The sequence below is a fragment of the Perognathus longimembris genome, chromosome 10, assembly GCF_023159225.1.
Source record: "Perognathus longimembris pacificus isolate PPM17 chromosome 10, ASM2315922v1, whole genome shotgun sequence".
Lineage (NCBI taxonomy): Eukaryota > Metazoa > Chordata > Mammalia > Rodentia > Heteromyidae > Perognathus > Perognathus longimembris.
Window position 1 is genome coordinate 25,691,829 of NC_063170.1, and position 144,179 is coordinate 25,836,007.

The window sequence follows — 144,179 nt, forward strand, 5'->3', positions numbered from 1 at the left end:
GAAACACAACTTCAGTTTGGATTTGACTCAGCTGCAAATGAGCATGGTCCAAACAAGTGAGAAACACCAAAATAGAGAGCCTGGTCCTCTCAGACCCTACGGACCTCATCATTGTCGGGGGTTTTAGCCCCCCGAGCTCCCCCGACCTGCGGGAGAGACGGGGAAGGCACGCCCCAACCAGATGAGCCAAGAAAGGAAAGGGTCAAGAAAGGAAAGGGTCGGCAGACCACCCGCACCCAGCCCTCCCTCACCGGAGGACAATCAGACAGCCTGGGAGTCAAGTCGGCGCAAGATCGCGTTTATTGGGGAAGTATGTGCCACTAATATAAGGCACAGGAGCCAATCAGGTCTAAGATCGGCAGGAAGGGGCGGGATGAGCTGTCCATCAAGGGCCGAAGAGCCAGGGCGTCACAGCCCACAGAACCGCCTCCGGGTTATAACCAAAGACACTTGCGCGTTGTTGTTATGCGCTGCCATCTTAGCCACAAGTGGCCCCAAGACTGAGAAACAGGCGGGGCCATCTAGTTGACTTCCAGGTGTGCCCCACACATCATCTCTGGTGTATTGCCATGATCTGGTATGTCCTCATGATTCAAAGTTGTGGCTAGAATTCCAGCTATCACAGATGCTCTCCATGAAGCAGAATGTAAGAAGGAACAGAGAAGAAAAAAAGATGTTAGCAGGCATACATAAGCCATCTTGCAAGAAGATTCTCAGGTTAATGCAAGATCCATAGATGTAATCAAAAAATTTAGTTGGAAGAGTCTGAGAAGTTGTCTTTATTCTTGAACTCAAATCCAGAGGTGTATTTCTTACTGATAAAAAAGCAGAGAATGGATACAGGGCACATAGCTGGCGATGCAGACTCCCAGGACAGAGGAATCTCTGAGAGGGAGACTGTACAGAGAAACAGGCAGGACCATTGGAGGTGTGGCTCAGCAGTAGAGTTCTGCCTAGCAAGTGTGAAGCCCTGAGTTCAAGCCCTAGAACTGACAAACCAGAAAACAATCAAGAAACCCCCAAATCTGGCTACCGAACGCCTTCCTCGATCTAGGGACAAGAAAGTCAGTGGCAATGTGGCAGGTAAAAGGACCATTGTCCTTGCCTCTGAGAGCTCTACTTTTTGCAAGTGGGTGGGGAGACAAAAGGAGGAAGGTGGGAGATGAAGGCTCCAGACCCAGGGATAACCCTAAGCGAGGTAGAAGGAGGGTGGGGAGGAGGTGAGGCAAAGGAGGTGGGAAGGATGATGGGAAGCCAATGGAAGAATGGAGGCAGAGGAAGATGTCGTTTGTGGCTGCATATGTGAGCCACTAGAGGGCTCAAGAGTGGCAGCACAGAGGAGAGAAAGGAGCTGGAGTTAGGCAGGCGAGGAACCCCTGGGTTCCGGCAAGGTATGAGGAGGACAGAGGGCCAGGGCAGAGCTCCCTCAGGGGCTTCCATGTCCTCCTTCTGCTTCCCAGGGTCCTCTGATCACGATAACCCCTGCCTCACACCTGGGTCTCCTAGGTCTTGACAGAGTCACTATGGGTGTCCAGCCCCCTCATCTGTCCCTTGGGGGCCCTCACCAGCCTACTGCACCCATCAGGACAATCTCAAGTCACAGGCACAAAGCTCTGGCGTTGGCTTGTTCAGCAGACTTGAAGGCAACCAGGGCGTCACACTGTAGCAGCTCCCATCGCTTTCCTCCTTCTGTCTACTTACCCCCTCACCTTTCCAAATCTTTTCTGGGACCTTGTTCCATGCAAAGCCAAAAAAACTGAGTACCTCCAGGTACTGTCTGAGTGCTATCCCAGTGACCCCCCAGGACCTATGCTCTCAGGTCCTAAGGCTGCTGGCAAGATGGCTCCTACCACAACCTACATCTTAAGGCATCCATAGACTTTCCTTCAACTGCCATTGGCTGGAACAGGGTGACATGACCTTTCCTGACCCAATCACTGGCAAAGATGGTGGCTTTGCCAAGATTGGCTTAGATGAATGACTTATAAGCAGAAAAGATAAGAACATACTCTCACGGTCCTTTCTATCATGGATAACAGAAATGGCGGAGGGGGGGGAAGCAGCTGGTTGACCCACCACACCAAACAGCTCTGTTTCGCCCTCTTTCATTCTTCATTTATGCATTCATTCAGTACACTTATTTATTTATTTTTTGCCAGTCCTGGGCCTTGGACTCAGGTCCAGAGCACTATCCCTGGCTTCTTTTTGCTCAAGGCTAGCCCTCTGCCACTTGAGCCACAGCACCACTTCTGGCCATTTTCTATATATGTGGTACTTGGGAATTGAACCCAGGGCTTCATGTATATGAGGCAAGCACTCTTGCCACTAGGCCATATCCCCAGCCCTTCAGTACACTTCTGTTGAGTGGTTACCACAGTCCTGGTCTCAGGGGCCTCACAGTCTTGCTGGAGGGATGAGATGAGGGCAGTACAGGGTATGAGGAACACAGGCAAGACCCTAAGCAGGCTGCTGTGTCCTCTGGAATGTTCCACCCTCCTCCAGTCAGGATCAAGCCTGTCTCATACAGCCCCTCTCCTCCAGGGGGCCTTTCCTGATTTTCCCACACCTTAGAGACAAGAGCCTAAGCAGCCTAGGCTGGCTGCAAAATGTCCCATGTTCCCATTATGGCCTCCAGAGACAGGATGCTGTGTCCCTAGAGCTGACCTCAGGCTGGGCAGAAGGCTGGCCCTGGCTCGCCATCTCCCTCCCCCAAGCCAAACAGCTTTCCCCTCCTTCCAGGTCTCTCCCATCAATTTCTTATTTCATAAAAATCAATTTCTGTCCTGTTTTTGCTGTATACATAAAAGACTGGCATCAATTAGCCTTCGTTCTCCCCCCCCCTCCTCTTTCCTCCTGTCTTTTTTGGAAACCTCTTTGTAGGGAAAAATCTCATATTTCAGCAATTTGCATTATCCACACACTCGGCTTTGAAGTTCTAAGTTATGGTAAGAAAAGGACCCACTTATCTGCCCATAAAAAATGTTCAAAGCTTATAAATTCCCTGAAACAGATGTACATTATCATTGGATTTGCCTTCCTTTTTGCTCGAGCATGCCTAATAGAGTCTCAGCCACCCCCCTGGCCCCTTCCACCGCCCAGTCAGCGCCTCCTCTCCACAGAAGCCCACTCCCCACTGGGTCAGGCCGACTTCAAAGGTCCCAGGCTGTCTGTGAGAAGCCAAGCACAAAGTGGGAACACAGGGGCCTTTTAAATCCCCCACGTTTAAGTCGATAGTGGGCCTCCTTCCTGGGCCCCCTTGCCTGGCAGAGGAACACAAGTAGGCCCTTGCTTCCTGGCTCTAGAGGACCTAGAGCAGAGGAGGCCTTCCCCCGACCCCTCTCTCTTCCTCCTCCACTTAGGGAAATGCTATCTGACAGCAGGGGCTCCAGTACTGGTGGATGAGAATGTGGGAATATGAGAGGAACCCCACCGTGAAGATGAGGTCCCAGAGTACTCTGCCCAAGGAGTGACCCTACTACTCTACAATGGGGGGGGGGGTCTCTCTTCAGGATGCTGCTTTCTATCCCTTCTCCACACAATGACCAGGATCACATCTTGTCTTCCCCCCCGCCCCCAGTTGCCTGCCCAATGCCTTGAGGATTCTCTCTCAGGGTCATGAGCACACTATCCACCACAACCCTTCCCCCTCCCCCTGGGCCCTGGCTATCCCAGGCATGCTCACGGCTGCCTATGCTCAAACACACTGGCCTCTACATTTATCCAGGGGTTCATTCTCTCTCCTACCTCAGGGCCTTTGTACAAGCTGTCCTCATTAGCTTTCCACCTAAAGAACTCCTCCTCAAACCTAGGCCTTTGTTCTATTGATGGACTGCTGGTAAAAATTGTCTCTCACAGTCTGTTGGCTGGCTTTCTAATTTAGAAACTACCTCCTTTGTTGTGCAGAAACTTTATTTTGATGGAATCCCATTTGTCAAGTCTCTCTCCTATTTGCTGTACCCCTGGGATACTTATTAAAAAGTTCCTACCTGTGCCTATAACTTCCAATGTTTCTCCTACTCCATCTTGCAATCATTTCAAATGTTCAGGTTTGACACAACAATATAGCTTTTATATGACAGTTACTCCCTACTAGACTACAGGCTCCAAGAAAGTGAAGGTGTGTGATATGTATTTCAAATTTTTCTTTTTTTAGTGTAGAGTATAATTGGTGGCATGTAGTAGTTGTTCACTAAAGACTGGAAAGCACATGGAGAGAGGATGGGGCTAACTACTGGATGGGTGTAGTCAAGATTTGAGGATCCCGGTTCAAAGCCAGCATGGGAAGCAAAGTCCCCGATTCCTGTCTCTAATTAACCAGCAAAAAGCTGTTAGTACAGATGTGGCTCAAATGGTAGGGTGGCAGCCTGGAACAAAAGAGACAGGCAAGAGTGAGAGGCCCTGAGTTCAACTCCCAGTACAAGCATACACACAGAAGTTACTAGAGAGGAGGGAGGAAGGGAGAAGGTGGGAAAGCCCCATTTGGAGCAGAAGTTTCTGGACCAAATCACTGTCAGATGACAGAGACAGAGTAGTCAAAGGAAAGGGAACCAGGTGAACCTGGGGCAAGGTGGTTAGAGGCCCTTCCTACTGAGGGAGGACCTGGCTGGAGACCAGAGCCACCAAAGGCCACCCAGGCCTTGGTCTGAGATCCCCCTGGCCGGCCCCTGTGCCCCTCTATTCTGTGCCCTTAGAATGTCCCCAGTTTTGACCCCTACCTCATGGAAGAAGGGGCACACTGTGGGTTCTGAGCATGGGGACAGTCCATCGCTGGAAGTGTGCAACCCAGGCACCACAGAGGCCTTGCCAGGGCCATGTGGAAGGCCCAGAGCGTGTGTCCTTCAGTTGCTCAGCAGGAATTTGACAAGCAGCTGTCTTGCTTGGGCCCTTGGGACTGGAATATAATCCCCTTGTCATTCAGAGAGGCGAACAGTGCCCTGGTGGAAAGCCAATGCCCACGGCAGGAACAAGTGTGGAGAGAAGATCCTCGCCGCTCACACTTGCTGTATTGTGACCTGGCCTATTCACCACAACGTACTGGGGACTCCAAAATCAGCACCTCCAGTATTGTCATGGTCATTTGTGGACACGTGTAGAGCAGTGGAATTTTCATGGTTCGTTTACTGCTGGTGATTTTGCTGCTTATAATGGCCCTAGGCTCTGTGTGGAAGAGACAACTGCTATTCCCAAGCACACAGGAGCAATGACATGCGTGCATGATGTGAGCATGGCTGTGACAGTGCTGCAGTGCATCCTGCATGCCCCCAGGAATGACCGCTCAGTGTCCACTAAGTCAGTGTTTGAGGTGGCTCCACAGAATAGAATGACCCAAATGAGTGGCACTGACTGGTCACCAACGTGGTCAGCTCTGGGAATGAGGGGAGCATGAGGGCCCTCAGCAAGACCACAGTCCTATTTCCGGGACCCCCTCCCCTATATTGCCTGAACCTGCAGGGTGATGGCAGGCCTGGGAGAAGGGCTAGCCTCGGTCAGTGTTGGCTAATGCTGGCCCGCTCATCCCCACATATCATGATTGTATTTAAGCCTTCCATGCATCAATGGCAACTTTGGTGAGTGGCTTTTCTAAACTGTAACTCAGTTTCCTCATTGGTTCCTCACAAGGCTATTCAGAGTTTATGAGGAATGTAGGCTGGGCACACAGTACGCACCCCATAAGTGATAAACTGCACATACAGCAGCTGCCCCATAAGTAGTAGTTATGGCAACTTTGGCTCCTCAGGAATTTTGGGGTGCACAGCTTGCACCCAGTTTCTTGAGGACAAGGACAGGCCCAGAGGTAGAAAGCCAGGCATGTTCCTTACACAAGAGTCTCTCAGGTACCAATCCCCACTCTTGCACACTTTAGGGCTTGTGTCAGGGCTGGAACAATCTTGCCCTACAGTGCAGGCTTCAGGTCTAGAGTGAGCTGTGGCCTGGTCAGTCCACACCACCTCTCAGGGGTACAGGAATGGAACCTGGGGAGAACATAGCAGGCAGGGTGATCATCCATCACATGCAGAGATGAGGTGCCACCATAGCCACAGCTCAGCAGCTGAGTCGCAGGCAGGGCATCCTTTATCACAGCACGGACCCTCCTTCCTGAATCCACAGGGCCACATGCTCCTGGAAGCAGCTGCCAGGTGTGGAGGGCCTCTATGTGCCCAGTCCTGTGTTAAATGCCCCAGGCCCATCAGGCCTTCGAACCATTGGATCTGATCTCACAGCAGCTCAGCAAGGTGGGTACTCTGGTGAGGCCCCTGTTACAGAGAAGGAAGCGTGATAATTTTTCAGTGCCAAGACTGAGTACCTGACAGAAGCAACTTGAATATACTTGGGTTCAGAGGATTCAGTCATCATGGCTGGCTCTGTGGTTTCTAGGCCCATGAAAGACAGAAACAATATGATTCTGGGAGCTTGTGGCAGAGGAGCTTCTTTATCTCATGGTGGACAGGAAGTAGAGTGAATGACAGGAAGGAGCCCGGAACAGGACACCCCCCCAAACCTCACCCCTAGTGACCCATCTTCTAAAGTCTCCAGAACCTCCCCATATAGCCCCACTGGAGGCTTTCACAGATGAGCTTGTTAAAGCAATTTCATATTTAAACCATAACAGAAGCTAAGGCACAGAGAGGTCAAAGTTACTTGTTCAAGACCGCATGGCTTTCAAGCAGTAGAACAAGGCTCTAAAGTAATCAATCATGGGTTATTCTACCCATTCATTCAGTCCTCAAACCTGCTTTCAAGTTTGACTACTGGATTTTGTCACTTTTACAGACAAATGTCCAGAATCCAAGATACCAGGTCTCGAGAATTGGAGGCCACATCCTCCTGGATTTGTGGGAGCTACAGCCACAGCCTGAATTGGACAGGTTAGAGCTGGAGTCTCCTCTGCCCACTGAGATCCCCTTCAGGCCAGCAGCCTCTGTTCCTGCCTGAAAAGAGCTAGAGATGTTGTTTCAGGAAGTTCAATGTGGAATATTATCCTCTTACATTTCTTGCCCCATTGAAACTTCCAAAGAGCCCGGGGCTGAAGCCAAGCATTAGGCCCATTTTACAGAGAAGCAAATTGAGGCTCAAAGATGACCAGTCTGGTGCACAGTCAACAGCTCACAATGGCGCAGCCAACTGGGAATCCAAGAAGTCTGCACAGCTGATACACTTCTCACATGCATTAGCTAGAGGGGTGGCAGAGTCTCACAAAGACGAGGACACTCAGGGGAGCCCCAAGCAACCAAGCCCCACATAAAGGAAGAATGAGACTATGTTGTGAGCAAGGTTTTAGGACCTCCCATGCCTGAAATAGCCACCAATCCATTCAGCCCTTGGTTGGACATAGTTTTAAACAGGTGATTTCAAAGTTGGGTGTGATGGGCCCCAGGAATTGTGAGCTACAAGGTATTGGGGGTCAGACTGGGGAAGGCTTGGGGGGGGTAGGTGGAGGGGCTCCAGGGGGAAATATGTACACTATTGGAAAGGGTGGACACTACTTAGCTCCTTCTGATTTTTAGAATAGCTAAACATCCTAACTTTTCAGGCTGCACGCTTTAGCTTTTGGGAACCTGGACCATACATGACAAGCTGTTGGGCCACTCTAGCTATCGACCAGCCAGCAGGGCATTGGCTGTGGGAACGTTTGAAGGGAGCAAGAATTTGGGGCCCAGCAGCTCCCTGGGGAAGGGCTCCAGGTAATCAGCCTCAATCCTGGCCTGTCCTCTCTGCTGGGACTGGGGCTTGAACTCAGGGCCTGAATGCTATCTTTTCACTTTTTCTCTCAAATCTGTAACTTGTGCCACAGCTCCACATCTAGCTTTTTGGTGGTTAGTTGGAGATAAGAGTTTCACAGACTTTTCTCCCTCTGGGCTGGCTTTGAACTGTGAGCCTCAGATCTCAGCCTTTTGAGTAGCTCGGATTACAGGCATGAGCCATTGGCGTCCCGTTCTTTTCTATTCCTTTTGTTGTTGTTGTTAAGTCCATTTGTAGCGAAATTAAAAAAGCAACTGTGAGCCTCAGATCTCAGCCTTTTGAGTAGCTAGGATTACAGGCGTGAGCCATTGGTGTTCCGTTCTTTTCTATTCTTTTTGTTGTTAAGTCCATTTGTAGTGAAATTAAAAAAGCAACACATTGCTTTTGCAAACTTTTATTTGCAATGTTCTCACTCTGTATATGTCAAATCCTCCAATCAGGACTCCCAGGTGGAGTCGTGGACAGACAGTGCAGGATGGGAATGCATACCACTCCTTCCTGCCTCCCTTCCCATCCCATCCTCTCTTCTGTTTACTATGACCTACATTTTTCAGTCTCCCCCTCACCCCCCACCCCGTTCCCCTCTCTCCAGGAAGCAGGCCTTGCTTTTACCCCAGGAGGCACCCTGGCTGCTGGGGCTGTGCCCCAGGAGGAAGGTTGGGATCCCCAACAAGGCCTGTGGCCTGCCCCCTGCTGGACACCTGCTGAGATGACTACAGGAGGAAGAATAGCTGCCTTGGAAAGAAAACAGCATGAGTCATCTTTGACGACCTCATTTAAAATTTTACCATCAGAAATATCTAGAAAAGCGTTATCGTACTGAAGCAGGGGACCTCAGAGCTCAGGTGGAGGTGGTCTGATTTTTGCAGTGCTCTAGTCCTAAGGTCCGGATGAGGTCGGGGACTCCTGAGTCGCTCTGCACCGCACTCAGCAATGGCCTTGACAGGTCCTTGGGCAGCTTGTACCTTAGGGCTTCTCCTAAGCCTCAAGGGCCCTCCTGGCCCCCTCTCCCTGAAAAGACACTGGGAAGGGCTCTGGGAAGGGTCTGTTCAGACATAACCGCCAAACCTAGCCTGGGTCTGCAGTGCAGCCAAGCAGGGTCACAGGTTGCTGTTCCTCTTGGCTGGCTTTGGCCCAGGGCTCAAGGCCAAGTGAAAGGCTGGAGAGGGACACTCTCAAGAGCTCACTCACATCTAATTTTCTAACTTCAGGGCTCCACCCTGAGCCGGGGCCGAGACTGTGTGGTACACACAAGTTGGAAGCCATTTGACCTCAGAGGATCTGATTTCCTGGGGTGCCAGGGAGGAAGACAGCCCAGGCTGCACACAGTGTCACCATGTCCTTTTGTCCAGTCATGGTCACTGACCCCAACACCTATGTTTTGGGAGGTCTCTGGTGGGGCAGGGGTAGGGGGCTTTGTCTGCCTCTCCTGCTGCCTTAGTGCACATGCTCCTGGAGGCCTGGCCCAGGCACAGGCTTCGGGTCTGCTCAGACAGGTCTATGGGCTCAGTTGCAACATCAGACAGGAAGCTTGTCAAAAGCACTGGCCTTGTCATGCATGGAGTAAGTAGAGGCAGGACAGTCTTGAGTTCAAGGCCAGCCTGGGCCACAGAGCAAGATGATATCTCAGGAAACACCTAAATAAAGCATTGGCCCTGCACCCTACAGCCAAGCCCACCCAATCAATCCTGTAGGTCTGGAATCTTCAGTGACCAGCCTCCCAGGGAGACACCTCCAGCTCTGGCTTGAGGTCTTTCCTCTGAGATCATCTGTGGTCCATGCCACTGGCCCCACAGAAAGCCACATGGGAGCCTGGAAAATCTTAAAATCCCTGAGCCACATGCGGGACCTGCAGGTCAGCATCATCAGAGGTAGGCTCAGAGATTGGTCTCTGAAAAATTCTCCTAGGTGATTGTGAATTTGGCCATCTTAGGTTGAGAGACACTGCTTCCCACCCTTGGTCAGCGTGCTGGCCCAGGTCAAACTCCCATCTGTTATCGCTGGAGATCTGCTTGTCTCTACCAGACTTAAAGACTAAACTCATGAGGATTTTGTGTTTTTTTTTTGGGGGGGGGGTGGGGTGGATAGGAAGGTATCTCCATTGTTTCTGGAGACCAGGCACCAGGCCAAGGGGAGATGCTGAAGACACAAAGCCCTTTGCAGAGGAAAACCACCCCAGGGAAAAGAGGCTGGGTCTGATGATCCACTGACCTGGGAGGTAATGAGACCAAAACCCAGATCAGAGCCCCAGATATAGAATGGGCTGTGGAGTGAGAAGGTGTCATGTGCATGGCTTTTCCATGTCAATCAAACAGGTGGCTGAAGCCTCTGCATCTGACCTTCCAAGCCCTGTCCTGCTCAGTCTGGGGAGGGTGGCTGTGTAACAGGACTGGCAAAGAGGCGAGGTTATCACTGGGTCCTTGGAGGCCTGCATCCCCTGGGTACCTGCTGTATGGTGGGCAGCCTTTCTGTGTAGATGGAGCTGAGGGCAACAGGTGGTCTTCACAGCCCACTGACATGGAGTAGCACATTGATTCCCAGAGCACTGATGGCTCCAGAGCAAGATTCATGCAGCCCCCATCCTCCTCACACCTCTGTAGCTGCCTTCCCTGGTATCCAACAATGAATTGAGAGCTGAATGATAAGGGGAGAAAGCCAAAGGACCTGCTCTTCGCTGGTCCCTTTGCCAAAGAGTTCAACTGGCATGTTGTATTCCAGCCCTAGGGACTTCTGGGGACTGACTCCATGGTCCTAGATGAAAGCACACCCTGCCACTAGGGACTGGGTATACCACAGGTCCTCAGTGCCAAGAGGCAGGAGCAGAAGCCCACATTTCCCAGCTGAGCAGCTCATGCCAAGTGCATATGTACATATGCCTGCAAAGCCCCATGTCCTGCCCTCAGGTCCCTGAAACTTCTCCAGGCCCCACAATATGGCCAGGCTCTGAGCTCGGGGGCCAGGGAAGCAGCAACTGTCTCTGGAGTTCAGATCTGTGAACAAGACCAAACTTCTCACCTTACGAGCCTGCAGAAAAACACCCAAAACCTCACCAAGAAGCATGGATGTTCCTAATGTGCTTTTCTTCCCTTCTTCTCTTCCTTCCTTCCTTCCTTCCTTCCTTCCTTCCTTCCCTTCCTTTCTCTCTCCTCCCTCCCTTCCTTCAATTTATAAGTATTGATACATCACTTACTTTTTGAAGCCACTTATAATAACATCAAAACCAAAATCACACCTGCTTGAACACTGTTCTGTGTTGATACACAATGGAAGTGTGTGTAGACACCAAAACAAGCCATGCATAAGGACCCTCTAGGCTGTCACAGTCTAGGAAGAGAGATGACCCACAGGCCTGATGGAAGGTGACAGTGCCTCTAAATGGGCAAAAAAGCTAAGCAGCTGTTGGGGGGGTGGGGGAGAGCTCAGCGACTCAGGGGGAAGTCTCCAAATAAATTCAGTTGAAGAGAAAAGGGCCTAAGCATGACTGTTATGCTGCTTGAATAAAAATAAAACGGTAGGGTGGGAAGGGGATTAAGCAACAATTTCAGGGTTTTCTTTCTCAAAAATAAATCTGAAAGAAATAGTACAAAATGTCAGCATTTGTAAATGGTGAATGGGAAGCTTAGTTATCGCTCTGCATCTTTGTTTCAAACTTTGTGTTTAAAGTATGTGGAAAACTAACCAAATGTAAATGAGGCGTTATTTTATATGAATGCATTTATTCTGAGAATGAAGGACAGATAACATGGATAGTTTCCACCAAAGGGAAACTGAGGGACAGCACTGACTGCATTTGAAGCGCAGCAAGATGAAACTGGGGAGTCAGGACTGGAACCTGGGGGGCAGGCTCCACAAGCTGTGTTTGGCATGCTCCACACTAAGCTGATTGGTCCTGGAATAGCATCGTGCTGCTGGGGCAGGATGACAGGAAGTTTATTTCTTACTGTATGGATTTTCACACTATCTAACCTCACATGTGTACATGGTGCTGTTTTTGTACGTTATATATATATATATATTTAAACTTGGGTAAATCCATTACCAAGAAATAAAAGAATCCTATCAGGGGTAGGGCAAGAGGCAACACCAGGGTACTTCCTGGGGGGGCAAAGAGGGCTGGCACTGAGGAGCTGCAGTCAAACCAGGGGCTCCAACTCCTGGCCAGTGTTCATTGTCCTGTGGCCTTCTGAGGCTGACCTTATCTCCTACTGAGTGGATATGTGACCCCAGATGAACTGTGGTAATTGGTCCAGGGGGTGGGTGCCTGAGCTAAGCATAGCCAATCAGAATTGTCCAGTGGAATTTCCTTAGAATGCTAACAGCTACAACCCCCATCTTGGCTGGAGGTACAAGTCGGAGTCCAGACAGGGAGGTTTAAGACTCGGCTCAGCTTCATTCGCACTTGATTTTGTCACCTCCAACAGCACCTGTCTACCTTCCCTTGGTTTGATTACATTGACTCTGAATTGGATCCTGGCCGAACAGAAAGCCACAATCCCAAACAAGGGAAGCCCCCAAACCAGCGGTTACACCCTTTTTTATAGTGGCTAAGGGAATTCCAAGGATAATACTAGAACCCAGCCTTGCCACCTACTGTGTGGTTTCAGGGAGTTACTTCACCTTCCTGGGCCTCAGTATACTTTGAGCTTCCACTGCCTGCCTCCTGATGGTTGCTGAAGCTGCACATCAGGACTAAATAAAACAGACACGACTCAAGCCCCCTGCCTTCAGAAGTAACTGCCTCCCAACCTTGTTCAACCCCAACTCAAATGGAGGCTGTGGCAGTGATTCCTAGCAAGAAAGCCATAGGAAGGAGGTCTTAAGTCACCTGGCTCCCAGAGGGCCCATGGGACCTGTACCCACAGCTTTGGGGCTCCGTGGTTCCAGTAGTCCCAGCCAGTGGTGCCTTCAGAGCATGTGCAAAGCAGGTCAGGATATGCGTCTTCTGAAGGTCTCAAGCTGGCTGCATCCCTGGAGTGAAACCCATGGCTCTTGAGATGTTTCACAAACCCTGAGCCCTGTGTGTGAGATGCTTCATGCTTCTCCCTCACCCCTAATGATTTGGGGGGAGTGGAGTGACATCCAGGACAGCCTGAGAATTCTGTGATCTCTCAAGAGCTGTGCACCATTCGGTCAGTAACCCCATGATTATACCTCCTCAAACCCCCTAGTTTGAGAGGGATCTGGGTTTTGTAGGAATCCCAACTGATTAACAGCGGCCCTTTCCCTGTTCTCCCCAGGTCCTGGCCAGACAAAGCCCAGCCCTGCTAAGGACACTGACCCTGGGATCCCCCTCTGGCCCCTGTCCCCATTCTCCTCCCATCTTCTGTATCCCCAGAAGCCTCTTCCAAGTCTGTATCCCTTAATTCCCTGGGAAAGGACACTGCTCACAGTGTAGTGACTGTGCATCTGACAGACAGGCAGCACCACAGGGGGCATGCAGGGTCACATCGGGGCTCCAGAAGCAGCCCGAGGCTGGCCACTGATTTCTACATGCTAGCCAGGATACCTGAGAGCATATACTCCTAGAAAGATACAGAGACACAGAATGTGGCATCTACCTAGAGATAGAGAACCACAAAGGCGGGCATGTATGCACCGCTTGCTGGTAAACCCTGAGGCTTCCGCCCCCACCATCACAGCCAATACCACACAACCTTGGAAAACCATGCTTGTTTATACAATTGGTTCTTTCTAATGGTTTCCAAAATGAGAAGGCTGGTTTCAGAGATAGTCCTTAAACATGGGTGCATGTTCCAAAACCAGAGAGGAGAGGGGAGGTGGAAGAGGGGTGTATTTCCATGTAGCGCAGAAGAGGAGAGATGGGGCCAAGGATGTCATCCCACTGGATAGGTGGGGAAGGTAACTCCAGAAAGGATACCTTAAGTTTTTAGGCTGGGACATAGAAACACAATGGCAAGGAGGTGGTGAGTTGGCAGTTCGCTGAAATCCCTTGTAGCACATTACAGTCAGTTAAGGGCAAAATCAAACCAGAACAACACTACGAGGTAGCAGCTGTTTGTCCTCTGGAGATCTTGAGGGGCTCTGATGCCAGGCCAGGGAAGACCCAGGCCCGAGCTTGGCCCTAGGACTTGCATGGCACTAGGGAAAGATGGGAAGATCCACGTAGACTCCACAGCTCAGGGGGCCCCTTAAGGGTGCCTCTGCCATTTGCAAGCCCCTTCCAAACCCAGAGTCACTTCTTGGGTGAGTTATGCAGTCCCCACAACATATAAATAAAAAGTTTTAGTTCTGTGTTTCCATATATCTTCTACATGAAGGGTAGCTAAATATTAGTGGAGTAACAATAATTATTAATAACAATAATCGTCATAATAACAATAATTAATAGAATAACACCAGGGGGCAAGGGGAGGGTCCTTCATATGGTGGATAGGGCCCGGGGTGGGGGGCTCTAGGGCTGGTAGAAGTGGTGGTAATGGTGGTGATGTTCATGGTGGTGGTGGTGTTCATGTCTCTGGACTGCCTGCCCGGCCTGGCTTTCGTACACCACCACGGCAGGCAGCTCTCGCACGTGTTCCCGCCCCAGCATGGTACCTGTGGCCAGTGGTGCCTGCAGGCCCCGGCAACCAGGCTGGTTCTCCTTGGCTCGGTGTTTGTGTTTCTTGTGCCCAAGTGGTGCCAGAACAGGGAGAAGGGTTGGGCTGGTGGCCAGGTGGGAAGAGGGGGACACGGCAGGGACAGAGGGTGCCAAAGGAGGCTTGTTTCTGGCTCCTCTGGTGGCATGGCCCACACCCATGCCTTTGCCCTGGGCCTTAGGGGACCTCACAAAGTGCTTGCTCCCGTCCTGGGTGCCACGGAGCCGCTGCTGGAGCTCTGAGACCTTGGCGAATGGGGTGTCAAGGAAGTGGAAAGAGCCTGGGTCTGTGCCTTGGGGCTTCCGATGGGGGACATGGATGGCTTCTGGCTCATGGGAGCGAGACCGGGTGGGGTTGGAGGTGCGAGGGGGTAGTTCTGACTTCTGGGCCACTGAAGGGGAGCCTAGGAACCAATTCAACAGACATTTAGTGAGCCCCTACTGTGTGCTTGGCTTGCACCCCAGATCACCTGCCCCCAGACCACCAGGATGGATAAAAGCCACTGTCCCACTGCCCTACTGCCCTGGGAGAAAGTTGTCTGTTTGGGAGGAGCTGGGGCTGAAGTGAGCCTCCAGAAAGAATAGTGCTCATCTGGGAGGGAGCTGGGACAGATCCACAGCAATGGACACAAATAACCAAGCCATCAGGAGGTTGGGGAAGTTATAAGCAGAGAAATTAAAGGTACCAGGAGGGAGGGAGAGGAAGTGGGTGAGTGAAATTAGCTTAACAGGAGGTCCCCAGTTGTGAAGGATGTATAGGAAGCAGTCCTCCCCTGGGAGAAATGACCAGGGACGTCCAAGCCGCCTCCTGGGACCAGGACTGGAATGAACACAGAACGGTGGTTTTCACCGTGTTCTAAGCCTTCAGGCACTACTGGATTGTGTTCAACTTTGTGCATGTATTACTTTCACTTGGATTTTTGTGTGTGTGTGTGTGGCAGGGAGTGCAGGTACTGGGGCTTGAACTTAGGGCCTCATGCTCTTGCTTAGCTTTCCCGCTCAAGGATGGTGCTCTACCACTTGAGCTATACCTCTACTTTTTACTGGATAACTGGAGATAAAGAGTCTTGAATTTCTCTGTCCAGGCTGGCTTTGTATTGGGATCCTCAGATCTCAGCCTCCTGAGCAGCTAGGGATTACAGGTATGAACCATTGGCACCCGGTGTGAAAATGTTCCTAGTGATGGCATCTTTGACCAGTCCATAACATCTCCCCCTGCCCAGGAGAACAGTGGCCACCACCCAGCCTGGTGCATCCAGATTTTGCCCATACCCCATGCAGGTGGGAGCCTCTTACCCGGCCCAAACTGGGACGTGTAGTTTTCTATCCCCGCGAGGTCTAAGTAGTGGTTTCTCCTCTCGATGTTCTCGTCCACACAGTGGTGGTAGCAAGCCGGCTGCTCCAGGCGGCTGTCACCCTGGAACCTGTGGTGGGGACAGAAGTGAATGGGCACCGCCACCTGGACACATGCCCACACCCCTCTGCACCTGGGGGGTCAAGGCTGCAGACGTCTCTGTAGCAAGTGCACTGATCTCTCTCTCTCTCTCTGTAGGCAGGGACTTCACACCCATGGGCTCAAAGCAAATGTCACACATTGTCAACACCAGATGTTTTCAATTTAGACTTTAAATCATACATGCCCAGTTGCAAGCCGGCAGCTGACCCTGGTCTGGTTCTGCAAGGGCTGCAGGCAGCCCCAACTATTGGCATTCAGGCTGGCAGCTCCATGACCTGTCCCAGACCCCAGAGACCACAGTCGAGGCTCTGCAAGGGGGAGGCACTGCCACAGCCATTCTTTGTTGTCCGCCCCCCCCCCCCCCGCCAAAAGTGATGAATTCCCATCTCTGTCCTGCAAGGACTCAGCAGTCTGCTCCCATGTCCAGGTCTTTCTCCCTGTGGAGCTCCAGCCACCCCAGACACCTCTGACCCCAGCCTCTGTGTGCTCTCATGGCCCCCTGGCTTGGCCTGTCTCTTCTCCCTGCACTGGGCAGATCTACCCCACCTGTGCTGTTGGCCCACCAGGTTGGGAAGCAATCTGCACATCAGCTGGGCCACAATTCTGAAGCCCAGGCACCTGCAAATACAGGTTACCCTGAATTGCTGGGTAGCCAGGCCACTCAACGGGGCCGAGGGGTTGAGTCTTGGTCTCACTGAGTTTGAATGAGCATACATTCCCCCCAAGACACCAGTGTGGTAGGTCCTAGAATGCTGCCTGAACCCTGCCAAGAGTGCACGGGAAACATGCCAGGGACACCCCGCAAATGCTGAATTCAAATCACATGGATGACACAGGGTTTTTTCAGCATGATAGGATGAGGGCTACAGCTCATTATTTGAAGCATTTTCATTTGTGAATCTGTGCAGTGAGCCCACCAGCCCCCTACAGAGTGCCCAGAATGGAGCCTCTTTGGAATCCTTCAGATACATGCTCACAGGTCCCAGGCTGCCACCTCTTGCCTTTGCCCGTTGTACCTGAGGGGGGCTCGATGCTTCTTCTCCCAGCTGCGCAGATCCTCAGCAGGCTTTGTCTCCGCCCGGGGCCTCGTGCCCTGCATGTCTGAAGCACAAGGAATGGCGGTGAGCTGCCTGCACTTGGCCCTGCCACGGGCTGCCCTAGTATGCAGCCCTTGAAACAGGCCCATGGAAGCTCTGCTACGGCTCTATGGGATATTCCCCAAGCTGAGACTAAGCAGAGGGTGCACTAAACTAGGCACAGCTGGGGGACACAAATGCTGATGAAAGCATAGTGGGACAAAGGGTTTTATTCCTGTCCCATTTATCTCCTCCCTGAGACTATGTAGCTGGGCTCCTCACAACAGCCCCACTCCCCCTAGCTGCTCACCATGCTCACTCCCACCCGCTGGGCTCTGTGGGTCTCTACCTGAGATGCCTCCTTCCTTCTACTCTCCTACTCCTGTGTCACTCCTCCAGGACTTGCCAGAGCCCCGCCTAGGCACAAAGTAGCCCCTCACCGGCATGATTGAGAAGGACGCTCCTCTTGCTCTGGCTCCCGTCAGGGGCCACAGTCAGCTTCACCCGCAAGGTCTTGCTGGATGTGGGGGAGTGGTTCATGGAGGAATCAACCACCTCATAGATGGTGTGCAGCAAGCTGGTAATGTCCTATCAGGGAGGAAGCAGGCACCGGCATGGGCCTTGGCTGGAGGCATGATTAACACAGCAACAGGGGGTTTGGCCACCTATGCAGTGCTGACCCCACAGAGTCTAGGGCAGATGCAAGGCAGGCTGGGGAAGCAAGGGAACCAGGTGGCAAAGAGAGGCAATGTCTAGAGAAAACCTCAGGAGTGGGTTGTGGCCACAAGCCACTTAGGCTCAGGGATACCAGGCAGCCTCATCCACAGAAGAGGGTACAAACAAGTCTGATCTACCACTGCTGCCTCAGGATGCTACACCCCCAGGGTTTCAGGCTGTAGCACTACCCCAACTCCAGAGAAAGCACAGCCCCTGAAAGCAGCAGGTGGACTTAAGAGATGAGCCAGGGAATACTGGGGTGGGGGTGGCCACAGCATCTATTCAGGTCTGATGAGCACCTTGAGAAAGAAACAGACAAGTGGGTATGTGACTGCTGTGAACTGAATTATGCCCCTGGCCCCAATTCTGTACTGAAGTCTGGCTCCCCGAAGCCCCTGTGGTTGGAGTAAGAGGTGATTATGGTTGAATGTGCTTGTAGAAGTGGGGTCCTAATCCATTAACGTGGGGTCCTAACAGGAAGAGGGGCTCTGGGGACATGATCTGGTAGTGAGTTGCGTATCCAGACTGTCTCCCTCACCACAAGAAGACATGGGGAGAAGGCCATCTGGAAGAAAAGGCTCCACCAGGACCCAAATGGGCCGGTGCTTTGATCCCACTGTCCAGCCTCCAGAGCTGGGAGAAGATGCACTTGCGTTGTGGAAGCCCCTAGCATGTGCTCCTCGGTTATGGCAGCCCATGCTGACTGAGACCACCCATCAGAAACTGAGCAAAATAACATCTGGGCTTGAGAGTTTGTTTGGAGGTTCTAGCTCCTCTATCATGGATGGAAAGATACACATGGAGCAGTGAGGGAGGAAGGTCCGGGACACCCACCTCGCCAGCCAGGTCAGCTGGACCAACCCTGGCAACCAATGGGGTGGCAGATGTTGCAGCCAGATCGCCTTTACATCCTACATCTGTCCTTTGACCTCAGCTACCCTCTAAGCCAGAACACCAGGGTCTCTAATCGGCCTCTGACTGGGAGTAGAGGGCCTCAGAGGCCCCCCTCATGGGGCTTCCCTTGGTTCTGGGTATCTGCTGAAGTCATTTGTCTAAGGGGCAGCTTCTTGCTTTAAATGACACTGGAAACTTCTGGAACATATTTTTTGTGTGCAACAGACCTATAGTCACATCTGTTCAGCAATTCTTCATGAACTCAGCCACTTGTACCTCTTTCGCCTCCCTTCGGTGGAGGAGACAGAGGGACCTCATGGTGGTGAGATTAGAGGGGCCACCTGGGCATGGGCCCTGGAAGGGGTGAGTGGTAGCCCCTCATCTCAGAGGACTTGCCCTTTGTTTGCAGGCTCGAGAAGCCTAAACCCCACCTGTCTGTGAATCTTCAGTCATTGTTATCAATGACTTAAAAAAACATTTCTTTTGTCACTTGTGTGGCTTGAACTGAGCAGCCTAGGCACTGTCCCTGAGCTCTTTTTCTCAAGGCTAGCACTCTACTACTTTGAGCTCTACTATTGGTTTTTGAGTGATTAGTTGGAGGCAAGAGTCTCACAGGGGCTTTTCTGCCCAGGCTGGCTTTGAACTGTGATCCTCAGCTTTCAGCCTCCTAAGTAGTGTGGCTTCAATGACTAACTTTTAACAGATCCCTGGAAGAACAGACCAGACCAGGTAGGGGCTGGACAGAGAATGTGGGGGCCAGGTTTGAGACCTAGGCTTCCATGGCCACTCCTGGCTTACTTGGCCATCTCAGCTTTGGCCTGCAGAGGACACTTCTTCTCCCTCCTTCCCTTCCCTAGAGCTCCTCCATATGCCAATGCCCCTGTTTGTTGAAGCCAGAGAGAGCATCATGGACAGGTGGAGGTCCACCGAGAGCCATTTCACAAGTATCATCACACACCTCACAGGGCCTGGGGGCCTACTCTGTGATCACAGCAGGTGCTGGCTGGCTCAGGGTTAAGGGAAAAGTAACACAGTAATCCTAGCTCCTCAGGAAGTTGAGATCTGAGTAGCACAGTTCAATACCAGCCCAGGCAAGAAAGTACATGAGACTCTTATCTTCAACTAACCACCAAAAAGCTGGGAGTGGAGCTGTGGTTCAAATGGTAGAGTGCCAGCCTTGAGTTAAAAAGCTAAGGGACAGTGCCCAGGTCCTGAGTTCAAGTCCTAGTACTAGCACACACACACAACAACAACAACAACAACAACAGAGCAATAGCAGGCTGAGGTTTCAGCCAACGGCAGGAACCCTGTGGTCTTGGATATCAACCCTCACCTGAAGCTCCTGCATAGGATGGCCAGGGGTAAAGTCACTTGGGTGGCCCAGCCCCACCCTTAGCAATTCAGGACCACAGAGAAAGGAGGTCAGCAGGGTCTGGAGTGGTCTGTATTCTGAACCTGCTCCCTTCCAACTAGGGCACTGCCCAGGCGAAGTGTGAGGGAGCAGGCTGCCCCTTCCTTCATCACCTCCCCCTCACCGCAGCTCCATGGCCCCCACTCCACCCCCCAGCCCTGCCACCCCCAGGCCTGTGGCAGGGGAAAGAGAGCAGAGGCTGGGGGCTGGGTCAGGCCCATGCCAAGGGCCCGGCAACGGTCCTGAGGCAGAGCCGGGCACTCACCTCACGGGTGACCTTGCCATTGTTGTCAAAGTCATACAGGGTGAAGGTCCACTCCTGCCGGCTGTCCTCCTCCACAGACACATCACACTGTAGCTCCTGCACACAGACAGGTGGGCTGGTCACCCATCGGCTGGAACAGCAGCTCAAGGATGATAGGTGAGCCCACAGGCCAAGCCTGCCAGAGGCCAGGCCATGGGCAGCCAGTCGCTATCCTCCCCAACCCAGGGAGGAAGGAGCAGAGACCGGGCAGGGTCAGAGGGCCTGGAGGCCAGCAACCTCCACTCTTCAAAGACAAAGGAAACACAAGAAAGCAAAAACCTGAACCCAAGGCTAGAAGCTGCTGGAAGGCAACGGGGAAGTGATGTGGGTGGCCCGGGCCAGGCCCCTGGGATCAGCTGTCAGAAGCAGGTGGCAGCAGAGTGCAGGCATTAGTGGCTAAAATTCCAGGGTTTGCCTAATTAATGGTTCCCACTCGGTCTTTCACAGCTGTGGTACTCCGGGAACGCTGCTCTTTCTTGAAGCCTCAGTTTCCTCTCATATAAATGTTAAGAAATGACTATCTATCCTGCAAGGTTGCTGGGGAAGTTAAACGTCCTGCTCCACAGCCCTAGGCTCCTCAAAGCTCCTGCAGCTGGGGCGGACAGCCCCCATCCCCTACTTATCCACGGAACACATCTGAGCATACACAGGGGATTCTCACAAAACAAAGCCCTTGCTGCCCACAATCCCCACATGGATACCCCTCACTGGCTTCCTGCCACCGTCCCAACCCACAGTGCACATCCCACCCTAGTCTGAGGGGAAGTGGAAGTGCGTGGTGGTTATTATACCATGTGCTTGGTGCCTGCTTAGTGGTACTGGCTGTTGCTGTCTGCTGTAATGGCTAATCCAGGAAGTTCATTATCATTATTCACAGCAATCCTGGGGTCCACCCCCCGCAGTCGTAACTGTGAGGTGGCAAGCTCCATCACCATAGGCCAGGACACAAAGGCCAGCTGAGAATCATAGACAGTTCTAGAGAGAAGGCTGTTTGGAGACACTGGTTCCACGCAAGACTCTGAGGTTGTAAGAGTCTATGAACCTAACAAAAGGAGTCCCAGGTCATTCTGTCCTTTCTTGTCTAACTCAACCTAACCTCCTGCCACAAAGCAGCCAGCCAGCTTGTCATCCTTAACACAGGCTCAGGCTCCAAGAGAATAAGAGCTGGAGGAAGAGTGTCCAAGAAAGCCAGCATGGGGCCACTGCAGGTGAAACCAGTTCCTCTGCAGTTCTTGGCAGGCACAGGTGAGTTCAAAGTCAGTATTTGCTCCACGGTGACAAGCCTATCTGCCACTTGCCAAGGACGACTCCTCTGCTCCCCAAGAAAGCGCTTCCTGTGGCACCACACAACCCATGCATTCATGCCTACACACATATATACAACACACACATGCCATGCTTCACATACACATATACATCACACACATGCATGTACCACACACCTACAGGCATGAAGGACACGTACACATATGCACTGCACATACAGACAACAAATTGTCCATGCAGCATACCTCTATACATGTGTGTCACATACACACATGCATCATACAAACAGTGCATTACTCACCCATACACAGTGGTGACCTTTCTGACCCTACCTGTCTTGTGTGAGTCTCCTTGCCCCACTCCCAACCCTGGGAGGCTACAATGGGCTTATTCTCACAGGGTGTGTGGGCATTGTACCCCCACCTCAGGCCTTTGCTCCTGCCGGACCCTCTGTGTGCAGCACCCTTCCCACCCCACTGGCTTCCTGAGCACCCTTCCCATCTCTCGCTCATGCATTCAGGGGTTCAGTGCTCAGAACTCAGCTCAGGGACCTGAGTAGGGCCTCTGCCTCACCTCACCTACCCTATCTGCCCTCCCCCACCCCAACCTCCCACTAATGCCACAAATCAGCCTTGGGAACTGAAAGTAAAGTTGTCACCAGGGAAATTGAGGCCAAGGAGGTGACAGCTACAGCTGGGCCCTGTTTCCCTGCATCCAAAGCCAGACACTCCCTGTCCTGGGCTCCTACCCACAGCCTAGCCTGATGCCCTGGCCACCACTACATGGAGAGGCCAGGACAGCTGAGAGGGGCAACACTAAGTTCTGGGGAGGGGCAGGCTAGAGGCGAAAGCGATCTCCCACAGAGACTCTCCCACACAGACTCGAGGGGCCTCCTTGCTGGGACGGGCCTCACCTTCCTGCCTGGCACAGTAGAGCCGTGAAGGGAAACACAGCTTGTCTCCCCAGAGCCCAGCCTGAGCAAAGGAGACTTACTTCAAATTTCAGCTGCTTCTTGGAGGCTGGGCATGTTTCGCTCCCTCTCTCCATCCTCTTCTCATCTCCGCTGCCCAGGCCGTCGGTCTTCTCGGGCGGCAGGGCCACTGTGGGGCAGGTAGGTGGGGAAGTGTGAAGGGGGATGAAGGAGTGGAGTGGCTATGACAAAAACACCAGAGTGCTGGGCCCTTGCCGCCCTGCCTACCCTGCCCATGAACGAGTCTGCTTCTCTGGCCCTGGTAATGCTGGGCCACCCCAGAAAGCCCCTAAACAGCGCATCACACTGGCCTCAGGTTTCCCCCATAGGCCTCTACGACCCCTGCTCAGCCCCTAATCTGCAGCCTGTACCTTCTGTGCCCTGCAGAGGGGCACGACCAGTGTTGGGCCACAGGGGAGATTTTGAAGCCCAGAGAGGGGCCATGGCTATTTTCTGCAGTTTCATGGTTTTCTTTACATTTCAGCCTCCTCAAAAATGTCACCCACCAGAGTCAACACAAGGTATATTACTGGGGGGGGAGGGGGGCGGGTGGGTGATAGTAACTGAAAGGGACCAATGTGCACCAGTACACATGTTGTGTGTACACATACACACGCGCACACACACATACACATGCAAGCACACATGCCCATCCGGGCCTTGAACTTGGCCTCTTCTCACCAGGGTCCTCCTCGCCCCTTTGCCAAAGCCACAGCCTTTCATGTTCCCCAGCTGCAGAGTGGGGATGTAAAATCCAACCTGCTGGCGCTACTTCCTTCCTGTGGGTACCGCCAACAAGTGCCAGAGGGGAGCTCTGGACAGCACTTCCTCCCAGACCCAGGCCCCAAGGTACTATCAAGTCTTGGCCCCATCCAAGCCTCTTCTGGCCCCTTCTGTCTGTTCTTGTTTATTTTTTTATTTAAATTTTTATTGAAAAGGTGATGAGCTGGGGGGCGGTGAGGGGTGGGTTACAGTTACGTAAGTGAAGTAATGAGTCCTTTTTTTTTCCAGTCCTGGGACTTGGACTCAGGGCCTGAGCACTGTCCTTGGATTCTTTTATTGCTCAAGGCTAGCACTATACCACTTGACCCACAGCGCCACTTCCAGCTTTTTCTGTTTATGTGGAGCTGAGGAATCAAAGCCAGAGCTTTGTGCATGCTAGGCAAGCACTCTACTGCTAAGCTACATTCTCAGTTTGTTTTTAATCATTGTTACCCCCTCCCTCATTCTCTCCAGCTTTACCCCTACCTTTTTCTCTCCCCCAAAGTTGTAAGGTTCATATTCAAGATAGTGTCAAGTGAGTATCAATGTCACATTGGTTCATCTGTTGTCCTGCTGTTTCTGTGATTTTCTTTTCCACATATCAAATAATCTTTTATACAAGATACAAGGTAGAGAAAACTAATAGAAATGAAAAAAAAACTACATATAGGACATAAGAAGAGCCTCTTCTTTCTATATCTTGGGGTTCATGTTGATATGTTTCATTATATATGGTCCTATGCACTAAGCAATTGGGTTGAGATCCTCTGTTAAGAATATCATAGACATGTCTCACAGGGGCCTCAGACTTCTGGGACAACTTTCTAGAACATATCTTTGGCTCCTCCCTCATTAAATGCCCTCCGGCACCCTAGGCTAGTGATTTTGCTGTTCTGTTTGGTAGGTAAACGAAAAGTGGTAGTCCAGCACCAGTGGCTCACACCTGTAATCCTACTCAGGAGGCTGAGAGCTGAGGATCATAGTTTCAAGCCAGCCCTGGCAGGAAAGTCCATGAGATTCTTACCTCCAATAAACTACTAAAAAAGCTTGGAGTGGAGCAGTGGCTCAAGTAGTAGAGCAATAACCTTGAGCCAAAAAAACTCAGGGACAGCACCCAGGCTGAGTTCAAGCTCCAGACCTGGCACCAGAAGAAGGAGTGTGGCTTTCTACTCCAGGAACCTTCTCCCGCCACTCTGACTTGGGGGTGACCAGGCTGCAGAGGGCCCCACGAGGAGGAGACTTCCTAGCTAGAGAGAAAGATGTGGCTGGAGTTCTTTGCAAAGTCAGAGCCTGGTAAAATGAGGCCCATGCCAGGGCCCTGAGGGGTGGGGGAAACCTCGCCAGAGGGTGGGATCCGCTCCTCTTCCTCCATTCACCCGCTCACGTCCTGCGGAGGAGTCCTTCCTGGAAGTTGGCTATAGCTCTCCTTGTGCTGCCCCTGGAAGCTTGGGGTCCCCATGTATGTGTAGAGATAGGGCTGGCACTGTCCCAGGACTCCTTGGTGCTAAGTACTTGCTGCTCATAGACTACCCTTGCTGGGAGGCGGTTACCAGCTTCATTTTCCAGGTGGGAAAATGGAGGCACATGGAAGCTGTAGGCTCCTGAAATTCACAGCAGCAGCTGTCTGGTCTGGCACACAGCTCCATCATGGCTCTCCTCTGGCCAAGCCTGGGAACTCCTTCCCCAGCCTAGCAGGCTCACACAGCAGGGCGATAGCACCCTAGAACCATGAGGAGTGGTAGTGGTCCTGTGGTCTCAGTTATGGCCAAACTCCTCAATGGAGGAGGAAGAACAGTGCATCCCTCCCTCCTGCGGAACGGTGCAGGGATCACCCTCACTGTTGACAAAAATCCTAGCCCTGCTCCCCCAAAGCCAACCATCCACTCCACTCCAGGGTACCCCAGCCCCCGGGGACCAAAAGAGCAACTAGGCAAGGATCCAAGAATGGTCAAGCAGAGTGCCTCCATCCTAGGTTCACCTGGTACCTGCCTTCACAGCTGTCTTACACAAGGCATGTGCTCCTCCTGTCACCCTACTAGCCCGAATCTGGGCTCTCCTGGGCTCCCCAGAACTATCCTCAGTTCTGGAAGCTTCCAGCATCTCCCGCAGGGACAGCTAAGCAGCACAGGAGTATCCCCACTGACAGGAGCACTGGAGCTCCTGTTGTTCTCACTCTGCCCCTGGCTGGTCCCAGTAGCCTTGGGCAAGGCAGCTCTGCCTCTGGAGCTCAGCCCTCACCTCTGTAAAATGGAGACACAATGGAGTGTCCCTCCCCAGGCTGCTGGTTTCCACACTCAGCACAGGGTCAGGAACATAGGAGAAAGCAACAAGGGAGGTGCCCATTGAACACAGTAATAAATGCTGGCTGAGCCAGGGTCCCAGCTAGCTCCCCAGATCCAAACGACCCTCCAGCCCCCAGTGCCTACTGAAGAAGGAACACCACTGACATGGAGGCTGCAGATCTGTTGGAGAAGAGAACAAAAAGGAAAACAAAGCCTAGTTCCCCTTCAAAGCAGCTCCCACAGAGGTCCTGCCAGGAAGGCCAGCCGTCAGGCTTGCAGAAACCAAGCTGCAAGTTCAAAGGGAAGTTATCAGACAAGCACCTTCAGGTTCACTGTCACCTTCCATGCTCCACCTGATAAACCCCAAGACAAGGGCCCTCTGTGCCATTCTCAGAGGCTGTGGAGCACCCGGCCACTGTCCCCTACTGTCCCCTTCTTTCCTCTATCTCCACCCTCATGGGTTTTCTCCAAAGACCAGTATGACCAGGGCTGTCGTGTTCTCTCCACACGTGTCTTTATCCATCCCAGACTAGAAAGCCACCCAGCCACCAGCACCCTCCCAGCCAGGGTCAGGCACAGATCCATGTTGCCCAGGGACATTAGGGAACATGGATAAGGACAAATGGGCACCCCTCTGTCCTCACCAAAAGAGCCCTTTGCCCTCTTCTGTCCCTTGCTCCAGGGCAAAAAAAGAACTAACCAAAAGCCACATAGACCTAAGACCAGAGTCAAGACTGGGAATCAGACGCCCACCCACCATCTGCAGCTCACAGGCAGGCAGCATGGGCAGGCAGTGACCCTGAAGATCACTGAGCTACCCCAGTCAAGGGCTGGAAAGGCATGTTTTTGTTTTTTCCATACTGGGGCTTGAACTCCGGGTCTTGTGCTCTTGCTTGGCTTTTTCACTCATGGCTGGTGCTCTACCACTTGAGTCAGCCTCTCTAGCATTTTGCTGCTTAATTTGAGATGGTCTTGTAGACTTTTCTGCCTGGGCCAGCTTCAAACCTCAACATTCTGATCTCAGCCTCCTGAGTAGTAAGGATCACCGGTGTAAGCCACCAGTGCCTGGCTCAGAAAGATGCAAATTGAGCCAGGCCTCAGTATCAGAGTCCAAGTCCATTCTCTACTTCTCACCCACACTTCCAGCCAAATCCTGGGAGTGACAGGCTTTCAAACTCTCCAAGAATGTTGTACTTGAAGGCAGACTGCCTGCAGGAAGCCCTGCCAATGAGAATGAAGAAAGAAAAACAAGGAATAGGTGGACAGAAGATGCAGGCATACAACACCTTCCATTTCACTGGTAAGCCTAAATGACATGCAGAAACTGCTAGGAAACTAGACCCTGGGAGTCAGCCGGCCCACAGCTTGGTTTTATAAATGAAGTTTTATTGGGACACAATCATTCTCGTATACTTTGTCTCTGGCCTCTTTCTCTTCCTAACAGCAGAGCTGAGTTTCACAAGAGACTTTACAGCTTACAGAGCTGAAGATAAGCACTATTTGGCCTTTTCCTAACATTTGTGGGTCACGGCTTTGGGTGACTGCAGATCCCCACCCCACCATGATACATGCTTGATGAGCAAGGTGCAGAGTTGAGTTCCCCCAGGACTTGCTTACTTGATTGGAAACCTTTGCGCAGTATACAACCTGTCCAACTATATGCAATAGCCATGGGAGAAGGAAGATGTTAACTTTGCTTCTCAGCCCAAATGAGTCTGGGGCTGTCAGGGAGCCCTGGCTCGATGGAAGCTGCTCCCTGCCCCTCCTTACACCGTGGCCAGAGCCACAAGGAGTCTGGCTCTGTATTCACCAAAGACGTTCTCAACCTGGCTGCTCTCCACTCCTAGCAACTGCCAGATTAAATGCGTTACTTGACCATCTTCACCCGGCTCCCTTTGATGTTCCCTTCTCAAGCTTCAAAATACCTTTTGGAGGGAGATCAGACAGCATTAAACAGAATTACTAATTAATTAAGCAAAGTTAAATTTTAAACACTGTTTGTTGTGTTAGCCAAAAGCCTGAACAGAACAGACTTTTTTCTTCCACTGAGATCAAAGACAGCCTCTTCCCTCTCCCCTCCTCCAGTTTAGAAAAAAGGGAAGGAGGAGGAGAGAGAAAGCAGAGGCTGAAGGGTGGCAAGCGGGAGCAGGGTACAGGCTCCACCCTCCCATGGCCAGTGGGGACCTCTAGAGAGAGTACCCAAGACACTTTCTGGGGACGGTTTACTCTGGCAGACAGAAGTGACCCCGTGAGAAGCATGGCACAGCCTGCCCAGACTAAGCTGCTGACAGTTGGTGCTACCCTGTCCTCTGGCAGCCTCCCTCCCCTAAGCTACCCAGCAGCAGACATACCTTGCTCTATGACTAGGGTCATTTGGGGTCACTGGCAGACAGGCTCAGAGGAGCAGGTTATGCACTGCACAATTCCAGAGGTGTTGGGGGGGGGGCATTTAACAAACACTGTAGATGTGGGAATGGCTTATGACACTTCTCCAACAGGTGGCAGGCAGGTGTGGAGGAGGAGCAGCTTTCCTAATTGCTACTCGTGTAACTGAGACAGTAGGGCGTGGTCCTCTTTAGTCAATCTAGCCCCTTTCTGTACAGCCCTATCTAGATCTCCACATCAGTGCAGACACAATGCGCACTTCCCACACACTGGGCCCTGTGGCCACTGCCCCAGAAGTGCCAAGCTCAGCGTGTCCCACAGGCTCACAGCGCAGAGAACCTACCACAGTGTGACAGAAGCACCAACTCCCAGGGCATCAGGAAGAAGACTGGAGTGCAAGGTGCACCCATCAGTCCTGCCTACATGGAGATGGGGACCCAGTGCAGGGAAGGAGGTAGTTGATATGCGGGCAGAACTCCAATCCCTTGGTGCTATCAACAAATGCCAGCTTATCTTTAACACGATCCAGGAAAGGCCTGGTTGATATTAAACGTTGAAGAAAAAAAACAAAAAACACCAGACAAATTGGAAACACAATGCTGACCAAGTTGGTTCCGCTAATTAAAAGACCAGAAACTTCTAGCTTGCCAAATATACAGCTTGTATCTGCCTCAGCACAGTTACCTGGCATGTTTGTCATGGTGGGTACAATGTCAGATGTAACAAAAACCAGAGATTCTGTGCTGGAGTTTGGAGCCATCCTAACCTGCCCCTGGCCCCCTTTCAACTGGCCACGTACACATGATCTGCTCTGAGTATTTTGGGCTCAGGGGAGCCTGTCAGGATCCTTCTGAGTCCCCCAGTCCAGCAGCAGCTGTCAGAAGAATGTAGATGAATTTTAATATTAGCTTCTGCCCAACATAATTAGGTGAGTAAGTCTGCTGCCAGTAAAAAGAGAAGGGTATCATGTGTGCATTCCAGGCAAATGGTTTCTCTCATCAGGCCCTCCTGGGGGCGGGGCTAGAGAGAGACACTAACTGTTGGTACCACAGTCACATATACTGGAAGCCAGCCTGCAGCTGCTGCACATGTGACTACATTAAGTCCTCTTATAAGCACCATGCAAGGTTGTTGCTGTTGGCATTTGACAACAGCAGAAACAAAGCTTAAAAATTCAAAACTGAAACCCAGGTGTGGTAGTGCATGCCTATAATCTCAGCTGCCAAAAACAAACAAAAAAAGCAAAAGGATGAGGGGCATAGTTCAAGCAGGAAAGTTCTTGTCTAGCAAGTGTAAAGCCATGGATTTATTCACAGTTCTGGAAGAAGAAAATGAAAAACTGAAATCTGGGTATGATGATATATACCTGTCGTCTTATCACTTGGGAAGTGGAACCAGAAAGATTAGGAGTTCAAGGCCAACCTGGGCTACACTGTGAGACTCTGTCTCAAAAAAAGAAAAAAGCCAAGTCAATCAGTCGTTTTCCTGCTGAGAACTCTCCAGGTTGCCTGTTTCTGGAGAGTGAGGTTCTAGCTGCAGTGTGTCTCTACTCCCACCTGGTAGGTAGGGGGCAGCCTCCCCATATGGCCCCTGGCCTGTGTCCCAGCCATTCTCTCTGCAGGAGTGCTCCTACCCGCCTCTCAGTTCCTGCTCCCATCAGGATGCACAGCCCAGGTTCCTTTCCCTGAGAGGCAGGGCCTCACACTGCAAAGAGGGAGTCTGGGCTACATCATGACAACCGCCTCTCCCCACTGGGGCCAATGCCCACAACACAGTGCTTGGCACACTGCAGGGAGCTCATCACTACCCTCACCACCAACAAAACAAAGCAGCAGCAGAACCATGGTCTGAACCAGGAGTGACACATTCACACTCGCAGGAGAGCTTGGAGCTGGGGGTAGAGGGAGGCACCAGCCTGCTCCTCCACAGGGGATCCCCACTGATCCCCACTGGAAAGGCCCTCCCAGGTGTCCAGGGAGCCGCCAGCTGGCCCTGCAGAGTGACAGGCTGACAGCAGGGCAGAGGGAGACAGAGGGAGGATGGGGAGGCAGTCAGGGGAGTGAGAGCTCTGGAGCCTGAGTGTACATGCACATGCATGTGTGTGGTCACATGTACAGGTGCATGTTCACATGTGCGCTTGCATGTATGTTCCATGTGCATGCATGAATTCACATTTGTGTATGATATATATTTGCACATGTGTGCAAGAGGCTTCAGCCACTCAGCTCTGGGGGTCTAGGGTGAGGGACCTAGGAAAGGCAGGGACGGAGAAGAGCCTCGCTTCCTTCCCCCTGCTCCATCCCTTCTCCTGTCCTTCCCATCCCTTTCTCTCTGCAACCCCGCTTCGCTTCCCCTCTGCCCCCCACCTGAGTTACAACACACCATGGAACTCAACTTTTACAATCTAACCCCGAGCTACTTGAAACTATTAAAACCTCCTTGGTATCTGACACAAGTCAGAATTTCCACTCTTCAAGCTGAGCTTTTATGAAGAACAGACGGAGAGAAACCACGGAGGTAACAAAGTCCTCTTGTTCTCCCTGTCGCTGCGGAAACTCAGCTGTGGAGGATGGGGGGAGGGAGGGTGTGGCCCGCTGACCCCCACAATCAGCCAGCCTCCAAGTGGGAAGAGCTCACCTTCCCATCTATCCTCAGGGGTTCATGCCACTTCCCAGAAGTCCTCCTCCCACTGGAGGCTCCGTGGAGCTGCCTGGGGCCTCATGGGGACAGCACACACAAGTGTCCGGTCCTGACTCACTCCCTGGAGCTGCTATGAGCTTCAGCCTCCACCTGTTTCCAGGCAGCCATAGCCACCAGGCCCATCCACCTGGATGCTCAGTCAGCATCTCAACCCCCCTCCCCCGCCCCCAAGAGGGCATGGCCACCCCACCCAACTCCCCAATTGTCTCCTCCGGACATCCTGGCCTCTGCTCTAAGCACAAAGCTCCCTTCGTCTTGGGGTGTGCCCCTTCCAACAGTCCCCATGGCTGGCTTCTTCCTGGCAGCCACATCCTCTTCTCCGCGCACCCGAAGCCTGTGGGCTCGTTTGCTGGTCGAGTAGCCCCAGCCTGCCCTCCTCCATGGCCCACAGCGGGGCCTGCTGTTTGTGGTGTGAACCCAGGGCCCAGAAGAGCCCTAAGCAGTAGCAGTGCTGAGAAAATACTAAGTGAGGAGCCGGTGACCTCCATTCTGTTCTGTCTGCTGTGTGATGTTGGCCAGGTCACTTCTCCTCTCTGGGCTTCAATTTTTCAACTACAACAGAAGGGACTAACAGCTTCTAAAGAGTTCTCCAGCTCTGTCAAAGATCAAAGCATCTCACACTCAGAGTGGAGCACCAATAGCAAACGCCTGTGATCCCAGCTATTCAAAAGGCTGAGATCTGAGGACTGTGGTTCAAAGCCAGCCTGGGCAGAGTCCATGAGACTTTTATCTCTAGTTAACCACTAAAAAGTTGCAAGTAGAGCTGTGGCTCAAGTGGTAGAGCACCAGCTTTCAGCAAAACACCTAAGAGACGGTGCCTGCCTACACTGAGTTCAAGCTCCAGTATCAGCATGCACGCGCATGTGCATGCACACACACGCACGCACACACACACACACACACACACACACACACCCTCAGGAGGTCAGGTAAACAACTGGGGCCCCCACAGTATGTACTCAGGACCTGCCCAGTAGCCTGGGGGGGGGGTCACCTAACTTCAGTGACTTCCAAGTGTTGACACACACTCACTAGTGAGTGTTTACTGAGTACTTGCCACATGGTAGGCTGTGTGCTAAGTGCTGGGCGTCTGAGAAGTTGCTCTAACAGGATTAGAGCAACTTTGGGCACTGGCCTCCTTTGAAGTGGACTGGGTGGATGATAGAAACACATCAACCCCAACTGAATGCAAGAAAAGGCTGGATTCGTGCCAACCCTTGATCCCTGTTCTCAAGGTTCATGCAAGCTACCTCACTATCATCATAAGAAGCCCGAAGGAGACATGCTCCACCAACCCCATAAGAAAACCAAAGCACAGAGAAGTCAAGTGACTTGTTTGAAGACACATAGCAGGCAGGAATAAAGCCAGGCTAGGAGGGGTTGATGGGCATTAGAATAAAGTGAGAAGGTGCCTCCACTTGAGCAAATGATGCAGGGAAATTTCTCAGTCCCAGCACTCATGCCCTGCTTGGCACAGCCGGCAGTTCTGGACTTCCACTCCCCTGGTGGCTAGGGCCACTCACAGACTGAGCGAGAGGAGACAGGCAGAGGGTGAAGTGGAGGCCACAGGACTTCGGTGGCCCTGCAAGCCCCTAAGCCAGGGAGGAGCAGCGGGCTGAGCGGGCTCTGTGAAGGGGCTATGGACGATGTAGATAGGTGGGCACTGGTGTGAGCAGAGCCTGGATGGGGAGGTAGGTGAGCCCCAGGGCGGGCAGGGCAGCACCAGATGGGCAAGGTAGCTGCATATACACAGCAAGAGGGGCACAGTTCACCCACTTTCTCTTCCACATTGAACCTGGAAGATCCTGAGAGCAGGGCATCGTCTGACTCAGCCACTTTTAAGGCCACACGGTGTGACAAGGGTCTGCCAAGCAAGCCTGGCACTGAGTTCCATCTCGGGGCACAAGCCACGAAGGCTGCCATCTGGACTGTGGTGTGCTGGGGAGGCTCTGGAGATGAGCAGCACCCCCTCCACACATACACCCTGTCTCTGAGCTCTGCTGGGTCAGCAGAGCGAGGGTCCCTCACCTCTCCAGCCGGCCACGCCCACCCTGTGGCTCCTGCTTGGAACTTTTGATGTTTACTTTGTTCTTTCCCAAGTTCAAAAGAAGCTGGGCCAGCCCGGCACCAAGCCCTCTTAATCCCCGAGCCGCTCCCAGCTGGCCAGTTAAGGCAGCTAAGACGCAGGATTAGGGCTGGCTTCACAGAACAACACAGGAGCTAAAGCCATCCTCTCCTGGGATGGCTAAAAGACTTCTTTTTATCTTCACGCCTCAGATGGCCTTTTCTCTCCCTTAAACAGCCCCCCAGCCTGCCAAGAGGCAGTGAACTTGGCCAACGCGAAGACAAAGAAAACATTCAGGACCCTGCTTGTTTGTCCTCGGCTGGGAGCATAGATGCATGCTGGCCCAGGGCCAGGCAGGTGGACAGCTGTGTGGCCAGGACTCGTGGCACCTGCCCCCACCAGCCTGCCATCCACAGCTACATCCCTATCCTGGAATGGGCAGCCTCAGGCTATGGCACCAAGAGTCCCTCCAGGGGGTCTCGGGGATCAAGTGCATGGACAGGCCCAGGTGCCCACCTGGACAAATCAAAGCAACTGCTCTTTCATTTACTGAAATTAACAGCTGTGATTAGCTGTTAACTTCACAAGGAACACATTAATCTTCTTGCAAAAGTTCATTCATGACAAAGAGTACTGCAGCCTTTTCCACCTGATCTTTCCAATTTTATTTCCCTCTCCTGACCAAGAGGAGCAATGTTTCTTCCTCTCGAGAGCCCTCTGTCCACAGAACAGGCACATGTTGGGTCCCCTGGGACACCACACGAAGCTGGGGGCCTCAGTGAAGGCCCACCAACCTCCCAATTGGTCCCTGATAGGAGCTTGTCTCCAGTACCCCTTTACCATCTCCAGGATGGCTGGTCCTCCCCATACAGTGCCCAAGTCTCTGAGTACCTACATGCCCAGCTCCAAGTCACCACTGTCCTGTGACACAGCCAGGTACATGGCTCCTCTCACACCTGTGCACAGATGAGGACTTCTCCCTTAATCCCATGACTTTAGTCTTTGCCTAAGAGTTAGAAAGTCCCTAGAGATGGGCACCAGTGGCTCACACCTGTAACTGTAGCTACTTGGGAGAATAAGATCTGATGATTACAGTTCAAAGCCAGTCTGGGCAAGAAAGTCTGTGAGTCTCTTATCTCTAGTTAACCACCAAAAATCCACAAGTGGAACTGTAGCTCAAGTGGTAGAGTACCAGCCTTGAGTGAGAAAGCTAAGGGACAGTGCCCAGACCCTAAGTTCAAGCCTTAGTACTGGCACACACACAGACAACACACAGGTTTCAGCTCTCACCAGGATTCAGTAAGTGAATGAAAGAAAGAACAATGGATGGATGACAAGTGGGGGTAACCAGGGTGATCCAGCAGATGATGCTGATCAAAAAAAGTGAAGGGCAGGAGGTGAAAGATGGGGACCTGTGCGGACCGATGAGGCTGATGGGTGAACGGATGCAGGACAAGAGGTAGTCACAACCAGAGGATGGATGGAAGGATTCAAGTTGTGTTCAGGCTGGGTGGATGAACACGTTGGATGAGGCACAGGTCTAACCACCTCTCCATGAGGTGAGGGTGACGGAACCCTACAGGCTAAGCAAAGCTTTCCGTCCCCACACTCCTGCCCTTGACCTGGGGCCTGCTCAGACCCAAACAAAGCTTGACATACACCCATGTGTCCCCTGCCTCCATTCCTGGGAAGCTGAGCAAAAATCTCCAACAGCTCATCTCCAAGAGCGGTGTGCAAATGGGTCAACAGGAGAGCTTGTTCAAATACATGGAGGCCCAAAATAATGGAGGCCAGAGAGCCTCCTTTGCAACAGCAACCAGGCCGGATGAGGCCTCCATCCCCTGGTGGTCTAGGCTCCCTCCACTATTTTACTCTCCCCTCAGAGCCCTCAGGATCCCCAGAGCCTAAATCCCAGGGTTTCGCAAGGACCTTTGTGCCCCAGCCCCCAGCTCTCCAGCCTGAGGTCCTTCTCTCAAGTTCCCCAGTTTGGCAAGTCTCTTCTCAGACCCTGACTAGAAGGATGGAATGATCTCCTCTGCTGCCTGAGTGAGGAGTGCAAGACTGGGAAGGCTGGCCTGCCCCAAGTCAAGTCAGCATACTAGGAACTGGCCCCCTCACGTGTCTTCAGCTCTTGACAGTCCCTCAGAGACAGGGCCAGAGCAATGGACAAGAGAGCGAGCAGGATGACTAGGTTTTGCATGTGTGTTTGTGCATCCTTGTGTACTCTATGTGCATGTGCATTTATTCAGCAGGGGAAGCTGAACAGCTATCATACACAGCACTCAGCCCACATGCTCACCAATGCTGTGGGTGACCCGCAATGAGCTTATCAATATGATGTTCCCAGTGGGGGAAGCTGGGTTGAGAGAGCCTGTAAGCCCACCCAGTTAAAGGGTACCAGGCTCAAATGTGACCCTCTCAATCCAGGCTCTGCTGGCTGGTCCCAGCTCTTGCTAGGACAGGATAACTTCTCTCTTCCTCCTCACCAGCCCACCCCAGGGTGAGTCACAGCATCCTGGCCTGCAGCCTTCTGGGCCCCATAGATCACATAGTTGACAAGACCCTTTCCCCACCTTGCTGTTGGGGTGGGGGGTGGGGCATGGATCACAAGTACCTTCTAGCCGGAAGTCCTCCTCTTCTTCCTCACTGAGCACTTCTCGGAAAACGTCACCCGTTAGCTCCTGGGGAAGACAAGAGGGGACATTAGGGAAGTGAGTCCATCTTTCTGGGCACAAAGGGGGAGATGAGATCCTGACAGGATCAGGAGGCTGGGATGGCCTAGTACCACCATGGCTGTATTCCACAGCACCAGAAAAGCTGCCGAGAACTCCACATCTCATAGAGGGCAATCCCCCTTCCCCATGGAAGCCCCAGGCAAGATCAGAAAGTGCCCCTTACCCACCAGCCAAGCCAACTTCAGAGCACCATGCCCAGCATGTTTCCTCTGGGCCTCCAGGCCCTGTAGGACTCCATGGCAGGTCCTTTCTATCTGCAACATCACCTCACTGCCTATAGCAGGTGATCAGGACCCACAAGCTGTGGCCCCTCCTGGCCCCCACTTACGCATGTCTCATCTGTACCTAGCCTTCCAGTCACTGGCCTACCTCTTGCATACATCTTGCTTGTTCCCTCCAGTAAGCTAGATGTGTGACTTTGCACCCACACCCAGTCTGCATGGTCCCTGCACTCAGGGTGAAGGAGGTTTCATTGGTCCACAGACAGAGAAATAGCTGTGATGTGCACCATCTATCCAAAACATCTAAGAAGAATGTCTGCAAATATGCAAGAAACTAGACCAAAGCTTGTCAAAAGGAGCTTCAATGCTTATTGGTTTTTCTCTCACAGAGTTTGGGGATCAAAGAAAATTATTTTAGACAAAGCTAAATAAGACCCCTTAGTTCAGGACTTAGCAGAGCCATTACTGTAGTTAACAACACTGAGTCTCCCTGTGCTGGTGTATATTTCATTCTCCAACTCTACTTAGACCACAGGATTTTGCTTCTCAAAAGTATCACATGTGATTCATGATCCAAGCAATCCACTTTGGAAAATACTCCTCTTTGGGGGTTCAGATAAGATTTGGGGGATTATACCACCTTCCCTCTCTCTTAATGCCTACAATGATGTACTAATAGTCCCTCTCAAACCCAGAAAGGACAAGCAATAAGAAGCCCAAACGCAGCAGCTGTCACCAAATTCTCTTTGTGAGAAGAACAAAAAGAAAAAGGAGAAATATCCGCTCCTTGGTGAGAAAAACAACAAAGTCTCTGCACCTTAAATGCTTGAAGCAAGGCCAGAAGTGTCTGGAGACACCCGCAGCTGGGGGTCGGCTTCCTGCTCTCTGGTTTCTTGTTTTAAACATAAACAGCCTGAGTTCTGTGCATGACGATGGGTCTGTTCTGTTCAGATTCTTCTTTCAAATCACTCTGGGGCACTGCCCTCTTTCCCAATGGTGGTTAAAATGTGGCCTTCCAGGCTCCTGGTGCCCCATTTACTTCAAAACCAGGCTATGCTGGACACTCTCCTTCTCTGCCAATTATTATAATGGCAGAACATTTCCCAGGCTTGTAAACTGGCTGTTGTGTTAACAGCGCCACAGTCGACAGGGGAGCTGGGAGGCAGTGACAGGAAAGAGATGCACACAGGTGGTATCCTCAGATGGCTGGGTTACCCCATCAGCCAATTAAAGCCTGGCTGTCAGGCTGGGGAGCAGAAACAGACAGACAGACAGACACACACACAGATGCACACACATGCATGTGTGTAAACACACTCTGCCTCTTCCCTCCAGGGACAACAACAGACCAAACAGTCAGCACTGACGGCCTTTTAAGGCCCTATTTGATGGAATTTAAAGAATCCAAACGTCTCTCTAATGAAGGAGTGGTGAGGGCATTACATTGGCACCTGCTTCACACCCACCATGAAGGCCAGTGCTCTAGGAAGGGCTGAAGCAGAGTTCTGGCAAGTTCTGGGTGCACCCTCTTATCACTAACTGGTACCTTCCCTGTAGCTGCAAGCACTCACTGGTGTGTTGGCCCACTAAGGCAGGTTGTCCTGGTGCTCCACCATGACAGAAAGCCAGCTTGTTCACTATGACATATTTTCTAGGGTCCACATTGGATAGTGCCACAGTCCTCATAGTGGGGTCACTAAAATCCAGATCAGCCAACCCAGGATCACATCCTGGTCTCTAGGTCCTCTCTTGCTCTTTTACCTCACTCTACTCACCTGTAAAATGGGTCTAGAAATGAATCACCCCACAATGAGATAGCTGACACTCTCTGTGCACTCCCTGCATTCCAGGCGCCCTACCAAGCTTTCCGTGCATTAAACTAACACCTCTGATTGGTACAACAATTTTGCTCTTCCACCTCTCAAAGAATAATCCATTTTAAATCATAAACAGATAAGCATTCCTCATCCTCAAGGGCCACCGGACAGAAAAGAACACTGACAACCATTTATAGCATTTATCATACATTCCTGGTACCTGGCACCACAGAGAAAGGTTCCAACAGTCCTAGGTTTAAATGAGGATAAGCCCCAAAGAGGCTGGAGGCTGGCTGTGGACCATCATCTGGTGGGGATAGAGCTGGGTTCCCAGACCAAGCTAGAATTAACCACCTGTAGGCACAACAGCTGAGAAGGCTAAGAGCCCTGGCACTTGCCACAGACAGGAGACATGCTTTAGAGAGGGGGGGGGAGTCCCATTTAGCAGCTCTGTGGTCCCCTCTGTCAATGGGCCTCAAGAGCCCTCAGGACATCCCCAGTGTAGGGATATGGTCCTGCCCTCCAGTGCAGTCCTGAGAGCTGCATGCAAGCCCTGGGACTAGCCCTTTACATCATTCTGTAAGAAGACAGGGGCTTCTGGGAGCAGTCACTCAGACCCCTGAGCAGCCACAAGCCCCACAGGGGCCCAGTGTAGAGGCACCAGAACTGGAACCAGGAAGATCTCAAGCAAAGCTGTATGAAGAAGCTCTGCTTCCCAAGCTCTGCCCATCTCCATGTGGGCCAGACCACACAGGTGACATCCCAGGGTAGCTGTGAGGAAGCTCAGCCTTGTACCTGACCTCCTGGTACTACAGTGGAGTTGAGCAGATTGGTGATGACTGTTTATCCCCTACCCTACCATTATTAGCAACAGCTGCTAGGAAATAGCTGGGACGCACTGAGGGACTCACCAGCCTCCAGAGCCCCAGCCTGCTCAGCACACTCTTACTCCTTGAGCTAATCCCCACCACACCAAAGGATTGTGGTTATTACACCCACTGTACAGATGAGAACCTGAGGCACAGAGCAGTTAAGGCACTTGCCTGAGATCCCACAGAGAGCAAGTGCCTGAGCCTTCACCTTTCATGATGGTCCCTCCCTATAAGAGGCCTGTGAGTGGAGCTTGGTATACAGTGACTACCCTTCGATTCTTCTGTCCCCACCACTCTGGCTAAGTCCCCGGGCCTCTTCCCTGCCGGCCTCCAGGACTGTTAGCTTCAGCCCTGCTCCAAGTTCTGATGGAAGCCCTTCCTGGGTCCTCAGAATCTAGCCCAGGGGAGTATCCCGGTGCCCTCTTGGGAAACAGGACCTAGACAGGCCTATCTCCCGGGTCCCAGTGCTGCCCCACACTGGGCCCCAGGAAGCGAGGCCAGCTCCTGCGGCCAGCATCAGTATCAAGCCCAGACTTGCAGGGCTCAGTGCCTTATAAGGCTTCCAGGATGGGAAAACCACATCAAAGCAGGGCCGTGGGGGGCAGGCTGGCGTGGGCTGGGGATTTTCCTTTGTCTTGGAGACGTCATACTTCCCCTCCCACTGCCCCAGCAGGACTGTGTCAATCTTTCTGTTCTCTAAGAGTTCACAGATGTGGTGCCACAGGATTTCAAAGCCAATTCCCAGTGCCCACGGAACCCAGCAGGACATACACATTGCAGGAAAGCAGAGTGCTGAGATGCTCGTGGGAAGAGAAGGCTGAGTGCAGCCCTCCTTGAAACCCTTAGATCCAGGCAGCCTGCCTGGAGCTGCCCCAGGAAATGCCTGGCAGGCTCTCTCTCCCCAGCCTGCCAGGCCTTCCTAAGCCTCTTGTCCCCTCTGAGGAGGTAGGACCTGGCCTCTCCATTCACCAGCACCGCATGGACCTGGCTTGGGGCCTCTGCCACACTCAGGAGTTGAGAGACAGCAACTACACTGGCCTCATTTTTCCTGGGCTATGAAATGGGGACTTAGATGTCAAAGAGGGCACATGAGATGCAGAAAGAATGTCCAGATGGCATCTGGTACAAAATTAGGGAGCACGAAGTGGCAACTCCTGTCCTTGTGCAGTGCCCTCCTCTGGTTTATGCTTGGAAACATCTCCCTTTGGTCTTTACAATCACCCAAAACCCAGCAGTCCAACCACCAGGAGTCTACTCTGGGACCAATTCACAGGGCACAATGGGGCCCACTCAAGTTCAAGGCAATATTCAAGACTCCTATTAACCAACAGCCAGAACCACCTCAACAGCCACCAAAAGACACTGAGCTGGTTTTCTACAAGAACACCACCATACAAGAGTGGGGCCACCTGCCCCACCCTGCCATGGAGAGTGCCGCAGCACAGGAAGACTAAGGAAAAAAAGCACAAGGGACATAGCTAAGCTACTTATATGGCTGGGAAGCACCAAACATACTTATACACAGGTAAAAGTAAAGGATGAACATCATCATCAGATGAACATCATCATCACCTGCAGGGGGAGGCAAGGACAGTATCAGAAATTTCAGTCTTACCAGAATTGCTCTATTACTGCCCAACAGGACAGTTCTCCCTCAGTCCCCTTGGATGCTTCTGGGAGGCACAAACAATATCCTTGTTTTTTTGTTTTGTTTTGTTTTTTGTTTGTTTGAGACAAGGTCTTGAACTCACATTCCTCCTTCCTTCTCCCGAGTGCTAGGATTACAGGCATGGACCACCATTTCCAGCCCCCAAAGACTTTAAATCATCTTTAGATTACTTACAATACCCAAGACAAGGTATATGAAAATGGTTTTTATACTGTACTGTTGGGAGAATAACAAGAAAACGATGTCTGCACATGTTCCATAAAAGTACAAGTTTTTCTTCCTGAATATTTTCCACCCAGTGTCCCCAGATAGAAAGGGACAGGTTAGTTTAGGTGATTGATTCAACAAAACCTTTCCATAAGTCAACAGATGAAGTAACAGGTGCCAGGTCTTACAGAGAAGGTGACAAGGCAGGTTAGAATGCACAGGGTAGGCCTTCTTATGTCCAGATTGGGCAGGAGGATTGGATGAAGTTCAAAGTCCTGCTCAGTTGTAGACATGCTAGAATTCTAGCTCCTACCTCCACCTTATCAATGATATGGTCCTTTTTTTTTTGCAGGGGGGGGGGGTTGTTTGGTTTCCTCTAGAGTTACACCCTAGGGAGACAGGAGAGAAAGGGAAGTCAAACCCCATTTTCTGGGCCTCTTTCTCAGTGTGGCATAGCATGCACTCTAATCTGTAGACTTCTTTCTGCTCAGTTTCCCCCTTGATTGGTCCCCAGAGCCATTTTACTCACAACCATAGCAAGCCAAAGATAGCACTAGGGAACTGTCCACCTCAGGCCAACATACAGGCCAGGGATGCAAAGCCTGGCACCATCCCTGGATTGGGGAGATGGATGGGACACATGGCTCCCAAAGGTCCTGACTCCACCTGTTTCCCAGAAGTGTGGTCAGCCTCTCATCAGACATCTGAGCCTGCCACAGCCACAGGTCACCAGCGGTGGCTCTTGGCTCTGTCTGCCCAGTACTCATCGCAGCTGCAGCTGGAGCTGGTGGACAGCATTCCCTCTGGGACCCAGGCACATCTTGTCTCAGCTCTGCTCCAGCCAGACGCTTGCTCCCACAGAAAGGAGGCAAAGGAGGCAGAGGCCAGCACCACATGAGCTTCTGGCCACTGCCATTCAAGCAGAACCTGGCTACTTCTTGGTAGCACTGTAATCTGGGACGGTTACAAAAGCCATGAACTAGCCAGGCACCCATGGCTCGTGCCTGTAAGCCTAGCCACTCAGGAGGCTGAGATCTGAGGATCATGGTTCAAAGACAGCCCAGGCAGAAAAATCCATGAGATTCCTTATCTCCAATTAATCACCAAAAACCCAGCAATAGAGCTGTGGCTCAAGTGATAGGGCACTAGCCTTGAGCCAAAAAGCTGAGATAGTATCCATGCCCAGAGTTCAAGCTCCAGTACTGGCACCAAAAACAGAAACAAAAGCCACTAAACTTGCATCATTACTAGCAGCAAGGTTAAGCTCCTGTTACTAAATAAAACTTACCTCCCATGGCTCCCAGGGCCAAGTCACAGACTCTTAAGACTGATGTTTGGATTTCTAACACACCTGGACAGCAGCTGTGGGCAGAGGTTTCTGCCACCCCTATATGGTGGCCCTGCCACAGCCTCCCCCTGCACTTCCAGGGCTGGCCTTTGCCTCAGCCCACAAGGAGCAGCCTTCCAGGCTCCAAAGACATGGAGCTATGATTAAAATTCCTCACATTGCTCCCAACTATTTTTATCTGCTCAAAATGTAATCTGAGTGCCCCTCACTGTATACCCAGCCCTAGCTCCCCATGGCTGGGCCTCCATCTGAGTTCACAACCTGGGCTCGAGAGTCTGGTGCTGGGAAGGTGGACATTTAGCATAGCAGGGACTGCAGAGCAAGCAGGAGGTGCAGGTGTCAGGCCTGAGACCCCACAGAGTGTGAATGCTCCTGAGATTGCTGTCATCCCCAAACCTGCCATTGTCACAACTTGCTCCATCCATATGAGGTCCCATTCAGGCTACTGGGAACACTTAATATTTCTCTATAAATTGGGGGTCTCTCTCTCTCCCTTCCTCCCTCCCTCCTTCCCCATTCTCCTTCCTTCCCCTCTCTTTTTCTTGAATAAGATCAGCAAAATCATGGGTGTGACAACTTGTTTTATTTTTTTTTAAATCATCATTCAAGCCAAGCACCAGTGGTGCACCCCACTAATCCTAGTGACTCTGGAGGCTGAGATCTGAGGATAATGATTTGAAGCCAGCTCTAGCAGAAAAGTCCGTAAGACTCTTATTTTCAATTAACCACCAAATAGCTGTAAGTGGAGCTTTGGTTCAAGTGGCAGAATGCCAGCCTTGAGAGAAAACAAAACAAATTCAGAAGCAGTGCCTAGGCCCAGAGTTCAAGCCCCAGGATCAGCACAAAGAACACACACACACACACACACACACACACACACACACACACACACACACACACACACAGTCATTGATATAAGATGTCCCTCACTTACCACCTCCAGTCCCATACCCAGAAGACTGGGAACTATAATGGATAAAGAACTGAAATGCAGTCCTGTGCGCCCCCCCTCCCCCGCCGCATGTCAGGCCAATTACACCAGAGGGAGGAGGGCAAGTGCACAGCAGGGGGATCCAGGCTCTTCCTCAAGGTTCAGGCACCTGGTTGTGGAATGTAATTGCTAAATATGGGGGCGGGGGGGGGGGGGGGGGGGAAGAAGCCCAACCTGACAGAAGTGGTAAATCTTACTACCCAGAATGCTCTCATCTCAAACTGTGGCATCTCAGCAGGGTCATGGGTGACTCGCTACAGGATAGACAGTCCAGAACAGGCCGGCCATTAGATTGGCTGGACTCTTCCTAGAAGCAACCTAAATTCAAAGGTGCTTTCTTGAAGGAAACCCAGAGCTGACAGGCTAGGGTGTGGGGACAACTGGGGTCATGAGGATAAAGTATGTGGTAATGGATAGTGGTGTCAGCAGGGAATCGAGGTTAACTCTAACTAAACACCCACAGTGGGCTGGGAATGTGGCTTAGTGGTAGGATGCTTGCCTAGCATGCATGAAGCCCTGGGTTTGATTCCTCAGTACCACATATATAAAAAAGGCCAGAAGTGGCACTGTGGCTCAAGTGGTAGAGTGCTAGCCTTAAGCAAAAAAAAAAGTCAGGGACAGTGCTCAGGCCCTGAGTCCAAGCCCCAGGACTGGGGGGAAAAAACAAACAAACAAACAAACAAACCACCCACAGCCCAGAAGTCTCTATTCCTGTCCCCATGAGCTGTGAGGAAGGCTTGAGGGTGACGGCCTCACTGCAGTGGCAGTCACGCCTGGGTCCTGACTCCTCTAATGTACACTGCGTGACTCAGCACAAATGACTATACCTGTGTATGCCTCAGTTTCCCCAGGTGTTGTGAAAGGGACTCAGTGGAGGAAAATATCCAGTCCACTGCCTGGCAGAGCTGGCATGCCCCCACCACAGGAGCCTCAGTTCTCTCTTCTTAGTTTGGGTTTTTCACATTCTCCCCTCTGGCCAATGTCTGCAGGGATCAGACAGCGAGCAAAGCCAGCCAGTCCTGTCTCAACCACCCTTCAGGCCTCAGCGAGACTACCTCCACCTAGCACCTGCCTTCACATGTGGCAAGATCTCTGCCCTCTTGTCTAGTCCTCTCACACTGACCACACCAGGCCTCTGCCCACCATGTTGCTGGCCACTACGTGGCACAGCCAAACTTATAACAAGAGGCCGGGGGGCCATGGGCATCTCTGCCCAGCATGCAGCTGGGCTGCTTCCACCAGCAGCTGTTGGCTTGGCCAGACCCCAACCTGTGTGCCCTGCTGAGCAGGGTGGCTATGAGCCAGGTCACTTAAGACATGTCACTGTCAATGTCCACAGATGGACCGAGGTCACCTCACTGTAGGGGAAGGATGCACACCACTGCCCAGGGCAGCAGCCTTCCAAGTGAGCAACCCAAGGAGAGAGGAGACCCTGGGATCCCTCATCAGCCTCAGGAGCAAGAGGTCAGGCCTCTTGCCTTTCCTAGCAGAGCTGCAGAGATCCAACATGATTCTTTCCACTCATGCATGTTGGGAGCCTCTAGGGAATGAGGGGCCTGAGTTAGGCTCAGACACACACACACTCATACACACATGTATACAAATATGCAAGCACATGTGCACATAGTGCACTATGCATGAGCACATGCATGCACAAACACATGCATATGTGCAGATGTGTACGTGCATGTCATGTATGTGTGTACTCATAAGCATACACAGGGGCACACAGGCATACATGCAAACACTGTGCACATACTGCACATGTGCACTCACAGGTACACACATGTCCATACATATGCACACATGTATGCATGCCCATGCACACATGCACATATATATGACATAATTAAATACATGCACGCATATATGCACACGCAGGCACAGACAAACACACACACGCATGTGCAGCCTACCTCATCAGACCCAGAAGCATCTGACCCCTGCTCCCAGCCCCTCTGGGTATTCCTTTCGCAGCTCCTAGCTCTGTCCACTCCCTATCCCCTCCAGCTCTGAGGACCTTCTCTCCATTTCTCCCATAAGACTGTGTGGTCTTCCCACCCCAAAAGCCATGTACCTTCTCTCAGGGAAGGCAGGGTTATGCCATCTCCCACACCAGAGTGGAGATGATACACTAAACAGGCCCATGTTCTGCCTGTACAGGGCACAGAGCACTGCAGGGGAACTGAGGATGGAACCATCTCCTCTGCCTGGCCAGCTTTCTGGGCTGGTTAAGTTGTCTTCTCTCTCTCCTAAATCATGCAATGCCTTCATAATAAAATTAATTAAACAAAGCTGTTTTCCAGTAAAACCATGATGTGGCCGTTGCCTGTGACACACCAACAAATGCTCACCAGGCACAACCGCATGCATCCTAACTGACTCATGGCAACCCCTAAGCCTGTACCTCTCTATGAATTCCCTGTCTTAAAATGTGACAGCTCCCTCTGATCCGACCCCTAGAATCATTGGCTGTGACGCTTCTCTTCCACACCTTCATTCAGTGCATTTGAGTATCCTGCTATCCTGTTGGCTCCGCCTCCCCCTCATCCTCACCTCATCTACCCTGGGCTCCAGGACACTATACTCTTTTGTCTTTGGCACATTCCCACCTCAGGGCCTTGGTACTTGTCACAATACTCCTCCAGACAGAGTATTTCTCTCTCCCGCCCCTCCTTCAGGGTTTTGTTGTCACTTTGCCACCTGGACAAGATCTTTCCAAACTTCTAAACAACAACAATCACAGTCCTGGCCCTGGTACTCCCTAACCCTGTTCCCAGCCTCATGTTTTCTCACCATGTGGGACATACCACGTGTCCAAGCAAGACAGAGGGCTCCACAAACATGTGCTGGACAGCCACACGCAGTTCTATATTTACTGACTACATTTTCTTGCCCTGAAAACAGGACAGCAGCCACTCACACCACCCACATGGCATGGGGTCAGAGACATGCGACTGGTGAGACAGACAGGCACCAAAATGCTCTTCGAGGTGGTGCCTGGGGCCAGTCCCAGCTGTTCGTCTTGAATGTGTGAGGTCACTTGCATAGGAAGAAAGAGCAGAAAGGCACTTTGAAGGCAACACACTAAAAACAAGCCAAAATGGGCACCAAGTTGGTTCTATGCTGACGTACATGCAGATGCCTTCCAGAAAGGCCTGAGCCCTTACCGACTGAACCTTGCAAGTTTCCAGTGAGATGGGAGGTTTTCTGACTACACCCAGGCAGAAAGGTGAGGCTGCAGGCTTCTGTACAAGGCCCCCCTACTTCACTGCTCCCCACAGCTGCTCAATGGGCCATGAAGGCTCAGCCAGACCCTGCCTGCTTCTTGCTGCTCTGCCTGGACCCTCAGAGGCAGCAAGGCTGCAGACCCATTCTTATGGAGTAATGCAGGCAGGCTGGCCTCCTGAAAGGGCAGAAGACCAGTTTATCATGTCACACAGGTGTCATGAGGACCCGGGGCTGGGGAACAGCTCTGTCCTCCTCATCCCAACCCTACCACAGACCAAAAGGACTGGACATCTGGAGGCGCTTTGGGGTCCTGCAGGCTGGTCAGCAGCTTGTGGCAGGGGACCAGGTGGACTCTTGAGAGGCCCCTGGAGGTTTGGCAGTGCTATGAAATGGCTTGGGAACCTGGGAGTCATAAAGTATCCATGGCAGAGACCACCTTGCACACTTGAACCTCCCAACAGCACACACAGGCCAAATCAGTGAGCGTCACTCCTTCTTACAGATGGGGAGACTAATGATGCACAGGGAAAACAGGGTAGGGGTGCAGCTGGGAGGGTACCACCCCCGTGGCAGTTCTCAAGAGAACCATGGGGCTATAGGAACCAGAGAGGCCAAGGTGGTCACCATACCCCAGGTTGGGGTCAGGCCAGGCAGAGCCTTAGTCAAAGGTCCTGACCTACAAGCCAAACTTCCTCCTCCCAGAAAATGCCACTCAAAGTGACACGCTGAGCACTGGGGGGGGGGGGGGGGCGTGGGGGGGGCAAAATCTCCTACTATAATTCCATTTGTAAACTCTAGTAAAAATTCCTGTGTCCAGATGCAGAAACTGGGGGGACCTGAGTAGGGTCATAAGCCAAGAAGAGTCAGAGCCATAGCAGCCTCCAATATCCTGGCCAATGAGAATTTTGCACATCTTTAGCCACCATGGTTGGTCAGGTATGTGACTTATGCCAGACTAAGGAGATGCAACTGTAGGACTTCTTCTATTGGGTGAATGGGAATTTGACACTGCTGAGAACCTTCTACCACCTGACAGGAAGACTCTAGGCAAGAAAGACACCAACACTAGGAAAACAGACCCAAGACGCAGAGGAAGAGGAAACAAGGTTCTGACAACAGCATGTGAGCCCCTAGGTCAAACTATGCCTGAAGGTTGGTAGATCCCCTAGAGTACTAAGTGGGCTGGGCCACTAAGTCTTTCCTTTCTACTAGGTCAGTGTGAGCTTGTTTTTCTGCATGGGCTGGTAATAAGTCCTACAGGGTTAGTCCCCTTTCCCTAGCACAGGGTCAAAGTGTTTTACCCTTTATGGTGAAAGCTAGAACAGGATTAAGGGAAAGCCTTGGTTTTCAGGTCCTATAGGCTCAGTTTCCATCTCAGCTCTGTCCATTCTTACTCCAGCATCTAGCACAATGAATTTGAGAGCCTGTTTTCTCAGCTATAAAACAGAGACACACATTCACATCTGGGGTGCCTCACCAGCTGCTTCCCATCACCCTAACAACCATGTGAGATAACCAGCTTACAGAGAGAAAGGCTCATGGGTTTAGAGGTGTAGTCCTAGGTGAGGTAACAAGGTAAACCACTCTCCTATGGCCAAGGTGCAAAAGAGAAAGAGGAGGGAGCCTAGCCCTTTTAGAGAAGATATGCCCCCAGCGACTTAAAGACCTCCTGTTAGGCTCTGCCTCTTAAAGGCTCCACCACCTCACAATAGGCCACCCCAGAGATCAAGCCTTTATACTAAAAGCTGCATGCCATGCAGGCGCCCATACAATTTTACTGTCTAAAGCAGGGCACTGTGAGAGGGAAAGGAAGAACAATGAACAGGTTGAGACAATAGGAGCAACTGAGCTGTCAGGGGTGAAGGGACCAGGGGTTACACCATGGACACCGACCCTGTACCCCACCGCCCCCCCGCCCCCCCGCCATCTGTGCCTTCTGCTGACAACCCTGACCAGTGCTCTATGGATGGTGACCTGCTGCATGTGGCTGACTCAGTGAGGTCAGGGCCTGCACATTTCTTTCCCTAGAACCATTGAAGTCTCCTCACCCCACCTCGCACACCCAGTGGCAGGAAGTGAGCAACACAGCTCTCTCTTCCTCCTCTGCAGGGAATTTGCCCTGTGTGTCAAGAAAACCACACTGTGTGCGGACAGCAGGGTTGAGGAGGGATGCATGTCACAGTGGGGAGGGCACAGGCTGGGTGAGGACCTGGACATGCGGGAGCCACTGCCCCCAGCAGCCTCAGGAGGCCTTGCCCTGCTCAAGAGCACCACATCCCCTGGAGCCCCACATGGTGGTGGTGACGCACTGGCCCCAGGACAGCTTTCATTGATCTGGGGCCAGCATGGACTGGCCTGGAGCCTGATGCTTCTTCCAGCACAGGCCCTGGCTCCCGCTCAAAACCCAGGCCCACGTCTCCTACAGCCTGGCCAGCTCCATCCACCATGGCAGCCAAGTCACCATCCAAATGCAAATCGAGCAGGTGCAAAGGCCCTCGACACCAGAGCCATGTGCACGCACGTGTGTGCACGTGTGTATTTGTGCATGCACACACGCGCGCACATACACACAGAGCCAGGCTGTTCCACTCCTGAGTAGATGGCAGCCCTGCCCCTCAGTGCTTGGCCCACCCCAGCTCTCTAGCTCCATACCAGGGTGGCCTCTGCTTACTTCTAGGTCCAGCCGGGCCTGCAGCCTGAGATCAATTCCCTGGCTCACATCCCAAGCCAAACAGCTTATTCTTCTTCCACCTGCTCTGCAGCCCTCATCAGCTCCCCATTCCCACCAACTCAAGGCCTTCTAAAGTTTTGCCCTAGAGCATTTTCAGTCCTGCCAGCTGTGCTGAGTCAAACATTACGGTGGGAAATAAGGCAGGTCCCAGAGCTGAGTGTTCTGCCTCAGTTTTCCCCAATTTGTACAAAGGGAAAAGGCAAGGCAAGAGAGTGTCTCAAAGGCTTTCCAGACACCATAGTCTACGATGCCACAGTACAGACAGGGTCAACTCTTATCCAGCACTGACCCCTCCCACCCCCTTGTCTCTACTGTCACTAGTAAGCCATCCTGAAGGCCAGCCAGTCCTTAGTACTGTCTGTCCCAGGAGGCAAAGGTCCTTGAGAGAGAGGGAAAGAAATGAGGGAAGTGCATGTTTCCTCTACTGGCCTCAGCACTGGCCACAGTGGCCAGGGACAGAGGCAGCTCATGTTGAGGACAGCACCCAGGTCCAGCCACGAAGTTAGTACACTTATGTTGCTCATGCACCTTACAGACTGAACCTGAAAGCAAGTTTATACAATGTTTTAATAGTTTGCTGCATGCCATAAAGTTTTAGGGTGTGGAATTTTCCACATGTGGCTTCGGGTAGCACTCGGGAAGTTGTGGATTTCGGAATGTTTTGGATTTTTAGATTGGAGCACTCCAGCTATCCCTGCCTGCAATAATCAACAAACACAGAATCCCTCAGGAAGAACCCCAGCAGGTTCTGCAATTCGGGCCCTGAAAAATAATCATTATCAGGTTAGTTTTAAAAACAGGCCAAGCCCTAGTGGCTAGGACCCCATAACGATACTACAGGGTACAGCAACCTAGCAGGGCAAGAGACCAGACTCAGCCCAGGCGAGGATGGAGGTGGGGGCCTTGCTCAGCCACACAGTAAGTGTGTATGATGCTGTGTGGTGCCAGACATACTACAATCTTGTCTGGGCCTCAGTTTCCTCCTCTGGGTGGTAGAGACATACAAAGTCTACCTAAAGAACAGCTGTGAGGATGAAGTGAGGCCTACAAAGTATTTGAAACTGTGAATGCTGCTCACTGGAAGCAGTCTATCAGCTCTGGTTATATAAGGTCAAAACAAAGGTGAGCACGAAGCCCACTAGGAAACAAAGTTTGAGCCCAAGAACAAGAACAGCCATCTCTGAACATCCATAGCCCTCACTGAGGACACAGAAGGAGCTGAAGGAGCGTGGGAAGCTCTGCCCGCTGTGAAGATGGTGCTCCACACACTACTGGTCTGCTGTCTATATAAAGTACAGGGCAGGGAGGCTGAGCTCAAGGGTCCTGAGAAAACCAAAGGCTAGACCAGCAGGATTTACCCATAATCCAAGGGGGGAAAAGCACACATGCTGCAGGCCCACCTGACCCAGGGAGCCTAGGAGACAAGCCCCTCAAGGAGGATCCCTAACTACAGGATGGTAAGAAAGGCACAGCCTGTCTGTTAAGGTCAGGAAAGCTGACTGGGATACTGCACTGATTCCTGGGAACTCGGCACCATATTCTCACTGCTTTTGTGTATATCTGAATATTTTTATGATAAAAGTTTCTGAAAGGGCTAGGAATGTGGCTTAGTGGTAGAGTGCTCCCCTCGCATACCTGAAGCCCTGGGTTCAATTTCTCAGTACCACGTAAATAGAAAAGGCCAGAAGCAGCACTGTGGCTCAAGTGGTAGAGTGCCACTAACTTTGAGCAAAAAGAAGCCAGGGACGGTGCTCAGGCCCTGAGTTCAAGCCCCAGGACTGGCAAAAAAAAAAAAAAAAAAGATTTCTGAAAGTTGTTTTGATGGTACTGGGTATCAAACTCCATTTTTTATTTTGGCTCTTCCTGGGACTTGAACTCAGAGCCTAGGCATTGTCTCTGCACTTTTCCACTCAAGGTTAATGCTCTAGCACTTGAGCCATAGCTCTACTTCCTGCTAATTGGTGGTTAATTGGAAATCAGAGCCTCATGGATTATCCTACCTGGGGTGGCTTCAAACCACAATTCTCAAATCTTAGCCTCTTAAGTAGCTGGGATTGCAGGCATGGGCCATTGGTGCTCAGTTTATAATTTTTAAAACTCAAAGTGTGGAGTTTAGTGTAGGATACTGCGAGGAGGCAACCTCAAGGCCTGCCCCGGCTGCATTTATCTGGTCCCCATGCAGATGCTTTGGAATTTGAGAAGCCCTGAAGAAAGCCAAAGGTGACAATGTAGAGCTATTTCTATACTTAGCATGAACCTTATTTTTAATACATGGAAGAAATTTACATGTATTAACTCACTACACTCACAAGAAGTTTGATGTAGGGACTGTAGCTATCCCCACTTCATTCATTCATTCGCAATATTGGAGTTTAAACTCAGGGTCTCATGTTTGCTAGCCAGGTACTCTACTGCTTGAGCTAGACCTCCATTCCTTTTTGTTTCAGAAATCTCTCTATCTCTTCCTCTCAAGTTTCTGGGATTGTAGACTGTGTCCAGTCTACTTATTTATTTTAGAAGTCAGGCCTTGCTATGTAGCCCAGGCTGTCCAGAAACTTGGTATCGTCCTGCCTCAGCTTCCCAAGTGCTAAGATTACAGGTGTGCTCCACCATGTCTTGTATCTATCTCTATTTTACAGGTGAGGATGCTGAAACTCATTAACTTGCTTCAGGGCACACAGCATGGGTGCAGTAGAGCTGGTTTGCACAATGGGAAGGAGTGGGAAATCAAGGGTCAGTGACTTGAGAGATGAATGCAAACACACACACACACACACACACACACACACACACACACACACACACACCCCACCCCATTCCAAGCCTGGCCCCTGAGCAGGGGGAGGAGGCACTATCTAAGGCAGAGAAGGATAAAAGGATACGAGGCCCAAATTCTCTCCTTCTATCCATCAGAGGAAAAGGCCTCTTGGGTAGTAAGTCCCCTGTCATAGGATGTATGCAGGAGAGGGCCATGGGCCTCTGTGGCTCTAATATTATCAACAGATGATGTGGCCTAGTTTTGACCTTCCAGCCTGAGCTCTGCCCTTTTCTCCTGAATAAATGATACCTGGCTCCAGGTGGCCGTTGGATTACAAGGCAGAGTTGTGGGACCCCCACAATGGAGACATACCCCCCCAAATACAAGAAGATGCCTTTGTGGTTCAGTGACACCTGCTTCCAAACCAAGAGGCCCCTAGAAGTCATCGCCATTACAACCAGTGGCCTTGGCCATGACTCCCTAGGCCCTCACTGGCACCTTCTGGGACCTGCGGCTCCAAATCCTGATTGGAACCTGAAGTGTCATAGACTGGGGACATTTCTCTCGGGGACATGTAGCAGGATGGAGACAGCAAAGCACAGGCAGAATCTAACCACTGGGAGGTCGAAGCCTAGCCTTCAATATCCTAGGCCTTAGGCTCTGCTAGAACATAAGGGCAGGTGTCAACCTACACTGAGAACCAAATCATCCTGCAAGAGGCACTAACAAGGAGTGAGTACTGCAAGTAATCACTAACGGAAGAAGAGGAGTGGCCACTCCTGTTCGGCAGATGAGCAGACCAGGTGTGAATAGACCAGGTGCTCACTAAGGAACACCAGCAGGCAATGAATTTCTGGACTAAGGGCCTGTATAACCCTGCTGCCAGGCTCAGGTCAGGCAGCAGGGCTCGTCACTGTCCCTATGTATGCTATTGCTTTCAGAACCATTCCAACCTCTAGCTGGAAAGGAAAGAAATCTGCCACCTACCCTGTCCAATCCAGACCAAGGCAGGGAGGGCAAGGAGCAAGCACAGTGGAGGGGGAGGGGGAGGGAGAGGGGGGCAAGCAGGGAAGGGACATGTGAGGGAGAGGCAGAATAGGAAAGTACAGGAGGCAGGCAAGGAGGGATGAGGCCAGGAGAGGGGGCAGGCAGAGGTGGGGGGCAGGGGGCAGGTTGGGGACAAGGCTTGTGGGGAGGGGAGATGGGACAGATGAAGAGGAGCAGCCTGGGGAGAGTGGGCAGGCAGGGGAGGGGGGCAGGCCGTGCTGGGGAAGTGCTGGGCGGCTGGAGTTTGGAGGCAAGGAGGCCTCCGGAAAGCCAGCTCCAAGCCTTAGAAGTCAGGCCAGCTTGCCATTCCCAGCATTCCAGCCCCAAGTCCCCAGTTGGGCCTGCTGCCCGGGGCGCTCAGATTCTTCCAGGGCCAGGGGTGTGCTTCCCAAGCAGCCTCTCCTCAGCCTCAGCCAGAATTCCTTGGCCGGCAGGGGTCATGGCTCCATGAGCTGATGAAGGCCAGCTGCTGGGAGCCTCTCTTCTTCCACAGGCCCTGTTCAGCTCCTGAGCAGGCCAACCTGAGTAGCCATGGTTCCTGGTCCCTGCCAACTCAGGAAGGGCCCTCAGTGGCCTTCCCAGTCCCTCAGTACCTGACTAGTGGCAGGCAGCACTTGTCAAAATCTCAAGCAGATGACTGGTATCCCATCTACTCCCTATGGAACCTTCTTCGAGGATGGGAGCAACATCCCACGAAGGGACAATTTCTGAGTGAATCTGAGCACCCAACCCCACATCTGGCTATTGGGCAGGCCCAGCTCTCCATAATCAGAGAGCAAGGAATCCATAGAGTCCACCTGAGATGGAACACAAGGCCAGAATGTCAGAGATGGCAATGACCCCTGTGCCTATGACCCAGCAATGTGATGAGAAATTAATAGCACCATCTTCCAAAGCCCACTCAGTGTCAGACTTCGTGTCACATACTTTACATTTATCCTCTTTTGAATTCTCTGTATCATATCTACTTTATAGAGAAGAAAATTGGGATACAGCACAAATAATGCCCTAAGTCACACATTTGAAAAGTGGCAAAAATAGGATTCCATCAGGGACTGTGGCAAGGGGAAAGACTTTTCAACTCAGCTTTGGTAAGTGCTGCACTGGGGAAAACGTGTTCATCACTCCGGTCTTCCATGCTGAGTCCAGGCTTAACCCTGCTCTGGCCATGTGTCAGTTGTAAATGTATAAATCTGATTGGACCCTGGTAAGGACTTGGAGCTCCCTCTCCCCCTCTGAAGCCTGTCACTATGATGACAAATGCCTGAGCATGCTAGAGAGGAAACATGAAACACAGGTGAAGAAAATGCAACTTTTCTTGCCAGGTGCTATAATCCAGGCTGCTAAGGAAGCGGAATCTGAGGATTATGGTTCAATGCCAGCCTTGTCAGGAAGGGCTGTGAGATTCTAATCTTGAATTAACTACCAGAAAGCCGGAAGAGAGCTGTGGCTCATGTGGTAGAGCACTAGGCTTGAGTGAAAAAGCTCAGGGACAGTGCCCAGTTTCCCTGAGTTCAAGACCCAGGACTGATAATGGACACACACACACACACACACACACACACACACACACACACACAGTATTTTTACTGTGTCTGTCTTTTAACTGCAACCTATCATAGGTCAGGCACGGAATTTTCTATTTGTGACATCATGCTGATGCTCAAACCTTTCACACATGAGGAATTTTCTGTCTTACCAAGACAATTCTACGCTAGACCAGGGAGTTGCTAGCTAACTTTGTAAAACTGTCCTCAGAAGAACAAGCAAACCCAACCTAGTTCAGCCCAGATTCACCCAATCCTGACCTGTTTAACCCAACCCTTTCAGATTATGGATACTCAACCAATTGTTCCTTTGTATGAAGAAAACCACTCATACCACAGAGATTGCTTTAAGTTAGGTCAATAAACACCTGTGTTTAGGTGAGGATTTTTTTTTGTCCTACTTCTCCCCACTAGACCCACAGAAGAACCAAGCCACAACTACAGTTGCAAACCCAAATCTTCTATCACACCTGGGCTCTTAAGCGAGTATTCCTCCTGAGCCGCTCTCTTACCTAACTATGACTACCTTTTTATTTTTCTTTATTTTTGCGTGCCAGTACTGAGGCTTGAACTTGAAGACTATGCACTGTGCCTTGGCTTTTTCCCTTAAGGCTTAAGCTTTAACCCTTCCTTGAGCCACAACTCTACTTGTGGCTTTCTGCTGGCTAATTGAAAATAAAGTCACAGACTTTCCTGCCTGACTAGCCTTTGAGCTACGATCCTCAGATCTCAGCCTCCTGAGTAGCTAGGATAAGCCATTGGCACTGTTTTGTTTTGTTTTGTTTTTAATGCTAGGATTTCACATTTTGCTTGGCTTTCTTATCATGGCTAGAGCTCTACTGTTTTGAGCTTTCATTAGTGTGGCTTTCTATTAGTTAATTGGAGATGGAGTCTCATGGACTTTTCTTCCTGGGCTGGCTTCAAGCCATAATCATCCAGGTCTCAGCCTTCTGAGTAGCTAGGATTACAGGCATGAGCCACTGGTGCTTGGTTCTAACCTACCTATGAAGCAATGATGCGCCACATGCCAAGGGATACACCTATTCCTTCTATGCCAGCCTGGCAGCAATATAAACTTAAGAGACATACAGACATCACTTTATCATCTTGAGCTGCTTTGTGTTCTGGGCTTTGCCTGCCAGCTCAGCTGATTACAGCCGAGTCTTGGGTGGCTGCAGGCAAATAAAGGCTCAGCCTGCCCAAATCAGGAACTCCACTGGGCTGGTATCCCAAAATGGTCTGCGCTAAGGCCAGGATCCCAATGGCTGGAAGAAGGCTGGGCTCAGCTAGAAGCCTGGATGAGCTGGGTTCTCTTTGGCTCTGTTCTGTCTCAGAGCCCCACCCCCTCCACATGACCTCTCCAACAAGGCCTAGACTTCACAGGGGGCACCTTGGAATGTCAAGGGTGTGCCTCCTGCTGCTTCCTATTGGTTAAAGCATGTCCTGGACCTACCCAGATTCCAGACAGGGAAATAAAATCTACCTATAGATGGGAGAGTGACAAAGAAGTACAGTCAATGACTTCACATTTCTGGCCTCCTCCACACAGCTTGCCGGGCAGATGAATAGCATCCTAAACATAAGGTGGATAGGCAGTGCATTCTACTCCCTGTTTGTAAGAAACAGCACGCCTGGATCAAGCTATGGGGCAGGTATGGAACATGTACAGTGAAATGCAGACAGTTCATGGTTGGGATGAAATCCAAGACAGGAGCAGTATCTGAGGACCCCAAAGCTGCATGAGGACCCTCCCAGAATGTGTGAGAGGACCACTGAATGGTGACTTTCCCCTTTCTGCACACACACAGGGCTGCAGATGGAATGCAGCCACACTCAATTTGGAAACAAGCACCTGCAATGTCCAGAGCCCTCGGGCCCTATCATCTTGGCTGGGCTTTAGGCTCAGCCTGGGAGACAGCTCTACAGACAACAGCCCTGAGAGAGCCCTTAATCGTTCAACTAAAATCACATTCAAGGCATAATTAGCAGACAGCTCCAAATTCATGATCTGAGGCCCATCGGTTCTAATGGGCTAATTAGTTAAGACATCCTTGGGCGGGCAAAGTACTCTGGCCTTCCAGAAGCATCTCATCAAGCTCTGCAGATCAAGGCTGGCATCTGGTCCAGGAGCTGTCTTCCTATGACTGGCAAAGTGACAGACTCATGACTAGGCAGGAAGCAGAAGGGACTAAGCACACACACACACCCCATCCCAAGTATCAGTCCTTGCAATGCTAGGGCCATGGACACATGCAGTCAGTGGCATGCTTCTGCCTCTGGAAGTAGCAGGTCCTTTCAAATGCATGAGCCAGAAAACTGTGGACATTGTGGACACCTTCCATACACAATTCTGCCCTCCTGGGTTGCAGTCTACCTGCCCTGTAGGCTCACAGTGACCTGGAACCCATCATTTGGGATCTGAAAAAGGAATACCTAGCTCTGTGAATTCCCAAAGTACCCAGAGACACAAACCCTTTGCACAGAGCAGGTGCTCATGCTCAACTTGCTCTCTCACTCATGCTGCTTCTGATCAAGTGGCACAATCCAAACAAGGAGTGGGGTCAAAATCTCAATGAAAAATTGGTAGAAGAAAAGTATTTTTAGAATAAAGTAGTCCATCTCCCCCAACTATCCATCTTTGGATAGCAAATTTTTTATTTACTTAAAAGAAACTTCTCCAGGGGTGAACAAATGCAGCAATGATACCCATTGGACACTGTGTTGAAAATGAACTATATAACTTGTGGGTGGGATGGGAGAGAAAAGCTTGGAGAGGGCAAGGGAAGGGGTGTCTTATGGAACCCTAACCCCTCTATACCTCACCTTTATCATAACAATTTTAAAATTTTACAAAGAAAAGAAACTTCGCTATGAGAAGAATGGAGCCAGGCACTGGTAGCTCATACCTATAATCCTAGCAGGAGCTGAGAACTGAGGATCATGGTTCCCAAGCAGGAAAGTCCATGGGAAACATCTCCAATTAACAGCAAAAACCTGGAAGTAGAGCTGTGGCTCAAATGATAAAGTAACACAAAGGATAGTACCCAGGCTCTGAGTTGAAACCTCAGCACCAGCACTAAAGAAAAGAAAAAAAAGAAAGAAAATGAAATTGCCAAGAGCAATGGTAAAGACCATGGAGAGAACAAGAAGCTGAGTTGGTAGGCACTATGGAGCTCTAGTGGGGACGCATACCCTGCCCAGATACACAGCCACCCTCAGATCTAGCTGACCACTGCCCAGCTGAGAAATTAAAGTTCATGGAAATCTCAGGCCGGCATGAGGTGGAAGCAGTAGGATCACAAGTTCTAAGCCAGCCTGAGCTATATGTCAATATCCTGTTCTCAAAAGCACCAAGGACTGGAGTTTAGCTAAGTGGTAGTAGAGTGCTTAGTAAGGCCGTGGGTTCCATTCCCAGTGCTACAAGAAAAGAAGAAAAAGAGGAGAGGGAGAGGGAAGGGGGAGGGAAAGGAGGAGGAAGAGGAAGAGGAGGAGGGAAAAGGGAAAGGATAAAGGAAAAAAGGGAGGTAGGGAACAGAGTTACCAGCTTTTCCCATTTTAAAGCCAAATTTATAAATATGAAATTAAGTGAAATTGCATGTGTTTTTTTTTTAAGGTTGGTTGAATTTTTTAAAGTTGACTAGGTCAAATAAAATTTTCCTGAAGCATGATTCAGCCCACAGTGAATCTCTGCCAAAGGGGACAGAGTGACACTCTTTAAACAGCTGTTGTCACCTGGTCCTGCCAAGGACTCTCTGAGAATCAGTATGTAGGGTGGTGCTCTCCCTGGCACCTACCCAGCATGCACAGCGCATCCCATGTGCACCTACTGTGACATCCTGTGCCACAGGACCTCCAAAGTCACAGATTAGCCTTGTGCAGGCGCCCAGCCCTGCGCCCTCTCCTCTGCTCTAGTGGCCCTGGCACATGTGAAGGGCCAGCTCTGAGGCTGGCACACAGTGGGAAGCCAGGGAAGCGATGGTGGTGTGGTGCTAACAGTGCAGAAGTTCCCTTTCAGAAACAAGGCTTGCTGTCAAGAAGAACCACAAATAAAAGGAACAGAGAAAACCCGCCTGGAGAGACAAGCAGAGATGGCACAACTACAGGATGTGTGTCCAGGGGTGGCTCTGTTAGGGTCTCCCAGTGGCCATGGGTCAGCAGCCAGGGCTTCCTTTCGATGCAAATTTATCATTAATGATGAGTCCAAGGGTGCGGTGACTTCATGGGGGGGGGGGGTGGAGGGCAAGGTCTTGACGGTACCTGCATTCCCCTGACCCAATGAAGTATCATCGGAGCAGTGACCAAGACACAGCCAGGCTGCCTTCTAAGCTTTCCAAGGGTCTATGGTTACCAAGGACCTGAGCACTTTCACAATGGCGAGGGACCTCAAACACCCACTTCTCTACAGACAGACAGACACAGCAGGGCATGAAGGGCACAATGAGGGCATCTGAGAGGTTGGGCATGAGCCTCTCAACCAAGTGTCAACAGCCTCTAGGGCAGCGTCACTCCACATGGTAAAAGTGGAAGAAGTTTCTAGAATGTGGAAGTAGACATAGCCAGCTGAGGAAGCATAGCCAGCTACTAAGAAACTCAGGCACAGCTTCAGGATGAGGCTGGGGCAGAGGCGGCACCCCACTCCCAAGATCCCTGCCCTCACTTCTAGGTGTGCTGTGTCACTGGAAAATGGCTGCCCCAATGGCAATCAGATTGGGCCCACAGAACTAGTTCCCACCAAGGGAACATGAGCAGAAGTAAGGCCTGGGTCTTGGGCAGGGATCTTGGTGACGTTGGCCCTCCATTGGCTAGAAGCAGAGCCCAGAGGCCCTGGCAGAAGAATGAGCCACAAGATGGAAGGTGTCTGGTCCATCTGTTTGGGACTGGTATGTGTGCCAATTAAAATTCTAATGGGTCGGGCCACTGCACCATCTTTTTTTTCTATCCCATTAGGGTTAGTCCATCTGAAAACAGGAACAGAAAGAAAGAAAAATAGTGTGGATCAAGAAAAGCAATGCTCACCACAGAGAATAGCTCCGGGCAAAGCAATCCAGGAAAAATATCTGCTAAGTGGAATACCTGCCTCCTACCTGCAGCCCATCTGAACACTGGAAGGTCGACCAGATGAAGGTGGATGCTAAACCTCTGGGTGCTCATTATGACCAAGTAAAATTGCACTTGTTAGAAAAAAAATGTTGCCTCAGTTTTTCAAAGGTTGGCTCACTTATGGCCTTAACCAAGAGTGACTTGCAAGACCAATGGTGCATGCCTCACTTAGAGGTGGTCTCTAAAATCAATCTCAGAAAAGCAGAGCACAGACTAGTGGTTTTTCAGAGGCAAGGGGGAAGGGAGAGGAGGAGAGGAGGAAAGAAAAGGGGAGAAGAGAAGTGAAGAGTAGAAGAAGGAGAGGAGGAAAACTGGGTAAAGGAAGGGGGAGTAGATGGGGAAGCAGACAGGAGAGAGACGAGGAGGTTGGGTTGTGCAAGATAAATATATTCTGTGAAGATTTATACTACAAACAGCCTAAAACTAATAACACTAGAGAGCAGAACTTATATTAAGTGTTACTATCACACACAATAACAACAAATAATAATGATGATGATGATGGAAGCAGGAGGAAATTTCCAAAGGTAACAGATAGGTCTATGGTGATGGCGATGACTTCATGGTGTACCCCAACTCATCAAATTGTTTATAATAAATAGGTATAGGTTTTTACATGCCACTCAAAACTCAATGAAGTGATTGCTTTCTTTAAGAAATAGTAAGTTATGGGGCTGGGAATGTGACCTAGTGGTAGAGTACTTGCCTCGCATACATGAAGGCCTAGGTTCGATTCCTCAGTACCACATAAACAGAAAAAGCCAGAAGTGGTGCTGTGGCTCGAGGGGCAGAGTACTAGCCTTGAGCAAAAAGAAGCCAGGGACAGTGCTCAAGCCCTGAGTTCAAGCCCCAGGACTGGCAAAAAAAAAAAAAGAAAGAAAACAGTAACTTATGAAAACGGTTTTAGAAAAAAAACAGATTACCTGCCAAGCAAAGTCCGTGAAGATATTCTGAAGGATTCAGAATATGTCCAGGCACAGGTAGTGGGGGGAGGGAGACAGGTGGGGACTTTCCCTGCCTCTCCCAGCAGCCCCACCTCCTTGAATCACTTCTGGCCTGGTCCCATGCGCTAGGGCTCAGGCTTCCTCAAAGCACCCGAACTGGGACTGTGAGAGTGTGGCCCTCGTGGGCCAATGGTGGCATCTTGAAAGAATTTGGGGCTACCATCCCAAATCCAGCCCTCTAAGCCACTCTCTCCACCAAGAGCAAGCAGGACTATTCTTCCAGGCAGGGCTGGCTCTCCTGAGCAAGTGCTACTCAGCCATTGCCACTTGACTGAGAGCCTGTAATCCTATTCATTCATTGTCTCTTGTCAATATGTATTTCAAGGAGGCATTCTCTGTCCTGCGCTTTGCATCTGTGTGGCTGTCTGGATAGAGGAAGAGAGGGAGTGACGGATGCCCTCACGTCATGGTAAGGACACTGCTCATCCCAACTCCCTTCTGGGCTTGCCAACACTTTGCACACTTCTCTTACCCACCAACCACTAATTTGTCCCAGGTTTGGTCAAAGCCTGGGTGGGCTCCTTGGGGGTAGTAAGACAAATTCAAACACAGTCCTACCTTTGAAAAAAGGCAGAAATAAGCCAAGAAGCTACCAGCCAATCTTAGGAACTTCTCGAACATTCTCAAGCCCAGGCAATGGACATGGTGGGCTCTGCAGCTGACTGGGGCAATTTAAGGTCTTTGTAGGGTATGTGGAGACACCCCAGCCTCTCTCCACTAATGCCTGCAGTACCCTCCCAGGGTCACACCAGTGAAGAGTATACACAGCCACTTGCAGCTCTGATGTAAATATTGCCAGCCATGCCAACATCCAGACTAATTGGTTTCGCACTTCTATCTCTCAAACCTGGTTTTTTATGCATTGCATCTCCCTTTTAAATTTAGGCAATGAGTTACATTTATTTTGGGGCATGGGATTGGGACCCAGAACTTCACACATGCTAGCAGAGCCCCCACCACAGACCTTCATCCCTGTACTTATGAAATTCTTTTACTCTGTGAGGTGCACTAGACACAGGTGCAGGTCACAAGCTCCAGCATCACCCTGCCCACTGTGAAGCCCAAGGAGAAACGAGAAACCAAGAAAGGCCACACTCGGGTGCCACAGCCCCCGGAGAGAGCCTCAGATGTGAGAAGCACACACAACAAAGACAGACAGGTAAAGGGAGTCCCAGATATTTGGGGTTACTATTCCAACATCACCTGTCCAATAACTCCTCCTTCTAACACTTTTTCCCAGAACCCCAGGATAACAAACTTATCTCCAGAAACCCAGAACCAGGTCTCTTTGTAGTTGCCCATCTCCTCCTCTCCCTGCCCCCACAATCTGTTTCCTGCTGAAGTTCTTCCAGCTGGCCCTCAGCCATTCTGATCCATGATGCAGCCCAAGAGCTGCCTGCCTGTGAGTCAGTGCATCTCCCAGTAATATAACCCCTTCACAAGACCCTTTCCTGGCCAGACACAAGAGCTCACGTTTATAACTCCAACTGCTAGGGAGGCAGAGATCAGGAGGATCATGGTTCAAAGTGAGCTCATACGAAAAGTGAACAAGACTCTCATCTCAACCAACAAACTGGACGTGATTGTTCTCACTCATAATCTCAGCTATGATAAAGAGGGAAGATAGGTAAGAAGAATGGTGATATTCCAAGCCAGACCCAGGTAAAAACACAAAACCCTACCTTTTTAAAATAGCTAAAGAAAAAGGAAGAAAAAAAAAAGGCTAAGAGTGCAGCTCACTTGAGTGGTAGTTTCTGTCTAGCAAGTGCAAGGCCTTAGTTTTTTTGTTAAAGCTTTTTCTGCCTTGAACCCCTAGTTAGAACAGCTCCAACCAAATTTCCCTTCTCTTCTTGCAGCAAGAATCTGGGTTACTGGGGGAGGGCAGCGGAGAGCAGTGTGGATCTTAGAATACACTAGTGGGAGAAGGGGAAACACACACCTCCTCCTTACTGGTGTCGTGAAGCAGCCGCGTGGCCCGCTCTGAAGAGTGAGCTCAGAAGTCACTATTGTGTTCAAGCAGTGCTAAATCAAGCTGTGAGCAGCACCGGTTATGCTTTTAAAGAACGCCCTGAGCCAATTCTGATGTTTAAAGGGAAAAGGAAAAAGTTTCCAAGCCTTCCATAAATTCCAAAGAGAGGAAGTTTCAAACTCGGGTGTTCCCAGCCCGTGCCCCCACATGGAAACAGCTTGGTTTCATGTATTTGGTTTTACTGTTCAAACTTTAGGGTCTTTTAACTTTTTATTTTTACAGAGCTCAGAAGAAAAGGGAGACGGAGCCATTTGCTCAGTAAGTGCCAAAGAAAACCCCAGCACCTCCATTTCGGGGCCTGTGCCTGACACACAGCAAGATGGGGAGGGAGACACCCCCCCTCCGCCCGGGACCCTGGCACACCCAATACAGCTCCTTCTACCCACCAGGAGCCAGCTACTAATTAGCTCCAACAAGATCAATTGAGGCCATGGCGGGCCAGGAAATGGCAGCACTGTCATTCAGCTGCCGCCGGCTCTGGCCACCACCAACAGCAGAAGGAACACTATGGAGACTTTCCAAACACAAGACGAGGTCCAGCCAAGACCCGAGGAATCCTAAATTTAGTCCCTGGGGGAAGACGGCTCACTTGGCCATTCAGGGCACCAGTGAGGTCCAGCAGCCCTTGGAAATGTCAACCAAACTAAACAGGCCTTCCCAGGACACCTCAGCCCCCAGCCTGACATCAAGGGTTACTCAGGGTCTGGGCGCTGTACACTGGCTGAGCAAGGCAAGGAGACTAAGACCTCAAAGAAACGCAGGAGACACAGAACAAGCACAGGAAAGAGCCTGAGCTTTGATCTGCTGGCGAGTTCTACAATTACACATCCAGGTGATCCAGAAGAAAACCTGTGCCACTCAGAGCCACAGATTTATGGATATGAAATCAAAATGGTAGCTCCTACCCCAAAGAGGTGGGAAGACACTCAAAAGTTAAGTGGATTATACGTGTACATGTTTTATATGAGCACAATACATGTGCCCATGGGTTACTCAGAGCCTCCTGCATCCCACCCACTGCCATGTCCACAGTTGTTTCTTCAGCCCTCCCCTCCACCGTGCGTGACAACACCCTGTTGGTCCTTTGGGGTCTCTCCCCCCTCTCTGGGCCCAGGGGCTGGCACAATGCAGTGTTTCTGTAGAGTTAGTTCTCAGGCTCCTGGCCCAGCATTATCAAGGCTGAACCAGGTCAGTTCTCTCATCCCCTCAGGTGAGTCTATGCACAAAAGACAGAACAGACTCCAGCCAGCCAGCTCAGGCTGGCTCAGCAACTGAGCTCAGAGAGGGTGCTGGCAGTGCTACATGTCTGAAAAGATGATGATCCAAAGGATCATCAAGATGAGCCACTTCCAGCCTAGACAGACAGACAGACAGACAGACAGACAGACAGACACACACACACCCTGGCACATCTGACAGAAGAGTACATGACTAGGTGACCAATGGCGTTGACCATCACAGAAGTAGAAGGAACAGAGTATGGTGAGAAGAAAACCCAGCAAGGAAGGAAACTGGCCCAATGAGGTTCAGAGGAAACAGTAGACATGGAAGTTGTAACCCTAAGGATGAAAGAGCCAGGGAGGAAGTAGGGAAGCATCTTATGCCGAGAAAGTGAATATGCAAAGGCCCTGAGCTAGGACGGGATGGGATATTTCCCTCAATTAAGATCAGCCTGGCTGAAATGTAGGAGATACATTCAGGGGCTGCCAGATCCCTCCAGGGTTAATTTGATGGTAGCTGTGACTCAGACAGGGACAGTGGCAAGCAGTAGACAAACTTGAGATTTTTTTTTGGGGGGGGGGGGGGGAAGGGGGAGGGTGTCAGTCATGGATCTTGAACTCAGGGCCTGGATGCTGTCCCTGAGCTTTTTCACTCAAGGCTAGTGCTCTACCACTTAGAGCCACAGAACCATTTCTGGTGATTAATTGGAGATAAAAGTCTCACAGACTTTCCAGTCTGGGCTGGCTTTGAACTGCAATCCTCAGATCTTCTCTTGAGTAGTTAGGATTACAGGTATGAGCCACTGGCACAAAGCCAAACTTGAGATTCTTATAATCACATAATTAACAAGGTCTCTATCTTGTCAGATGGAGAATGAATTAGGAAGGACCCCAGGTTCCCAGCCTGAGCCCCAGGGGCATGCAGAGTTGTGCTGGGCCTGGCAGGCAGAGCAAACAGCCTCACAGCAGATGTGTTGGGTATGGAGCAGCAAGAAGGAGAGGCAAAAAGCATAGGGAACCTGGATCTTCAGATACCTTAAACTCCTAAGAACCCTACCCAAACCCAAAGCCATGTACGCACACCATGGCTCCTCTAGACCATGGGCAGTTGCTGTCCTCATCCCAGAGGTGTGGCTACCCTGTGGTTTGGTTCTTGATTTTGTTTTGTGCCTGTCCTGGAGCTTGAACTCAGGGCCTGGATGCTGTCCTAAGCTTTTCTGCTCAAGGCTACTAGCACTTGACCACTTGAGCCACAGCTCCACTTCTGGCTTTTTGGGTGGTTAATTGGAGATGAGTTGGTTTCAAATAATGACCCTCAGATTTCAGCCTCCAAGACCCTAGGATTACAGGCTTGAGCCACAGATGCCCAGGGCATCTTACATTTCTACATCACCTCTCCCAGGGCACAGGACACAGGGCATCTGTCTCTGCCCATCCCAGGGTGCTCTCAGCAGAGGAAGGCTGTGCCTACAGCCCAGGCCACACCCAGATGGCCCACGACTCCTGAAGCTGGGGAAAGGAGCTATAATTCAACTGTCCAGTAAGCTGGGCAGTGAGCAGGAGCCCCTCCTTCCTCTCCACTTTACCCCATCAGAAGGAGCTGTCTCAAGCTGCTGGACATTGGCACTACCAATGTGAGCCCAGAGAGGGCCACCTTGGCCAGCCTCAGCATGACACCTCCTACATCTTGTCACAAAGAATGGGGTGGGGGTCTGCATGGTTCAGATACCTGCAGCCATGCGCCACCCTCCGCACAAAGAGCTCAGCAGCACAGTTCCCAGATAGGCATTAATGCCCTGTCCCATGTGGCCCACCTCCAAGCCATGCCTGTGACCCAGAATATGAACAATATAATCGTCCAATATGTTGCCTGCTTTCTGTGAGCCAAGAGATGAGCTAAGTGTATCACAGACCTCTCATTTAATTTATCACAGCTCTGAGCAACCAAGTCCCATCCCAACCCCTACTTTACAGATCAGGAATCTGAGGCACAGGTGAGAACACCAGAGAACACCCAGGGAATAAGAACTTAGATCTGGCATATCAACATCGGAGCTACATTTCTCATGTTCCACCTCTTCCCTCTCCTCACAGAGACAATTATTTTTCTAAATCACACCACCATAAAAGGTCAATGCCACAAATATTTGCATAACTGCTTCTATACCGCATATGTATTTATGCTTGACAGCTTAGAAAAATAAATTTTAAGGTCTAAAGAACCAACTTTTAGCTGGCCTAGATAGCTCATAACTGTAATCCTAGCTACTCAGGTGGCTGAGATCAGAAGTTTGAAGACAGTCTTGGCAGAAAAACCCCAGACTTGGTCTCAAAATAATCGGTGAGAAAATCAGGCTGGAGGCACGGCCGAAGTTGTAGTGTGCCGGTGAGCAAGTACAAAGCTCTGTGTTTAAACCCAACACCAACACAAAAAAACAAAACTGAAAAAGCTGCATTTGAACCTAACACCAACACACAAAACAAAAATAAAACCAAAAAAAAATCTAACTTTCCCTGCCTTGGGCACAGGTTGTCCTCCCTAAGAATGATAGAACCTCAGGTCAACAGGAATGGAGCACAAGCCAATATTTTAGCAGCTACATTAAAAAATAACAGGTGAACACATCCTAGCAGTTATTGAAGCCAGTATATCCAAAAATACTGACGTTTCAAAACAGTGTCTTTATCTGTAATAAACTGTACAAAATTGTTAACAGTAACTTTTAGCTTCTTTTCTCCACTCTAAGGCTTTGAAATCTCCTATGCTTTATGATCCACACCAATCCCACTTCAACACCTGCTGGCCCAGAGCCTAGAGGTCACAACAGACAAAGGGCTCAGGGACTCCAGCTTCCCCAGGGTCCATACAGCCATGTCCTCAAGAAGCTTCTCTACTCCTAGATCTCCCTCACTCCTCCAGCTGGTCCCCTCAGGAGGTTCACAGGACTATTGGACAAGACATCTCTCCACAGGGCACAGGCGATTAAGGGCAAGCCTCTGCCCTGGAGCAGCTTAGAATCCAAGGAGAAGCAAAAGCCAGTACATCCAGAGACTCAGCCACGCTGGGATGCAAAAACCTGCATCTGTACTGCACATGTACAGACATGTTTTGTGTTATCATTCCTTAAGCAGTACAGTGTAACAACTGTTTGCATGGTATTTACAATGTTTGAGGCATTTATAAGTAATCTAGACATGAGTAAAGGTATACAATAAGGGTGTGCCTAAGTTATATGCAAATGTTACATCCTTTTACAGAAGGGACTAGATATCTACAAACTTGGGTATCCAAGAGGCAACCTGGAACCAGGCCCTGAAGAACCCAAAACCCTCCTGCTCAGTAGCCAAGGCTCCTTCCTCTGCCCTCCTCCCATTATCTTTTCATCCTCATGTGCATCCCAGGAGATACTTCCACTAGTACCACTGCATTTTACTGATGAAGAAACTGAGGCTTGAGAGCACATGGATCTTGCTCAGCCCCCACCCATCTGACATGGCCAACCTAAGAATACAATGGCAAGGTGGTAGGAAGCCACCAGGAAGGAGGCGGGCAAAAGACATGGCACAAGCAGAGAAAGAAGGAGAAACAGAGCTCCCAGGACCAGGCAGGATCAAGTGCATTTGCCTCTGTGGGGAATGCAGAAGCATGGGCAACTTCCGGTAGACAAAATAGCACAAGGAATCCTGGGAACCTGGAAAAGAGACAGGAATTCTGGGTACTAAGGTGCCTCCATTGGAAGCTTGGGGCCAGGTACAATGACAGAAGTCCAGGTTCAACCACTTAGTCATAGAAAGCAGCCACTGCCCACCCCACAGGCCATAATGCCAACAGAATCCAACTTCCCAAAATATTTACCAGAGGCTCTGGGCACAGACTCCATTCTGTAAACTTGGATGTCATTCCAGAATTGAAGCAATACATCTCCTGGAGAACAAGATAAACTTTCCCTCACATTCTAAATAGTGACAAGGAGGTAGGGAAGAGAAGGAAATAAATCAACCCTCCTTAACCCCAACTTAAAAGGGATTATGGTCGGGAGCAAAGATGCCGCACCCTTATCGGGCACGAGGCTGCTCCAGACACAAACAAAACCTTTGGCAGGCATCCTTCTTTCACATGGGGAGGGGGACACACCAAGCCTCCAAGCAGAAGGGCAGACTCATCCTCCCCAGGAAAAGAAGCCCATCCTCTCCCCTCCAATATCTGGGAGAAACTGCTCCTTTCCATGAGCAGAGGCACTGACTAGAGCTTGAAGGACAAGGTCAGTAAAGGCCAAGTTGCTATATAGGTTCAGAATTCAAATCTTCCACTTTATGGCCCACTGCTATACAAAGCAGCAGAAATAGAAGTGGCAGGTGAGTGGATGCAGGAATGTGTTTGGGCCAGGCACTGGTGGCTCACTTCTGTAATCCTAGTTACTCAGGAGACTGAGATCTGAGGACTGCAGTTCAAAGCTAGCCCGGGCAAGAAAGTCCATGAGATTCTTATATCTCCAGTTAGCCAGCAAAAGGCTAGAAGTGAAAGTATGGTAGATTGCCAGTCTTGAAAAAGAAAGCTAAGCAAGAACACAAGATCCTGAGTTCAAGCCCTACTACACTCGGCCTCAAAGAACAGAAAAAGGAAAAGAATTATAGCTGAAGACCCAGCTTCTGCCCCAGCCATCACTGTGAGCATCCTAGATGCAATGCACAAGAAAGGAACTGATCTGGGTGATCACATCTAATCTTCAGGACCAGCCTACCAGATAGTACCACTGGTATAGAAAAACCAGAGGCGCATGGCTGATAAACAGCAGAGCCAGCTGTGATCAGACTCCTGGGGGCATCTGCACTGGTACGCAGCCCCCATCCCCAGTTGCTTGCTATCTCTGCCATTCATCTCCAGAGATCAGCTCGGACCTCCTCCCTCCCCTGCTCCACATCCTGAGGGTGCAAACCAACTCTGAGTTCCTGGGAAGTAGGAGAAAAGTGGGTACACACTTAGGGGCCCTGGGCCTCCTCCAGCATCTCATGGCACCCACTTCAGACTCCAGAAGTATAGCCAGGCTCTCTCACAACCCATCCAAGAAGCCGGCTTGCTAGCATAATATTTTCCTCCCCCAGAACGTGAGAATAAAGGGCTCTTTGCTTGTCTCCTGAAATAACTGGCTCTCGCCATAAAGTGATCTTCTGCCCAGTAAAAATATTTCTGTAAAACTTGGTAACTCTATCTGTGGTTCCTTTTCTGAAAAGTCAAAAATCCTTGGAGAGTGAAATACGGCAGGGGCAGACGTTATGACAAGCTCATGAAGTCATGTCTACCGAGGCGGTCTCTCCTGAGCACAGTGATTAATTGGCTGCTAACCACAGGGACTTTGTGTCTTAATGCGCTCAGAGCAAAGCACCGGCTCACATTTCTACCGGAACAATACCCACCACCCTGGCCCAGGGTCCTGCTGGGTAGGCGGCAAAGCCATGGCTGGGCTTGGGGCTGAGATCAGGGCACCTCTGCAAGTGGCCACAATGCACAGGTGAGCTGGCCCTTATCATCTGCCTCTGGCCAGGGAAGAGGAGGAGGTCATAAAGCAAGCCAGGGAGGTCCACTCACTAATTGTGCTCACCCCAAGATGCCCAGGGAAGCCACTGGGGCCTGGTCTCCTCATCTGCAGCCGAGGGAGGTTCATCCCAGGGGAGCCCCAGACAAAACAAGCGTGTCCACGCCTCTTTCTCACCAAACAGCAAGCCCCTCACATGGCTGCTTTAGTTAGGCCTGGAAGAAATGCATGTGGGATCTGGGGAATCTTCTAGAAGGTATCAGCAGCTCTAGAAGACTTATGGGGCTACCAGCACATGTCCAGAGTGATGTTATGTCCTAAGTCTTAAGAAGCCATGTGCTAGAAACAACTCCAAGAAGGGGGGGGGGTCCCCCACTTACAGGAGAGCAAAGTGTAAAAGATAACTCCAGGCCTGAAGTCCACGTCCAAGACCTGTGCTCCATGAATTAGGAAAAGATCCACATAGGGAAAAGGGAAGGTAATTGATTTAATGAGGTTAGAAAGAAAAACCTCCACACAAACTAAGGCAGGAGTTCTGAACCCGGGGGCTCTGGATATCCTGAAGCTGGAATTGAGGGTATAAGGATTCTTATCTGAGGAAGGAAACACTATCAGTGAATCCCCCCTCTTGTTGCCAATGCTCTGTGCATTAGCAATCATCACTTATCATCTCCACAGAGAGGCTAGGAGCACTGGAGGAAGGGTGTAACCTAGGTGGGCTTCCTGGAGGAGGTAAAGACCTTGAAGGCTCTTTGGGAGGGAAAGCAGGAGAAAATGAGGGAGGAGGTAATAAGTTTGACAAGAAATGTACTTACTACCTCACATACATAATTGTAACTTCTCTGTACATCACACCTTGACAATTAAATTAAAATAAAAAAAGTTTCCTCAAAGGTAAGCTAGTTTATACGTGGTGGCCATGTCCCCACCCCGCCTTGTTCCAAAGCTCTTGGTCCTAAACACCCATGCCATTCAGAGCTTTCTCCTTACAGGGCGGTTGGGTTGGTTTGTTTGTTGTTGACTGAACCCAGGACTTGCTTAGAAAGCACTCTACCACTTCAGCCTTTTCACTATGGTTTTTGAGATACGGTCTCGATAACTTTGCCAGAGCTGGCCTTGAACTTGCAGGCCCAAAGGTAGTTGCTCTTTAGGAAAGTTCCAGCTGTGCCCAGGACAGCCCAGGGCACAGGGTCTGGTTCTAGAATAAGCATATGGCTCAGGTCAGAAGAAAGGAAGCCCACCAACCTGGGCTTTTTCTTCCAGCTGAAGATAGAAACCTGGACAAATTACCATTATCAAGAGAGACACTGTCTAAAAAGGAAGCCAATCCAAAAGAAACCAGGGTTGAAGACTCAGATCACTGGGCTCTGGGGTGCAGCCTGAGCTCCAGGATCAAGCTGTGCCTAAACTCTGCTCCATGGTTACAGGAGCCAGTAACCTGCCTTTTTGTAAACCGGCTGAGATGGGCTTGAAACATAGAGTCCTCAGGAAACTATAGAGAAGTCACACTTAGGAACAACAAACTCCCCCAGAAGCTAGCCCCTCCTGGATTTTGAAGACACAAACAGGAACAGAAACTGAGGCTTCAGCAGAGAAGTAGTAGAGGCACATCTGGAGATGACATCAAGGTGTGCAGTGTCAGGGCAAGGGCATGGAGAGGCACACACCAGAAACATACACCACTGATCTAAAGCTCACTCAGGGCAAAAGCTAAGAAATGACTGAATGTCTAACAAGAGACAAGGCAGTAAATAATGGCCATCTTTACAAGAACAGCCCAAAAGCGACAGTTAAGACCATCTGTGCTGACACAGAATAGCTCTATGATGCGCTGAAATTTAAAAAACAAGGTGCAGCGCCAGTTGTATATGACTAAGCTTACAATAAAAGAAAGTGTTGCCAGGTACTGGTGGCTCACACCTGTAATCCTAGTCACTCAGGAGGTTGAGATCTGAGAATCACAGTTTGAAGCCAGCCTGGGTAGGGAAGTCTGTGAGGTTCTTATCTCCACTAAACTACCAAAAAAGCTAGAATGGAGCTGTAGATAAAAGTGGTAGAGCATGCTAGCCTTGAGGAAAGATGCCCAGGGACAGTGTCAAGGCCTTGATTTCAGGTGGGCAGACAGAAGAAAGAGAGCAAGAAAGAAAGAGGAAGACAAAAGGAAAGAGAAAGGCAGGAAGGAAGAAAAGAAGGAAGGAGAAAAGAGAAAACGTTAGCTCACACATATAATCCCAGCTACTCAGGTGGCAATGGCCAGTGTGGCTGCTTCCCTCCCAGCCAGTCTTATGCTAAACTAGGGACAGTGCCCAGGTCTGGAGTTCAAGCTCCAATATCAGCACATGCACACGCGTACACACACAAATTAAGTCTTAAGTCTTGGGATTGTCATACGATAGAAACAAAGAACCCCTGTCCTCTAAGATGGGGACAGCAAAAGCCACAAGAGTCCATGGCACATCCCCAACAGTGAAGCTGGGCCACACACAGGCTGCCCGGAGCCAGGGACTCAGCCCCATCACTGCCCAGGCTATGGCTGCTGCTCTTCACACTCAGACAGTGGCTTTCAGGGGTGAGGGCACAGGGGAGCAGGCAGGAAAGCACCCATGGAATCACCAGCTATCTGCCTTAGACAAAGTAAAAAAAGCCAAGGGAAATAAGAGGAAGGCACAAAGATATACGGAAGCTTGCCTGAGTCCCACAGCTTTGAAAAGTAGAGTAAGGGCCTGATACCAGGCTCACAGTCCCCAGCAGTGTGTGAACGCCTCTGTTTTTCTAACTGCTGTCATGACCTACAGCAATAATTCATTTTATAAGGGGCTCCTGTACATATAAGCTTAGGTGTAAAGTATGTTGAAACTCATACAAAATATAACAAATGTTTTGCTCTTCCTGTGTCTGATTTTTGTCCTTCTTTCTTTCTTGGTAGTACTGGGGTTTGAACTCAGAGTATCTTGCTTTGCTAGGCTGGTGCTCTACCAATGGGCCAGCTGGAAGCTCCCAGCTCCTCCTGCCCTTTGTCATTTTCTACTTCATTTTCGAAATAATAGTACACCAGTCATTTATTGGCTTCATGGGCCATGAATGATGTTATAGCATACAGTAAAAAGAAAATACCATCTACACTGATTAAAAGATGGATCTAACATCAGATTGCTAAAATGAGAATCTGCTTTCATGTCAAGAGACTCTGGGAAAGATGAGAGAATTCCTTTTTAATTTTTTGCCAGTCCTGGGGCTTAAACTCAGGGCCTGGGCTCTGCCCCTGAGCCTCTCTGTGCTCACAGCTAGCCCCCTATCACTTGAGCCACAGCTCCACTTTTGGCTTTTTCTGTTTATGTGGTATGAAGGAATCGAACCCAGGGCTTCATGCTTGCTAGGCAAGCACTCTACCACTAAGCCACATTCCCAGCCCTAAGGTGAGAGAATTCTTAAAGCTTCAGTTTCCCTGTGAGGAGATGTGTACACCTTGGGCCTTGGCATCACAGCTGCTCACTCCTTCTTGGTGGGCATGCATGCCCTGCACGGACACCAAGCCTGCAGCCACTAAGCAGTGAGAAGGAAGGTGTTGGCCCAGGGCTGCCCGAACAGGAGCCACTTTGGACTTCCCAGGACAGGGGATAAGATGCCTCTAGCACCCAATGGAAACGCAAATTTGTTCCTGGCTCAATCACAGTTTTCTTAGATCATCTTTTTTCTCTTGCTGTCTACCTAGATCACGTAGAAGACAAAATCAAGATCAAGAGCCCCTCTGGATGGATGTGAGATGTACAGTGGGTATGAAGCCCTAACACCCCCACCTACCTACTGGAGCCACTTGCAGCTGAGACCTTTGAATGAAGGGCCCCTTGCCTGTGTAGCTTCTTGAACTTAGAAAAACATCCTCAGTAGGGAGGCTGTGGACCCATCCACTTTACCTGTACCCAGCCCAAAGGCAGACAGACCCATGCTGCCAAGAGGGCTCTTTGTGCTCTGCCTCTACCTAGCCAGGGCCCTAGCTCCATACTCAAGGCCGGGCACTGGGGCAGCCCATATTTGCTGGCCATCGCCTCCAGGGTGGCATATTATCCTGTGACTGGAAGATTCTTCCTGCCTCAACTGGCCAGAAAGAAGCTGAAGCCCTGAAAGTTTGCAGGGATCAAACTCAGGCTCCCTCTGGGCTACAGCACCCAGCAGCCCCACTCACCCCAACAGGTACAACCCACCAGCCTGCCAACCACAGAGACCAAAGTCATACCACAGGGAAAACAACTCTTCTACCCATTCCACAGGTGTGAAGACTGATAATGGCAAAATGAGCAGTTACTGGGCCCAAAGCCACCTAGTTCAGCATTTGTTCCATCTACACAACAAGGGAATGATCAAGGTGGCAGATACAAAAATCTAACAAAAAAAGACTAAGTGTCAGGTGTAACATGGAAAGCTCATTGTCTGCCCTTACTGCTGAAATCCACCATCACCAACACTATCAGAATCCCTCATACTACAGGGTGCTGGTAGCTCATGCCTGTAATCCCAGGTACTCAGGAGGCTGAGATATGAGGATCAAGGTTCAAAGCCAGACCATGCAGAAAAGTCCATGAAATTACTGTCTCCAATTAATTAGCAAAAAGCTGGAAACAGAGGTATGGCTCATGTGGTAGAGCACAGCTGTCCTGAAGCAAAAAAGCCAAGCAAGAGCTTGAGGCCCTGAGTTCAAGCCCCAGTACCAACACACATAAAATACATCTCACAGACTAAGTTAGCACTCATATGCTAGGCACCACAGGCTGAATTCAGCTGTCAGGGTCATCCAAAGAACATGCTCTCTAAAAACTAACTGGTTGAGGGGGAAAAAAAAAAAAAGTTGAAACTATGTAACCCATCCAGGCTAACCTTGAACTCACCATCTTTCTGTCTCAGCCTCTTGAGTCCTGGGGTGCTAAGTGCATCACCATAAGCAATATCAACATGTACATTGGAAAGGTTTTATATAAATCTAGATGTCTGGATCCTCTTAATAATCAGCGTGTGGCAACACCAGAGCTGTTCCTAGTTGGCAAAGGTTGGCTAGGGCTGAGTGATACTGCCCTCTTGAGGCAGGGCTTGTGTTTCTAGCTCCCTATCCATCCCAGATGTCTCCCACCCAGCCTGCTGCACTCCCTCATCTGCCTTAGCACCCTTCAAAGCCCTCCTGTGTGTCATCTCCTTCAAAAAGCCTCCCAACTGCCCACAGCACTCTGCCTGCCTAGTGGTTTTACAACTTAAACAGTTAACTTGAACTGTGCATCTACTGTATGCCAGGAAGTCACAGTTCTTTTACTCAGGCATCTCCCCAACTATGCCTAGAAGCAAGCAACATTATTATTATTATTGTCCCTATTTCTGTAAACTGAGGCCCAAAGACAATTATTCTACTGTCCATCCACCCCCTGCCTCCTCTTTGTTCCCCTATGCCCACAACCTAAGTCCCTGGAGCTCCCTTGCCTGCTTTCCTCTATTCTCAGCTCTCAGGAGACCCTGGCAAGACCGTGGAAGATGAGAAGAGAAAGGGAATTCTTCCTGCATCCTTACCACCTCTGTACCATGGCTCTGATTCCACTTACCTTCATGGCTGTGGCTCTGCCAGGCTGCCATCTAACCCTCCTTAGCAACTGTTCCCACAAGGGCTCACCAGGCACAGATAGCCTTTCTTCCCACCCTGTTTTCTGCAGCTGCTAAGCCTGAGGGGCTTCCGCCTCCACCCAGGTCACATCTCCCCACTCCATGCATGATTTCAGGAGCTCTGAGAGTCTTCTTGGACAAGTTTCCTACAGTAGACCTGTGTCCACTGTTTTCTGCTGACATAGAGGTCAGGTACAATGCCCCAGGACCCAAGGTTAGAAAATAATGCAGCCATGTTTAGGACCCAGAATAGGACACGAGTCTCTAGGTCCCTGCTCTTTGAACTGATAGCAGATTCTACTTCTCCTGCTCCCCTGCCTGCCTGCAGCCTCCTCCAGGGTCCCTTGGATGGCCCCAAGGAACCAAGTGCCATGCCAGGCCCTGTGCAGACACGCAGATGCTCATGGAGCCCACATAACACTGTGTCACTTGATTCCTCTTCAACCTCCAAAGTATTTATATGACTGAGAGCCCATCCCCACATTCCTCCTCCCCACCCACCTCCATCCTGCAGGCTTCTCTCACAGGGCCTGCTCCGATCTTCCCTCTCAATCAAGTCTTTGGCCCATAACACAGAGAAGGCAGCAGGCCTGGACCCTGACTGCCATCACCTCTCAAACTTCTTGCTCTCGCTCTCTCCATTCCTGGAGTTTCCCACCTCCCAATGTCCACATGGACAGGGCCAAACTTTGCTCCATCACCCCTATGCTCTCACCCCTATGTCTCAGCTTCAACCAGACAGTCTCTGAGACCATCTCTGACTCAGTGTCCTTGACCTACCCTTAACATTGTCCTCATTGCCCACTCTCAGGCCTTTAATTTGGTGAAGTAAAGGATCTGCACAGCAGTAACAACCATGTTTTAAAAGAGTGTTGTTGTATACTTCAATATCCTGGGGGGCAGGTTTCCCCCACAGATACCAAAACTTGCCAGTGCACATTATATCATGTGTTTTGTTTGCATGTAACCTACCCTCTATTTTAAATCATTTCTATTATGCATAATAACCAGTACAAAGTAAGTTATACTCTCATTTTTATAGAATAAAGTATGGTTGCTAGATGATAGGTCTGCTACACCCCCCCCCCACACACACCCTTTGTATAGACAGCCTTACCAGTAATCACCTGTAACTGTCAATCACCTGTCAATCACCTGACTGCATCTAGAACAGACCTCGGGCTCCAAGATCACTTCCTCATTCTCTGAGATCACAACCTCATCCTCTGAGGTCACTTAAACTAGAGATGTGAATTTTTTGTCATGTATTTTCAGTGTCCCATTGGTTAAGAATCAATAGGTAGGGAGCAGACTCCCCAATCTCTCATGTAACCTGTAGAGACAAAGCAAGACTACACTTAGGAGTGCAAAGAAGTTGAACACTAGGAAATCTAACAATGCTAAGTCACATGTACAAATCATAGCTCATATCAGGAAACTCACTCCATCGACACCTCGATAGCATTTGGTGAAGTTCAGCTATTATTCTTGATTTTATAAATCTCAGCTGCCAAGTGCTGGTGGCTCACGTCTGTCATCTTAGTTGCCCAGGAGGCTGAGATTTGAAGATCAAATTTCAAAGCTAGTCCCAGCAAAAAAGTCCATGAGATTCTTCTCTGTAATTAACCAGCAAAATTCTGGAAGTGAAGCTATAGCTTAAGTGGTGGAACATCAGCCTTGAGCAAAAAAGTTAAGGGATAGCACCCAGGCCCTGAGTTCAATCCCCAATACTGGCACACATACACACACACACACACACACACACACTCTCAACAAGCAAGAAGTAGAAGCAAAGTATCGTAGCCAAATAAACAATACGCATGATTCTTAGTGGTTATTAAATATGCACAGATGACTCCTACCAGTGCAAGAAGAGAAGAAAAATAGATTAGAGGCATGGACAAGAATTTAGTTCCAGTCCCTCTAATTTCTTTCCTCAGAGCCTAGACAGGTGTTCTACCACTAGAGTCATGCCTCCAGCTCCCCTTTTTGTCTCTAATTTTTGTGAGGCAAAAAAGGGCAAGTATTCCTCAGAGTTTCCACAACATCCTAAGCACAGCACAGGGCAGAGAGGTAGACAAACAGTCTTGGTATAAACAGCCACCCACAAGAGGACTAATCACTCAGAAAGCACACAGTGCCTTTTGGAGTCTTTACCACAACTTAAGTTGTGCAATTTGGTTTTAAAATATACTTTCCACTGAGCAGAGTGGCTAACACCTGCAATCCTAGCTATTCAAGAGGCTAAGTTCTAAGATCAAAGTTAGAAGTTAACCAGGGAAGAAAAATACATGAGGCTCTCTTATTTAGCCACCAAAAAGTCAGAAGTGGAGCTGTGACTCAAGTGGTAGAGACAGTTGGATGAAAAAGACAAGGAAGAGCATCTAGGCACTGAGTTCAAGCCCCAGAACTGACACACTATAGATACCCTATTTTCCTATCAGATGGTATGTCTCATGACAAGGCCTATGCTCTAGCAGCAGAGGATATACACCTGGCCTAAGGTGGGTACTCACAGGCTAAAGATGCTTGAATTGTAGAACAGAAGGTATATGATGGACAACTGCCAAATTAAGATGATTCTATCTTTCTTTGTTGCACAATCAAAGGCCCAGAGAGGGGAGGGGGTGATATCTGCAGACCCACCTGACACCCTCCAGCACGCGTGAGCCACACACAGAGCCACATACATGTGCCACAACCAATGTAGCTCAGCAAGCAAAGAAAGCAAAGCTCAGGCCAACTTCACAGAGCCTACGGAATCAGCCTGGCCCAGGACCCACCCAGCAGCAAAGGCAGAGCCAGGCTGGCTGGCCGTGCCACACTGAGGCTAAGGATGACTTCAGCGAGGAACCTGAGGCTTTCCTCCCTGCGCCTGGCTTAGGGCGGGTACCCACATGGATAAACAGCCCCTCTGCTTGCCCAGATAGTCATCAAAGAATGACTTATGTCTCTGGAAGTGCGTGTTTAGAAAAGGGTCCCAGCCCAACCTGGGTTTGGCAGGAGAGGCAGCATAGCCAGGCGCCCTAGGGGAGCAGGGAGCACATGGGCCTCTCCTCCTGCCCCTGCAGGAGCCAGGCCGTCCTCCACGAGGAGTCTGAGGCCAGAAGGATGCAGGCAGCTTCCCAGGATAAACGGAACAGGGTGACATCAAAGCCCTGAGGTCCAGAGTCAACAACCAAGGCCTTCTGCTCTCTGGCATTTCTTCCAGGGTGTTCTGGGCTTCTGCCTCACTTCTCCTGTGATAGAAGGGCAGGTATGTTGTTTGCAAGAAACTGAAGTTCTTCTTTCCTTGGAGAGAGGAGAAGAACTTGGAAGATGGGGGAAGGAGGGGGCAGAGGGAAAGCAAGAGGAAGAGAAGAATGTGAGAGACAAGAGCTTTGAAAGAAACACATGTGAGCAAGTGAGTGAGCCAGGGAGACAGCAGCCAGAAGTGCTGGCTTTGGAATCCAACAAAGGACCTAAAAGTTCCAAAAGTTTCAAAGGCAAAGCACAGGAAATCCACAGCTGTAGATTTAAGCTACAAGAACCCTAAGCTGAGAACCTCTGTGCCCCTGACCACCAGATGACCAGCTCCTCCTGACACCCCACCCTACCCCCCCACCCCCCCACCCCCCGCCCATGAAGGTCCGCTCTGCTCACCCTTTCTCCTGGCTGGGCTGGGAAAACAGGCAGGGTACCTCTTCCCTCAGGCACAGGCTCAAGGGGATTCTCCCCAGGGTTGGCGGTTATTGTCTCTTGTCCCTTGGGTCTTGAGGTACCTCTTATTCCCCTAGCCTCCTACACACACACACACACACCCCTCAGCTTCTGACTCTATAGCTGATTTCCTTTCCCAACACAGCTCCAAGTAGCTCCGGGTTCATCAGCTCCAGGGGCTTGTTGGCAGCTGACTGCCCATTACCTGTACCTGACCAGAGGAACAGACAGCCAAGATCAGCCCATGCACAGGGCATTCTCAGACTGAGTACCAGAAAGATTTCCAATCCCCCAGTCACCTGGCCCTGCCCAGCAAGCCCACCACCCTCTTTCCCAAGGTCAAGGGTGAGCCATCCCAGGGAGCATCTCCCTCCTCCCACCCTCCTTCCCCCTCAGTGCCCAGCCCACTGCCTGTTCCAGGCCTGGGCACTGCTGCTCCTGGTCCCCTTCAGCAGACTGGAGGCCACAGGAAGGCAGGTGCCCTGTGTCCTTTCTCCACTGTATCCCCAGGGCTTAGGATCGAGAGTGAGTTGTTAATTAATAATAGATAACAAGTCATTATTGATAATCACCAATGTTATTAATAACTAATGTTAAGTTATTATTGGTAAATTGAACTGTTGCCCCTGAAAGACTATTCCGCTGGGGAATGTGAGGCCTTAGAGAAGTAGAACTAGGAAACAGAACAAAGTAGAGACACCAGCTGAAGAGGCAGGAGGCAGGGATGGTAAGGGAGCACACATCCACACATCCATTCTTGGTGTGGCAGCTCAGGCCTGTGATCCTAACTACTTGGGAAATGAAGACTGCAGAATGGAAGTTGGAAACCTGAAGTTTACAAGACATGCACCTGTCATCCCCAGTGATGTGGGAAAGCACAACATGGAGGGTCACAGGCCAGGTATAAAACAAGACCCCGACTTAAAAATAATGAACATAAAAGGCTGATGGAGTGACTCAAAGGGTAAAGCACCTTTCTAGAAAGTATGAGACCATGAGTTCAAACCCCAGTACTAAAACAGAAAGATGGAGGGAAGGAAGGAAGAGAAAGGAAAGGAGCAGAGGAGGGAGAAGGAATAGATTCTAGTGAAAGTAAGGTGTGTAGCAGAGACTCTACACGCAGATGCACTAGGGCAGTGGATATTCTTTGCCACCTTTGCCCAGTGACCTATGAGAAACCCCTAGCACTTGAGCCAGTTCAGTCTTTCCAGGCCTGAGCCGGCCCTGAGTGCTGAGAGCACAAGAGATCCTGCACAGAGAACTCAAACTTGCCAGCAAGTAGCGGCACAATGCCTCTACCCTAAGTCCTCGCCAGCCTCAAAGCAAATCATCTTTTAATTTTCCAAACAGCAAATATTTAATTTATGCTCTACCTCAAATGTCAAGTCCACCTTCCGGCACATAGCTTTGAAACCACGTAAGGACGCCTAACACTTTCCATGTGTGAAGACATGGGGCCTTTTAATTGTGCCAACCGTTGTCATTCACGGGTAATTCCCCTGGAATCTGGCATCAAGGAGCAGCTGGGCCAACCTCCACTTTCGCCACCCAGCCCCACACGTCCCAGAGGGCACCTCAAGCTTGTGCCCTCTTAATATTCCTCGAATATCAAAATGCGATAGGTGCCCCTCATCATATTACCCAAGTGCTGGCAATCACCTTTGATCTAAAGGGGTTTTGCCTGCCCCCAACCTCAGCCAATTTCTGCAAGTGGTGCTGCTATAAAAGAACAAAAGCATGCTGGGAAAAGGAGGAGGCACAGAGAGGGGATTGTTATAAATCTATAGTGCACACTCAATCTTACACACATGTGTATAGAGGCACAGAGACTCCAATATTCCACAGCACCCTGCCTCATCCCTGAGTGTCCTCTGCTTCTCCATCCACAGGAAGCTGGAGTCTCCTCCTTCCCTACACCCAGCATTTGTACATGGTTTTCTTTTGAAACCCCCTGTTGCTGCTGTTTCTATATCTGATGTTTTAATCTTGCAGATTATTATACTCATTTTACTTCTAGTTCTGTTTAGCACATGTCTCTCTGGCATATACATGGCTCAATCTACTGTTCTGCTTTCAGGATCCTTGTAGGCCTCCCACTTACTTCCAGCAGGTACCCATGGAAAGGTAGCAGCCAGGCCCCAGAAGCAGGGGCACAGAGAGCAGGGAGCTCTGGAATCACAATTCCTGCTTACTGGCCTCCATCTCCACCCAGGTTCTGCTCTTTCTGAAGAATTATTTGCCACTGATATGCTGTGGATGCAAGTACTATAACACCCATTTTGCAGATGAGCCAATTAAGGCATACAGCAAAATGGCTTGCACAAAGCCTGATCTCATTTTTGTCTATATTGAGAAGAACATGTCATCTCCCATCTTTTCACACACCAGGCCCTTTCCTGTGACGTGGACTACCCTGAGCTCCTCAGACCTGTAAGGGACAAAGAAGGAAGAGCGGGCAGAGGACATCCTGCTTCTGCCTGCCCCACAACCAAGGCATGTGGAAATGCTGGGTAGCTAGGCAGGACGTTCCTCCCTGGGTATGAGGCAGCACAACCCACTTCCGGCAGATGCTGTGGCAGAGAGCTTTGCCACACATAACTTCCTTTGTCCAAGAAAGTACTCCAGGAGGGAGGAAAAGTCAGTTCACACCAGTTGGCTGGTAACTCCAGAGGGTTTGGGGGAGATTAAGATAATGTAAGCAAAGTGCTTGACACATACAGGCACTTAACAAATAGTAGTTACCATTGCAGTAATAATAATGCTAGTTGGATAAGCCACTAATGTGTCCCCAGCCACTCTGGTGACCAGCCAGGTGAAGGAGTGGAGACAGAAGCCATCCCAAGCCAAGCCTGGCTGGCGGAGGCTTGCTGCCAGCCTGGACAGCAGCGGAGTTAGGAACCCACACCCTGCTCCATCCTGATGATAGCAGGCCACAGTCCAACAGCCACCCCTTTCCTGCCAGTGGCAATGCAGGAAATTAAACAGAGCTGCAGGGGTTGCCCACCGTTGTCCAGCCCAGAATTTCAGTGTGCCCCCAAACTGTGGGCACCTCCCTCTCATATTCCCAGGAACGACCACTTGTACTTGGTAATTTTCTCTGAGTTATCTTTAGCCTATCTCTTGTAACTTAGCTTCATCCTCAGTGATAATAGACACAAAATTATTGGTTTGATGCTCTAGTTTTTTTTTAATTTTAAAAAAGTGCCTATTAAGATTAAAAATATTCTTGCAAGCACCACCTGAAGTCATGTTATCTCAAAAGCCCCCAACAGTGCTGCTTTACACCCCAGGCTCACCCTGACCACCTCCCTGAACAGACTCCCCACCCCACCTTTATGAATTCCCAGCTGGGACTCTCCTGGTCTACAGCAGGTGAGAAGCAAGGCATCCGGGTCCCAGTGGCTAAGAATAACTCCCAAAAAACAGAGATGCCCTACTCAACATCTCTGAGGGCTAGGTCTACCCTCCAACCTCCCTTCTAACCCCTCCCCCAGCTTTATGCCTCACATCTTCAAAAGTAGTTTGAACAAATATTAATGACCCTTCAGAGTTTGTTTGAGGGCAGGCAAGGGAGGGAGAGAGAGAGGGCAGGAGGAAGGGAGGCAGTGAGCTCCATCCCATGCTGTCCTCAGCTGGGGGAAGAAACCAGGGGAAAAAATTCCGTGACTTCACCAAAGCCACAGGCTTAAGCTGGGGCCCCCTCCCCATCCCCTCTCATTTCCCCCAATAGCAACTTTTCCTCTTGCTAGGAACACTACTATTTAATTAAAAACGACAGACTTTTGTTTTCCTCTCCTTCTTCCCTCCTCCCTCCCATCCTCCAGGACTGGATGCCAAGGAGACCTACCAAAAACATGCGGGTAACATTTGTTATGGCTTTGAAGATAAAAGTCAATTGAAGCAAGCCCTTGCTGTATTTCAAGTTTCCCCTCTAGCATGGAGCAAAAGCTGCCTGGCAGTTTAGGGAAGGGGGGTGGTGGAGAGAAGAAAGAAAGAAAAAGAAAAGAGGGACTGCAAATAAATGTCATTCAGCAGGAATACTTTGTAAAAATAAACAGGCTGAAGAAAACCCCAAAGTTGATTAATGGAAATCCACTCAGTTGGCCTCTGAGTTGAGCTGCAAATATACTTGCTCATATGGCTAAATTGGATCGTTTTCATTGGTCTTTAAATAAATAAGTAGATCAAAAACTAAAACACAGGGGGAAGGAGAAGTTTGTACTTCTGTTGTTAAAAGGCCCCAAACACAGTGTCCCCCACCCACGAAGCTTTGACCTTTAAACCAGAAAAGAGCAACCCCCAGATGAGGAGAAGCAGAGAAGAGAAGCAGTGGAGGGGGAGAAGGGATCATCTCCTGGACACAGAGATCACACAGACACACAGACACACACATTGGCCTTGCAACACAGCTGCCAGGTCCTACCACCCAAGTACACACACACACACACACACACACACACACACACACTCATCTGTATACTCCACCAGCCTCTCTGCAGCCATGGACAAGACCAAAGAACTAACCAGACCGGAGACTGAGTCTGTTCCCCCCTAAGTTAAAAAAAAATTAAATGTCACATCAAAAAGTTGACTCATCCTTTGATCCTCAGCTTGTGAGAGTTCCACGCAGACCATCTGAAAGCCCCGTGCAGAGTTCTGGAGCTCACAGGACATCTGTTAACGCCAGTCCCAGGCCAGGAACTGGGGCTGGACTCCCTCATTTCGTTTCCCTGTCACACTCACTGCTCCTCCTGAACAAGTCCAGCCTCGGGGAGCCCCTGGCTGAAGGCACAAGGTTGTGCCCCAGCTTCAGTACAGTGAGGCCAGGCTCTCTCGCTCTTCTTGTGGACCACACAAAGGGGACACTGGGTCTCCGTGCCCTAAGCTCTCTACTTAGATGGCAGATGGCACTGATGAATACCAGACACAGTCAGAAGTGGCCACAGATCTTGGGCCAGCACAGCCTTGCCCTCCACATGGCTAGAACCTTCTCTCTCTTCACTATCCCACCTCCAACACCTCCCACTCGGAATGTTGGCCACAGAAAGAAGGCAGAAGTCAGAGTAGCTCCCCATCCCCCCAGCACAGACCAGTTTCCCCACCATCTAGACCTCCTCACCTATGCCCACCCTGCCCCCCAAAGCACTCTGCTTCCAAGTGGGCTAGGATTCCCCTGACCCCCAAGTTTCCCAAAAGCACGGGGCACTGGTCATGCCTGTGGAACATGGGGCTATGAAGAAGAAATTCTTGGACCTAGATGCTAAAAGTTGGGGAGCTGAGATGAGAAGATCTACCTCTAAGGCTCGAAGAGGTGGAGGACAGGGCGGAGCGCGTGGGGGGGGGGGGGGCAGGGACGACCATACCCGGCAGTCTGGACCAACGGTGCCTGCCAACTGCAGCTGTCGAGATCCTGAGACGCCGCCTGGGCAGCGCTGCCGCCCAATCCACTCCTCGATGCCTTTCCGAGCCCAGGCAGCGCTCACCGCGAAGCTGTCACCTGGGGGATGAAGGTGACACGAAGCCCCTGAGTCTGGGCCCTCCCACCGGCAGGCCAGCCAAAAGTTGCCAGAGAGCTGCCAGCAGAGAGAAAGAGGGGGTGCGGCGGGGCCCCAAGACCAAAAGCACCGAGGGGTCAAGAGCTGGGGCAGAATCTGAGAGACGAGGGTACATCAGAAGAACGGGGTCCGGCGAAACGCCAGGGCAAGGATGCGAGTGCGAGCACCCGAGGGACGGTGACCTCAGGAAGAGGGGTGCAAGGGCCAGAACCGGGAGCGCTGGAGGCCAGGGCTGCCGAGGGGAGGACTGAGGGGCAGAACGGGCTCGGGGACCCGATCTCCGGAGAAGAGGATGGGGGCTGGAAACAGGGACAGGGGTCTGGGGGAAGGCATCTGGGAATCCGAAGGGGGGACCCAGTGAGCGCCGAGGGCGGGGACGCAGGAGCGGGAGGAGGTGTGGGATCAAAAGTGGGAGCGCAGAACCGCGGGGAGAGAGTAGGAGGGACGGAGGAGGGGCCCAGGACGCTCCGGCAGCGCGTTCGGGGGACCGGCTGCCCGGGCTGGGGGGTCGGGACAGCCCTGGTAATGGGATCCAGCGGGCCGGGACGCCCGGGCCCCGGCCCCCGGCTCCCCCCACGCCTCCCCGGCCGGTGCCCCGCGCGCCCCTACCTTCCGGACTCTCCCTGCGCTTGCACACGGCGGCTGCAGGCACATCGCGCGCGGCGGCGGCGGTGGCGGCGGCGGCGGCGGCGGCGGCGGGAGCCGGAAAGAAAGGAGAGGGAGAGAGTTAGCGACCGCGGGGGGCAGGGCGCCGGGGCGGGGGCCGGGCGCGCGCGGGGCGGGGGGCACCGACCCGGCTTGGAGTGAAGTTTCCCCATGTTTAGGGGCGCGACGGCGGGGGCGGCCCTAAGCCATGCGCCCGGCCCGCGCCTCGCCAGGTCCAGCTGTCCTCCTCCCGGAGCAGCGCCGGAGCCGAGCGGAGCCGGAGGCGGCGACGGGACGCGTTCTAGCCGCCGTCGCCGCGGCCCGACTGACGCCGGGCGCGCCGAGCCCCCAGCCCGCCGCCGCGGCCCCGCGCCTCCCCGCGCGCCCATTGGCCAGGCGCGGCTCATCAAAGGCGAGGCGGGCCGCGGGGAGGGGCGGAGCCTGTGGCGGGAGGGGGCGGGGCGGGGAGGGGCCTGAGTCGAGGAGGGGCCTGCGGGGCAGAGGAGGCCAGCTCGCCCTCCAGCTTTGGCCGCGGTCTCTGGCCTGCGCCTGGGGTCGGGACCCGGCTCGGGGGCTCAGGCCTGGAGCCGTCCAAGGACCTTTGCACCCTCGGTGCAAAGCTGCACCAAGTAACCGCTTCCTCACTCGCTGCATAACGCCTTCTTTCCTCTGCATTTTCGCGGAGCAGCCGGACAGGACTGCAGTTTACAAGTGGGGAAACTGAGGTCGGGAGAACCGATTTCAGCAGCTGGGGCGCAAGCATCCGCCGAGCCCCTGCTGCGTGCCTCCTTCCTAGTCTCCCCACGCCCGCCTTCTGCAGAAATTGGTGTGTTTCCCGCCCCACGCTCCTCCTCCAGCCCCTTCAGTTTTTTATTTGGGAGCCCAGGAGAACCCCAACTGCTCCTCGGGTCGGTGTGGGTTCCGCTTCCTCTTGGCCACGACAAGTCCTCAGCCTGGACCTCCTCGTCCTGGGGCCCGAGGGTGCCCGGCTGGGGTGGGGCGCGCTGCCAAGCTCCGTGGCCCGGAAGGGGGTAACCGCTGAGTCTTTTGATCTTTCTTGGTTTCCGCTCCCTGCTGAAGTTCGCCAGATCCAAGCTAGGGCTTGTTTGTTTTGTCTGGGGAGGTCTCTGCGAAGAGGAGGGCGACATCAAGGGGTTCCACCCCACCTTTGTGGATCTCAGAGAGAATGCCTTCCCTGCTGGGGACACAGCAGGGCAGTACTGACCTCCTCCTGGTATCAGACAGCCTGAGGGTAGGAAAGAAAACCCCAAACTCAGCTCTACCCTTTGGGATGAATTCTCTGTGAGCCTCAGTTTTATGATCTGTAAAATGGACCTGCGTCTCAGACCTTCCCTACGCTCTAGAGCACCAATAGAAATGCAATGCGAGCAACGTTTCTGGTTTTAAACCTCCTAGTGGCCACCCTAAAGAAAAGAATTTAAAAGCAGATGAAATTAATACTAAGATTTCATTTGAACCAATATACTCAAAATATGCCTTCAATGTATAATAGGGCATTACATTTTACGTTCTTTGTTTTTCACTGTTTTTAAAGTGCCATGTGTATTTTATACTAAAAATACTTCTCAAGCTGTATTTTGGTGGTCCATGCCTGTCTAACCCAGCACTGGGGAGGCTTAGACAGGAGGCTTAGGAGTTGGAGGCCAGACTGGACTCCATAGCAAGACCATATCTAAATAAACAAAACAATAACAAAACCACACTGAGTAGGCCTACTGCAAATGATCTTCAGCATGTGGGGAGTGACTGCTATATTGAACAGTCTGAGCATTGTATGTCTCAAAGGGACCTAGGGACTATGATGTCCTCGGAAGTCACAAAATCCTTTTCTTCCATCCTCCAAGCTGTGTTACAAGCCAATCTTATAAATAGGTATTCCATTGTTGAGGGCTGGGTGTAGGTAGGCAGAGACCACACAAGATGATGGTACTAATGTCATTCTTTATCCAGTAACTTCTATTGCCAGAAGTTGTCCTGTACCACAACCACTTTCTGCTGCAGACTTATAATTGCCAAAGGAAGGACCCTATTGGCTCAGAGAGGCAGTTATTTGCTTACAGTCACACAGCTGGTCAAAACAAACCCAACTGTTAATTCCATTACTCATGCTCTTATTTGATAGATCAGTTTCCCCAACACATTCCAAAGCTAATATACCACCATGCAAGTGAGTCCCCCACCTGGAAAGAAAAATGAGTGCCATCTACGTGCCAAGCTCTGTGCCAACCTCTTAAAGGACCTTTCAGAGAACAAAATGGACATTTACCACTTTTGTGGAGCCCGACTGGGTATTGGGTACAAGATAGCAAGAAACAACCAGCAAAATGAAGGGGAAATCGTGTGGGAAATTGCAAACCAACTTCACCCCCAAAGCTATTTGGAAGTTTCTGGAGACATCCTGCAGGTAGAAGCAAGGATGCTCTAAACAGCCATCCATGCCCAGGACAGCTCCCCAACAAGAAATGATCTGACCCAACCATCAACAGTGGGAATCTGAGCCCCTGAGCCCTGTGGAGATGGAGCAGAGTGGACCCTAGCTGTGGTTCGGGGTTGATTGTATGAGTCAGTGGGTGGGGCCTGCAGACCCCCTGTAAAGGCAGCCGAGAGCTTGTTTCTTGTCCTTCCCAACCCCACCGGTGCCAGGGTACATGGAAATCAAAGCCAAACTCTTTCTCACAGTGCTTAGAAAAGTTGGTTGCTGCCTTAAACCAGCCGTGGCTTTCTTCTTTCATGAGAAAACAGTCTCCCTTCTTCCCCTTGGGAATTTCTTTTTTACAGTTCAAAAGAGATAAAAGCAAGAACTAAAACTGCAGTTACCAGCTTGAGTCTTGAGGGGAAGTAAATCCCAAAAGTCCAGCCAGACACAAAGCTCCTCCCTTCCCCCCCCCCCCCACACACACACCTTGGGCCTGGGCATACCAGACCAGCAGGTGCTTGGACTTCACTGAAATTCTGACCACCATATACTCCTGGCCCTGGGGTAAGCAATCAGAAAGACCAGCCTGGGTGGGGCAAGGGCAATTTGTCCAGGACTCTCAGGAGGGGCCATCCCAGATGCCATCCACATGCCATCCAACTGGGGTGGCCCTGTGGCCTTCAAGGTCTTCCCTCCCCACAACTCGGTGTTTTTTATGTGTTTTAATAATTTATCTGGCCCATTTCTTGGTCTGTATACTTACAGTGACATGTCTTTTTCTTTGAAGATTTACCATCCTTTGGGGAAAAAGATGGGAGAGGAAGGCCAGAAAGAGATAAGAGGGAGAGATTAGAACAGGCGGCTGCATGGAGATGGAGCTTTAGCCAGCCTAGTTTAGGTGAAATCTGTCAGGCAAGAGCTGGAAGATGTTTTTTCATCTGCATCACCCTGGTTGGCTCCCCACACACCCTGACTGAAGCCATCTGATCTGGCTCCTTTCAAACGCCACTTCCTAGAGGAAGCCCTCCTTGGCCTTCCAGCCTGAGAGCTGAACTCTGATCTGAAGAGCCAGGGAGCCCCTCCCCTCCTTCCTCCCACCCCCACTCCCCCTCTCCTCCCTGCCCACACTGTGTGTGTGTGTGTGTGTGTGCGTGTGTGTGTGTGTGTGTGTGTGTACTATAAGCCTTGAACTCAGGGCCTGGGCTATTTCCTTTAGCTTTTTCCACTCAAGACTGACACTCTTACCACTTGAGTCTCATGGACTTAACTGCCCAGACTAGCTTTGAACCTCAATCCTCAAGCCTCAGCCTCCTGAGTAACCAAGATTACAGATGCCGGGGCTGGGGATATAGCCTAGTGGCAAGAGTGCCTGCCTCGGATACACGAGGCCCTAGGTTCAATTCCCCAGCACCACATATACAGAAAACGGCCAGAAGCGGCGCTGTGGCTCAAGTGGCAGAGTGCTAGCCTTGAGCGGGAAGAAGCCAGGGACAGTGCTCAGGCCCTGAGTCCAAGGCCCAGGACTGGCCAAAAAAAAAAAAAAAAAGATTACAGATGCCAACCATTGGCATACACTCCTTACTTTTCAGGAAGAAGCTGCTTCCATCCCAAAGACTCCCTTAAGGGCCTCCCACACAGGTCTGGGGGCAGTGCCCAGCACAGCTTCCCCCACAGGGGAACTCCCTGTGGAAGGAGAGAACCATAATTGTCCACTCATCCTGGGCATGTAGAAGTCCCTGAGACAAATGAGAGGCCTGCCCAGAAATGAGCTGGAATACGCAAGAGAACAGACTCACTCCTAAGTCCCCATTGGTTCCTAGCAGATCTGGAGATGCTTCATTTCACTGTCCTTTGGGGAGCTTGGCATTACTAAGTGGCCTGAAGCTCTCATTTGGATGAGGAGAAGGGGATGATCGAGGTGGCAGCAGGGAAGGGCAAGAGAAAGGTCTCCAGGAGACCAGAGTATGAGTGGAGAGAGAGACAAGTAGGAGCTGGGGGAGGAGCATGTCCGGTGAGATGAGGGAGCTACGTGTGCAATTGCCAGCTGTCACCAACTCAGTCCACGGCTCCAAGCCCTAGACAAAAATCCTAACCCCATTCTCCAGTTACAGGCACAGGACAGCAAGAAGGACTTAAAAAGATGGCTTGGAACTGGTCTTCCACAGAGCACCAAGCCACAGGCAGAGCAGAGTTGGTCAGTGGAGAAAAGATAGGAGCAAGAGGCATCCATCAGTCTATGAGTGTCTTATCTCCAATTAACTAGCAAAATTCTGGAAGTAGAGGTGTGGCTCAAGCAGTAGAGGGCTAGTCTAGGGCTAGGGCTAGCCTTGAGTAGGGGAAAGAAAACAAGGAAGAGGGCAAAGCCCTGAGTTCAAACCCCAGCACCACTATACACACACACACATACACACACACACACATACACACACACACACACACACACACACACACACAGAGAGACAGAAACAGAGACAGAGAGAGACAGAAACAGAGACAGAGAGAGACAGAGACAGACAAACAGAGAGAGAGAGAACCCAGAAGGTAGTTACTAGATATTGTCCAAACCTTGGGTGAATTGAATTGAATTTTTGTGGCACCAGCTTCCACTGTAAGGAGGGTACTCAGTGCATTCTATCACAAATTCTCCTGCCCAGCTGAGAAGCTCACCTAGTTATGGTACCCTCTCTAGTCCCAGACTGCTTTTTACAAAAGACAGAGGAGGCTGTCCTTCTGCCAGTTAAATGCAACCAACCTTGGCCTGCCTACCACAGCCAGTGTCACCATCTATAATGTCAAAGGAAGGATCATATTTCTCTAAATGGGTTCCGCTGAACACTTCTTTGGAAAGATACTATTTTGTGAAAGAAAGGGCTTCATGAGAAACTTTGGGCCACCCTGCCTTAGCTGAAGAGTTTTCTTTTTGCACAACTTACCAAAGCCTTCCGTGATCAGTCAAGTGTTTAAATTTTCTAAGAGGAAAGCATGAGAGGCAAGGGTTCTTAAACCTACCAAACCAAGTGTTCATGGAACATGTTAGATCTGATAACTTTCTTTGAAGTTATCCTTCCAAGCACCAAGTCTAGGAACTATGCCAAGCCTGGCAGGAAGAAGAGCCCAGGGGAGACAGAGCTGATGTGGAAAGGTTCCTTATAGGAGAGTATCACCAGTCTACAGTTACTGTGCATTAGGGAAACTTTCTGATGCTAAGAAACCAGACACTTGTGGTGCCTCAGCTCCTGTGATGATACCTGGGGCATCTCTAGGCCACACCTAGAGAATGAAAGAAAAACCATCACTATAGCAAAGCTCATGGTTGATTTGCCCAGATTGCCAGTCTTTCCTCCTACCTCAGGTCCTTCACCACCACCACCCCCTTCTACTCCATAATATGTAGCTGCCATATTGGTATCATGTAACTGCTTCACAACTTGGTCACTGCTGATTGGATGTCTCATCCATCAGCCTGGTCAATAAGAATCTCTTTGTAAAACTGAATGTTGGGAAGGGAGCAGGAGGGGTGGATAGTGCTTAATGTAGTCCTAGAGGGATGGAGTAGCTGCTTGGGGTCTATGTGAACTAATAAAGAAACAGAAGGAGGGCTGGAGATATGGCCTAGTGGCAAGAGTGCTTCCCTCATATACATGAGGCCCTGGGTTCAATTCCCCAGCACCACATATACAGAAAGCAGCCAGAAGTGGCCCTGTGGCTCAAGTGGCAGAGTGCTAGCCTTGAGCAAAAAGAAGCCAGGGACAGTGCTCAGGTCCTGAGTCTAAGCCCCAGGACTGGACAAAAAAAAAAAAAAGAAAGAAAGAAAGAAACAGAAGGAAACAAGCACAGAGATGGAGATATGGTTTGGACATGAAGGGTATCCCCAAAAGACTCAAGTGTTGAAGGCTTGGTCTGTGATGTTATTGAGAGGTGATTGTATCATAAACATGTAGGCCACTGGTGAGTTCACAGCTAAATGGGCTGGTAGGAGGTATGGCATAGGTGGAGGAAGTAGGTCACAGGTGGCCTACCTTTGAAGGCTATTTTGGAACTCAGGCTTTTCCGCTCCCCCTCCCACCTCTTAGCTGCCATGAAGTGAGCCGCTTTCCTCCATCACACCTCTCTGCTCACAATGTTTTACCTCACCATAGACCCAGAAACACAGAGCCTCATGACCATGGACTAAGACCTCTGCAACTGTCAGCCAAAATAACCTTTCCTCCCTATAAGTTATTTATACCAGGCATTTTGTCACAGCAACAAAAGGCTGACTAGCACAGATATGAGCCATGTGGAGACAGACACTCAGGCAGACAACTGTCTTTTGCCCATGATATTGCCTCTTTGTGTTCTGGCCTTGGGTTGCTGAAAGCCCTGTGCTCCTCCTTTTGGAAATGTGTTAAATAGCCTGGACAAAGGTTCCTTGGAATTTTAGTGGGCAAAGGTATGGGTCCTTGTTAAAATTCAGATAAGCAGGGCCTGAGAATCTGCATTGCTAAGAAACTCCTAGTGGGGCTGAGGTTGTAGAAAGGCAAGCTTTCTTTCTATTGGAGCTGGGGAATTCATCTCCACACGGAGTCGGTAGAAAACCTCAGGGATAGGAGTGAGACAGAAGGCAGGGCAGGGGAACCAAGAAATATAGATTCTATAAGAATCATGTCATGACATGAATATCTGTGGAATGACTTACACTAGATGAAAATACTTCCTTGTTAACAAGGAAGTCATCATAAGTAAGTCAATGAAATACATGATCTAACCTTGGGGAAAAATCCACTTAGAAAGAGGAAGAGAAACTAACAGGGTAGGAGGTTACAGAGGACAACCTTTGAGCAAAGACTTGAAAATGCTCAAAGATGGCATCATTCCACCCCACGGGATCACCTGACTACCCCACAGGACCACCTGACCATCCTCACATCCCCACGTACACCTCACTTCTAATTTTGTGTCCTCCCATGGATAAGGATATTAGGGGAAAGCAGGCCAAGGCAACAGCAAGTACAAGAGCCCTGAGGCAGGGACATGCAGCAAATGCTTTGGGTGCAGCAAAGAAGGCACTCGCTCTGATAAAAAGGAGTTGTGGTTTGGGGTGGGGGGAATGAAGCTGAAGTTGATAGGATCTGATCATGAGACCCTCAGGAGCCTCAGCAAGGGATTTCACATTAGTCCAGAGCAACAAGAGCCATTGAGGGGACTACACTGGAGAACAGAGTGCCTGATTGGAAGGTGACAGTAGGAAATTAGGCTCAAGACAATGCTGGCTTAGAACAGGGTGAGAGCAGTAGAAGAGGGTAGAAGGCACTGATTGTTGAATGAACTCCAAAGTTAGAGGAGATGGGATTGGCTAGGACATCAGACCGGGAGTGGACGGAAAAAGGAGGATGTCAAGATTAAACCATACTCCTGATAGGCAGAAGGACATGCCACTAACAGAATCACTGGAGCCTGTAGGTAGGAGAGGAGAGCTGGGTTTCAGGCCTAGGAAGATAAGGAGCACATTTGGAGCCCATCATTCCATGAAATCTGTGGGGTGCCTGAGCTGTGGAATCAAGTGCACCAACACACTTGATACTCAGATACATGGGCTTCAGAGGCAAGCTGGTCTCATAAGTGTAAAACTGGGGTGTAAAATCCAACCCTGTCAAAGAGAAGAAGGGATTCCAGCATAGAGCCCTGGGGTCTGCAAAGGTTAGGGGTCACTACCAGTGCCATAGATCCAGGCTGCCTCTGCTGCTCCTCAACACCACAAGGACCTCTTAGGCCCCACTAGGTTCCATGGGTTTCCCCTTCTGGGGAGTCTGGATCCCCTATCTGCTCTCCAGCCTCCTCCCCATTGCTAGGGGGCCAGGCAGGCCCTGGAGCTCCACCTGAGCTCTCAGAGCAAGTCTTTGTTCCTCCAACCCTGGAGATGGACATGACAGAAGCCAGGGGCCAGTGGGCACCAGCTCCCTCTGATGTGTAGTCACATCAGAGAATCTCACTCTCACTGCTGTGGCTCTGCCCCTCACCACACCCCCTCCACACTGGTCTGGCACATAGTATGGGCTTTAGAAAGATCTGTTGTGGCATATGGTTAAAGGAACAGGTGTCTCTGACCAAAGGTGACACCATCTCCATCCCCAAACCATTTCCTCCTGCCCTGAACCCTCCCTTCCATACTTGTCACTTTCTTTCTTTGGATTCAGAGTCCAAGACAAGGTCACTGCCTCTCTGACATGCCAACAGAATCTGCCTGCGTCACACTCATCCCATTGAGGGCCAAGGGCAAACAGATGCTGTACCTGCCTCAGGGCACAGTCACCTTTCTCCCTCTCCCCCAAAACTGATGAGGGACTCCCCATTTGCATGACTGAGCAGTCAGCAAGCGGGGCACATCCTCCACCTGGCACATCTTCAACATCATCTTCTGCCACTTCTCCGGGTGACAAGTGTCTTTGTACTGCACCCCTTCCTGCCCCTCCTTCTCTCCCTGGGTTCTAACTCTCTGGCAGGCTTTCCTACACAAAGAGACCATTGAGAACAGGCCGTGGGATGCCGCCTTTGATCTGGGCTTCTAATAACGGTGTGTATGTTTTCATCCCTGGAGCCAGGCACAGGGCTGGCTAGTGAAGGCAGGGGAGGAAGAGTGAATCAGTAGGTGGCACCCTGGAGGCTGGATTGTGAGCATGGCACATTTGGAGGGCACCCCCCCCCTGTGGGTTGTCCCAGTGAGGGGCACTTGTGACATAGATACAGATCATAGTTTGATCATGAACAGCCAAAAAAAGGCCCAGGAGGTTGGTAGGCCTGCCACAAGCTCCATGGAGCCATGGGTCGAGTCACACCAGGAGAGGGCAGAAAACCCAAACAATGGATTCCAGCCAGCCAGGTAAGATTGTATGCCAGGCATACAGGGATGATGGCTGCTCAGCACTGCCTGCTAGTTCAGGGCCCTCCACTGCTTTGGCATCTGATCTTGAGGAGAAACAAAACCTGGGTTTCTACATGAAATGTCCCAAGCTTTAACTTACAGCACTTTAAAAAGCATGGCCAAATGTGATGGCACATAACTATAATCCCAGCACTTGGAAGACTGAGGCAGAAGGATTATGAGTTCAAGGCCAACTGAGCTATATAATAAGACTCTGTCTTAGAAAAATAAAACAAACAGGAAAAAAAATACGCCAAACACTGGTGGCTCACACCAGTAATCCTGGCCACTCAGGAGGTTGAGATCTGAGGATGACAGTTGAAATCCAGCCCAGGAAGAAATGTCCCTGAGACTCTTATCTCTACTTAACCAGCAAAAAATTGGAAGTGGAGATGTGGCTCAAGTGATAGAGTACCATCCTTGAGTGAAAAAACTTGGGACAACACCCAGGCCCTGAGTTCAAGCCCCAGCACTGGGATAAATAAATAACTAGGATAATACTTACTGTTCATGCCAATCCTGTTGTAGAACAAATTTCAACAAAGTAAACATTCAAGGAAAATGTACAAAGCCCTGAGGTTGGGCTTCCCTAACCCCCTCTTCCCTGTGCAGGTGTTGCTTTCAGTCCTGCTTAGCCCAGACCTTCCGCTGCTCAGAAACCTGGAGCCTTTTGCCCTTGGTGATCCCATCTATCTACGAGGCCTGGCACACCATCTTCATGCTTACCATGGGATGCCCAGGCATGCTGGAACATGGGAGGGGGATTATGAGCTAAATGAGATGGCTCTGGCCCCCTTGCCTGCCAGCTAGGAAACACTACCTGACTATCCACTCTCACTCCCTTCATCTGTGAAACGATGAGCAGAGCCCAGCCTGGAGTGGGCTCCCAGAAGGGTTAGTTGCCATGAATGCCCTGTCAGCATACTTTTCTCCCCAGAGCCATACTGGGGAGGGCCCATGCTCCTGTCCTGCATACAAACTTCCATGGCTCCCACTTTCCCACATCAGGACAACTCCTTCCCAGAACTCACTTGCTGCACCCTACAGCTGATCTCTCTAGAGTTGTGACACAGAGCAAAGTGACAGACTTACACACAATGTGAAGTGAGCTGGCCCAGGATGCCTGCCACCTCTACCCCACAGTGGCTAGATTCTAGAATGGGGGAGAGAAGAGGGAAGGCAGGGCCAAGCGCCAAGGCTCCTTTCCCCATTGGCTGGAATCTTTCCAGGGGAGGTGTTGGGGCAAGTGAAGCCCTGAGAGAACAAAACTGGCCTCAGAAGGACAAGGAGAGGCCAAGCTGGGTGGTTCATAAAGAACTATGGACACTGGTTCTAACTGGCTCCATCTTGGCATCTTGGTAGAAGATGGAACTTTCCAAAAGCTTCTAGAGGTGAAATCCCACTACCCTGCCCCCACCCCCTAGTGATAGGACTTAAATTCCAGGAAGAAGGGGCAGGGACAATAGGTTCCTGGACAGGCCAGAGCTGTAGCCACGAACTCAGGAGACTCTTTAAACTCTCTGCCCCGTGACTGTGACCTATTTAGGCCCCATCACCCCTGCTGCCATTGCACCATGCTTCCCGTCTCCTGACTCTCCTCAGGTCACCATGGCATCCCTCTTCAACTCCCCATTCGCATTGACCTGCTTTGTTGAGACTGTTTTTTGTTTTTGTTTTTGTTTTTGTTTTTGTTTTTTGGCCAGTCCTGGGGCTTGGACTCAGGGCCTGAGCACTATCTCTGGCTTCTTTTTGCTCAAGGCTAGCACTCTGCCACTTGAGCCACAGCGCCACTTCTGGCCATTTTCTGTATATGTGGTGCTGGGGAATTGAACCCAGGGCCTCATGTATAAGAGGCAAGCACTCTTGCCACTAGGCCATATCCCCAGCCCTGTTGAGACTGTTTTTATGCTCTTTCTTTACTACCATCATGGCTCAGTTTTCTAGCAGTATTAAGTGCATTTGCAAGGCTGCAACTTTGGGGGGAACATGTCTGCTTGTAGTGGCTGGCTTTCTAATAAAGACTCCCAATTCAATCTCTCAAAATGTGGTTTCTCTGTATCTTGCAGTCTAATTCTCATATAACAATATCTGTGACCCCAATTAGTCAGGAGGCAGAGGCAGAAGGAATGCAAGTTTGGGGTCAATCTGAGCAAAAAGTATCAGCAAGATCTTGTCAAAACTAGAATGAAAACAAAAATGTGGGGTGGCATGGCTCCAGTGACCAAGCACCTGCCTAGAAAGCATAAGATCCTGACTCCACAGAATAACCAAAAGAGAGAAAAGAGTAAGAGCGAGGGAAGGAAGGAAAGAAGGAAGGAAGGGAGGAAGGAAGGAAGGAAGGAAGGAAGGGAGGGAAGGAGGGAGGGAGGGAGGGAAGGAAGGAAGGAAGGAAGAAAGGAAGGAAGGAAGGAAGGAAGGAAGGAAGGAAGGAAGGAAGGAAGGAAGGAGGGAGGGAGGGAGGGAGGGAGGGAGGGAGGGAGGGAGGGAGGGAAGGAAGGAAGGAAGGAAGGAAGGAAGGAAGGAAGGAAGGAAGGAAGGAAGGAAGGAAGGAAGGAAGGAAACAGAAAAGACCAAGGGAGATCAGGCCTGGGGCTGGCAATCAGGCCTGGAGCCCCTCCCCCCTGTGTTCCCCATTCTTCCTCTGGACCTTCCCCTTCCCTATCAGAGGACAGAGGTCAGAGGACATTGGAAAGGACATTGAATCTTGGAAAGGCCCTGGGGTTCACAAGACACCTGGAAGGTGAGACTGGACAGCCACAGGACATCTGGACAGGGCCTCAAGCAGGGAAAGCTGTCATCTCTCAAAACTGCTCATGAAACCAGGGGCCCAGCGGTTGGCTCATGCCTGTGATCCTATCTACTCAGTAGACTGAGATCTGAGGATCAAGGTTGAAAGCCAGCCTAGGCAGGAAAATCCTTGAGACCCTTATCTCTAATTAACCAGCCAAAAGCCAGAAGTGGAGCTGTGGTTCAAGTGACAGAGCATCAGCCCTGAAAGGAAAAGTGAAGGGACAATACCTAAGCCCTGAGTTCAAGTCCCAGCACTAGAATCCAAAACAAAACAAAAAGCTGTTCATTCCTTAAAGACAATTTTTAAAAAACTTTTAAAATAGTTCATTGCATGCAATCAATGTTCTAATGATCAAGTAACATTCTGGTCTCTAGCTTCAGGTGAGAATAAATCATGTTTTAGCTTGTTTTCTTTTTCCTTTTGGCAGTACTAGAGTTTAGAACTCAGGGCTCTGTGCTTGCTAGGCAGGCATTCTACTACTAAGCCACATGCTTAGCTCAACGTTTTTCATTTGCCAATAGAAGTATCATGTCTTCTGATTGTTAGAAAGCTCAGGACCTGTGCTGGAATATTCAAAGCCATCACTAGGATGCCTACTGCCCCCCTTTGTCTCACTGAGCCCCAGGCTTTCCCCTCAGGCTGGTGCCCAGTTGCCTCCTGAATGTTGGCTGAGTGTTGGTGTTGGTGTTGGCTCTTCTCTCTGTTTTTCCCCTTCTGGCTCCTGCCTAACCTCAACCCTGGCACAGATTCTCCATCCCCCTCCCTCTTTCAACTGGAGCTAGGGGGAGGGGCAGTGCCACCATCACCTCAAGAAGTTGTCAGGAACAGAAATTTCCTCACTCCTCCTCCACACACACCCAGTGGAAATCCAGCCTCACTGTAAAATACAAGTTGCATTGGTTGAACGTGGTTTGTCATCATGAAGGCTCATGTACCTGAAGCTTGATCTTCCCCAGTGTAGAGCGGTGGTGGAAGCCTTGAAAGGTGAAGCCTAGTGCAAGGTAATTAGATCACAGGACACTGCCCTTGGGAAGAGTTACTGTCATTCCTGCAGGACCCAGTTAGCTCCTACACAAGTGGGTTGTTATAGAAAGAGCAAGCCTAATTCACAGACAGTGAGACCAAAGGAGACACTCTTAGGGAAAGAACACAAAGGTGCAATGCGTAGCCTCTGATCTATAGGATTTATCTAAATGAATTACAGGAAGTAAAAACAAAGACTTTGTTGTTGTTGTTGTTTTCATATCTTTGCCTTATTTGTTCATTTATCTGTCTTTAGGAGTGTAAGGGGGCACAGAAATGGAGTGACAAAGGGTGAATAAATGCAGCAGTAGTACTCGCTAGACACTATGTTGAAAATGAACTGTGTATCTTGTGAATGGGGATGGTATGGAAAAACTAGGAGAGTGAGGGAAGAGGCGACATGGTCCAAAAAGAAATGTGCTCATGACTTGGCTTACATAACTGTAACCTCTCTGTACACCACCTTTATAGTAACAATTTTTAAAAATTCTAAATGAAAGAAGAAAGAGCAAGCTGGGTGCTGGTGGCTCATGCCTGTAATCCTAGTTACTCCAGAGGCTGAGATCTGGGGATCATGGTTCAAAGCGAGCCTGGAGGTTCAAAGCAAGTCCAAGAGACTCTTAACTCAATTAATCACAGAAAAAGTAGAAGTATCCCTGTAGTTCAGGTGGTAGAGCACTAGCCTTGAGCACAAAGAGGCTCCGAGACAGAATATAGGCCCTGAGTTCAAGCCCTAGGATAGGACAAAAGAGAGAGAGTGAGAAGGGAGGGAGGGATGGAGGAAGGGAAGGAGGGAGGGAAGAAAGGAAGAAAGGAAAGAAGGAAGGAAGGAAGGAAGGAAGGAAGGAAGGAAGGAAGGAAGGAAGGAAGGAAGGAAGGAAGGAAGGAAAGAGAGCAAGCCTAGCCCCAGAGTCGCTCTTGCCTCTTGTCTTGCCATGAGACTACTCTGTCCCTCTCAGCCAGCCTACCATAGTGCTATCTACTATATTTGACACAGCCAAGAAGGCTCTCACTAGATGGAGCTGTGTGATCTTGAACTTTTACTTTCCAAAACTGTGAATTAAATAAACCTCTTTTCTTAATAAATGACCCAGCCTTTGGTATTTTGTTAAAACAACAGAATATGAATATAATAAAAATATGAACATAATAGAAAAAATGTAATGAATATAATAGAATGAATATAACATTAAAAAATGAATATGGTAGAAAAGTCAGCTTAGGAAAGGAGGGCCTGAGGGGAGGATTTGTAGAAGAGCAGGAGCAAGATCCTACCCACTCCCTGCCCCCAAAGATCAATTCCCACCCAACTTAGTCCAAGGCCCACCTCCATGCCCGTACGCCTCTGTCCATACCCCACTCACCTCACCATGAACGCTACACTAAATCTGAGATGAGTCACTGACAAGTCACTTAGGTGTCCATGCTTTGGAGTGATACTAGGACAGCTCAACCTCAAGGAGATGGAGGTTAGTGGGGACATGTCACCAGTCATATGCAAATAACCCAGACCAAGAAAAACCATAAACTGGGAATACAAGAGCTGGGAACAGATCCTAGCAAGTAGCAATATACAATAAAAGTAGCTGTCATTGTATCACTATCCTTAAGCATCAAAAAGTAATGTTTTTCTCAGGATTTTTTGGATTGTAAGGTACAGTGATTAAAATGAGCTCAAGCATAAAGGATCATCGGGGATCATATGGCCCAGGAGTGGAGAAAAACAAAAAGGAGCACAGAGGCAGCTGTAAAATCTCACTAAGACTAAGACAATGGACAGGAAGTAGAAAAAGGCAGGCAGGTGGGGTCAGAAGAGGCCACAGATGTGATGCAGAGGAAAGTAAGGGCCCGTCCACCAACAGGACCTAAAGTCACTGCTATCTGGGAGTGAAATCCAAATCTCTGGCTTCTTTGGAGAGGAAAGAGCCCACTGGTCACCATGCCCAGCCAATATGACGAAAGACGACAGATGTGTGACTATTGAGGACAGGGCACAGGGACAGGACGTCTAAATTCCATAAACATCTCTCCTATCTAGAGATGAACTTGCTTTAAGCTTATAAACCTCTCAGACTTCCTCTGGCATCTAACATATGATCTGAGAGTACTTTACAAATAAATATTATCAAAAATGAATTAATTGAATGTCAAATGTTGGGAACAGGGGACCAATAAAGCCCCACTTTTTTGCCATTCCTGGGGCTTGGACTCAGGGCCAGAGCACTGTCCCTGGCTTCTTTTTGCTCAAGGCTGGCCCTCTACCACTTGAGCCACAGCACCACTTCTGGCTTCTGTTTATGTAGTACTGAGGAATCAAACCCAGGGCTTCATGCATACAAGGCAAGCACTCTACCACTAAGCCACATTCCCAGCCCCAATAAAGCCCTTCAGATGACTGCTTTCCAATAGGACAGATGCAGGTCTTTTCAAGAGTGATCAAAAGCCAGGTTTTCCCTGAGGCCTTCCCTGGTGTCCTGGTGGGAAAATGACACTTTGTCCCTTAGCAGCCCAAATGCACCTGGCTTTCCTGTCTCTGAGCTCAGAGCAGGTGCTTAGGAAGTACCAAAGGAGCACCTGTGGCCAGCTGGGAACCTCCACCTGCCTCCATCCTCCAAATGTGCCTATTGTTGTGAGCCTGGGCAAGTATTATCACCCAGGCTGGCCTCACACTCTTGATTCTCCTAGCTCAGCCTCCTAAGTGTTGCCATTACAGATATGGTCCACCATGCCCTGTTTGGGACTGAAACAAATGCTCCCAGTTTTTGAGCTGAGCATATCATCACGCCTCTGGGTCTGCTGAGTTTTCTATGCATAAATGTTGGGCAAATCAGCTGATCCAAGAAGAGCCCTGGAGCCTGACTGAGTAGGTGAGCTCTGGCCCAGAGGAGTGAGGCTGCTGAGCCTCACCTCCATACCTGCCTTCTGCTTCAAGTCTGGAAAAGGGGACAAGTGGGCACTCCACCCACCTCTCTTCTACCTTCCTCTCTACCCTCTAGCGTGCTTTGACCCTCAATAGCCAGCACCAAGGTCCCATTCTCAACAGCAGCCCTCAGATTTCCAGAGATCTCTACCAGTGGCTGGCGTCCTGGAAGTGTCAATACCCCAGCTCTGGCCTCTGCTTATGCAGCTCTGAGCTACTATAAATCATATCCCTTGACGTCACTTGTGGGAATAAACCCAAGTTGCCCTCTGTGTGACTAGGCTTGGATTCTTGCCCCACCGTCTCAGCCTTGTCATCTTTCCTTCAAGGAGATGCTTGTGGGAGCCCATCTGAAGACAGTGGAGATGGAGAAAAATTCAAATGATAAGAAGGATCTCCATTAGCCAGGTACTGGTGTGGCTTATGCCTGTGATCCTAGCTATTCAGAAAGTTGAGATAAGAGGATAGTGGTTCAAAGCCAACCGAGGCAGAAAAGTCGGTGAGACTCTTATCTCCATTTAAACACCAAAAGCTGGAAGTGGAGCTGTGGCTCAAGTAGTAGAACGCTAGGCTTGGCACAAAAAGCTCAGGGACAATGCCCCTACTATGAGGTCAAGCCCCAGGACTGGCACAAAAAAATGTGTCAGTGCTTGTCAAGTTAACCAGGTATCTGCTCAGGTGGAGAGTCACTCAGTCTCTCCAGGAGGTTCTGGGCCTGATAAGTCATTCCTGAAATGGCTGTGAAGGTGTGGCAGGAAAGCTGTGGGCTTGGGAATAGTAGAGCTGAGTTCTAGCTCCACCCCTGACTCTTACTCTGTGTGTCATTACCATAGTCCCCACACTCCTTGAGGGATGATGGTGATCTCTCTATGTCCCTCTTAGGCCTGCCATGTCCAGAAACTTGGAGAAATGTAAGGTGCTTGGTCTAGGTCATACACACAGACCAACTGGGTGAGAAGGGCAGACATCCCCATGTACCAAGTAAACCTGGGCCTCTCTGAGCCTTCACCTTAGCATCTTTTTGAAGCCGAGAGCCCAAAGTGTCACATGTTTGCACGGTCCTCTATCCTTCCTGTTGACACAAGAATGCTATTGTCTGTCTCCTGGTATATATTCTCTCTTGTTCTTTTCAGCCGGGAAGGGGCCACACGGCCTCTCTGGAAGCAAACAGTGATTCTCACAGGTCTTTTCATTGAGGCAGGAGCCAACATCCAGCTCAGCTCTGGGGAGGCAGAGGAGGACAGGAGTTCCTGGAGCTACTTCATGGAGTCAGATCGACCATTCACCTCCTCACCTGGAGGTTCACCTGGGAGAAAGAGTCCTGGGTTTAAGTCACTGGACCTGGAGGCTATTTTTACAGAAGCTTGGCCTGGGCCTCCAATTCTAGCCCCCAATTCCCAGCCCCCTTTCAGCCAGGCTGGAGGAGCTGCTCAACATCATAAACACAGGAAAGGAAGGAGAGGCATAGGGCAAGGGAGACAGTATTTGTGGGGTCAACTCTCTGTTATCTTGGAAGCTTGACTCCATCCTTGAAAACACACATAGTCTATTATTTTCTTAGAAATGACAGGCATGTTTCATTCATCTTCAGTAATGTCTGTCGATGCGTGAGCCTGAACAACGTAATTTCTGTTTGTCATTTCTGTTCTATTCAAGTAAAATGGTGTTCAGCAAGGTCAGCTCCCAACTCAGCTGTGCTTGTGCCTTTCTGTGACACCCCTCCTGCTTTGGAATGCAGGAGAGTGCTCCATGCTTCACTGGGCCGCACGGAATGGTAAAATGGATCCTCCTCCATGGTCAAAGAAATGAACACATCCACAAAAGTTCCTACTTCAAGGACATTGGAAGTGATCCAGTCTCCTTTTCTGGTGTTTGTCTAACTGTGAACAACACAGCCTGGTATATGCCAGGACATCGCCGACATATTCTGTCGCTCCCATAGCATCCCTGCATGCATCAATGGAGGAGGAGGACAAGTAGCAGCTCAATATTATCAAAGAAGTGGCTGTGACCTCGTGCCCCCCCACCCCAATAGGGTCTTTGGGACCTCTAGGCCTTCACAGATCACCCTTATGATAGGTACCACCTATCACCATGCTGCCTTTTGTCATAACTACACACATGTGCATACACACAGACAATCTGTTTTTAGGTCTGAGACCAGGACTCCAACATGGTACCTGACACTTTCACTCACTGGCTAGTGCTGTACCAACTGAGCCACACCTCCCACTTCAACACATACTCTTCATTTTATGTGTGTGCATGCATGCACATGCACATGCACGCCAGTACTAGGGCTTGAACTCAGGACCTAGGCTCTGTCCCTTTGCATTTTCTCTCAATGCCGGTGCTTTACCACTTGAGCCAAAGCTCTACTTCTGGCTTTTTGGTGGTTAACTGGTGATAGGAGTCCTATAGACTTTCCCACCCAGGCTAGTTTTAAACCACAACCCTCAGATCTCAGCCTCCTAAGTAGCTAGGATTACAGGCGTGAGCCACTAGTTTCCAGTTCTCATTTGATTTTTAAAAGGGTACTGGCATATCAAAAGGGAAAGACGTCATCAGAGAAGAAGGGACTGTCCATTAAAATGAGCACATTGAATTTTATGAGCAATCACCACAATGTCCCTGTTTGTCTCATTTGCGAAGGCCAGGGGGCAGATGTGGGCATGGAGAGTTGGTGTTTGGAAAGAGCCTCCAGCCTACCACACCCTCCTTATTCAGTGAAGAGAAACTTTGCCCTGCGGCTGAGTTCCAGAGAGGCACACAGCTGGAAGCAGAAAAGCTGAGCTGGGCGCCACCGGTCTCTAAACAGCCCACCAACTCCCAAGAGGACTTGGACCCCACAGCACTTGTCAGGATTGCTAAGAACCACCTTTCTGAGTGGCACAAAAGGCAGGTGGGAGGTAGACACCCAGGCCCCATGCAGACCCATGGCCTCCTGGGCCAGGCTGGGGGACACAGGTTCCCTTCACGTGATGTGCACAGTCACATACCTGTGCCCATCATGACACTCTCCCCTCTGTCTTCACATCCACCATTTCTGGGGACTCATAGGAAGACCAGACTGCAACACCTGATTAGCTCCTCCTTCCCCTCCTTGCACCTGATTTCCAGTTGTCACCAGTCTCTACACTTCAGACATCCGATGGTTCTAACATGGAAACATCAGGTTGCAGGCTGGCCCACATCCTGGGTGGGATATGATGGCAGGTGTCCTCCATGCCTTCAGGGGGCTGGGACTGCAGTGAGGGACGGTGGGCAATTTGGTTGGGGGGGGCTAAGGAATGAACAAGGAAAGACAACAAGTGAGGGGTGTAGGAGCTGCCTGTAAGGTGCAATGTTGGCCACAGATGATGCAAGCCTGTTCTCCCTGCCTGTTCTCCCTCCACCAACCCAGTGTTCCAGTACCAGCAGGCAAAGCAGCCAGAGGAGCAGCTGCCAAAGCAGCTATGATGGAGAATTTTATGTACCAACTTAACCTGGCCATAGGGTGTCCAGATATTCAACCAGCTACCGGCCTGAGAGTGTCTGAGGGCGAGTTACTGAATGACATTAAGATAGGAATCCCTAGACTGAGTAAGGCAGATGGCCGGGCCCAACATGGGTGGGCCTTATCTAATCAGTTGAAAACCTGAAAGAGCAGGAAGGCTGAGTAGGAAAGAGTCTCTCCTGTTGGGCTGCTGGAGCTGGGGTGTGGGTTCTTTTCAGTCTTCAGGTTTGGCCAGAAACATTGATTCTCCTCAGGTTGTGAGCCTGCAGGGTTTCTGCCTGGAACTTACCAGCTCCATGCTGGTTCTGAGCCTGTGATCGGAATTTTAGGTGGACTCTCCTGGGACTCCAGTTCACAAACAGCTCAGGAGGCAAGAGATTTTTTTCCTGTATTTACATACAGGTATCTCCTGGAGGTTCTGATAACACCTCTATTATCAGCCAAGGACCTTGATCTTCCTGCCTGCCTCTCACACAGCTGGAATTACAGCATCACCATCTCCAGCCTTGAGAACTGGGGTTGGAACTCTGGGCTTCCTGCTTTTATAACTCGCATCACACTTCTAGTCTTTTTTTTAACATTGATTAGTCTTGAGGTAGAGTCCCGCAGCCCCAGCCAAGCCTAGACTGTCTTCCTCCGACTTTGCTTTCCCATGATGGCAGACACATGCTACCACACCAAGCAAGACCTCCCAATCTCTGCCACCCACATAGCTACGGTTACAAGCTTGAGCCATCATGTCTGCCTATGACTTTAATTTTTTGGTAGTACTGGGATTTGAACTTGGGCCTCATGCTTGCTAGGCAGCCTCTCTACCACTTGAGCATACATTATCACTTCAGATCACCATATATATGCTGTACTGGCTGCTCTCCACTTTCAGAAAATGGAATGGTGGAAGAGAGGCCCGTGAGTTACCCATGTTCTCATAGCATGTGGGGGCTGGGCCCAAGGTGACAAGATGGTATAGGTGACCATGATGGCTCAACTATTCACAGCTCTGCCAACTTCCTAGTGGGTGAAGTGGAGAGGGTAGTGATTGTAACTACCTCCCAGGTATGTAAGGATGGCACAGGATAATCCACGCAAAGTCTCAGAATGTTCACACTGGAAGCCTCTTCCGTGTTGCTTCCTGAGCTGGTGACGCCAGAAGTGCAGGCCCTGGAGGCTCAGGGATCTTGTCCGGGTGGGATGATTATCATCATTCAACCCTCCTTGAGCATTGGTTTCCCCACTTGGACCCCAAAATGCTGTAGTGCAATGCTCTCATCCAGGAAAATGGAATTGTGAAAAGAATCATTCCCGAAGTTATGAATGGCATCCTCTAGGGTTGTGCAGTGCACAGTCTGACCAACAGTTTTTGCACAGCAGCCCTGATGATGAAGACAAAGCTATGTCACATTGGAAAGCCCCCCCTGGGCCTCTTTCTGTGTGATCAGATGCCTCCAAACCATTGATCTTCCTGAGTACAGTGCATACATAGGCCGAGGAAGATGGGGGCCACTCCCTCCCCCCAGATCTACAAGCGTCATCAACAGTTTCTACCAAGAGGAAGTAAGAGCCCCAGTAATGTAGGGCTGACTCCAAAGGGTAAAGGAGGTCTGACTCCAAAGGGCAAAGGGACAGGGAGGACAAAGGCCCAGGAGTGCAGGGCCGTGTTCCCAAGGAGGGTTTCTAGGGACAATCTTGACTTACATGTGTCAGATGAAAAGGGAACACTGTGACGCAAGTGACTGCACAGCAAACCCAGCAGGGCTCACTACTCTAGTGTCCCCTGGTACCCACCCAGCAGGGCCCCGACCCCAGTACAGAGGAGGGCAGGGAGGGGGGGTCCTTTGCCTGACCCCTCAGCTGTACCAGTGGCTAATCCACTTCAAATAGGGCAACTGGGAGAGAATGCCCAGTGACACTATTTTTCTATTACCCTTCATTACAACCACTTAGATCTTTTATTTTATTACAAACATTCTTTAGCCCAGTCACGGGCTGATCTCCTAATTGGAGCTGCAGCCTCCTCCCCCACTCAGATCAAAGCCACCCTGTTTGTTTGTGGAGGATGGAGAATGAACTGTCTTGCTGGCCTTTGAACATGAAGGCCCCTTTGTCTTCCAGCTGAAGTCATCCCTGGCACAGGCTGGGAGGGTGGGCAGAGGGGGAGGGGGTGGGAGTAGGGGAGGGGGCAGGGCCAGGTTCTGTAGCTGGTCCAAGGCTTGGACTAGAGCTCCACTAGGGAACAGCTTTCCAAGTGGCACCCAGCCGTCCAGCCTAGCTCAGAGGAGGGTTCAAGGACTTTAAATACTAATTCAAAGGTTGAAAGATTTCTGTGTGTGTGTGTGTGTGTGTGTGTGTGTGTGTGTGTGTGTGTGTGTACTGGGCCTTGAATTCAGGGCATGGGTTCTGTCTCTTAACTTTTTGTTGTTGTTGTTATTGTTCCCTCAAGGCTCATGCTCTACCACTTGAACCATAGCTCCACTTCCAGGTTTTTGCTGGCTAATTGGGGATAAGTCTAATAGACGTTTTTTGGGGGGGACCTGGGCTAGCTTTGAAACTTGATTCTCAGATCTCAGCCTGGAGTAGCTAAGGATACAGGTGTGAGCTACCTGTGTGCTGCTGAAGGTGTTTTTAAAGGCTGAAAACTGTATCAGATACTTAACCATTTCTCATTTAAAATCAGAATTTCTGAGCCAGACACGGGAAGGCAAGCCTGTAATCCCAAGCACTTGGGAAGCTGAAGCAGGAAAATTCCAGTTCAAGGCAAGTGTGGACTACATAGAGAGATTCTGCCAAAAAACAAAAACAAACAAATATCTCGCATGATTACACTTCTGCAGAGAGAGAGGGGACAAACCCATTTGCTGAAGGCTTTTCTTGCTCTTCTGTGCATTTCTGCCCTGCCCCATCCTCTTTTCCTCCTTTTCCTCTTCCTGTACTGACCAGCTCCAGCTACCAGAACCGGGAGGGAATAATAAGATGACTGGCTTGAGGTGACAATGCATGACAAGAGCACAAGCTTTATCTGTCCTCTGTCTTGATGTGACAGTCAACAGAACTATTTTGGAAAAGTAAAGCCCAGCCCTGCTTCCCTCATCTTGAAGTCATTCCATGTTCATGCAGGGCCTACTATGTGCAGAGATGAGCAGACATTATTCACTCCTGCCCCTGTGTGTTTTTCACACTCAACAATGAATAAAACCAAGGCTCTAAGGCACACAGACTGGCCCAGGATTACAAAGTGAGGTGCAGGCTTAACCCCTAGTTGCCTGGAAAGGGGTTCCCAGAGTAGGATCCACCATGAGCTAGGTGGGTCTTTAGCAAACTGCAGCCTCAGGGGTCCCAGACCACAGGGAGCTCCTTGTTCAGAGAGCATATCTGCCCCTCCACCATCTCACCCTCCCTGAAATGATCAACTGGACCAATGGTGGTCACCTGTCCCCAGGTGAACCAATGGATCTTCCCTCTTCAGGAACTACGAGTGCGGTCCAGTCATGGCAAGTTGTATTTGAGTGACCAAAATTGGATGAGATGGTGAAGATACTACAGGAGAGACAGAAAGAGAGACAGACAGAGAGAGATCCTTATTGCAGAGGTAGGAAGGACATTTCCATGCTATGCATGTCACATCTCCCCCAAGACTGGATAGCACAATGGACAGGGTTCCCCTCTGTGGGGGAACGAAAGTAAACAAGTAGGTAACTTCATCAAAGCCTCCAGAACCAAGCCCACCCCACTGAACTCCAGTGTCAGGCTGATCCCCACATAGGCACAGGCTCCAGGACCACCCCTAGCACCAAGCTTACACCTTTGGCCCAAGGAAAAGTCTGGTCCCAATATCAGGCTCGTCTGACACTGATCCCTGATTGGATCCCTGTGGCCACAGGGTGAAGCAGTCCCAGGGTCCAAGAATACTCCTGTGAGAGCCATATGGACAGGCCATAGTCCATGCCTACATCAACAGATTCTAGAATAGGGACAGCCTCCTTGGGCCCAAGACTCAGACCCAGGCCCAACTCTATGGTACAAGTAGAGCCTGGCACCAGGCTGGCACCTAATCAGGATCAGGCCTACTCTCATAGACATCAGGCCAATGTCAACACTAGGTCATCCTCCTGTGGTGTACAGTCTGCCCCAATGCCAGCCTGGCTCCAAAGACAGCCTCCAGCTCTTCCCTAACCTAAGGACATGACCAGCCTGCCTGAGGATTCCAACAGCTAGCCTGCCAGTAGATCCTACCAACTGCGTGCCCAGACTGTTGGATGGGTTCACTGGTTAAGGGCTTCCCCAGAGCCACTTTACAAAGGCTGGAAGAGATGCTTATTTATTCAGTATACAGGCACCACTATAAGGATCACAAATAGTTAAGAAAAGATGACACCATTAAAGAATACAGTAACTCACTAGGAAACATTTGTAAAGAAATGAAGATTATGAGCTGCCTGAACTTAAAATAATTGTCTTAAAGAATCCTACTGGGTTACAAGAACATAGATACTAAATGATTAGGGAATAGTAATATATGAACAAAAATGAGAAGTTCAATATAGAGATAGAAACAGAAGTGAAGAACCAGACAAATTCTGGAACTAAAGAACACATGACTGAACTGAAAAATACCACAGAGGGTCTCAATGGAGACTCAGACAAGCAAAAGAATCAGTTCACTCAAAATAGGCCATTTGAAATTACCCAGCCAAAGGAACAGAAAGAAAAGAGAATGAAATAGACTTATGTGACACCATCAATAAACAATAAGCTAATGCTATGTCGTAGGATCCCCACAAAGAACAGAGAAAGGGACAGAAAGCTTATTTAAAGAAATACAGAAAGCTCCTCAAATCAGGACAGGGAAATGAACATGTCCATTCAAGAAACCCAAAGGACTTTAAATACAGAACATAAGGAGATATTCACCAACATGCAACATAAGTTCTCAAAAGTCAATGAGACAATTTTGAAAGCAGCAAGAAGTGAAACATATCATACACAAGGAAACTTTCATAAGACTATCATAAGATTTCTCAGAATCTTAAAATCCAGGAGATGGTAAAACATTCAAAATGCAGAGGAGAAAACTGCTCACCAAGAATATTACATCAAGCAAAGCTATCCTCTGAAGGAAAGATAGAAAGGTCTTTCCCAGACAAACAGAAGATGTGGGGATTTTTTTTTTTTTGCCATTCAACCTGCATAAAGGAAATACTAAAGGAGATTCTTCTAGATGAAATCAAAGAATGCCAACCAACAACATGAAAACGTAAGTGTAAATAATAAATAAAGAATAATCAAAATCAGAACACTCTAAGACTGAATAGGGGTATGTTAACCACATTTAACTCTAGCAAAAAAGTTAAAAGAAGAAATGTTTGGGCTGGAGATATGGCCTAGTGGCAAGAGAGCTTGCCTCGTATACATGAGGCCCTGGGTTCGATTCCCCAGCACCACATATACAGAAAACGGCCAGAAGTGGTGCTGTGGCTCAAGTGGCAGAGTGCTAGCCTTGAGCAAAAAAGGAAGCCAGGGACAGTGCTCAGGCCCTGAGTCCAAGGCCCAGGACTGGCCAAAAAAAAAAGAAGAAATGTTTGAAATTGCTAAAGCTACATTAGTAATGTGTATACAATATGTAAAGGGTATAAATTGCGACATCACAAATACAAAACCTGAGTGTAGCAGATAAGAAAATGTAGAGTTTTTGATACAGTTGAAGCTAAATTTGTCACCTTTATTTGGGATCTGAAGGATATTTTGTATAAGACTCATGATCACCACAATGAAAACACTACAGTGGACCCACACAAGAAAAAGATAAAAGAATTGAAGCAGACCAGTATAAAAGAAATTCTCAAATCACCAGACACGCTGGCACACAGCTATAATCCCAGATCTCAGAAGGCTCAGCCTGGAAACTCTTGAGTTTGAGATCTGGCTGGACTGTGTAATGATTCCCTATCTCAAAAAGAAAAGTTCTCAGATCATAAATGAAGACAGCAGAGGAGGGTAAAGAACAGGAAGTTATCAAACAGTAAGAAAACAACTTATAAAATAGCAATATCAAGCCTTTGCCTATCAATAATTATTTAAACTTTTAATAGATTCAATTCTCCAGAAAAAGGCCTAGAGAAGTAGGTATTCATGGCTCACATCTTTAATCCTAACCACTCAGGAGGACAAGATATGAGGATTGAGGTTCAAAGATAGCCCAGGCAGGAAAGTCTGTGAGACTCTGATCCCCAATTAACCACCAAAAATCCAGAAGGGGACCTGTGGCTCAAATGGTAGAGCACCAGTTTTGAATGAAAAAGCCAAGGGACGGTGTCTAACCTCTGAGTTTAAGCCCCAGTTCTGATACAAAACAAAAAGGGTGGGTGCGAGGGATGACTGACATATATACTGCTTTACTTTAGCTGTAGGACTCACATAGACTGAAGATAGTCCAAAAAACGAGGGCTAGGCTGGCCATGTGGCTTAGCAATAAAGTGCTTGCCTTGCCTTCATGAAGCTCTGGGTTCGATTCCTCAGCACCACATATATAGAAAAAGCCAGAAGTGGCGCTGTGGCTCAAGTGGTAGAGTGCTAGCTTTGATCAAAAAGAAGCCAGGGACAGTGCTCAGGCCCTGAGTTCAAGCCCCAGGACTGGCTAAAAAAAAGAGGCGGGGGAAACCAAAGGGAGTGAGATTACTAGTCCTACACTAGACAAGATAGATATTAGGTCAAAAACCTTCAAAGGCAACAACAAAACCCACTTTATCATGGGGTAATGGGTCAATTCGTAAAAAGAACTAACATTTGCAAATATATATGCACCCAACTTTAGAGTCCCTAAACACATAAAGTAAACTTAATTAACAGGACTGAGGGAAAGTGAATACAGTAACTGACTGTAAGAAACACTGATACAGGGCTGGGAATATGGCCTAGTGGCAAGAGTGCTTGCCTCATATACATGAAGCCCTGAGTTCGATTCCCCAGCACCACATATATAGAAAAAACAACCAGAAGTGGCGCTGTGGCTCAAGTGGCAGAGTGCTAGCCTTGAGCAAAAAGAAGCCAGGGACAGGGCTCAAGTCCTGAGTCCAAGGCCCAGGACTGGCAAAAAAAAAAAAAAAAAAAGAAAGAAAGAAAGAAAGAAAGAAACACTGATATAGCCATTGTTATTAACATTATTCAATGTCTGTCTTTCAGATAGGAAATCCCAGGTTGATGTGACACTACAGACCCAGTGGGCCTGGCAGGCATGCGCAGTAGCTGTACAATGCATGTTCTTTCAAGCGTACACAGAACTTTCTCCAGGATAGGTCATATGTGAAGCCACAAAACTAATTGTCATGGATTGAAAAAGGCCAAAATCTTATCAGGTATCTTTTTTAAACCCAATGCTATGAAACTAGAATTCAGTAATGGGAGGGGGAACAAAAAAAACTTGGAAATTCTCACCTATGTGGAAATGACAAAAGCGCTCACCTGACCAAATCAAACTGGGAATCAAAAAGTGTTTTGCAATGAACAGTCCATAACAACAGAAACAAAACAAAAATCCCTACAAGATGCAATAAATGCATGTCTAAGAGTTTATAGTGATAAAGATGAACATTAAGAAAAAAGAGCCTAATGCTGGTGGCTCATTACTGTAATCTTAGCTACTTAGGAGGCTGAGATCTAAGGATCGAAATTCAAAGCCAGTTCAAGCAGGAGAGCCCATGAGATTCTTATCTACAACTGACTACCAAAAAAGCCAGAAATAGTGCTGTGGCTTAAATGGTGGAGCACTAGCCTTGAGCAAAAATGCTCTGGGACAGTGCCCAGGCCCCGAGTTCAAGCCTCGGGACACACCCACCCACACACCCACCCACATACCACACACCTTAAGTTAGCATAGGAAGGACATAAAACAAATTAGAGTAAAAATGAATGAAATGAACTGGAGAAACAATAGAAAAAATGCAATGAAAAATCAAACCAGAGCTTCCACACTATCCAGCAAACTCACTTCTTATGTCTACTTAAAGGAAATGAAACCCATTTCTAGACAAGACATCTGTACTCCCAAAGCCACTGTGGCACTGGTCACCGTGACTAAGACACAGATCACCCTCTGTATATCAGCAGACTGATAACCTTACATAAAGAAAATTGCAGGCCTGGCAACGGTGGCTCATGCATGTAAGCACAGCTACTCAAGAGACTGAGTGAGACAAGAAGAATTGAAGTTCATGAACCTCTTGGGCAGAAAAATCCTTAAGACTTCAATTAACTAGCAAAATGCCAAGCTGGAAGAAAAATAGAAAAGAAGAAAAGAAAAAAGTGTGTGTGTGTGTGTGTGTGTGTGTGAGAGAGAGAGAGAGAGAGAGAGAGAGAGAGAGAGAGAGAGAGACAGAGAGAGAGAGAGACAGAGACAGAGACAGAGACAGAGACAGAGGTGGACCTAGAAGACCTGATCTCACTTGTATGTGGAATCTGAAAAGAATGTTCTTGCTGAGTGCTGGTGGCTTATGCCTGTAATCCTAGCTACTCAGGAGGCTAAGATTTCAGATCACAGTTTGAAGCCAGCCTGGGCAGGAAAGCCCCTGAGACACCTATCTCCAATTAATCACCAGAAAACCAGAAGTGGCACTGTAGCTCAAAGTGGTAGAGCACTAGCCTTGAGCAAAAGTGCTCATGGACAGCTCCTAGGCCCCTTGTTCAAACCCTACACACTCAAAAAAACAAAACAAAACAAAACAAAAAACCAGAATGCTGTCATAAAACCAGGTAGAATGGTGGTAAAGGATGATAGGAAATTGTCAAAGGCACAGACTTTCGGTTATGCAGAATATATATATATATATCAGACCCAATGGGATCTGATGTACGGCATGATAATCACCACTAGCAACTCACACTGTGTACTTGAAATTACTAAGAAAGTAGATTTTTACATGTTTCACAGCACACACATAGCTGGGAGATGATAGATCTGTTAATTCCTTTGTGGGAACCATTTATGTATATCAAAACATCATGTTGTACATCATAAATATATACAATTTGTATCAACAGAGCTTAAATATTCAAGTAGGTAAGTAATAAAAGCAAAACCAAACCGAACATGACTCCAAGCACCAGAGCAGCAAGCCTGGCTTAGAGTTTGGTCCTGGTCACTGTTGCTGGGCCCTCCCCCCTCACCAGAGCTGGACAACTCCCCAGAGCTCCTCAGAGGCTGCAGCTGGATGCCTCCAGCCACAACTGGCAGGAGATCTTTGCTAAGTCTGGAGCCTCCTTCTACTCTCTATCTGTAGCCATTTCCTTCTAGGGGTTGTCATCACCCTCCCCAGGTACTGTCTTGCTACTTCTAAGAGCCATAGATTTTACACATCCTTCTCCATTCCCAGGGACTTCTGTTTTTCTTCTTAGTACCTCCTTTTTGTGTGTCAGAGTCCTGTCCTCCCCCTCACCCCCAGGATAATCTAATACAGTGTTTCTTAAAGCGTGGCCCTGGACCAGCAGCATCTGCCTCACATGGACATCTGTTAGAAATGCAAATGGTTGGTCCTCTTGAGACCTAATGCTTCTGATGCTTTGGGAGCGGAACTTGGCAATCTGTCTGAACCAGCTTTCCACATGATTCCCAAGCATGCCTGAGTTTGCAGTGTAATCTACACTGTGACTTTATACTTTCCAAAGCAAAGGCCAAGATGGGGCTTGTTTGGGGATGACTTCAGGTTCTAACCTCGGCATCTTCCTCCCTAGTAAATTACCACAAGCATCAAAACCCTGAGCTAGGGACAATGGACGGGACCAGCCTATACGGCAGTGTGGACTGTGCAGCACACAACTTTAAGAGATGACATCCACATAATCTTCCATGAAAACACACAACATGGTGGACAGGTGGAAACATCAGTGGTTTGGGGTGATTGGGTCCCCATTAAGGGGCGATTGGGATGATTGGAAGAAAACCCATGCAAAACCCAAACCCAGCCCCAGGCGGCGCTGTATATGAGGACAACTATGCACCACAAGTGAAACAAAGAAAGCATTGTTCAGGGGGTCTCAGATTCAAATGCCTCTAGGAGCCAGGCTGGCCTGTGAAAAGCCAGGAGGTTGAAGGGGGGAGTCTGACCCAGTCCCTGCTATTGTTGCCACAGACAGACTTTCTTTTTAAAACAAACAAACCCAGAAATTCATAGGCTTACTTTAAATATTTTAAGTAGGTTGTGATTTTTTTTAAGCCTTTTATAGTAGCCGGGCATGGTGGTACACTTCTGCAATTATAGCTCCTCAGGAGGTAGGGGTCAGGAGGATCGTGGTTAAAGGCCAGCTGTGTTAAAATGTTAACAAGATCCTGTCTCAAAGTACAAACTGGCATGGTGATTCATGACTGTGATTCTGGCTACATGGAAGACTTAGGAAGGGGTATCATGGTCTGACGCTGGCCTCAAACAAAACAAACAAACAAAATTAAATACTACTTGTCTTTTTTTTTTTTTTTTAAAAAAGGGCACAGGCATTGCTCAAGTGGTAGAGCACGTGCTTAGCAAGCATGACACTCTGAGTTCAATCCTCAATATCAAAAACAAAACAAAACACTTTTGTATTGTATCCAGAATATGTAAAAATATATTACCAGATCTAATTATACGGTGTATCTTTGGAAATCATATAGTCTTTTTTGTTGTTGTTGGTGGTGGTGGTCATGAGGCTTGAACTCAGGGCCTAGGCACTGTCCCTGAGCTCTTTAGCTCAAGGCTAGCACTCTACCACTTTAAGTCACGGCTCCACTTCTGGTATTTGAGTGGTTAATTGGAGAGAAGAGTCTCATGGGGACTTTTGTGCCTAGGCTGGCTTCCAACCACAGTCCTCAGATCTCAGCCTCCTGAGTAGCTAGGATTTACAAGCATGCACTACCAGCACCTGGCCCATATAGTCTTCTTTCTCCCTCTCCTTCCTAGTCACCAAGAAGTGGGCAACTTTATGGCTGTATGACCTTCCGTCATGTTATTCTACTTTATCATATACTAACAACAGACCCAGCCAACCGGGACATGGGCTGAAATATCTACATCTATCAGCCAAAATAAACCTTTCCTCCTCTTGCATTATTTATGTCAGCTATTTTATCACAGCAATGAAAACTAACACAATGTCTTAGTCCATTTCTGGAGATCAGGTAATTAACAAGAAATAGCAGTCCAAGGAGCTCAGGGCTCTGAGTGCTAGGAGCCCTGGAGCGGTGCTGGCACCAGGTGAGGGCCTCATGCTGTGTGGGATCATGATGGGAATGGCTCAGGGAGACAGCAGAGCTCACTCGCTCTCTCAGTAAAGCCACTAATCCCACCATGAGGGCCCCAACCTCAGGCTCTCATCTAACCCTAATCACCTCCCAAAGTCCCACCTCCTAATGCCCCCTACCCTCAACAAAGGCAGTGGCAGAAGTAAGATTTAAACTAGATTTGCATTGACGGCCATTGCTTCTACTTGGGGTTCCTTGTAAGCTGCCATTGAAATAGACAGACTGCCTTACCTAGAATGTTCTTTGGAAGCAGAGGAAGGTTTGAATCCACCCATTGCGTGGCCATAGGTGGGCCTGCCTAGGGCTCCCTGGCTGCTCAGCCCCATGGAGCTCTCCCCTCCTGAAGGTTGGATAAGAATGGCTTGTTTCCTCTGACCTTGAAGATTTAGCAAAGGAGCTCCAGGCTCTGTAAGGAAGCAAGCCAATTTTAGGGCAGACATTCTAAAGACAGAAAACTCTTCCCAATGGGCCCCCATGCTTCTGGGTCCCAGACTTCCACTTGCGTAAAATGCCCAGGCCTCCTGGTCCCCTTCACCACATGATACACCATGGAGCAGTGGCAGCCAGATGCCCACTGAGCCCTCATGGCAGAAGCATCCAGGTCCTGCCCCTGAGGTGGGAAACAGGACTACCATGCCTGAGCCCTGGGCCTGGAGGCTTTGAGCTACCTAGTGCAAGACACCCAAAGGGAGGAGGTTCTGGCAATTTAGGCTTTGGTTTCCTCATCTGTGAAGTGAGGACTAGTAATAGCATCACAGAGCTGGAAGCTCACACAACTGTCCTGTGCTATGCTTTGTTAAGATACAACACCCCCACTCCCACCCCCTCCTCCAGCAACCATTTCCCAGGAGACAACTCACCCCTTCCCAGGGAAGCTGGGTGCCTGACTGCTGAGCAGATCAACCATATCCACAACTGGAAGAAGGGCCTTGGGCCCCTCCATAGGTTCTAAAAGAACAAGGGGGGTGGGAGAGGTGTATGGAGACAAAGCACTGAGAATAGGGATGAGGTGAGTGGACCCAGATCACTGAACAGAGAAGCTTGAGGAATGGAGTGGTAGTTTGAAAGAAAAGCCAGAATCAAGAGTCAGTGGCAAGAAGTTCAGGGCCCAGACTTGGGAGTCAGTTGTGTACAGTGCATAATGTGGTACTTGCTTCAGGTCAGCTCCTAGAGCCTGTATCTATCTCCTCGGGCTTGAATGCCTTCCTCCAAAAAACTCAGGCAGAAACTTAATCCCACTGTGATGTTCAGAAGTGATTAGGTTAGGTTCAGTCAACAGGGTAAAGGCCTGGATATTGGACCCTACTAGCTTCATAAGGAGATGAAGAGAGACCTCACACAGACACGCCTGCTCCCATCAGGATGGGAGGCGGCCTAGGGAATGCCCTCCAGAACCTGCACACGGCTATTTGTTTGGCCTTTCAGCACCCAAAGTCATGAGCTAAGTAAATCTCTTTTCTTTGTAAAGTAGCCTGCCTCAGGTAATTCAGCATCACAACAAAAAGCTAACTAGTGTACTCCATTTTAGCTCACACTTATATTTAGTAAGTGACTGACTGAGACCCAAATCCTCAGTCTCCAGTCACTTGGATTAAGGTTGCAGCTCTGCCATTAACTCATTGAAATAGCTTAGGAAAGGGCACAGGCATGGTGTCATATGCCTGTGATCCTAGCCACTGAGGAGGCAGAGAGAGGAGGAGCCGGATCTGAGGCTAGCCCTCCGCAAAAGCAGGACTCTATCAGAAAAATAAAACTAAAATCAAGAGGACCAAGATGTGCCTTGAGTGGTATAGTGCTTGCCTAGCAAGTGGAAGGCTCTGAGTTCAATCCCCCAGCTCCCACAAAAGAAAATATGTTATAATAATAATTTTTAAAAGAGCTTATGAAAGTCTTGCTCCCCCATAAGCCTCAGTTACCCCATCTCTCTGATCACTAGAAGGACTTCCCCTTAGGTCCTAAAGCCCCAAATCCCAGAACTTCATGAACTTCAAGCACCAGCTCTACTTCTACTCTGGGACTATCTTCAGGGAACCCATCACCCTACCTCCCTAGAGACCACCAAACCACTATGCCCTGCACAAATAGTGGCCAGGACCCCCAGGGCCCCCAGGATAGGCAACCCAGATCTGAACACTCAGCTTTCTGGAAGAATGACCCTATTCTCTTTGCTCATTGCTGTCTCAGGCGACAGAGAGCATTTCTTCCTCCCTGTCCCTCAGACAATGCCTGAAGCCCCATGCTGGACCCCTGCTTCCTGCCCAACCCTCCCCCCGCACCCCATCCATGGGCACACTCCTGCCCCTGCCCCTCAGCACCAGGCACCTGCTCCCTTTCTGGCTCTGTGACAGCCAGGCCAGGGGCAAGCAGGCATCCAGCCCAGAGGCCTAGGGCCCCTGAACACCCTCTGAACACACCCCCAGGGTCGGCCCAGGTTGCTGAGGAAACCATTTCAGGTCATTTGAGATGATGAGGAAAGCAAGCTCTGTTTAGAGCTAAACAGAAAGAAACAAACCCTGTCTGTGAGGGTGAGCCCAGTGACACTCACAAGCCCTGAGCAGCTGCTCGCTTCTCCAAAGGGCTCGCTCTTCCAGGCTGTCCTTTCACTCTGTCCACAAATATTTATCCATGGAGCTGCTACTGGGCTGACATGGCCATCCAGGAGGTCATGGGCGGGGTTAGGGGGTGGCAGGTCAGTGAGAAGCAGACTTAGTTCCCAAGGGACCTTGCTTTCTCAATGATTGACACTTGAGCTACTGTATGGCAGGCAACACCTGTGCTTCTAAGTGACTCAGAGGGAAGAAAGAAAAAAAATCAAAGTCCTGTCAGTCACAGAGGGGAAACTGAGGCTAGAGTTATGTCAGCAAATTCATGGCTGAGTTGAGCAATCATAATAATCCTACAGGTAGTAATAATAATAGAAATAATAATAGATGCTCACTGGAATCCAGCCTCCTATCTCTCCCTCTGGACTTTAGCTGGTGCCTTCTATACTAGTCCTGAAGCACTTTCAGACCCAGCTGGGCCCAGATGTTAGTGGATCAAGCCTGTCATCCTAGCTATTCAGGAAGCTGAGATCTGAGGATCATGGCTCAAAGCCAGCCTTGTCAGGAAAGTCCATGAGATTCTTATTTCCAATTAACCTCAAAAAAAGTTCTAAGTGAAGTTATGGCTCAAGTGGTAGAGTGCCAGCCTAAGTGAAAAAGCTATAGGGCACTGCCAGACCCTGAGCTCAAGTTCCAGTACTGGCAATACACAACACAGACTCAGCTAGGCTGAGGAGCAAAGCATTCTGGGTGCCTGGAAGGTCATCCACATGGGCACCTTCCAGTGTGGGACGTCTGCCCAGGGCACAGACAGCAACTCTCAACGTGGACATTATTAAGCAGTTAGATTTTCTCTTCTTTCCAGCAACATCACCCCTCCCAGCCCCCCTCCCCGCCCCAGCAAATGGATAACAGGAAACAGCCAAAGCTTCTTAACTTTTCTTTAATCTTCTCCTCTCTGGCAAACTGAAAAATCAAACGATAATTGTCTGGGTGATCTCATTATTGTCAACAAAATCCAAGCCTTGAAGTCAGAATCCACTGAAACGCTGACACATTAAACACAAAAGGAAACTGTGCCTGCATGTTGTTCAATAAATAAATAAGACTGGCGGGAGCTCAGTGAGGGCCGGGCACATGGAGGGGCCAGGCTGGCAGAAGTGCTGGGACAGCAAGGTACCTATGGGGGCCACACAACCCTGGCATCAGGAAGGTCAAAGTCCCATCTTTCCTGTTTGTATGAGTCCTGTCCAGCAGGAAACAGATGGCACTTTCCCAAGGACCACTGAGAAAGGTTTCGTGTTGAACTATTACAAAGGGTGGGAACCCTTAAAGGCAGAGGAAGTGCCCTGAAACTTGTATGCTAGGCAGATGAAAGACAAAAGGGGGCTGGGAATGTGGCTTAGTGATAGAGTGCTTGCTTAGCATGCATGAAGCCCTGGGTTTGATTCCTAGTACTACATACACAGAAAAAGCTGGGAGTGGTGCTGTGGCTCAAGTGGTAGAATGCTAGTCTTGAGCAAAAGAAGGTCAGGGACAGTGCCCAGGCCCTGAATTCAAGCCCCAGGACTGGCTAAAAAAAAAAAAAAGACAAGGGGAAACTGCTCAACAGGACTCAGGACCTAGAACCCAGACCTACCAGGAGAGAGGCTTTCAGGGAGCAATGTCACAGCCACTAGCTCTGGTCTGGCAGGTGGGAGGGAGGGGGTGCCACTGATCACCCACGGGTGCCCCCTATCAGCTAAACCCCAGCAAAGCCAGAAGGGCTGGCTAGACTCAGGAAGATAGGACTGCAGGACTCCTGGCAGGCAGAGCTCAGAGCAGGGTGCCAAGGGGTGACCACACCCAGTATAGCACGCATGGCAACAGCCCCTGCAGCACACCACAGCCATGCCACACTCTTGGCTTGCACACTTCCAGGGACCGGGAGCTCCTCCCTGTTCCTGTTGCTAGCAGTCCATTAGAACTTGGAGATTCCAAACTTCCATTTCTGTAAATTCAAGTACTGGGTTTGGGGAGCAGGTGACCTCTATAATAGGGAGCCAGGCATGAGAGAGGAGGGCTGGGAGGGGCTGGAGGAGTGGGCTGGCCAGATGCATTGGCTCAACAGCCAGATCATTCCTCTTTTGTTCACTTTTTCTTTATACCCCTTGACTTTCTTTTCTACCATTTTATAATCTTAGTGTCATGGCATGTTCACTGTTCACTTTTCTGGATGTGAGGCCCTTAAAGAAGCTGTAATGCAAAAGGGTTGCTTGTCACTGACCTCCACAACTGCTTTCCCAGGCTCTCAGGAAACAGCACAAGCCAGCCTACAGGGCCGGAGATACACAGGACAGGGCAGCCTTTCTACTAGCAAGGGTGAGTGGGGCAAGCACTGCCCACCCCTGGGGCTGTTGGTCAGCTGTGTGCCCCAGACATCCCCTTCTCAGTCCCAGGGATGAGGGGAGGGCAAGGAGAGGAGGCAGGGCATTAGGAGACCTGAGTGGTCCCTTGCACTGACTACTTTCTGGTTATCTGACCCTAAAGAAACCTGCCCTGATCTGGGTATTGACCCTTGGTCATAACAAGATCCCAATACAAGGAGGACTGCTTTCTGTCTTTACCCCTCCCCAATTCTACTACTAGACAGGACAAGGGTTGGGGTGTGGCTCAATGATAGAGCAATTGCCCAGTGTGTGTGTGTGTGTGTGTGTGTGTGTGTGTGTGTGTGTGTGTGTGTGTGCGCGCGCGCACTGTTTCCACACTAAAAAAAAAACTTTTTTTAATTTATAAAAATTTGCCACAGTTTGATAATAAAAATTTGAAAAAAAATTTGCCACAAACACTTGCATTTTGCAAAGGATCTCTTGCACATTGTCATACTTTGGTATTTCGCAAACAGTTCTCTTACCTGTTTAGCTATAACATAGGCAGAAAGGAGAAGGGAGGACACAATAGCCATGACCTTATCAGTGCCTCCCTCTATCTGTGCTCATCCCCACCTCTTCTGGCAAGCAGCCCCTTGGCATTTGAAGATTCCAAACCGCAGCCTCTGCCAGAAACTGTCCCACACCTCTGTCCTGCAGCTCTCCCTGTGTCCTGGCTATATGATTGGCAGGTTAGGTCACCAATCTGAGTCTCCATTTCTTCATCAGTAAAATTGGGGTGCTGCATCCCTGACAGTAAAGGAAATGCAAATAAAAACAACCCTAAGATGCCATCTTATCCCAGTTAGACTGGCCTATACTCTGAACTCAGGCAACAACAAATGCTATAGGGGATGTGGAGAAAGTGGAATCCTACTGCACTGTTGGTGCGATTGTAAACTAGTACAACCACTCTGGAGAACAGTATGGAGGTTCCTCAAAAAACTTAGCATAGACATACTCTGTGAGCCAGCCATACCACTTCTAGGCATCTATCCTGAACAACAGGATTCAGGATATGACACATTCAGGATATGCACATCCATGTTTATCGCTGCACAGTTCACAATAGCCAAGATATGGAAACAACCCAGATGCCCCACTACAGATAAGTGGATCCAAAAAATGTGGTACTTGTATACAATGGAATTCTCTACAGTGATTAGAAATGATAAGATAATGGCATTCACAGGGAAATGGGCAGGTCTTGAACAAATAATGTTAACTGAGACAAGCCTAGAACATAGGGAACAAAGGCGCATGATCTCCCTGCTATGTGGATGTTAGAAATAAAAAAGAGACACGACAAAGAAAGCAGGGCCCAAGGTACCAATTCACAGGAAGACCAAAAAAAAATGGGAGCCAGCCTTGGTAGAAAGGCACCCAAAAGTAAAACATAAACTCATAAACGTGTATGTTCATAATTTAATATCCAGACTGTAAAGAACACCAAGGGTAAAGAATCAAAAGACTTCTTCATAATCAACTTTAGAGAAACTAAAGGACACTATACTCTTTTCCTCACACAAGATGTACACAGGTACACAGCTGAAAGAAACTGGAAGGACACAGAATGAATGGAAAATAGGGGGAGGGAATACAGTAGAAAGGGCCCAACAGCTGCAACTGGCACTGAGGAAATAAAACTAAGCAACTCAAGGGCATCAGAGAGGAGGGAAAATTAGAGAAAAAGAAGGAACAGATTACATGAAGCAAAAGGAAAGAGATGTATATGTATATATCACCTGAGCTGGAAAGAATTGTTTTACAGTCACTAATCAAAGAGGACATAAGCATTGTAGACTAGAGTGACAATTGACATTAAGAATAAGATCTCTGTTTATTTTATTTTATATATTTTGTTTTTGAAAAATAATTAAGAAAGCAAAGGGGTTGGGGGAGGGGCTGGGGGAAGGACGGAAGGAGAAAAATGAAGAAGGGGATAACAGGTATGACAAGAAATGTATAAAATGTATATATTCACTACATTAAGCAGGTAACTGTAACCCCTCTGTACATCATCCTGACAATAAAAAAAATTGGGGTGTTGCTAACATCCGTGTGAGTGACAGTGCTAAGCACTTAGCTAATACCTGGGCATTTAAGTGTTCCATAGACAGACAAGTGTTGCAAGATAGAGACACTTTCTGTGTCCAAGTGACCATTCAGTGTCAGGCTACTTCTGGCCTCTTCGGGGGCTGGGTACAGCTGGATTTCCCCTGCTGAGCCAACCAGTCAGAGATGGACCTGTGGGGTGGCCAAGGAGGGTTCTCTCCCCTTTATTCCTTGCCTTCCTTTCCCTTAGGCTCTAGTGGGAGACAGTGTCTTCTGAGAGCTATGGGAAGAAGCTGAAAACCTATAAATAAAATGCAAAGGATTGGGCTGGGCCCCATGACCCATGCCTGTAATTCCAGCTATGTAGGAGGCTGTGATCTGAAGATCCTGGTTCAAAACTAATCAGGACAGATAACCTGTAAGAGTCTTATTGCCAATCAACCACCAAAAGGCTGGGAGCATAGCTGTGGTTCAAGTGGTAGAATGCCAGACTTGGATAAAAAGGGTCAGCACCCAAGCCCTAAGTTCAGGCCCTAGTACCAGCACACACACACAAAAAAGTAAACTAACACTAAACAAATTCAAAGTATTGCATGCTTGCAAGGAATTTAAAAGTATATAAAATACATTGGTTTGTTCCTCTTGCTGCCTTGTCACCTTGAATAGGTCCTCTTTGAGGGTAAAAATAAAGGCAGGAAATGAATGTTCACTGAACACTGTGGAAGATATTACATGGACACCCCAATATCTGGTTCAAGTGTTTCTTCCTAAGCATAGAGAAGCTCTATCTCCTAGCAACACTGATGGGAAGAGGAGCCATAGGGTAGAGTAGGCTGGTCCTTCATGAGCAGAAGGGTTCTTATTTAAGTTGCCCTCTACTGCCACAGCAAATCTGAGGCTTCCTGTTGAAATGAAGATGGCAGAATTTGACTCTGTGGATCACCATTAGCTGGGGAGGCAAGCTTCCCTGAGGAGTGGTCTGCAAGCTTAGAGTAAAGGTAAAATTTCTGTTGTGGTAAGCCACACTGACTTTGAGGAATGTTTGTTACTGCAGTATTTCCTTACCTGGGCTGACTGTTACAAGGACCCTCCTGTGCAAAAACTTCCCTATGAGACCAAGTGTGATGGTGCGTATCCAAAATCCCAGCTACTTTGGAAGTGATGTGGGAGGATTGTGGTCTGAGACCTACCAGAGTAAAAAGTGTGAGACCTTATCTGAAAAATAAACCAAAAAGGGTGGAGAGTACATGGCTGAAGTAGTAAAGCTCCTGCTTAGCGAGTGTGAGGCCCTGAATTTGAAGGCCAGATTCATAGGAAAGGAAAGAGAACTGAGATTTGTATTATCTCACTTAATCCTCACTGTAATTCCAAAAGCAGGTATTACCATTTTTTTAATATTTAATTTAAAATTTTTGCCAATCCTGAAGCTGGAACTCTGGGCCTGGTCACTGTCCCTGTGCTCCTTTTGCTCAAGGCTAGCACTCTACCACTTTAGTCACAGCACCACTTCCAGGTTTTTCTGTGATTAATTGGATATCAAAGTCTCACAGACTGTCCTTCCTGGGCTGGCTTCAAACCTGGATCCTCAGATCCCAGCCTCCTGAGTAGATAAGATTACAGGTGCCACCAGCATGGCATGTGTTACTATTACCTGTGTGTTCCAGGTATGAACCCTGAAGCAGATGTGTTCAATTATTGAACCCAATCAATAAAAGGAAGGCCCAGGGATAGAGTCAGGCTTATTCACCTTCCTGAGCTCAGTGTCTTAACAATACTTCTGGGTAGATTCTGCCACCCAGAAAGGGGAGGGCAGTGAAGCAAGCATGGAAACGGTGTAGCAGTGACCTGTCAGTGTGGGGTCTTTGTAAGTTAATCATAAGCTTTCAAGCATGACCTCCAGACTCTGGGAAAAAAATGTTCCCAAGCTAAAAGTAGCTTCAGCAGAGGGTCCCAGCCAAAGTCTAACTTCAGGTTGGCAGAATAGTTGGATGGCTTGTAATTCCAGCTGGCCAGGGCTCCGCGGGCACACAAGTGTTTATACTCGCCTCAAATTAGTCCTCCCACGCCTCCCAGGAGCCCCAGCCCATATTTGGGATGGAAAAGGGAAAATGACTCCCAGTGGGGATTCAAAAGCATCAGAAAAATTCCTCAGGGGCGGCAGCTTGTCACTCTGGACCTGGCTCAGAACAGATGCATCATGGTCCCTCATCCCTGGACTCTGTGGGGCAGAGCAGCCAGGATGGGAAGCTCCTCCCACAATGCTTCAGAGGGAAAGTATTTGTGGAAGCACCTCTAGGAGGACCTGAGCAACTCAGCAGCCAAAGGAAACACAGGGATGGGAAGGAAGAAAGAGGGACCCGGCGCTCCCTATCTGTTGAAAGCAGGCTTCTCTCCCTCCTTTGAAGAATGAGATAGTGACATCCCAGGGGCTTGGCAGTGTGAATCCCTTTCACAGGACTTAAGAGCAGGTAAAACAAAGCAAATGCCGTTTGACCAACACTGCCATGTGATATGACTACCTGGGCCTGGAAATAATAAACAGATTGGGGATACTGCTTACCTGGGGCTGAGGGAGGAGCGAGGCCAGGGCATATACCAGAGTCATCACTATTCACATTACTTCTTCAGCTGAGAGATGGACTCACAGATGCTCATCATTTTAATTAACAGATCAGTGGCAGATTATTATGAATTAGGTTTATGGTTAATCCCTCTCTAAGATCCCCTTTGTTTGTTTGTTAGTTTCTGGTTTTGGAATTTGAACTCAGGGCCTGGGCACTGTCCCTGAGTTTCTTTTGCTCAAGACTAGTGCTCTACCACTTGAGCCACACCTCCATTTCTGACTTTTTTCTGGTTAATTGGAGATATAGAGTCTCATGGACTTTCCTGCCTAGGCTGGCTTCAAAATGCGATCCTTAGATCTCAGCCTCCTGAGTATTGAGGGTTACAGGTGTGAGCAACTGCCACCCAGCTCTAAGATCTATTTTTAAAAGAGAGCTAAATAACAGCCTATGCTTTCATATTATTTACTGAGTGCCAGGCACAGTGATAGTCCTGTCATAGACATAATGCTTTCTCACATTTCAGAGAAGCTTGTGAGTGTGTCTTACAAGTTAAATGTCCTGCCCAGCAAGGCAAATGTGTTATAGTTAACTTCCCATCACTGTGAGGAAACACCCGGGGTGGTAAACTTAGAAGGAAGACAGGTTTTGTTTAGCTCATGCTTTCAGAGGTTTTAGTCCATGGCCACTTGCCCATGTAGCACTGGACCTATGAAAGCATGGTATAGCTTGATGAAAAGCCATGGAGGAGGAGGCTGCTCACCTCATGGTGCCCACGAAGCTGAGGGAGACAAGTGGCCTGGATTCCAATGACCTAAATCCCTTCCACTAGGCTCAGCCTCCTAAGGATTTGGCCATCTCCAGACAGTGCCACAGATGCTTAACAAGTCCTCAACGTATGGGTCTTTGGGAACTCTGAGCACAGGATCTTGAGTTCAAACCCTACTACCATAGGAAAAAAATCCAAACCTTAAAATAATGCAATTAGTCTCTAAAGACGTATGTCTTTAGCACCAGACAATAAAATGCTAATTACCTCATATAACTATGAACATAGGGGTGGAGCTGTTGTTGGCTCTGTGGGCCTGTGACATTATCAAAAACACCTCCTCTTACCTCCTCTCACTTTCTGTGTGTCATCCATGAAGAACTCCTTTGCCAGGTTTAACTTGTGTGACTTCCATTTGGAGCCAAGGATCAAATTTAGTCTTGTGCCCAGACTCAAATCAACTTCTGGCCTCCAGAATGGGCTTTGAGACTTCATGGCTCACCCCTTTAGAGCACAGGGACAGGCATACATGGGTAATGAGGAAGCAAGGGATAGAAGGGTATGCTTCTGCCATCGTGGGGGTCCTCAGCAAGGGCTCTGAGAGGACGATGGGGTGATCTCACTGGATGTGAGGTCCCTGGACAGAAACCACACCACAGACATCCTGTTCTCCCTGCCCCTGTGCCTGGTGCTTCAGTCTGTTTTCAAAAGGCCTGACTTTGGGAAATGTATGAAGAAAGGAGGCTTATTAAAGTCCACTGCTTTAGTGATCTAAGAGCACAGCACTGGCACCTGGTTGCACTGGTGAGGGTCTTCAAGCTACATCACAGCTGGGATAACAGGCATGCATCACCATGCCCAACCTGCTTCTACCCTTGCAGTTACAGATTTTTCTGCCTTCTACCCTTGCACTACAATCCTCTGGATCTTGGCCATCCCTGTAGCATGGGCTGACAGACATGTGCTATTATGCCTGGCTATTGGTCATGTAGGAGTCTGATTTACTTTTTTTGCCCCGGCTGGCCTCCCACAATCCTCTTGATCTTGGCCTCACAACCACCTAGGACTACAGACATGAGCTACAAGTTCCCATTTCATTCTTTTGGAAATGAACTCACTTTAAGCAACCAGCATTAATCCCTTCCCAGGGCAATGGTTCCAGTGACCTAACAACCCCCCCGCCCCCCAAGCAGGCCTCACCTCTTAGAGGCTCCACCAGGCCAGCACCACCACACTGCCACAGGGGGTCCAAGCTTCCCTCATGTGGAAGCGCAGGCTCCCTGCTGTGCTGGATAGGTCAGTCCCTGCTGAGAGAAGAAGTGACTCTCCATCTTTGGGGCCCACTGTACTCTGGCTGGACCAGCCAGAGTCCATCCCTTTGCTCTGTGCAATGGTTCTCTTTATGGTTTCATCACTCCAAAGTTTGAGGCAAGAGGAATTTGAGGCCAGCCTGGGCTACATGGTGAGTTTCAAGCAGCCTGGAACAGACCCTGTCTCAAAAATACAAGACAAACTAACCAATGCCCTTACCACCTGACCAAGGGAAGTGTGTTAAGGCCAGCCAGGCAGCTACACAATATCTAGATACAAGGCTCTCTGGCCAGTGACAATGGGGAGCTGGCTTAGTGGTGCCTTCCCTAACCCAGGTCCCCAGCAAGCAGGACCTGGGGGAAATTTGCCTTCAAAGGTTTTGTCAATAGACAGAATCCCAGGGAAAGAAAGAGGAAAGCTGGAAGGGAGACAGGAAGGACTGTGGGAAACACTCTATTTGCCCCTGCTTCAGCCCCAAAGCTTCCCAGTCTCCTTGCCCAGCTCCTGCTCCCTTCCTGTGGCATCCAGACCAGTAAGCAGTGGGGCATGGGCAACTGTGAGGGGCCAGCCAGCTGTGGAGCTCTGCGGAGCCCACAGGGTCCGCCATTTCTCCATTCTGACCTGACCCTCATTTACCGTGTATGAGGAGCCCGCTGTGCACCCAGAGGAACAGAAGCGCCAGTCACGTGTGAGTATTCCCAGGTGGGTGCCAGCTCTCCCGTTGGGTAGGACATCTCCACAGGGTCAGAAGAGGATGCTACAGCTCAGGTGAGGCCACGGGAAAGAGGCCAGGTCCAGCTAGAAAATCCATCTCCTGACTTTGGCCAGAGGAGGGCCTTCAGGCAGCTTTTGGGGAGGCCAGCACCCCTAGGATAAAGCGGCTGACCTCCAAGGGGAGGGATTTGAGATGCATGCAGCAATGCAATGAGACAGATGGCATGGCCACAGCTGGGCCTCTGGTTATGGATGGAGTAGAACTCTGGTTAGAGTCTGATACTAAGGACATCCAATTCTTGCCTTTGGAACTGAGAATCATGAGGGCAAAGCCAGGGAGGAGCATGTGCAGAGAATGAGAGGCCATGATATAGAAGGGGAATGGGGAGCAGCAGGGAGTGGACGCCAGTGGGGGTGGAAGTCAGAGAGGACCCCCAAAGGGCAGAGCAGCCACCTTAGGAATCTAGGGGTGAGGAATTTAAGCTCTGTGCCAAGGGGACAGTGACACAGCCCTAGGAGACGTCTACCTGGCACTCTAGACAATCGAGTTTCTTCTGAGGCTGGTCCCTATGGCAAGTCTTCACCCTTCCTCTTGCTCTTCCCTGGCTGTCACCAAGTGGCATTCTAACATGCCAGGGAAATCTTCTGACTGTTCTTCTGAGGTTCTCCATCCTGTCATTCACGGAGACTCCTGCCCATTCCTTCCCACTCTTCCACCGGCTTGGCTGGAGATGCTCCCTAATCACCTGGCCTGTGTCGCCTCCATTGGAAGGGCCACACCTGAGGGTATAAGGAAACCTCTGGTCTCCCATGCCTCCTAGGTGAGAGCTCCCAGGCTGGGTTGGAGTGATCCTTAAAGACCCCACAGAGGGGCTTCCTTCCCACGGCGGCACTGCCATAGGGCTGGGGAGGGGCCTGGGGAGCTGGGGTTGAACCGGAAAGGAGTTTCAGATCTAGAAGATGAGAACAACCTGGAGATGGATGGTGGTGATGGTTGTACAACAAGTGTGGGTATAGTTATACCACAAGATTGTGTGCTTAGAATGGCTAAAAGGGTCGTTTTTATGATAAGCCTATTTTACCACATTTAAATAGCATTTTTCAGAGGCAAAACTCAGTGACTCAGTGACCCAGAACTCTGCACCCAGCTCTGCTGCACACAGGATCTTCCCTGGCTTGCCAGTAGGACCACCACCCACAGCCTTTGGGAAAGACAGCCTAAGGCCCCACCACTCTGTGAAGGTCACCCGCCTTATTGGAAGACCCTTAGGATGAAAATGCTTGGGAATTTCTTTCTTTTCTTTTCTTTTTGGTTGGTTATGGGGCTTGAACTCTGGGCCTGAGTGCTGTCCCTGAGCTCTTCAGTTCAAGTCTAATGCTCTACCACTTGAGCCACAGCACCACTTCCGGTTTCCTGGTGGTTAATTGGAGATAAAAGTCTCATGGACTTTCCTGCCCAGGCTAGCTTTGAACTGCAATCCCCAGATCTCAGCCTCCTGAGTAGCTAGGATTATAGGCGTGAGCCATCAGCACCCGGCTAGAAAAGTCTGTGAGACTCCTCTTTTTTTTTTAATTCCCATTTTTTTTAATAATCATAACTAGCAATCTTTCAGAACCACTGATAGCTACTCACTGGGAGCTTCCTGGGTTTTATGCCTCTCTCCATAATAAACCTGTTCTTCCAGTTTCTCTACCCAGCCCAAAATCTTCCAAATTTGTTTGCTTTTGGGGTCCATGTCAAGCAAGGATGTCTAGGCAAAGATGGCATAAACTTGATACAACATCCCTCTACCCCCAGTGCCTGTGGCAGACATTACTAATCAGTGAAGAACTAATCAACATTCGCCATCAAGCAAGATAATATACAGCCTCCAGCTGCCCAGCCAGTCGGCATTGGCGCTGGGGTTGACATCCACTTGCCAGCAGTGTCTATGCTAACTAAACATTCTGAGATCTTAGGATTTGAGATTTTTCTCCCTTGGCACCTATAAAAAGAAATGCTGTCCCTGTCAAACCCTGTAGTTCAGAATTCTGTAGCAAACTAAAAGCTATAGAAATGAACGGTTCTATATCCCCCAAAATCCATCGGTTTGACAAGAAGTGGAGTGTTTAGTGTATTTTCTTGCCGGCCCACCTGCCCTCCAGGTCATGTTTGCCCTGGGATGGATCAGGGCAGGGCAGATCCAGGGACACTGGGCCCCTGGCTCTCCCTGTCCCCGTGAATGGGGATATGACTGTTCCTGACTGCCAGGTCACCAGAGCCCTTTGGAAGCCATTTCTCTCTTTCTGGAAAGTCCCAAAGCCAAGATAATCCCAGCTTTTCTCTTTGGGTGGGGCAGTGCTGTTTTGCCAGCACCTCTCAGCAGAAGATCCAGGACTGACATTTCTGCACTCACAATGTCCTGGGGACAGAGGGAGAGGAGTCAGCCTTCCTTGTATGCCTCCAGCAAGCAGGGCAGCAGCTCCACCAGCTCTGCCAGGCAGAAGGGGTGCATCAGAGGGAGGGGACAGGCAGAGAGGGGACACTCGCTTTGCAACCAACACTGTAAAACAGAAAACTTTAAATCTTGGTCTCCTCTGGGGAACGGCCTTAATTAGGGTGGCGCCAAGCACGATGCTGTAATTAACTGTGTGTCTGTCTTTCCATCCCAAACGCTCATTTCCAGGGCTTTATGACCCAGTCTTCTAAGAGAAGCTCCTGCCAGGAACTTGGCGCCCACAGCCCCGGCGGGAGGGACGGCTTGCTGGGCTTGCCTCTCATCCTCCACTCAGGACGAGGCTTTGGAAGTAAAAGCAGAGATTCAGCTTTTTAAAAAAGTGGTGGTATAAAACTACTAAAAGAAAATATAGGGAAAATTCTCCAGAACATATGCTTGGCCTAGGCAAGCATAAAACAAAAGCCTATGGACTAAAAAGCTTCTGCACAACAATTAGCACAGTGATGAGAAAATATTTGTGAACTAATCATCACGCAAGGAATTCACTCAGAAAACAACAGAAAAAACATAAATAATCCAATTTAAAAATGACCAACTGATCTGAACAGACATTTCTGAATATATATATATATATATATATATATATATATATATATATATACACATATGGTTTCCAAATACATGAAAAAAGTGTTTGACTTTATTAACTGTTAGGGAAGTGCAAATCAGAACCACGATGGCATACCACCTTACCCCAGTTAGAATGGCTTGGCTATTATAAAAAAGACAAATAATAATGATAATAATAATAATAATGTGGAGGGCTGGGAATATGGCCTAGTGGCAAGAGTGCTTGCCTCCTATATAAAAAGCCCTGGGTTCGATTCCCCAGCACCACATATATAGAGAACATCCAGAAGTGGCACTGTGGCTCAAGTGGCAGAGTGCTAGCCTTGAGCAAAAAGAAGCCAGGGACAGTGCTCAGGCCCTTAGTCCAAGGCCCAGGACTGGCCAAAAACAAAAAAATAATAATAATAATATGGAGAAAGAAAAAAAAATCCTGAGTTTAAGACCTATCCATTGCTGCCAACAGATGTTAGAAACAGTCTCAGAACACCCGTGACTCACACTGTAGTCCTAGCTACTCAAGTAACTGAGATTCAGAGGTTCAAGGTTCAAAGCCAGTCTGGCCAGACTGTATCTCCAAAGTAACCAGCAAAACATGACTAGAGACATGGGTAAAGTGCTAGAACACCAACTGAGTAAGCACAGGCTCTAAATTCAAACACCAATACTGCCAAAACTAAAAATTTAGAAATAGAATTATCAAAGGATTTCACAAATCCTGCTACAGGGCATAGATCCAAAGGAATTAAAATCAGTATGCTGAATATCCCTCCATACTCTCATGTTCATTGAAGCACCATTTACAGTAGCAAGAATGTAGAATCAACCTAGATGCCCACTCATATGATGAACAGATAAAACATGCTATGACAATACCATAGAATATTTTTGAGCCATGGAAAGGGCAGAATTCTGTCATTTGGAGCAACATGGATGGAACTAGAGAATATGGTGTTAAGTGAGATTACACAGGAACACAGAGACAAAGACATCATTTCACTTATGTACCCAATCTCTCATAGAAAGAGAGATTAGATTAGTGCCTGGGAAGGGTGAAGGGAGGAGAGAAGAGGGATGGATAGCTAACAGGTGCAGAAAGGAGTCAAATGTGCCACTATTCTTGCAGCACATGGGATAACTGTGGTTGACAACTATCAGTTGACTATTTCAAAATAGCTCAAAGTGAAGATTTTGAATAGTCCAAGCACAAAGAAACAATATATATCTGATGTAATAGGTATGCAATTACCTGATTATGTGCAATGGCTATGTCTGTTAAAATTAAAACTGTAGCTGAGTACAGGTGGCCCACATCTGTAATCCCAGCTAGTCAGGAGGCTGAGATCTGAGGATCACGGTTGGAAACCAGTCTGAGCAGAAAAGTCCATGAGACTCTTTTCTCCAATTGAACACTAAGAAGCTGAAGTGGAGTTGTGGCTCAAGTAATAGAGTACTAGCCTAGAGTAAAAAGCTCAGGGACAGTGCCCAGATCTTGAGTTCAAGCCTCAGGAACAACACACACATTCACAGGGGGTAGGGGAGGGGATGGAGGGTAGAATGCACATCTGCTAGTTTGATATGAGTAACATGCATTTTCTCTTATTCCAGTAACTATCATGTTCCCTGGAACATAACATAGCATAGGGAAGATCTAGGCTGGCCAATCAGAACATTCAACCCCTGGCTACAATGATGGGTGCAGCCTGTGTCATATGACCTACTTTCAGCCAATAAGATTGTGCTGTGAGACTGAACAGAATGCACTTTCTCCCCGTCTTGTGTCTGCCAACACAGTTTTGAACTCTGCCTTTTCCGCTTTCTGAGTGAGCCCACATTTCCAAATATCTAGTGATCCCCCAGTACTCCCTTCTCACATGAAACATCACCTTTGACTGCTTCTCATTTTTTCCTATTATAAACAATTTTGTGACAGACATCCTTGCATTTCAAAAATTATATAAACAAATGAGCATCTTGATTTATGATAAAAATATTTGAGTAATACGTAACTGAAAGCTGTTGATCTGCCATGGGCAGGAGAGGAAAGCAGTCACCAGCAGCAAAGTACCAGTGTTATAGCAGGATTTATGATCTTCTCGGCTTGTCCTGCATTCTCACAGGGCACTAGTCACCCAGAATCAGCCTCTTTAATTCTGGGTGAGCAGTAAATTTGTTTCTAAGTTTCTACTGTTGAAAACAATGTTGCAGCGAACAGTTCCTATACTGGCATTTCTCCTCCCAGGAAGAATCCTAAGAATGTAGTTGACACTGCCCAAGCTATTCCTGTCAGTGCCGAATTAAGTGATTTTCATGGATGGGCTCAAATGATCTTCTCAACAATCCGCTGCCATTATCCTATTTTATGGAAGTGGGCAATGAGTCAAGAGGCAGGTACTTTCTGCATTTGCATGTGAGTGTGTGTGTGTGTGTGTGTGTGTGTGTGTGTGTGTGTGTAGGTGCCAATCCTGGGACTTGAATTCATAGCCTTTCACGCTTGCTTGGCTTTTTCACTCAGGCTGGCACTCTACTACTTGAGTCACAACTCCACTCCCAGCTTTCTGCTGGTTAAGTAGAGATAACGAGTCCCACAGACTTTGCTGCCTAGGCTGGCTTCAAACCTGAATCCTCAGATTTCAGACTCCTGAGTCGCTAGAATTAAAGGCATGAACCATCAGCACTCCACTACATTCTGCATATTGATTTACATTTTCCAGCCTCCCTCCATAGGCCTGCACCAACTCATCCTCCCCAACAGCTCAAAGGGTTTATTTCCCTTCATGTTTGCCAAAGTTAGATACTGTCAGTTATTTTCATTGCTAGTTGTGGCTAAACTTACATGTAGAGAATTGTACCTCATTACAGATACTTCTTTACTTTAAAAAAAATGTGTGTATGATGGTCCTGGGGCTTGAACTCCAGGCCTGGGCACTGTCTGTGAGCATTTTTGCTCAAGGCCAGCATTCTACTACTTAAGCCATGACTCTGCTTCTGGCTTTTATTTTTTGCTACTTAATTGGCAATAAGAGTCTCACAGATTTTCCTACCTGGGCTGGCTTCAAACCACGATCCTCAGATCTCAGCCTACTCAGTAGCTAGTATTGCATGCATGAGCCATCAGTGCCCAGCTTTCTTTCTTTTATTTTATACTGAATATCTTCATTTGTTTAAACACGATGCCGTAAGCTGAGCCAGGGCTGGCACACACACACACACACACACACACACACACACACACACACACACACACACACGCAACCATAAACGGGATACTTCACAAGCCACAGAAATTTATCTCTCACAGTTCTGGAAGCTGGGGATCCAAGTTCACAGTGCCAGTGTATGGTGAGGGCTCTTTTCCCTGTCTGTACCTGGTGCCTCCTCACTGTGTCCCCAATGGAAGGAAAGGCTACTGAGGCTCTCTAGGCCTTTTCCATAAATTCTCCTCATGAGAACAGAGCATCCCAAGGCCCCATCTCCTGTCAGCACATTAGTGATGAGATTTTAATATATAATTTGGTTTGGTACTTGGAGTTAAAGCCAGGGCCTTGCACATGCTAAGCACATGTTCTAGTACTAATCTACCCATCTGGCCCCTAATCCAGGAATTGGGAGAGACACAAACATGGCTGAGACTGTACATCTTGTTTTGTAGTAATTAGGTGTTTCTGTTTTGCTATGCTTTGTTTCCCTAAATTTCCTGTTCATATTTTTTTGCCTATTTTTGTGTGTACTGGCACTCCTGGATTTTTCTTTTTTTTTCTTTCTTTTTTTTGGTACCAGTTCTGGGACTTGAACTCAGGGCCTGGATGCTGTCCTTGAGCTTTTTTGCTCAAGGCTAGCATGTTATCATGTGAGTCACAGCTCCACTTCTGGCTTTTTGTGTGTGTGTAATTAATTAGATATTAGAATCTCACAGATTTTCTTGTCCAGGCTGGCTTTGAATTGTCATCCTCAGACCTCAGCCTCCTGAGTAACTAGGATTACAGACATGAGCCACTGGCATCCAGCTTTCTGGCTTTTTTGTTTGTTTGTTGAACAAAGCTATTCACTTTTTGTCTTTCATGTACTCTGCAGATATTTTCCTAGTTATTTTTCACATTCTAAAGAAGATCAGATGACAAGAATTTGTGGGATTCAAGATGTTGTTGTTGTTGTTGTTGTTTTGCATTTGTTTTGTGAGGATGATCATTTTCTTATTTGTTGTTTGAGGAAATGGATGGCCATTGGCATGTCTGGAGGTCCTGAGCCTTCTGAGGGCCCCTTGTGAAGGAGGCATGTGGGGAGGGTCTGAGGTGTCTGCATTCTTGGTCTCATTCATGGTTCATCTGGATGATATGGGCATTGGCAGGGCACAGGCAGCGCACCCCTGGAGGTGTGCAGCCCACCTGCTCTGCCCGCCACACAGCCAGGCTGACCCCTCCACCAGCCCACCGGGCCGCTGTGGGATTATTCCTCTTCCTTCCCAAGGGGTTCTTTGTCACTGTTCACCTTCCAAGTTCCACTCTGACTTGGCCAAGTGATGGGCCATGACTCCATCCTGCCCTCCACTCCTGTTCTGTGCCCAAGGCAGGTGCACAGATACATTTGTTTAGTTCCAGCTCCACCAGCCACCCTCACACCAAGCGTTGTACAGCTCAGGTCTAGGACAATGCAAGGAATTATGACCCCCGCTTCTGTATCCTACAGGCCATGATTTTCCCACCTCCAGTCTCCTATGTGGCCTGAGTGCTCTCTCATCCCATGGACCTGGGCTCCTCCCCACAAGACTCTACCTAGAGACTTTATTTTATGAGACAAATCATGCTTGGCCTTCCTCCATTCTGTGCAGTGGGACTTTGTCTCCTCCATGTGTCTAGGAGATGCTGAGCTAGAACATTGGTCTTCAAAAGTAACCTAGAACTCCAGGGGTCCCTAACACCCTTTCAAGGGCTCTCAGTCAAACTTACTTTCATAATGATATCAGAGTAGACTGAAAGGTGTACCTTCAAAGGTTTGTCCACACCCTAATCCCCAGAAACCCTGAGTCTGTCTCAACTTGGCTAAAGACCATTTCCAGATACAATGAAGTCAAGGATATTGAGATGACAAGATCATCTGGGTAGCCCAATGACAGAGCACTATGAGATTGAAGTGATATGGCAACAAGCCAAGGAGAGCAGATAGCCACCAGCAGCTGGTGGAGTATGAAGCAGGCCTCCCTGGGGCCTCTGGAGGAAGCATGGCCCAGCTGACACCTTGAACTTAGATTGCTGGCCTCCAGCACCATAAAAGAAGATATTTCTGGTACTGTAACTCATCATATTCATGATAATTGGTTACAGCAGTCCCAGAAAGTGACTATGGATACTGAGTCACTGTTTTCATCTCCTCTCTCTCTCTCTTTTTCTCTCTCTCTCTCTCTTTCTCTCTCTCTCTCTCTCTCTCTCTCTCTCTCTCTCTCTCTCTCTCTCTCTCTCTCTCTCTCTCTCTCCTGTGCAATGGAGTTTTCCAGAAGCTTTGGGACATGTGACATTGGGACAAACTGAATGCAGAAGCAGATATGAGAAATGGGAAACCAGCTGTCTTCAATTAAGTGGAATGATAAGAGATTTGGAGAAAAAAAAACAACAAAACAATAGGCATGGTAGCATATGCCTGTAATCTCAGCACTTGGGAAATTCAGGCAGGAAGTTCAAGTTCAGTCTGGGTTACATAGTGAGATCCTGTCAAAGAAATGAAGGAAGAAAGGAAAGAAGGAAAGAAGAAAGGGAGGAAGGGAGGTAAGAAGGGAGCAAGGGAGGGAGGGAAGGAGGGAGGAAGGAGGAAGGGAGGGAAAGCAGACAATGCCATTCTTCAAACAAATCTTTTTGTTTTGGAAAAAAACACTTTAAAATATTAACAATATTTTTAAAGTAAATAAAAATAGTTTTTATAATGACAATCCAAAAGACTGCAAGTCAATAGACAAGAGAGATACCTGCATAGACAAGATATGGAATGAGCCTAGATACCCAACAACTCATCAGTTGGACTGGATAAAGGCAATGAAGAACATATGGAGTATTACTCAGGCATAAAGAAAAATGATATGATGTTGTTTGCAGGAAAATGGGTGGAACTGGAAATCATCATGTTGAATGAGATAAGCAAAACTTAGAAAAAACATATATCACGTGTTTTTGCTCATGTTATGACATGATTGTAAAAGGAGAATTGCAAGTGAGGGAAGCCCAGAAGAGGGAGAGAAGGAGAGAAATGGGGAGAGAGGAAAGGAGAGTGTGGGGGCTGAATATGATCTAATTACATCAATGGATGATGATAGCATAATGAAACCCACTGCAAACTGTTTAAGAGGAAGGTAGGAGGGAGGGATTAAGAAAGAATAATTGGGGGCTGGGGATATAGCCTAGTGGCAAGAGTGCCTGCCTCGGATACACGAGGCCCTAGGTTCGATTCCCCAGCACCACATATGCAGAAAACGGCCAGAAGCGGCGCTGTGGCTCAAGTGGCAGAGTGCTAGCCTTGAGCGGGAAGAAGCCAGGGACAGTGCTCAGGCCCTGAGTCCAAGGCCCAGGACTGGCCAAAAAAAAAAAAAAAAAAAAGAAAGAATAATTGATACCAGGCGACAGTGGTTCACCCTGTAATCCTAGCTTCTTAGGAGACTGAGATCTGAGAATCACAGTTCAAAACCAGCCTGGACAACAACAAATGCTGGAGGGGGTGCGGGGAAAGAGGAACCCTTCTCCATTGTTGGTGGGAGTGCAAATTAGTACAACCACTTTGGAGAACAGTATGGAGGTTTCTCAAAAAGCTCAATATAGACCTACCCTATGACCCAGCCATACCACTCCTAGGCATCTATCCTGAACAGCAGGTCTCAAGATATCAAAAAGACATCTGCACTTCCATGTTTATCGTGGCACAATTCACAATAGCCAAAATATGGAAACAACCCAGATGCCCCTCCACAGATGAATGATCCAAAAAATATGGTACCTATACACAATGGAATACTACATAGCAATTAGGAATGGTGAAATATTGTTATTCGCAGGGAAATGGTCAGAACTTGAACAACTAATGTTGAGTGAGACAAGCCTAGAACACAGAAAACAAAGGGGCATGATCTCCCTGATATATGACTGTTAAGGGAGACGGAGAGACAGTAGAGACCAGGTCTGTGAAACTAAAAACTGCTTGTCACATGGTATTTCCCACAGGATTGAGGCAGCGACCCAACAGTATGTAACTAAAACCAAACAACTACTCAACATATAAAGGTCAAAAATTGACCTCTCAGTGGAATACAATAGCTCAAAAGCTAGGTATGTATGTTCATATAAGACTACTGTTGACATATTGTCTAATGTCAACATTACATTTAAGCCCTAGGTGAATTTTCTTGGGCTTGGCCACGTGGCTACTGTATATGTTCTTGATACATTGTACATTGTATATATGTCTACCTGACCTAGAGAAGGGAAAGAAAAACAGGGCGTAAGATATCACAAGAAATGTACACACTGCCCTACTATGTAACTGTACTCTTTTTGCACAACACCTTGTCAAAAAAAATTTGTGTTCAATTAATAAATAAATTAAATTTTTTAAAAAAACACCCTGGAGAGGAAAAGCCTGTGAGACTCCTATCTCCAATTAACTACCAGAAAACGGGAAGTGGTGCTGTGGCTCAATGTGGTAGAGTGCTAGCCTTAAACAAAAAGAGCTCAGGGACAGCACCCAGGCCCTGAGATCAAGCCCTACAACTGACAGCTTCACTGCAAGCTGACCTGGCTGTCCCTCCACCAGGGACTTGGCCACAGCCAGAGGATCAGGCTGAGCCCCCATCCTCAATTACCTCTTTCCTTCCTTCTCCCTCCCTCTCCCTTCCTGCCTCCCATCCCCTCTCCTGCACCCCTCCCTCCCTTCCTCCCTTCCTTCCTTTGCCTACTTTCCCATACTAGGGCTTGAACTCAGAGCCTTGCACTTTCCAGGCAGGTGCTCTACCATTTGAGCCAGAGCTTCAAGCCTTTTTGCTTTATTTATTCACTTAAATATTTACTAACTTTTTGCTGTTATTGGTCTTGGGGCTTGAACTCGAGGGCTGGGTGCTGTCCCTGAGCTTTTCCACTCAAGGCTAGTGCTCTACCACTTTGACTCACAGCTCCACTTTCAGTTTTCTGGTGGTTAATTGGAGATAAGAGTCTCACAGACATTCCTTCCTAGGCTGGCTTTGAACCATGATCCTCAAATATCAGCCTCCTGAGTAGCAAGGATTACAGGCATGAGCCATCAGCATCTGATTCAGTTATTCCAGCATGGACCATGATCCACTTATTGGTTGATATGATGCCTCATTAACTTTTTGACCAGGTTGGCCTTGAGTGTGATCTTTCTCAACTCCAGCTCCTGAGTAGCTGGGATTACATATGTGACCCACAGAGCTCTATTTCTAAGAAGAAGGAAACAACAACAACAACAAATCCTAGAATTGCTATGGATTCAATGGATGGTGTGTGTGAAGCCACTCACTGTCAGTCCTCGGAAGCTCTTTCACTATTTCCATGTGTCAACATCCCTACAGGGCATCAATCCTGCACAGTACCCCAACCTGATCCCCCGAGCTTCTTTCCTAGCAGACCCCAGGAGTAACCTGTGTCTGGGTAACAAGTATCTGAGGCAGCAGGTGAGAGCAAACAGGTCGGGTGATTTGGCTCAGGTCACAGGATGACTCAAAACCAGTGCTGGTGTCCATATCTCCAATTCCAAGCCAGGGCCCCTCTGGGCGGTGCCTGCCACTCTCTCCCGGAGTGTGTGCCAGAGAGCTCCGCTATGTGTCGCCTCATAAGAATCTGTCCTGGGGCCATTGGTCATCACCTGGCCAAGAGTGACAGCAAAAATTCCCAAGAGAGAAGACAAGAGAGCCTCCTCAGAGTTCACACAGCCCAGGAAGGACCCCAGGAAGGAGAGCCCCTCCAGGAGCAGAAACCAAACACAGAACAGAAAAGACAGATCTACTTCACAGTAAAATGCCTGGCTATTGTAAAGCCACATATACCATAAGCAAGGGGTAACAGACAAGTGGTAAATGGGGAGGGGGGATCTTTGTGAAGCAGAGGACAAAGGGTTAACATCTGTAATAGACAAAGAGCTCTTACAAACAAAAAAGAAAAGGGCAAACAACCCCCGAAAGAAATTATGGCAAAGGACATGAATAGGCCATTCACCAAGAAAGGAGGCTGAGTGACCACAGACAATGCAAAGATGGCCCACATTGGTGGCCAGGGGAATGCAAATTAACCCCACAATGAGCCATCACCCAGGAAAATTTGAAGAACAGTAACATACACACTGGCTGGCAGAGCTTGGGGAACAGACTCAGCTCAAGCAGGGTCATTGAAAATATAAATTATTTCCCATCGTGTGTGTGTGTGTGTGTGTGTGTGTGTGTGTGTGTGTACATGCCAATATTAAAGCTTGAACCCAGGGCTTGGGAGCTGTCCTTGAGCATCTTTTTTTTTTTTTTTTTTTTTTTTTTTGCCAGTTCTGGGGCTTGACCTCAGGGCCTAAGCACTGTCCCTGGCTGTTTTTTGCTCAAAGCTAACACTCTACCTCGAGCCACAGTGGCGCTTCTGGCTTTTTCTATATATGTGGTGCTGAGGAATCGAACCCAGGCCTTCATGTATATGAGAAAAGCACTCTAACACTAGGCCATAATCCCAGCCCTGAGTATCTTTTTGTTCAAATGAAGCACTCTACCACTGGAGGCACAGCTCTATTTCCCATATTTTGGTTTTGGTTTTGGTTGCTATTGTGGTTGTTTTATAGTTTGTCAGAGATAAGAGTCTTAAGAACTTTCCTGCCTCAGCTGGCTTCAAACCACAATCCTCAGATCTCAGTCTTCTGAGCAGCTAGGATTACAGGCAGGAGCCACTTGGCCCTTGGACAATTCTGGATTTTTGGTTATTACTTGGAGATAAGAGTCTCATAGACTTTCCTTCTGAGCTAGCTTTGAACTATGATCCTCAGATCTCAGCTTCCTGAGTAGTTAGGATTACTACTGACACCTGGCACTGGCACCTGGCTTATTTCTAATATTTTGAGAAGAAATTAGCTTCAGAGAAAATTCAAGGAGTTCTATTAGGAATTTGTATTTTAAACATATATTTCTCATTGAAAAGTAGTAATGTTCCCTTTATAATATTTTCTAAACCTGAAAATCTAGGTAGAAATTTAAATGCCATTAGCAGAAATGGCAGTGTGTTCAAATGGGACCTACAAATTTGTAACACTGAGGACAAAGCAAACTAAATCTACCTAACTTAATGTTTTGTCATCTAAATTAACAATGCTTCTTCCTAGTAGCTTTGCAATGTCATCTAAGTGTGTGTGTGTGTGTGTGTGTGTGTGTGTGTGTGTGTGTATAAAGTGAGGAAATTTGAAAACCCTCAAATAGTTCTTCCTTTTTGGCGTGTATACCATTGCTGGGGCTTGAACTCAGGGCTTAGGCACTGCTCCTGTGCTTCTTTTGCTCAAGGCTCTACCACTTAAGCCATCGATCCATTTCTGACTTTCTAGACTGACTTTTTTGGTCCAGGCTGACCTCGAACTTTGATCCTCCAATCTCAGCCTCCTGAGTAGTTTGGATTTCAGGCATGAGCCACCATCACTCGGCCTTCCCTTTAGATTTAGTACAAGGAATCTCCCTTCATTGGGATCCCCAGATTCCAAGTAATGAAAAAGAGATTTATACAAAGGCGTGAGGGGAACTCCCATGCCCTAGACCTGTGGGTGAGCAGACAAAACCTGAAAGGGGAGGACTGGGGTTGTGAGGATGTGAGCTCAGAGGCCTCGCCAGCCCATCCCGGGTCTTTGACAGCTGTCCCAAACTGAGATGGCATCTGGTCCTTCATAATGAATTTCTGTCACTCACTGACGGTGGCAGGAGCACAGCAACTCCCTTCTCAGCCAGGATCACTCTGACAAGAGACTCTAATGCCAGCAGCCACAGTACCCAGGCCAGGGTCCCTGTCTTTGAAGGTCAGACACAGTCTGGGAGGCAGACATGGCCCTGACCATCTCATCTCGGCTGGGCAGCCATGATGTATACCATAACACAAGGTAGACCAGAACAGCCCTGTCATGTGGAATGAGAGATCACAGGGGCTGGATCCCATCTTCCCTGCTCCTGTAACACCTGACTAGACATGGGGCTTAGGTTAGACAAAGCACCCAAAATGTGGCTGTAACAAACCAAACGACAGGGCAGCCCTGGTTGGGACTCAACTGCTATATCCAACCTGCAGAGGTAGAAGACACAGCAAGCATAATTTCCTTTGCTCTGTCAGATGTGGTAGAACCTTGGTTCCTCCTCACTCCCTTCTCAGTTCCTTCTCACCACCACCACACTATGAAAGGGCAAATTAGACTCCTCTTCCTCCTCTTTTCTTTTCTGGTCCTGGAGCTTGAACTCAGGGCCTGGGCACTAACCTTGAGCTCTTTTGTCCATGGCTAGCATTGTACCAATTTGAGACATAGCTCCACTTCCAGTTTTCTGGTGGTTGATTGGAGATTAGAGTCTCACGGACTTTCCTGCCCAGGCTGGCTTCTAAGCTCCATCCTCAGATCTCAGTTTCCAGAGCAGCTAGGATTACAGGCATGAACTACCAGCGCCTGGCACTCTCCCTTTAGGCTGCCTCCTGCATCCTGTAGGAAGTCTTCCCTGATGATGCAATCCCACAAGCTCTCTTTGTCTCTCTGTCTGTGTCTGTGTCTGTGTCTCTCTCCTCCAGCAGCATCCCTCTTCTCCACCAGCCCAGGAAAAGCTGTCCTCCCCCATGGAGCCTGGTACTCAATTCTGGCCAATGAGGGGGTTAGGAGCCTGGGGCTACCCTCCCTCTTCCATTCTCACTGATAAAATGGGAAGATGTAGCCCCACTAGGGTGCGGACAATGCCACTCACATTTAAGAAGTGACCTGTGAGCTGGGACTGATACCTTTTGTGTGTGAAGGTGGTGGGCCTGTGCACACAGACTGTCACATGAGGGCCTCTGGGCTGTGCAGAAACTTGGCTCTGGCTAATCCACATAGCTGTAGCAGAGAGGTCCCACAGAAGCCTCCCCCTCTGACTAGCTCACTCCTCTGCTGCTCCTTCATGCTTTGTGTCTAATAGCCTGCACCTGGGGCTCCCTCGGAGAACTCCCTGGGGCCCTGGCTTTCCTGCTAGGCCTGGTGGACCAAACCTGTGCCCTCTTTCCAAAGACAGCAGTATTTTGTAACCATCTGAGGTAGAGAGCAGAAATCCTGAAAAAGAAGATACTAGTAAATGCTGGTTACTGTGCCCAGTACCCAACCTGCCTCTAGCTTCTGCTTCACAGGTTAAGCCAGCTTTAGTTGAGACTTCTGGGATATACTGTCAGGAACATTCTGAGACAGAAAGGCCACATTTTTGCACTTTTGTTAGCATGATCTCTCTGTCTCTCTGTCTGTTTGTCTCTCTCTCCTCTCTCTCTCATGCACACACTCGGAGTTGCACACACACCTTTAAGAACAATTTCTAGAAGTCCAAAGGTTTTCCTACACAATGAGAAACACAATGGCAAGACCACGGTGGAAAACAGAACATCCATTCCTCAAACACTTAAACCGAGAATTCTCAATATGTCCCAGCAATTCTTCTCTGCATCTGGGTCCCAAAGATTGAAAAGCAGGGTCCTGGATGTCTGTATACTCATGTTCACATTAGCATCATCACCACAGTCAAAAGGAAGAAGCAACCTGGGTGTCCATGGATGAATAAAATGATCAACAAAATGCAGTTTATACATACAATAACTACTCAGCCCCCCCCAAAAGAATGAGATTCTCACACAGGAGCTAAAGCATGAACCTTGAAGACATTATGCTAATGAAATCATTCAGAGACAGGACCAGGAGTGTATGGTTCCACTCCTGCTAGACATATGAGCTAGGCAAATCATAAAGGCAGAACAAAGGCCATGGTTTCTGAGGTTGAGTGGAGGTGGGAACTGGGAATTTCCTTGGGGAAGCTGATAAGGGTCTAAATGGGGTGATGATGGCTGAGCAGTATGGTGAATTACTTTAATTCCACACCAAAGGGGTTAATTCCATGCCAAAGGTAAATGTGTGCTCTATATACTTTTCCACAATAAAAAGTTGAAAACATGAGACTAAAAATATGATCACAATAACAATAACACAAAACCCACATATGCTACCCTGGGATATACCCACCAGAAAAATCACAGGACTCTGAAAAAAATCATAAAACTTTAGGAAGATGTAAAAGTTGATCCAAGTAAATTGTGGTATACTATGTTCATGGAGAAAAAGAATAATAGCAGAACACAGACAAAGCCTTCTGAATCAATCTATTCTATAATGTCATTCCAATCAAGGCCTCAACAGAGATTTTCATTGAATTTAGTAAGCCAATTCCAAAACTCTTAAGGAGGATTCTAATACAAGAATAATGAAATACAAGGTGTTGAACTTTGGAGTGAAGTATAGCATCCACATAGAAAACAGCAATTATGCTAGTCACTTGTGGCTCATGCCTGTAATCCTAGTTAATCAAGATGCTGAGATCTAAGGATTATGGTTCAAAACCAGTTGGGGCAGGAAGGCCTGTGAGACTCTTATCTCTAAATTAACCAGCAAAAAGATGGAAGTGGAGCTGTGGCTCAAGTGGTAGAGCATC

At 49.3% G+C, this 144,179-nt stretch overlaps 1 protein-coding gene across 2 annotated transcripts; it reads right to left on the reverse strand.

Moving 5' to 3' along the window:
* Positions 1-12,907: 12,907 nt before the first annotated feature.
* On the reverse strand, positions 12,908-84,489 carry Nkd1 (NKD inhibitor of WNT signaling pathway 1). 2 transcript variants are annotated; one of them, XM_048355637.1, is made up of 10 exons: positions 84,372-84,489; positions 84,188-84,220; positions 83,387-83,520; positions 35,238-35,304; positions 22,453-22,559; positions 20,155-20,250; positions 17,308-17,455; positions 16,808-16,892; positions 15,632-15,759; positions 12,908-14,739 (listed from the first exon to the last, which is right to left on the reverse strand). In XM_048355637.1, the coding sequence occupies exons 1-10, from the start codon at positions 84,394-84,396 to the stop codon at positions 14,153-14,155; spliced, it is 1,410 nt and encodes a 469-aa protein (XP_048211594.1). In that variant the 5' UTR covers positions 84,397-84,489; the 3' UTR covers positions 12,908-14,152. The 2 variants fall into 2 exon arrangements, with proteins under 2 accessions (XP_048211594.1, XP_048211595.1); XM_048355638.1 differs by lacking the exon at positions 84,372-84,489 and having other exon boundaries at positions 84,188-84,269.
* Positions 84,490-144,179: the final 59,690 nt, after the last annotated feature.

What these genes read in the sequence shown, in the direction of transcription:
- Nkd1 (XM_048355637.1), bottom strand. Translation starts at nt 84,396, where the DNA reads ATGGGGAAACTTCACTCCAAGCCGG. An exon ending in GCGCAGGGAGAGTCCGGAAG is followed by an intron (nt 83,521 to 84,187) that starts GTAGGGGCGCGC and finishes TTCATCCCCCAG; the next exon opens with GTGACAGCTTCGCGGTGAGC. An exon ending in ATGGCAAGGTCACCCGTGAG is followed by an intron (nt 17,456 to 20,154) that starts GTGAGTGCCCGG and finishes CCTCCCTGATAG; the next exon opens with GACATTACCAGCTTGCTGCA.